This window comes from Anastrepha obliqua, chromosome 6 (assembly GCF_027943255.1).
Source record: "Anastrepha obliqua isolate idAnaObli1 chromosome 6, idAnaObli1_1.0, whole genome shotgun sequence".
In the NCBI taxonomy this organism is placed as follows: Eukaryota; Metazoa; Arthropoda; class Insecta; order Diptera; family Tephritidae; genus Anastrepha; species Anastrepha obliqua.
In genome coordinates this window covers 12,199,236-12,343,414 of record NC_072897.1, presented here as the reverse complement: position 1 = coordinate 12,343,414, position 144,179 = coordinate 12,199,236, and the positions used below count along the sequence as shown (strand labels likewise).

At 38.1% G+C, this 144,179-nt stretch overlaps 1 protein-coding gene across 1 annotated transcript; it reads left to right on the top strand.

Annotated features, from left to right (window-relative positions):
- Positions 1-134,301: 134,301 nt before the first annotated feature.
- Positions 134,302-136,869, top strand: LOC129250122 (uncharacterized). The gene has a single exon (XM_054889768.1). It carries the CDS (start codon positions 134,302-134,304, stop codon positions 136,867-136,869), a length of 2,568 nt encoding a protein of 855 aa, XP_054745743.1.
- The last annotated feature ends 7,310 nt before the right edge of the window (positions 136,870-144,179 follow it).

Below are 144,179 nucleotides of genomic sequence, written 5' to 3'. Positions count from 1 at the left end.
ATACAAAATCAAGTTAAATCGATTTAACTTTGTCTAACGTAATACAACGAAAATACTGTCAGCATGGACTCGCAGGGTTATGAAAATGCAAAGGGTAAGGCACGCACTGTTCACGATTTGTCCTGTTAATTTGGTAGCAAGGAATTCACCAAGGAAGTGTTTCAAATTGCTGGCGGTAGTCAATCGGATAACATCAGCGAACAGCAGCAACAACGAGCAAAATAATAAATAAAATAAAATAAAAAATAAGTAAAATTAAAATATCAATATAGCAACAGTCGCAAAAAAGTAGAATAAGCTGACCAATAAACAGTGTTTCTCAAACTGCCTTAATTTAAAGTAAAGGAAAGTAAATAAAGAAGTAAAAGGGGGACTAGAAGGAGGAAAATAAGAAAAAGTATAAGGATTCGTAAAAGAAGGGGAATAAGAATAAGCAAAAGAAACGAAAAACAAAACAAAAGCGAAAGAAAAAAAAAAAACAAGAAGTCAAAGTAAATAAAATGAAAATGAATCAGAAAAAAGTAAAAATAAAAGGAAAAGGAAAACGTAAATGGAAAGTAAGAAGAAAAAAGTGGGAAAAAGAAACAGAGAAGAAGGACAAGGAGGAAAATAAAAATAAGAAGTATTAGATATAGTAGAAGAAGAGGAATAACGAGAAACAGAAAATGAGAAAAATATATTAAGAAGGCGAAAAGTAAAAAGAAAAAGAAAAAGAAGAAGAAAAAGAAAAGGAGAAAGAAAAATAAGAAGATAAAAGGGGGAAAAAGAAAATAAGGGAATAAATAAGGGAAAAAGGAAAAAAGCAAGAAAACGAGGACGAGGAATATAAGAAGGAGAAGAATACAAGAAGTAGAAGAAGAAGATGAATAAGGATAAAAATAAAGCAAAAACACGAAAACGAAAAAATTAAGAATTAAGAGAAAAATAGAAATAAAATGAAAACGAATCGGAGAAAGAGAAAAAAACAACAAGAAGAAAAAAGTAAAAAGAAAAGAAAAAGAGAAAAGATTAAGAAAAAATAGAGCAGTGAAAAAATACAATGAATAAAAGAAAAAGAGAAGGAGAAGAAGGAGAAGGGGAAAGAAGGAAACGAAGGAGAAGAAGTGTGAAAAAAGCAGAAGTAGAAGAAAAAGGGATAAAAAAAAAAAAAAATAAGAAAAAGAAAAAGAAAAGGAAAAAGAAATGGAAATAGAAATAGAAAAAGAAAAAGAAAAGGGAAGGTGAAAATGAAAATAAAAAGGGGGATGAAAATAAAGAATTGAAAGCTAATGAAAAAGGAAGTGAAATAATTGAAAAAGAGTATGTAGAAAAGACAGATAACTTAAAAGAAAATAACGGTGGCGCTGAAACTTCGTATAATAAAGCACACCCCACAAAATAATACAAAATTAATGTTTGAAGTTTATTTATAATTCTTACCATTTTATGTAAAAACTTTGTTGTTGCAAAATAATATAAACAATATGGAAAATGCCTTCACATATTATTTACAAAATAGCTTGTTGCAAGACATTGATATAGGTCGCGGCAGCCTGAAGGTTGACACTTAGGAGAAAAATGTTAAGAGCAATCATGATTTTCATTCCAATTTCAATCGGTTGAACCATAAAAACCAAACCAATAACAATCTTAGTAAACAAAATTCAGGAGTTTTCTGCAACAAAAATACAAATTTTGAATATAATCCGAATTATAAAAATTCGAACAGATACAATAGAAATTTTGAAAATAATCAATCCGGAAATTTCAATAGCAATGTCAATAATAAAATAGTGGTAATTGGAGAGCGAACACTTTGAGAGCCACTCAAATTCGTATGGTGGGGAGCAGGTCCATCGAGGGCGAAATGTTATATAACAAATATAGAATAGTCTAAGAGCCACTCAAATTCGTGTGGTGGGGAGCAGGTCCATCGAGGGCGAAATGTTATATAACAAATATAGAATAGTCTAAGAGCCACTCAAATTCGTGTGGTGAGGAGCAGGTCCATCGAGGGCGAAATGTTATATAACAAATATAGAATAGTCTATATAGCCGAAAGAGATACAGATCTTTTTAGGAAATATATTAAAAAAGGATCAACAGGAATTCATTCAGAGTTGCCTGATAGTGCGTAAAATGTTGTATTAAAAAAGGAACAACAGGAATTCATTCAGAGTTGCCTGATAGTGCGTAAAATGGGATATTAAAAAAGGAACAACAGGAATTCATTCAGAGTTGCCTGATAGTGAGTAAAATGGGGTATTAAAAAAGGAACAACAGGAATTCATTCAGAGTTGCCTGATAGTGCGTACAAAGTGGTACAAGAAAAACTGATAAGTTTATTCTCTTATGACAATAACATTAAATTTACTAAATGCTGTTACAAAGCTTTAGACTTGAAAACAGAGGAGGAAATTTTAGAGGTAGTGGAAAAAGTCCATACGGAGGGAACCATAGAGGTGTGCTAGAAAATTATGAACAGATGAAATTAAGGTACTTTTATCCAAATATGAAAAAAAAACTTTATCACTAGAAACGACATAGATTTTGAAAAAATAAAAAATTATACGTACAGAAACAAGCAATCAACAAATTGAATGCAGAAGCAGGAAGGGTTCCATATTTCAACAACAGCAAGGTTTACATGAAGAATACTCTTGCTAATAGAAATAAACTTGCAAAAAGGTTCGTACAATTGCAAAAAAGTTTTCCTAATAAAGTTGACATGGCAAATATCAAGAGGCCGCATAAAATAACGTAAATGTGCTTATGCGAATTTTATTAAAGATTTTAACATTTACTCATAAATGAAAAAAAAAAAAAAAATAGTGATTGCGACCACAATAATTACTAGAAATTCTACTGAAGTTTTAGTTTATTAAACACTATGTATATTTACGTAAACTAAGCTAAGTTTTATAGTTTGTAATACAACAACTTGTATACTGCAGATGTAAAGTATAAAGTTCTTTTGTAAAATGTAAAAAGTTGAATATTCAAAAACGGCAAATAACGAAAATGCAAATAGAAGTTAAACATTAAACAAAATTTTAATGCTGGCTGAAACTTAGTTTTAACTACTGTATATTACAATGAAATTGTGTAGTTATAAGTTAATAAATTAAAGTAAGTTATATAAAACACACTAAGATAAATCGCAGGGACTCGATTTAATTTATGTGGAGGGCGAGTTATGTATTATCGATCGAGTCAGTCTTCGGCTATGACTCGTAAGAAATAGTCGTGTAAAACCAATTATTTTAATTTTAATAATATAATAATAATAATAAAACTTAGAAAGACAAAAAAACTCAATTGTTTTAATCGAAAACATAAATCGCTCATAATAGCAACCGCGTGTGCTGTATTGCGTCCGTATTTTTATATTCCTAAATATTTTCATTTTTAAATGTTTACCGCAATTATGCCGAAAAATAATGCAGAAAAGTGTCGTGAATATCGACAGAAAAAAACAACAATTGACACGGTATTTCAAAGATATGTTGACAACATCGAAACCAAAGCATTTGTATCATATTTTAGCTATCATAAGCCACTCATATCATTTGTTCAAATTGAAAACATTGAGGATGAATAAAATATGAACTTTATAGCAATATTATAATGAACCTATAATTATCCCGCTCCTAATGCTGCCTTCGTCTCATTCTCTCTCAGTTTCTTTTACGGAAGGTTTCACTTCTATCGCGTCTAACCGTTAGACTGGTATTTTTTTGATTGATATAGATATGGATAGGTATAGTAGGGATCAAGTGTGCATATACGCACATGCACACACGTCGATGCATATGCAGAACAAGTTTTTTTAGCATTTGCAGGAATTCGATCATTCGAATATTTACTTCCTAATTATTGCATGAAATATGATAAGGCGATGCTCGTGAGGTAGGTCATGTTGCTTCAGTGCATACATATGCGTGCAACACTATATTTATTAAAGATGCAATAGAACTTAGTTGTCCCATATACATATGTATGCAAATATGTTTCTTTGAAGTTTTATTTTATTTATTTTAAATTTCAAAGTTTTATACTATCTATAAAATGCATACATATATGAATTATTGCCTGTAAAATACATATGTAAATTGAAAAAAAATTCGTTTGGCAAAGGAACAAAAAATGCATATTCAAAAGTACATAAATATGATAAGGCAATGCGTCGTGAGATAGGTCATTGTTGCTGCAGTGCGTGTGCACATACATTTGTAACACTATAAGAATTGAAGATGCAATTGAACTTTTGCACAAATATAACTATCATAATATATGTATATATACATTAGGGTGTCCCAAAAAAATTAAAGTGTTTTTTTTTTAACGCACACCCTCTTATTTTGTTCGAATGGTCTCAAAACATCTAAAAATAAAGTTTCGTCTATTTAGAATCACGGCAACCCGTGCCGAGTTGCGCGGAAACCTAACGGTACTTGTAACGTACGGCGCGCGCGAACTGTCGGATTGATTGCGTGTAATTACTTGTTTGTTTTATTGGTAATCGCGTTTTTTTCGTGTAGTCAACATGTCGGTGGAGTTACGAAGTTCCAAAAAGGAGATATTTTTAATTGGGGACGTAAAACATCAAATTACCGGTTCTAAACTTCCCTCTAACGGGCAAGTACTGGCAGTTTTGTTCTATAATATTCGTGAAGTGAACTTAAGTGTCAATGAAAGTGCAAATCTCACAATTCGTGAGTGTATTATTTATTGGGAAAAGGCACGTATACCGACCAGATCAATATCTAGCTGTGTTAAGAAAATAGTTAACTTATACCAAGTTTGGAGAGAATTGCAAAAAAATGCGAAAAAAACTAAAGAAGTGTTTGAACAGCGTCGACAGGAGTTTGTTTCAAACTTAAACAATTTGTTTGACATCGCACATGCCAATGCTCTTCAATCGATTAAAATAAATGAAGATAAGATCTTCTTGCAGCGCCAAAGAGAACCAGGTCGGCCCGGTCACTTAGCCGGAGTGGACAAAAAACTAACGAAAAAAGAGGAAAGGACGCGCCTTAGAATCATCGAGGAGGAAAAGCGACGTGCTAAAAATTTTTCATCCTTAGCACCATCAACATCATCTTGCGAACCACCACTAGAAAAGTCATCTTCTGACTCTGAAATAATAGAATTAGAAGAAAATAGGCCCAGCGCAAGAGAAGCCTCCTCTCAGCGGAAAAATAGTATAACTCCCAAGTTAGTTGCCGCATTAGACAGGTGTCAATTAAGTGCGAGGGATTCTGTCTTTATAATTGAAGCTACTATTGAGGCTCTGGGTCACAATACGGATGAATTCCCTATAAGCAAGTCCTCCATTCATACAGTTCGTACGGAAATGCGAAAAGAACGGGCTGAAGCTATAAAAATTGATTTTCAAAACAAGGTCCCGGACACGGTAACTGTCCACTGGGACGGAAAACTGTTGCCAGCTCTAGATTCACGTAAAAGTAAAGAAGAACGCCTACCGGTAGTTATTACGTACGATAATAAAGAACAAATTATTGCTGTTCCTAAATTGGATAGCTCGACAGGAAGAGGACAGGCAGACGCAGTTTGGGATGCTATTACGAACTGGAACCTTGAAGACAAAGCGCAGATTCTCTGTTGTGATACTACTGCTTCTAACACAGGCCGCATAAATGGAGCATGTGTGCTTCTCGAACAAAAACTGGGTAGAGAAGTGCTCATTTTTGCTTGCCGTCATCACGTTTACGAATTAGTACTTAAAGGCGTGTTTGAAGCGAAAATCAGTCAAATAACTACAAGCCCAGACATCCCATTATTCAAGAAATTCCGAGAAAACTGGAAAAATATCGATCCTGAGAAAAAACAAAGCTGTACAGAAAAGCTATCTTGTTTTAATGTTTCGGAAATTGACAAGCTGCCAGAATTCTACAAAACTGAATTAACCAAAGAAATCGTTAGAGATGACTATCGCGAATTAATTGAGCTTTCAATTATATTTCTTGGCGGAGATTCAGAAAAGAAATATAAGATTCGGCCTCCAGGTGCTATGCACTAGGCTCGATGGATGGCGAGAGCCATTTATTCATTAAAAATATCGTTACTTAGCTCTCAATTCAGAATTTCAAACAAGGTTAAGGCAGCTCTGTTGGACGTATGTCTGTTCATCGTGACATCCTACGTAAAACCCTGGCTCCAATGTATTTTAGCAGTAAAGGCGCCGTATCAGGATTTGTGTTTTTTGAAGGCCATGAAAAATTACGAAACAATAGACAAAAGCATTTCAAAAGCAGCTTTGCAGAAGTTTTGCCAGCATTTGTGGTATTTGACAGATGAAGTATCTATTCTGGCTTTATTTGATGATGATGTCAATCTAGAAACTAAAGTAAGAATGATTGCTAACTTAACTAGAGAAACCCCAACAGCCTACAATAAACGTTACATTGCATCCAAAGAAGAACTCTGTGGCCCACTTTTTGGTACGTTAATTAAGCTTTGATTTTGTTCTAAGTTTGCTAATGGGTATAATTGATAACTGATCTATCTGTTTTAATTTCAGAGAGAAACATTGATGACTTCGTCTCTGTCAAAAGCAAGTTCCTGTTTAATCGACTCCAGATTGACGACAGTTTTCTGAACAAGTGCCCCTCTTCGTGGTCAAATGATGATTCGTTTCTACAGGCTAAAAAGAAGCTGCTAGGACTGAAAGCAGTTAATGATACGGCAGAAAGAGCGGTTAAGTTAATGCAAGACTTCCATGGTTTGATCACAGTTCAAGAGGAGCAAAAGCAATTTTTATTACGTTGCGTACAAGAACACCGACAGGTATATCCCGACTGTAAAAAGCAAACTTTGAAAAGAAAATTCGATGTTTTATAATAAAAAGAAAATAAATACGAAATATGTGTTTTATATTTATTTATTTAATTAATCTAAAAATTCAATTAAATCTTTCTCTATTGTGAGCCTATAGCTTTCATACTAACTTTTAAACTTAAAGTTTGACATCAAGTCGGCACGGGTTAATGACATCCAATCTCAATAATATTTTATATTTAAGTTTTTAGAGTCAAATGGAAAAAAAATAAAGGGTGTGCGTATTGAAATTCCGAGAAAAAAAATTCCCCCTTGTAGCGTGGGACACCCTAATATACATATATTGATACATGTACATATATTATATATTCATCAATATACCAATATGCTCTTTGAATTTTTGTCTAAAATTAATTTCGACTCGAAAAATTAGTAAAAATTTTCATCAAATTTACTAAAACGCGCACAACAAAATGAGAGGTCGTTTTATAATGTATTTTGTTTAAATTCTTCTTTTAAAATTAAACAACAAACATTAAAGTTACTTTGATTTTAAATGGTTAACTTAATTTGGTTGTATATGTTTGAAAATATAGATTGAATAAATTTCGTTTATCAAGGGAACATAAAAATACACAAGCAAATGCCTTGCAAAATGCCGTCGGCATTCGTCAATTTGATTTCATACAGAAACCAAAAACTAGGACATCCAATGTACTTGTACATAATTCACTGTAATCAGCTCTGTTAAGAAGTTCCCGCTGTCGAGTTGAGCGAGATGAAAAAATCTTCGCGGTCAGACTTCATTTTTGATAATTCACAGTATTCGTAGCTACTTCTCTATACTTTAACGTTCTCTGAAACTGGCTCTCACGGCTAGAAGCAAAGATGGAAGCACAAAAGGAGAGCATCATCTCTGAGCTAACAGCTATTTAACTCAATCTGAGGAACGTGTTATGCAGAGGAATGGTGAGTTGACGGCGGGGTTAGCAAACTTAAATAAGTATGTAAAAAACATTGAAGTGAGTGTTAAAGGAGTGTAAAAAGAATGAGCGATAGTACAACAACTACGCAATGATATCGAATTGTTCGTTTGCAAACACAAGGCGAGGTGGGAAAGGTGACAAGCGTTGATAACATAAAGTATAATAGCATAAATTGCAGCAGTAAGCAAATGAAAGCAATCAGCATCGAATATTACGGCAGTTAAAAACATAATATTATTCATAAATTCACCTTCGAAACTTTCCCTATGTTTGTATTTGTCTTTTCTATCTCTTGTATCTTCACTGGTAGTATGTTAACTATTTAAAGCTCTCTTTTTCTCAGTATTCTCAGAATGCTTTGAAGTGCAATGATCTTTGCTATGGTTTTAAAGTGTGGCATCTTACGCAAAGTCCGTTGTAAATCTATGAGTAGCAACTCTGCCGAGTATCTATTTTTTCAAATAACAACAAAGTCAAGCAAAATCTTCTTAGGATGCGTTTATAGACCAAATAAGTACGTTAATTACGTTGACTTTGTTGATTACTTAGAAGAGCTTACCTTATCTTTTAATAATATCGTAATAGACGGCGATTTCAATTCAGATCCGCTTAGTGACGACACTTTCGAGTTATCTATGAGGAGGGCTACTTTCAGTCAACTGTTCGGTTCCCACTCAGAACAAACAGAGTACTACTCATACCTCGACTTTATGTTTAATCAATATGTTGAACTTGATATATGTGTTGATTCTATAAACTGGGCTCCCATATACAGAATGGCTTTAGTAAACGATCAGGTTGACTTTATTCAAACTAATATAAGCAAACTTTTTAATCAATTGGAGCCGCTTTTTACGAAAAAACATCGAATAAATGCCGTCTTTGGTATAATAGCTACATCAAGACATTAATTTTAAAACGAAATAGAGCGTACCGAAACTGGAAACGTTATAGAACGGATGTTCTCTACAACAAATTTAAAACTCTTCGAACAGTGATAACCAAAGCAATAGAAACTCAAAACAATATAATTTACGACCAAAAAGCAATCATGGCGGCGTATTTGCGAAATAGGTATTGGTAAAAAAAGACCCAAGTCCTTGACCATGTAAACTTAAACAATATAAATAAGCAGCTCCTTGATAGCTACAATTCGCCTAAACCTCTGACAAGATTCAGCTTTAATTGTGTTAATGAGTGTGATGTTGTCCAATCAGTACTTTCTATAAAAACTAATGCTGCTAGTTTGGATGTCATTCTTCCGAAGTTTCTCAAATACATTTTAACAACAGCTGTCTTCCCTTTGCTGAAAATAAGCCAAAATAGTACCCATTCTCAAATCAAATGGGTAATATAGACCTATGGCGATTCTACCTTATATATCAAAAGTCTTAGAGCGCTTAGTGCATCAGCAAATTGACTTATTTCTATGTAAAAACTCCCTGGTAAGTCCGTACCAACCTGGCTTCAGGCGTAAAAAAAGCTGTATCACTGCTCTCCTTACCGTTTCAGATGATGTTCGAATAAATATTGACAATAATTGTGGAGCCTTACTAACTCTTCTTGACCATTCCAAGGCTTTTGACACCGTCAATCACAAGCTAATGTGTCTGAAGTTAAAGAATTTATTCCACTTTTCATTCTCAGCGACAAACCTAATCAGCTAATCTAGAAGAGTCTCGCAATGGTCGATTCTTGGTCCTTTACTGTTTGTTTTGTATTTTAACGATCTGCCTAAGCTGCTGAAGCACAATATGAAGCACGCTGATGATGTTCAATTGCACTTGAGCTTCCCTATTCACTCATTAAACCATTGTATACATAACCTCAATAGGGACTTAGACTTAGCCAACAATCCAAATAAATCGCAATGTACGAGTATTGCTCCCTTTAAAAACATTTTGACATCAATGTTTATGACAAAATTTTATTAAACAGATCGACGATATGGTATATCGATGTAGCTAAGAACCTAGGTGTACGATTCAATAGAAAACTAACGTGGGATAATCATATCTGTAGCAGATCTCTATGGTTAACATAGCACCTATGTAACACCAATGCCCACGAGACTGCGCATTGCGAAATCTTATTTACTACCAACGTTATTGTACGCTTGTCAACTCTATGCTAACACTGATAGTCAATGCGATAAGAAAATCAAAGTGATTTACAATAATATTGCCAGGTATATATAAAGCAAAAATCGCTATGATCGCATCTCTCGGCAGGCTCGCAAGACAACCTCGCTATCACTCGACGGATACAGTTCGTTTTTACGTTAATATCGCGATTTGCATATTTTGGATGAATTTATATTCAAATAATATGTATATGTACATAATTGGCGCTTACAACCTTTATTGGGCATTTGGAATAGTTCCTTCTCTTATTTGTGCTGTGCTTCTTCGCTCTTCGGTGGACCTTTTTTAAATGTGCCACATTTATAATTTATTTTTAAGTATTGTATCGTTTCAAAGAAGTCTGAAGAAAAAAGGTGATTAAAAGGAAATTTGTGGTAAAATATGAAATCGTATTTATTTATGTATAGATTTGGTTGAAGGTAAGCACAGGTAAAGCGTTTTTCAGTAAGAGCGCTTCAACTTTTGAACTTTTTTGAATAAAACACAAACGGTTTGACTTTTTTAACTAATTTTTTTTTTTATTATCGAGTTTGAACATATACATTTAAGTATGAAATTCGATTTCTTTTGCATGACCACCGCGTGCACGTTTTACGAAGTTCAATCGTTGAACCCAATTTTCGACTCTTTTGCATAAATCGGCCGAAGTTCCAGCAATTTCGCGTTCAATATTGTCTCTGAGCTCACAAATCGTCGCCGGCTTCTTACTGTTGTTACTGTAGACCAATGACTTCACATAATCCCAAAGAAAATAGTCTAGAGACGTCAAATCACACGAGCGCGGCGGCCATTCGACCGGTCCATTTCTGGAAATAATGTGCTCATCGAACTTACTCTTCAACAAATCAATTGTAGCGTGTGCTGTGTGGCTTGTGGCCCCGTCCTGTTGAAACCACATGTCGTCTAAGTCCATACCATTCAATTGCGGCCAAAAATAATCGTTTATCATGTCGCGGTATCGATTTCCATTCACAGTAACGTGGCGATCGTTCTCGTCAACGAAAAAATATGGGCCAATTACGCCGCCGGCATGTAAACCGTCCAAACAGTGTTATTTTCGGGATGCAACGGTGCTTCATGAATCACGTGTGGATTGCTTTCTGCACAGTCACGCATATTTTGCTTGTTGACAAAGCCATTGAGCCAAAAGTGAGCTTCATCACTGAAGACCGTAAAATGGCCGTAATGCTCTTAAAGTAACAGCAACAGAACGATTATTTTCATAAAAAATTTGCACGATTTGCAATCGTTGCTCAAGTGTGTAGCGTTCCATAATGAAATGTATACTAATGAAGTTTACAAATGACAAGCGAAAAATAAAAAATATTGCGTCGTTCGCCCTCCCTATCGGAAAAAAGTTGAAGTGCACCTATTGAAAAACGCTAAAAGGTTTTTGATTGCTGGTGATATACTGTATTCTTGTATACAATGCAATAGAAACAAGTTTTTCGCCGAAGCTTTTCGTCTCCTTGTCGACAAAGACGGCAATCTCTCTTCGCTGTGAGTGTATTCCCAGGGAGAGTAATTGGTTTGTTGCAAAATGATTCCATAGCCAAACGAGTAGTGAATTGAGAAAAAAGGGCTGGATTATTCATGCCATTTTTGATGTTTGCGATTTCGTTTCGCATCACTTTTTCTGAGCTCATCAACTTCCTTGCACGTCATCTTGTTTAGTAAATGAACTCCACGTCACCAACCATTATGATACTTTATTTTGAGGGTAAATTACTTTTTATTTGACACTAACGTGTTAAGTATTCAACGTCTACTTACTGACTGACTAAGAAATAAAAACGACGCAGAATAGGTATATGTTATATACAGCCAGTACACAAAAAAAAAAAAAAAATAAATGACACAAAAACGGGTTCATATACGTGAAGGTAAGTTAAATAGCTGTAAAAGACAGTCTTAATATAGATTTAAAGTGAAAAAAAAAATATGAAAAAGAGGTAGAATAGTCAACCGAAGATGTAACTTTTTAAATCCTTTTTCTCGTCTTATTCGAGGATCCCTTTTATAAAGTTATATCCAGAAATCGTAAAAATATTAAATTTTAGGAAGCTACCTGGAAGCTCAAGTCGTTAGCTAGAATAGAAAGGAACGCAGGATAAAGAGGAAGATATGCCGTTAATAGAGGAAAATAACATCAGGCAAATGACCACCATGACCACACTTAAAGGACAATATCCTCCTCATGAAATTTTCCATAACCGAATTGCAAAGTGGCTGCCCTATGTCCTTGATAGCCTCACGAATTCCATCTTTGAGGTCTTGATTCGACATTGGGCTGTTGGCGTAGACCTTCTCTTTCACGTGGCCCCAAGGCCACCTCACGCACAAGGTGTTAAATCACAAGATCTCGGTGACCAGTTGTGATCACCTCTTAGAGAGGTAACTCGGACCGGAGACTTTTCCTGTAAAATATCAATGGATTCGTTGCTTCTGTGGCACGTAGCGCCGTCTTGTTGAAAATAAACGTTGTCCAGATCAATACCATCCGATTCCGGGCATAGCAAATCGTTAATCATCTCTCGATCCTGTTACTGGAAAACCCTTATATACATAATCTCTAGAGGGACTTACAAAATCATAGTCTCTGGAGTGCATCCTCATCTCAAAAGTCGTCTTCAAATAACCCAATCGTCAGGATTACAACAGCTTCTGCACTTGAAATTTACGTCGGTAAAATCTGAACGACAGTTTTTCGTCCATACCGTCCGCCTATGGAACAAACTACCTCTTAAACTCTGAACGACTAAAGATACATTGCACTTTAAAATAGTATTACTTAAATACTATGCATAGTAAAGGATAATCTGTACTATAATATTTCATCATTTATCTGCACTGTATTTCGCCAAATTCTTGTATTAACTATTTCTTTTTCTACAAATCTCACTCTTACCTTATGCATATATTTAGGATTTCAACAGAATATACCACACATTAATAAAGAAACAACTATGCAGGCAATATGAAAAACGCCTCATTCTAATACTTAAAGCACATCTTTACTCTAAAAATATTACCAATGCTATGAATACATATGCTATCCCAACACTAACATATTCTTTTGGAATTTTAAAATGTTCGGAAACAGATTTAAATAATATAGAAACAGCCACACGAAAGCACCTAACAAGGCATAGAAAATTACATCCTAACTCATGCATACAAAGAATAACCCTACCCAGAACAGAAGTAGGTAGAGGGATCATAGATATTCACAACGTACACAATAATCAAACAATAGCACTCAGTAAATTCTTCCACACACACACAAACAGTTTGCACAAAGCAATAGCCCTAGCAAGCTAAAAATAACTCACCACTTACTCTACATAACACACAAGGAACATTTTCCCTTGTAACACCCGAAGAAAAAAAAGCAATATGGTCGCAGAACCAACTTCATGGAAGGCACATTCATATAATGAACGATGCGAATGTAGATAAGACTTGCAGCTATACATGGTTGAAAAAAGGCGAGTTGCATCCTGAAATAGAAGGGTTCCTAATTGCGATTCAAGATCAATAGATCTTGACAAAAAACTACCAAAAGTATATTTTAAAAGATACAAGGATTAGTGATGACAGATGTCGCGAATGCCATATAAGAAAAAAAAACAGAAAACATAGACCACATTATTTCTGTCGTCTTTTGGTAGGAAGTGAATACACGGAAAGACATAACAATATGGCAAAAATACTATACCAAGAAATAGCGAAAAGTACAAATACTTCACTCCATTACGAACATCCCAAAAACATATTGGAAAATGAGGAATAGACGATATACTGGGACATCGCCATAGGAACAGACAGAACAATCGCCCACAATAGACCGGATATAACGCTAATAAACAAACGAGCAAAAACCACCATTTTCATTGAAATAAGCACACCCAGCGATACGAATATACACAGAAAATATACCGAAAAACTAGAGAAATACAATGATTTAACAATAGAAGTGAAAAGAATCTGGAAAAAAAAATACAGTAAAAACCTTACCTTTTAGTATGTCTGCAACTGGCTGGCGAAATCCTCCACTGAACCCTGCCCGAGGGTGCTGGCTGGTAATAAGTACCACAGTTTTCCTATTTTCAGGAGGTACTTAGCTAAATTAAGGGTACTATGGGTAGGGTTCGATACTCCTCAATAGTACAGCACTACTCAAAGTACTTTTAACCTGGTCGGGGATGAAGGGCTGGATTAAGGTGTGATGCGACCAGTGCCGAGAATCTGTCAGACTTGGGGCCCTTCTAATAAATAACCAAGTCTCGAACGGAGCTTACGGGTAATTGGCGCCCTCCGTAATAACTAGCCTTACCCGTGTAGTTCGGAGCTATGCACGGGCGGACATCCTTTCTCCGACACTCGTGGGTCCAAAAATGCAAAGTGACAATTCAAACATAAACAAAAAAAGAAGATCGGTCCTCCTTCTAACAGACCGATAGGAATAATCAGTTCCGCAATACGAGCAACGGTCGCACCGAGCTCAAAGAAAACGCCATCCATCGGCTTAATAAGTCGTTCGAAACAAATAGCGACAGCCACAGCGAAAGCGAGGCCAGTAGCTACACAATCAGTACTGGACACAGGTCTAAGTACAAGTAGAGGTGCGAGCTACCAGGACCGCAGAAACGCAGCTAGGCTCCTAAGGAGAGTTTACGAAACTCACCCAAAGGAAAGCGAAATGTCACAGGAGTTGAAAGAAGCGATTGGAAGAGCGAAAGCGATCATTCCTGATTTCAACCCCGACTTCAAACCTGTACAATCTGTTCCAAAACGACAACGGTCCTTGGAAGAAAATAAGCCAAACGCCAAAAGGCATAAAACAATGGGCGTCACGCCCAGAAGATCATTTGCGGAGGTTGCAAAAGAACGCATTATCATAGGAGTTCTGGACGAGAACCGTCCTGAAGGTATGATCCCCAAGGCCCAACGGAAATGGATCGAGGCCGAGCTAACGAAAGTGGCACTGAAGGTTATTCTGGAGAACCCCGGCCCTCCCCTGCGTGCGAAGATTTAGGCTGGCACCAAGGCAAGATAAAAATAATAGCGTGCGACGATGAGAGATCGGTTCAACCGTACAAAGAGGCCATCTCCAAAGTCGGCGAAGTGTACCCAAATGCCAAGCTAGTGGTCGTGGACAAGAAGGATATTCCGTCCAGGCCGCGAGCAAGGGTCTGGTTACCTTCAACTGTCGAAGACCCGGTAGAGATAATGAAGCTCATTCGGGTCTGCAATCCGGACATCCCAACGCAGGAGTGAAGATATGTAAAACCACTAAGCAACAAGAACAGCGTGGAAGAATCGAAAGAACAGAAGCGCGCCACCATGCAAGCTCTCCTGTTCTTGACAGAAAGCTCAACTGAACCGTTAACGAAATGCGATGGGCAATTGAGATACGGTTTTGTAAAAGTAAAGTTTCACATCTACAAAACTGATACGGAAGCAATAGAGTTCCTCACCACGAAAGCCCATGAGCGAATTAGAGCCCATGAGCGAAACAGAGCCAATGAGCGAAACAGAGCCAATGAGCGAAGACGACCATCCCACCGAAGAAGAATACGCCTCTTCATGCTCCAAAATGGGCTTAGGGTGGTTGTACTTCGAACGGGAGAGTAAGTATTCCGTACAACAGCGTCAGTATTCCGAAAGGGAACTTTTATGCGAAAACAAAGAAGACCCAGACATAACGCTAACAGCTGATGCATTTTCTTCAGATAAACCTACACCACTGTAAGGAAGCCTGCCTTGCCCTCCTGGATCGTCTGGCAGAAGATCAGCCGGATGTTGTCCTCATTCAGGAACCCTGGGTACGGAATGGCGAAATCTGCGTCTTGAGGACATCAGGTTACAAGGTATATAAAACCAATTGTGAAGGTACTAAAAGAGCATGCAGATTTGCAAAAACATATCTTAATATATTTATGATTCAAAATTTCAATAACGCAGATATTACGACGGTTAGCTGGGAAGTGAGCAACATCTGGCTTACCTCGTTTTATTTTGCCGGAGACGACACAGATCCACTGCCGTCGCCGCTGATAAGAAACCTTGTGGAAGACTGCAAAGCACACAACCGCGAACTAGTTCTAGGAGGTGACGCCAACGCCCACCATACCGTATGGGGGAGCTCGGATACAAACGAACGTGGTGAGTCTCTCTTTAATTATATTATATGTAGTAAGCTTTTAGTGTGTAACAAAGGCAACGTACCCACATTTATTACGCGCGATAGACAAGAAGTTCTTGATAATACGCTAGCATGTCGCACCCTCTACGGAAAGATGACGCAGTGGAGGGTTCTGAACGAACACTCTTACTCCGATCATCGCTATATAGAAATAAAACTTTTCCTCCGGATACCTCCAAAAACCGGATAAGAGTTGGACTATCTCGAGTGACGAATCTCTGAAGTTGCTGGAAGAAGTAAAAGTTGTCTTTATTCCTAAAGCGGGAAAAAGTTCACACACAACACCTAAGGATTTCAGGCCAATAAGCTTATCCTCCTTTCTGCTAAAGACATTAGAAAGAATTTTAGAAGAGCATATTAGGGCTAACATCAGCCCTAATAAGCTCAGCATCTCACAACATGCGTACTGTAAAGGAAAATCAACTGAAACAGCACTTAACTCACTTGTTACAGAAATCGAGAAGTCAATTTATAATAAAGAATTCACACTGGTAGCCTTTCTAGATATCGAGGGCGCATTCAACAACAACATCCTACCGGATACCATAATAAAGGCACTGACGGATTTCGGGATCTCTGGCGCTCTGGTTGAGTTCATCAAAAACATGCTCTTGAGCAGATTTGTGATCGCAACCCTAAGGGCCTCAGAGATCAAGAAAAAAGTTAGCAGAGGAACACCTCAAGGCGGTGTGCTGTCCCCTCTCCTATGGGTGCTGGCACTAAACTCATTGCTAAAGAGCCTAGAGGAGAGAGGACAACACGTCGTAGCATATGCGGACGATGTTGCAATGGTAGTAAGAGGGAAATTTCCCAATACACTTAGAGAAATCGTGCAAGAATTAATAACCATGGTTAAAAACTGGTCAAAAGCAAATGGGCTAATCGTCAACCCCAATAAAACTGAACTCATCCTATTTACCAGGAAACATAAAATTCCAAATATAGCTCCCCCAACTCTAGGTGGAACGGCACTCTCATTTAGTGATGAGGCCCGCTACTTAGGTCTAATACTAGATCGAAAACTAACTTGGAACGCAAATGTCGGAAATAGAGTAAAAAAGGCGACAATAACACTATACTCTTGTAAACAGCTGATAGGACTAAGTTCGGGTCTCTCCCCATCTATCGTATATTGGCTTTACACAGCAATTGTCAGACCAATCCTAACATACGGCATATTAGTATGGTGGCCGGCTTTAGAGAAATTATACATTAAAAGAACCATGGTACATGTACAAAGAATGGCCAGTCTTTGCATATACGGGGCCCTTAGGACCACACCCACAGATACACTAAATATTATGCGTAATATTTTACCAATAGAGCAAACAGCTGCCAAAGCAGCTCTCAGACTAAGAAAAATCGACCTACTCGGAACGAACCAAAGCGGACACTCTTCAATTTTACAAAAAATTCCTCTGCATTCCTGGCACAACGGATTTCTGTAAGACCAAGGACATCAATTTAAATAAATCCTTTGTCACAGTATTTCCTTCGAAAGAGGAATGGGATAACGGGCTTATTGTTAAGAAAAATGATTTAAACATCTACACAGATGGCTCAAAACTGGACAACAAAGTAGGTGGAAGGGTTTATTCCTATAAGCTGGGAGTATACCAATCATTTCGCCTACCTGACCATTGCAGTGTATTTCAGACGGAAGTCACTGCCATAAAAGAGGGGCTTACAGAAATAAAAACGAGAGTATTATCCATAAATGAAGTCTTCATTTACTCGGACAGTTAGGCGACAATAAAAGCGCTTGAATCAAAAACGCACTCGTCAAAAACAGTTCTAGAATGTTTCAAACTACTAAATGACGTATCTAAGTGCTACAAAGTGCACTTTATCTGGGTGCCAGGCCACAGGAATATAGCAGGAAACTTCAACGCGGACGAACTCGCACGAACCGGAACACCGCTCGATCTCGAACCGGATAAGGCGCTGATACCCATGCCTAAAGCCACTTGTAAATTACTTATAGACAGGGAAACCATCAAAAAGGTAAATACAAGCTGGCAAAACCTCACAACATGCGAACTAAGCAGAGAGACATGGCCGAACTAGAACAGCGGTCGATCGAAGATCTTGCTAAGATTTAACAGAGAAGCTATAAGAAAAATGATAGGGGTATTAACTGGTCATTGTTTAATAGGCAGCCACGCTAGAAGGTTAGGACTCCCGTACTTCGATTTCTGTAGAAACTGTCTTAATACAGAAGAAGAGGAAACAGTCAGACGCCTTTTATGTGATTGTGAAAGCTTAGCTGTGATAAGGCTGCGCACTCTTGATACAGCATTTCTAACCGATGTAGCGGACATAGCCCATCTAAAACTAACGAAGCTCTGCTCGTTTATTAAAGCTACCGGATGGTTTGAAAAGGAACACGTAGAGTAAGAATAAGCTCCAGTGGTATTACAATGGACCTGCGAAAGGTCTAAGTGTGTCTTTATGACAACCACTTACCTACTTACCATGTCTGCAACTGGGATAGTTCACAAAAGTTTTGTCAATAACCTTAAACAGAGCTAGAAGTTCTGTTAAACAACGACGAAATTGACGTCTGCCTAATAGCTGAAACACACTTTACAAGACACTCATATTTGAATTTTAAACATTATTCCCTATACCATACTATTCATCCCAACAATTGTGCAAGAGGTGGCAGCGCCTTTCTCATAAAAAATAATATAACTCATCACTTGGAAGACCAACTCAGCGCCGAGGAATTTTAAACAACTTCCGTTTCTGTCGAGGCCTTCGAGCAACAAATATTACTAACACCTTTATACAGCCCACCCATACACCAACTAAAATCTGAAGATTATGTATCTCTCATCGTTTTATTATAGGAGGCGATTTCAACACTAAGCACATACATTGAGGGTCTAGGCTTACAACGACAAAAGGGCGCGAAGTGTTTAAAGCCATAAGACAAAGAGGTTGCGAAATAATTTAAACTGGCAAGCCAACATATTGGCCTTTAGACACCAACAAAGTACCTGATTTGATTGACTTTTTTGTAATCAAAAATATTCCCGCAAACCATCTTTCTATTTCCGAAGGCCTTGATCTGAACTCTGACCACTCACCGATCCTTTTAGAAATATCAGGAAATGCGATTCTAAATAAAACATCTCGTCTATTTAATAACTTCACCGACTGGCAGTACTTCCAACTGCAATTACACCGACCGTATCGTGACCATTGATGATCCTGATGATGCCGTGCTTCAATTCACGCAAATAATTCAAAATGCAGTATGAAACAGTACGCCCGAGCCAGATGGCATCCTTAGACGTCGTTGGCAGCAAACCAGATATCCTGAGGACAAATTGAAACTCAACCGAACAACAAAACAGCTACACGTTCAAATCAGGCATTCAAAAATTATAATTTCAATCCACTTATTAAGAGCCTCACATCTGATAAATCCATAGACAACTCCGTATGGAAGAGAGCAAAGTCATTTAATCAATGAGCAAAAAGCAAATTTATTTGCACAGAATCTTCGTAAAACCTTCTATGCCAATGATGGATCTGAAGATATTGGCATTTCGTCAAATTGGATTGAAAGTGATGTCAGCATGGAGCCAGTTAGTAACAAGGAAGTAATGACGAAATTTTGAAAACGAAAACCAAAAAAACGCCTGGTTCCGACCTCATAACTGCAGAAATTCTTAAGAGATTGACCAATAATTGTGTTATTCATTAATTTGTGTTTCTTGTTAAAATATGTTCTTATGTAGGTACTGGAAGACCTCAGAAGTAATTATGATTCTGAAAGCCGGAAAATCGCCAAATGATGTGTCTTCATACCGACCTATTTCTCTGCTACCAATGCTGTCCAATGCTTTTTGAACGACTGTTACTGACTCGAATGTTGCCGATTATAGAAAACAAGAGAGTTATTCCAACGCACCAATTTGGCTTTCGAAAAAATCACTCCACAATCGACCAAGTTCACAGGGTTGTTAGAACCGTAGAGTGTGCGATAGAGGAAAATGAAGTTTGCGCAGCGGAGTTCCTTGACGTCTCGTAGGCGTTTGACAAAGTTTGGTATACGGGCTTACTCCACAAACTAAAATTGATTTTGCCCAGGAATTATTGCGAAATCCTTTCTTCCTACCTTGATGGCAGATACTTTCGTGTCAGACTTGACAACGCCTATTCTTCATTGCAAAAAGCAAGTGCGGGGGTACCTCAAGCAAGCATCCTAGGCCCTCTGCTGTACCTCTTGTATATGTTTGACTTACCGGTTCACGAGAAACACGTTACCCCAACCTTTGCAGATGACACGGCTATCCTAGCAGTTGGAGAAGTGATCGAGACTTCAACTACGAAATTGCAATCAGCGGTATCAAATTAAATAACTCAAAATCAGTGCACATTGTATTCGTCCTGAAAAAAACAATTTACAAGCCAGCCTACAGAAACAGCGTAAATATACCGTACGTTAACGAGGTATAATATCTTGTAATAAACTCTTGATGCTAAACTGCGCTGGAAGGCGCATGTCAAGAAAAAGCGTGAAGAACTGGAATTAAAAACAAAAGACCTTCTTTTTGTTATTGGTAGACACTCTATTTTTTCAACGAGCAACAAACTACTGCTATATAATCAAATTCTTAAACCGGTCTGGACGTATGGCATTCAGCTATGGGGATGCTCAAGCGAATCTTGCATGACTATTATCCAACGATTCAAAAATAAAGTGTTGCGCAACATCGTCAATGCTCCTTATAGGTATATGTATGTATATAATTGGCGCGTACACCCTTTTTGGGTGTTTGGCCGAGCTCCTCCTCGTATTTGTGGTGTGTGCCTTGATGTTGTTCCACAAATGGAAGGACCTACAGTTTCAAGCCGACTCCGAACGGCAAATATTTTTATGAGGAGCTTTTCCATGGCAGAAATACACTCGGAGGTTTGCCATTGCCTGCCGAGGGGCGACCGCTATTAGAAAAATGTTTGTTTTTTAATTTTGGTGTTTTCACCGAGTTTCGAACCGACGTTCTCTCTGTGAATTCCGAATGGTAGTCGCGCACCAACCCATTCGGCTACGGCGGCCGCTCCATACTATGTGAGAAATCTCGAGCTCCATCGTGATCTTGGTATGCTACTCGTCACTGACGTGGCGTAAAAGTATGCCATGGCTCACAGACAACGTTTAAGTACACATGTCAACGCTGAAGCATTGGCTTTGCTTTCGTGGCGATGGAATATTAATAATAATAATATTTTGTATTACAAAACAACAATGTTGAAACAATGCGAATGAGGAAAAAGCTTATAGCCGAGTACAAAAGACGCCCCCCCGTACTTGCCAAGACAAACCTGAATGGCAATAACCAGATCAGGGCTATCAACTCATTTGCCATGCCTGTAATTTCGTATAGTTTTGGCACAGTAAAATGCTCAACAACTGAACTAAACAACTTGGAACGCATGATGCGGACAATAATGATAAAACATAAATGTCATCATCCTTAAAGCTATGTGTTCCTTAAGGAAGTAGAGGTGCAATTGACGTTGGAGCACTGCACGACAAGCAGATCTTGAAACTTGGAAATTACGTCTATGGAAAGGCCGGAAACTCTCACAATGATGCATGAGTTTACCAGCAGGAACACTACAACAAAGTTGAACAATTGCCACGAATTCCTTCAGTAAATTAGTAAATTAGTATATATTAGTTCTATTTTAATTTGGAGTACGATAGTTAAAAACTTATTAAAACAGTGTAAACATTTGACTTGCAGCTAAGCTGCCGCCAAGTTCTGTAAGTGCCTCCCAAAGAATGGGATGTTTGAACATAAAACATAATAATATGATACTAATGTCCGCGAGGGCATCGCTCACAGAGAGATGACGGGTATGACAAGCCCGCGAACCTTAGTAAAACATCCTCAAGGAAGTCCCTAACAAGGGAACTATGGATGTGACGAACCCACGGATCCTGAGTCTGAGCGATGGACAAATGTTCGCAAACCGCCTAACATGTTGGCTAGTAAAATATATGTATGAAGGAAAACAGCGAAACCAGATGAAAGCTGTAAACAAAAATGTGCAGAGGAATCCAATATGATTCGGGTGTGACAACCATGCAGCCCTCAGTTGACCATTGGCATGGGCTAACCACGCACCAATATGAAAAATGGCTCCTGGAAATAGAAATGTAGCCTCGGACGAGCGTCGCCAGAGTCGAGGACGGCGCGGGAATATATTTCTCGACCAAGATGCCGAAACGAACCCGAACTCCACAGATAAGCGCGAACAACAACAAGCTGGAAGTGTTTTGTGTTCTGAAGAAGCAATCACCAAAGCTGGGAAACCACGACAAGGTATGACTTGGAGACGAGAAATGAATATAAATGTCATGCGATGTTACTACAAAAGCTTCAATATAGAAACAAATAAGACTGGATGCCGTGAAGATTTGCATAGATTACTCATTGAAATACACCTTCAATATGCAAATATAGCACAAAAGAGAGTAGTAGACCAGAAACGCACTATTGTAACAAACAATCGGCTAACTGCTGTATAACTAAAATATATAAAAAAGGAAATTGCAAAAGAATTACAAAGTGCCAATCAGGGTAACAGCAACAACTCAGCAATAGAATCACAACTGCACACCAGTAATCAAAATGATACTGCACAACGCAGTGACCATATAGAAGTTCAAAACAATAACCCAAATGATAACACTGCGTTACAAAAACGAACTTTTTTTCTGTCCTATGAACCAAATATACTTTTTCGGAAAGGGGAGAAAAAACAAAAATACACGTGTATCGGCGATTTTCATGTACACGTCAGAATTTTTTTTTTATGTATAAAATATAGAGCTCGTAGTCCGCCTGTGTGAAAAACTTCGGATCAATTTTTAACCCTTTTTCCGTGATCCAATCGCGCTGAATTTCTGCAGGCAGACTCGTGGAAATGTTTTTATTATGTAAAATTAAAAAAAAAAAATTTTATCAATTCTCAGATTTTCTTGAATTTTTTTTTTCTAAAAAAAATTTTTTTTTCTAAATTTTCGGCATAACTTGAAGGGACTCCAAATTTTTAAACAACTTATTAACCTTTAATTTATTGTTTCATACAACACACTCTGTGTGCTGTTTGTGTGTTTGTTACAGTTCCGGAAGTTCCGATCATCTGACAGTTACGCTACTAGGAGACGTATACTTTGACAATTGTTTTAAGTTCAGTTGCGCGAAAACGTCTTTCTGTATATTTCATCTTACGAAAAATGCAGTGCCCGACTCGAAATAATTTGAGTTACGTTCGTGGCTTATTCGCACCAAGTAAAAATTTTAAAAATATTACGAAAACAGTGGTTAATTCGTTTCAGAAAATATTCAAGACTGCTTATGTTCCTTACTTGTGGTATACTCCGGAAGTCGTGTGCGACTATTGCTATAGAAATTTATGCAAGTTTACTAATGGAAGGTCAACAATAAAGTACTCTGTAACAACAATTTGGCTACCACGTACGGAGCACTGCAGTGAACTGTGCTACTTTTGCGTAACTTTTACTCAAACTAAAGGGTACCAATACTTTCGCCGCAACAAAATTCGCTACGCTAATGTAGAATCGGTTATTCCAGCGGTTCTGTACTCACCAGGAGAACGTATAGCGGCTTCAATGGAGATTTTTGATGATGTTCCCGAATTAAGGGATGGATAACCAACAGTAGCACCAACAATGCTATCAACATTTCTTGCATCGAATGCGAGATGCGGGGAACCAGAAGTATCGGAATTTGTACCAGCACTCAGTGAACTTGGGACTGCAGTGCCGCATTTAGTAACGCAAGCCGACTTCAATGACCTTGTACGAGAAGAAAATTTGTCAAAGAGAACAGCCGAACTCTTTGCATCACGCTTTAAACAGTAGAATATAGTGGCGGCTGGTTTTAAAATAACAGCCGCTCTGGATCGACGTAGCAGTATTCCATATGATGATTTTTTTAAATTGCACGAAGATCGGGAAAACAACCTGGCTTATTGTTGTGATATTGATTCGATGTTTGAAAAAATGTGTTACCCTCATATTTCAGAGGAGTGGCGACTTTTCATTGATGCATCGGTCAACAGCCTTAAAGTAGTGCTGCTTCATATCGGTAACAAACATCCAGCTGTCCCGATCGCCTATGCCACCAGCCTCAAAGAAACATACCAAGGCATGGAATTAATATTACAGCTGATAAACTACCAAGAGCATAATTGGAAAATATGCTGCGATTTAAAAGTGGTCGGATTACTCATGGGTGTTAAGCGTGGATTTCCAACCCACCACAGCTTTTTGTGTACATGGGAAGGTCGCAAAAGAGATCAGCATTACACTGAATTTAAGTGGAAGCCGCGAACATGCTACAAAGTAGGCGTAGAAAGTATAGAAAATCTACCATTAGTGTAGCCATCTCAAATCATTCTGCCATCACTACACATTAAGCTCGGTGTCGTATCAAATTTTGTTAAAAAACTGGATCGTGAGGGCGAGGCGATTGCAAGTTTGCGCTATATTTTTCCGAAACTGAGCGGCGCAAAGATTCATACAGGTATTTTTTTACGAAGGATTTTAGTAACTTTATTTTTTTAATGAAGTGTATAATTTAAGGTGTTTTCAGTGGTCCGCAGATAAAAAAAATAGTTGCAAGTTATGAATTTTCATCAAAATTGAATGCTATCGAACAACGTGCATGGAAAGGCACAGTTGCCATTATTGAGCAGTTTCTTGGCAACAAACGAGCTGACAATTATAAAAATATTGTTGCAGAAAGGATTTCGGCATATGGTGAAATGGGCATATTAATGTCGCTAAAGATCCATTTCCTTCACAATCATTTAGATTGTTTCCCTGGTGATTTAGGAGCTTGTAGCGATGAACATGGCGAAAGGTTCCATCAGGACATTGCGGCTATTGAAAAGCGCCTTAAAGGACAAGACATTACGCATATGCTTGGCGAATACTGTTGGTCTATTTGTCGCGATACTGACACAAATGCTAACAAACGCAAAAATAAAAGGCCTAAGTTTCTTTAAAAGCATTAAAATTTTTAATGTAACAATTTTTAATTTTAATATAGCAAAATTAAAAAAAAAATCGGGGTTTTATAGCTCTATTGTAATGCGGACTGAAATACCTTTCTTTTGATACCCACATCGGCATATCTCATGCAAATTTTTTGTTTTAATTTTAAACAGGTGGCAACTCTGTGAAACATTGTCAGTGGCAACACCTAGGTGAAAAGTTTAGAAATGTGATACACTATCTGTGTGCCCAATTTCATTCAAATCCGTTAAGCTAATCCTGAGATCGTGTGGCTATACAGATATGCATACAAGAATTGCTCGTTTAAAGTTATAAAATACAAAAAAAAAAATTGTGACGTGTACATGAAAATCGCCGATACACGTGTATTTTTATTTTTTATCCTTTTTCCGAAAAAGCATATTTGGTTCATAGGACAGAATGTGTGTAACGCGGTGTAATAATACCCCAATTCTACAAATAGTCCAGTCAAAAGAAGATTTAACTTCGTAATTTTAGGAGTATGCGAGTTTATGGTTTTATTATGTAAAGCCCATCACTGTGAACTTAAGTTTGAGTTTTCGGGGTCGGGGGTTGTGTCCCGCGGCCGCCATCTTGGAAATAAGGGTGCAACTGGTTTTTTGCAATTATCTCGTGAATTTCGAAAGTTACGAAAATTTTGTAAAAAATACTTTTTTGTAGATAATAATATTATCTACAACTTTCATTCAAAACGTTTTATTGTAAAATTAATAATAAAAAAGTTATAAACAAAATTACGCGAAAAATTAAGGGATGCATTGTTTTAAAGCGTAATAACCTTTTTTTTATTGATTTTATGGAAAATATACCTCAGAGCTTTTTTATAGAGCATTTTTTTGTGAACATTTTTGTCTATAAGTTTTTTCCGCTATCTTTATTTAGTCGTATGATTTTGAGCTGCTAAGTGGAGCAACCAATACATTAGCGAAGCGCGTACATGATTACACAGGCCGACAAAATTTAACCAACATTCAGACCCAGAAACCAGACTATATATTTCCAAAGGTTTATGATGTGCTAAATCCAAATCTGGCCTCAGAATTGCTCTACCAGCTCTGGTTTTCGAGATATCCTAACCTAAAAGTGCAAAAAACACCATTTTTGCCCATATTTGAGGTTATGTAGCCTTGCAGATGTTTTCTTTCACCAAAATTAAAGGATGGCATCTTTAAATACAATCCTTCTTTTTTCAAATGGCGTTTTGTTTGCTCAAATATAATTTTTTTTCGCAGAGATATCGCATTTTGAAGTTTTCATGTGGCGGGCGCGGGACACAACCCCCGACCCCGAAAACTCAAACTTAAGTTCACAGTGATGGGCTTTACATAATAAAACCATAAACTCGCATACTCCTAAAATTACGAAGTTGGCTATTTTTTTCGTCTCTTTTGACTGGACTAAAACTACTTTAACAAACCTAATAAATGAATATGAAAAAGAAATTAAGAAAAAGAATTACAACAACAATTAATAAAATGGCAAGACATCGAACCCCAAAATAGATTCCAACTTTATTTCCAATATAAACTCTGTGCTGGAGCATCACGCATTAAACCTACAAGCCATCTCAGAAATACATCTACTAATATATGCTGCAGCTACAGTAATCATATTAAATAACAATCAAAAACCGATAAGATTATTAAGAACAAAAGACTCAATAATAAGCCGAAATAGGAAATTAGACTGGAAAACAAAATCAACGCAATCAGAAAAAACATAGGTAGACTAACGCAACTAACTCGTATATCAGGTTTAAGATCAAAAAAGCTTATCACCAACATTAAGCACATTATAGCAAATCGCAACGAAAATATATGCGAAGCAATGCACAACAATTCTCAGTGTATGCAAAGAGTCTGAAACGATATAAAGAATCAAATGATAGACACACACATAATAATCAATTCAATAATAAACAAAGACAAATTTTCAAGAGTTTGTCACAAGATAATAGCATTAACATGATACCTCCCTGCAAGGACCAGATAGAAGACTTCTCAAAATACATCTGGTCGCACTCAAAGACAATAGAAGAAAATACTCTCTGGATTAAAACAAAAGAGCATAACTGTTTACATATACCACAACAAATAGATTACTCAATCACCACAAATCAGCTTACAAATATTATCAAAAAAACTCATAACTGGAAAGCACCCGGGACCCAAATAAATTATATTTTAACTAAACCAGAGGAGCTACCGAAATTTCTCACACATGGAAAATATTTATATTACCCGAAAACTCAGACACCCAAAATCCAAAAAACCACAGACCTAAAATTATAGCATCAGTAATAGCCACAAAAATAGAAGAACATATCAAATAACACAACATACTTACAGAAGAACAAAAAGGATGCAGGAAGAATAGTCAAGGGTGTAAAGAGCACCTTATTATTGATAGTGTAATAATGAAACAAACCGAAAAGTCTCAAAGAAATCTTGTAACATGTTATATCGACTATAAAAAACCATTTGACTCAATACCCCACATATGGTTACAAAAAGTCCTTGAAATATATAAAATTGACTTAGAAATACAAAACTTCCTTAAAAGTGCAATGCAATCTTGGAGAACTACGATTTATCTCAGCAATAGAACGAATAAAATTAAAACAAACGAAGTAAAAATTAACACAGGTATTTTTCAAGGCGATTCTTTAAGTGCGCTTTGGTTCTGTCTCTGATTAAACCCTACCAGAGTAGCGTTATATTATAATAGTAATAATAAATATCAAAAACACCACCCACATGCATGCAAAGAAAGAATAATAACACCCCGAAAAGAAGGAGGGAAGGGGCTAATAGATATCCAGCAGTTACATACCAATCAAATACAAAATCTAAGAACATATTTTTACTCACTAATTACAACCCTTCAAACAGCAATAACCCAGGCAGACAATAACCTAAGTCCTCTTAATCTACATAATCGCAACCACATCACACGTACACCGACAATAGGAGAAATTAAAGAAATACGGAGACAAAAACTACTTCATGGAAAACACCCACACATAATGGAAAACAGTAATATTGACAAACCTAACAGTTATACTTGGCTAACCCAAGGTGTATTACAACCAGAAACAGAAGGGCTTATTATAGCATACAGGATCAAATAATATCTATCAGAAATTATGGTCCCATGCAATATACATACATGCTGAGACAATAGACCATATAACATCAGGTTGCCCACTATTGGCGGCAACAAAATACATGGAGTTGCATAACATATCGCACCCTAAATACAAAAGGGTCACAAGTCAAAATTTTCCACACTCGAGCTTGACTTGTTTACAGTAGCACAGAAAACAAACTATGTGACATATCACGCTGAAATTTGCCATGTAAGCTTATAACAGTCCTACCAAAAAACAAAAAATTTATTTTTGCCATATGTCATCCGCGGACCGTTTTATTGATAACGTCTCGTTCATATTTGAGCAGAAGCTACATTTTGAGTTGTGACCCTTTTGTATTTAGGGTGCGATATGAATTTTGTTCAAAAAATGTCCCGTATTTTGAACTTTCGAAGGTTACGTATACATATTTCAATTTTTTTTTGTGTCGATATGTTAGTACTCATGCGTGAGAGACACTCATGTCGTCGAGTTCGGCCATTTTGAATGTTCAGTAAATTGTTGACAGCTGTTTTGCTTGCACGTATTTCGGCTCGTCTTCGATTTTTACCTTTTTAAAAAAGATGGATCAAAGAACATGTACCAAATTTTGTGTGGAAAACGAAATTAAGTGCGCTGATGCATTTCGAATGTTGACTGTGCCATACGGAGGAGCTACTTTGGACTAAAGCAACGTTTATCGGTGGGACAAAATGTTCTCAAAAGGCTGAGAAGATGTGAACGACGAAAAGCGTGCTGGACGCCCAAGCACTTGAACAACCGACGAAAAAATTGAAGAAGTGATGAAAATGGTATTGCCAATCGTCGAATCACCGTTAGAGAAGTTGCTGAGGACCTAGACATATCGACTGTCTCGTGACATTCGATTTTTTTTAATGATTTGGGCATGAGACGGGTCGCCGCAAAATTCGTACCAAAACTGCTCAATTTCGACCAAAAGCAGCATAGCATGAACATTGCTAATGAGATGTTGGACTCTGTCCGCGACGACCCAAATTTGCTCCAGAGGGTCACAACTGGTGACGAATCGTGGGTTTATAGTTATGACGTGGAAACCAAGCCCAAACATCTCATGGAAGCTGCCGCACGAACCAAGACCGAAAAAAGCGCGCCAAGTTAAGCGCAATTTGCGTGAGGCAATCCGCCTGAAACGCCCGGATTTGGGGAAGAACAAAAATTGGCTCTTGCCTCACGATAACGCCCCTTGCTCACACATCGTTACTTGTGCGCGACTTTTTGGCCAAAAACAACACAATAATGATGCCTCAGCCACCGTATTCCCAAGATCTGGCCCCCTATGACTTTTTCTTGTTCCCGGAACTGAAAAGGGCCATGAAAGGACGACGCTACGCTACGATTGACCCAACAAAGATGAGCAAGATAAAAAGAAATGATTTTTTGAGTGCTTCGAAGATTGGAAAAAACGTTGGCACAAGTGCATAATATCTCATGGATAAATTAATAATTTTTGAAGAAACACAAAATTCGCTATATTTCTTTAACAAATCTCGTAGTAGCTAAAATAAGTCGCAAATAAATACTTAAAAATGTAAATATTCAAGAGAACACTCTGTCATACCATCAATACACGCCAGACACAATAGTTGAAAACGATTCATACAAAATGTACTGGGATGGAACGATTTACTCAGATAAATAACTAGCATGCAATGGACCATTATTACAATAATCAATAAAAAAGACAATACCACCCAATTACTTGAAATAAGCATACCAAATGACAACATACACAGCAAATACATTAAAAAAATAGAAAAATACACAGACTTAGCAGAGAAAATAAAACAGATATGGAAACAAAGCGAAGTGTGTATCATGCCACTCATAATCTCAAATACAGGAATATTGCATAGAACTTTTAAAGAAAATTTGAAATTAATAAAAATTGACAAAAATCTACACGGTAATATTCAAAAAGCAGTGATAATAAAAACGTGCAATATAGTAAAGTCCTTTTAAACTAATAAAAAACCAAAACACTTTGACATAAATAACAATAAAATAATACCAAACATAATACAAAGAAACAAATAGTACCGACACGACTTGCATCCCGAATGTGCCGTCGTGTTCGGTGAAAATGGACCACGCCTCGCCGCATACCGAGAGGGGAGAGTGGCGTGGGAATAATAATAATGCCCCACAAGGGCATCCTCCTTAGGACATCTTGCTTAATAGGATGACGGGTTTAACAACCCCGCGAGACCCTAGTTATAGGCAAAGACACTAAAATACCGCCGAATGCCTCACATACTGGCCAGTAAACTGTGTGTCGGAAGGAAAACAGTTAACCCAGAAAGAAAACTGCCAACCAATCACAAGGATGCCCTATGAGGATACGGGTCTGACCACTCCGTGAATCCTAGTCTCCCACTGGGCAGGGCCAACCATCCACCAGTGTGTAAACGGTTCCTATAAATACAAGAGCCTCGGACAAGCGCCGACACTGTCGGGATCGGCGCGGGAATCAAGAGCCCGACAAAGATGATGACAATAGACCAGAAACTCAACAGGCCCTAGATGTTTTGACTGGAAAACCAGCAACCCCAAAGGCAGGAGAACCCAGACAGCGCATAACATGGAACAAAGATATGCACAAAACTGTTATGCATGCCTACTATAAATCGACAAAAAAAGAAACTATAAAGACAGGATATCGCACAGATTTTTTCAGATCATTTTCTTGCAAATATACCCACAATTTGAACAAAAAATAACAACGCAAATATTAGCCGACCAAAAAATAGCAATAGTTACAAATAATCTTTTAACTACCATAGAAATTGAAAATATAAAACAAAAAGTTGCAGAAGAACTAGGAAAAAATATTGAAAGAAGCCGTATAGAAGAAGACAATAAAATTGAAAACATAGATCCACAAACAGAAAATCAAGCCAATGAAAACAATAACGCCGAACTTAGCCCGAATAGATACCAAATTATCTCAAACTTTAGCCCTGCAAGCAATACAATAGATCTATTAGAAAAAATTGAGAGTGAAATGCAAACGAACAAATTAAAATGGGAAAGCATAGATCAAACTCTATAATGAAAAAAACAAACACTACAAATATTATTGAAATTTTAAACAATCAAATTTTACAATCTCATTTACATAATGATTCTACAATAGAAGACATCCACACATGCATATACATACAGGGTGGGCCATGTAAAATTTGCTTTTTGAATCGGCTATAAAATAAAACTAACCAATATTTTTTCAAACTTTTTTTTTTATTTTGAAGATTGAACATTATCATTTATGAATAAAAAATAATATCGTTCAAATGATTGCCACGACTGGCTTTACAATAGGCCATTTGATCAACCCAATTTTTAAGCACATTTTCAATTGTTTGAGCTCCAATTTCATGAATGGCAACTTCGATTTCGTGTTTTAAAGCATCAATAGTCTCTGGATGGTTCGCATAGCATTTGTCCTTAACGGCTCCCAACAAAAAATAGTCCAACGGACTTAAATCACAGCTCTGAGGCGGGCAATTTATATCGGAATTTTGGCTGATTATTCGGTTCTCAAAAACGGTAGCCAAAAGTTCGAGTGTAACTTTGGCAGTGTGACAAGTTGTACCGTCCTGTTGAAACCAAATGTTGTCCATGTCATCCTCTTCAATTTTTGGAAACAACTCGTTGCGCATGTCACGGTAACGCTCGCTATTTACTGTAATCGCGGCTCCTCGCTCATTTTCGAAAAAAAAAATGCCCCGATGATGCCGCTGGACCAAAAACCGCACCAAACAGTGATGGATGCATTTGCTTCTCTACAGTAACGTGTGGATTTTCTGAGCCCCAAATCCGACAATTTTGCTTATTGACGTAGCTACCGATATGAAACTCAGAAAAGAAGAAGAAGACTCACCACTTTGGAAATAGATTTTCAATATTTCCCAATTTTGTTCAAGCGTATAGCGTCCTACTGCGTAAATGTCAAACCTTTAAGTAAATTATGAACACATTTGACATGACATATGTGTTACCGTTCTCAAAAAAATACCCTGTATATATATGCAATAACCACAAAAATAATAAACAATCACCAGCAACCCCTACCACGAAACAAACAATTACACTCTCTGCGCAAACCAAAATGGCAAATCCGGATTGAGAACAAAATATATAACTTGAGAAAATGGTAGGTTGACACAATAAAAGAAAGGTAACCGATCAAGTCATACCGTTAAACATTTAGAAATCTTAAGGCAAAAACACAAGAAACCATTAGAAGGAATTTCCGACACCCAAAAACCGAAAATCAATGTATATGCTGCTATACTTGCAAGATACAAAGAGTCAAATCAAAGAAAAATATACAAAAATTAATTTATAAGTAATGATAAGATTTTCTTTAAGCAACTAAATAAAACCAATGCAGCTAATATATATCCACCAACGAAGGAAGAAATCACTCTTCATTGGAAAAAAGGTGGTCAACACCAAAGAGGCAAAAAGATCTACAACAGCAAAATGACATAGAAGTATCAACAGACCAACTAACCGAAATAATCAATAAAACACAAAACTGGAAATCAATATTCAGAATTTTTGGTATAAAAAGTTCACCACTGCACATCCAGCCAGAGTAAACTAAATAATTAACCAACCTCAAAAACTAAACCTTACTATAGACAAAACACACATAAAACTGAAAAACACAGAAACAACCAGTCCGCCGAACTACAGACCCATAACATTTCTACCTACCCTATACAAAATTATAACTTCTACAATTAGTATCATAACAAAATATATACACATCTTTCACGCTATAACATTTTAACGAATGAACAGAGGGGCTGCAAAAAGGACAGTAGAGAATGTAAAGAGCAAATAATAATAGATATAGTAGTAATGAAACAAACATAGAATATCAAAAAGCTTCCGATTCAGTGCCCCATCGCTGGCTTCTGAAGGTGTTACGAACATATAAAATACACTCAAAACTTATACACTTTTTAACAACTACCATGTTCAAATGGAAAACGAGCATAGTCTTAACCACACCAATGAATACAATAATAACAGAAGAAATACCTATACGAAGAGGCATATTTCAGGGAGACTCTTTAAGCGCCCTATGGTTTTGTCTTAGCCTGAATCCCATGACCAATGCGCTTAACAACACTACATATGGATTTAATATTAAACACAGTCATCGACTAGCACTCTTGGCGTTCGGTTGTGTTTTTTTTTCTCGCAGTCTAGTGATTACAATCTGAGTTTATCGCAGTGTTTTTTTTTTCATTTTCTAATTATTCATCTCTTTTCGTGCACCGGTTTGTTTATTTGTCGTTTATAAGGTCGCAACTTATATTGCTTGTCACCTTGCGGACTTCGGTAAGAAATAATGCCTCCCCTCTCAGGAATAACCGGTTTGCCTTGCTTTCGGAAAACCCTCGACGCGAAAGGAAGAAAGCACAAACAATTACTAAGGAGTTGGTTCCAGCACTGCCGGCAGTGATTAAAGAAAACCCCAAATACTTAATTGCAAGTGCACTTGATACACCCAAACCACTTAGGAAATATTCTTGCTTTGCTGTTCACAAGGCTCCTAAAAATGTTAGTACCGACATTATAAACATATCAGAGCTAAAGGACGGAAATTTACTTCTGTTTGTTAAAAATATGAATATAGCAAACAAATTTTTGCAAACTAAAGCCCTTCTTGGTATCTGCCCAATTAAGTTTGAACTTCATAAGAACCTTAACTCTACTAAAGGCACTATATATGCACCGTGTTTAAATAATGTCTCTGAAAATCAAATATTTGACAATTTAAAGTATCAAGGAGTTTCTTCTGTGTACAAGTTTCTTAAATTCCTTGACGGCAAATCCGCACCTTCTGGAGTCATTCAATTAACCTTTGATCTATACCACTTACCTGAGAAAATTGAAGTGTCATTTTGTATAACAAAAGTAAGACAGCTCTATCCTAATCCCATACGGTGCATGAGTTGTCAACTATTTGGCCATACACTCAAACGATGCATAAAAACGCCTGTATGTGTAAATTGCTCACTTCCCCCTCACGGCGATTTGTCATGCTCCCGCACTTTTTGTGCTAACTGCTCGGATGCTCACTCATCCTCAAGCAGAGATTGCCCAAAATTCAACCAAATGAATCAAAAAATCTCAATTAAAACAAATAAAAATTACACTATGCGCGAAGCCATAGCTCTACACAAACAACAAATTTCACCTTAATTAAATGAGAACTCGACTCCTATCTCCAATATAATAAAGCAATCTGCAACCAATCTACAACAAAATATTATTTCAAACCAAACTAATTTCTCAAAATCAAATCAAATTAACAATAACAATAACGAAAATCAAACAAATAAATCAAATACTCCCACAACAAACAACAAAATATCAACAAATAGCCCAAGCACTATCGTTTCAGGCAACAACTCAGTTGAAATGAACTCAGATGATAATCAAACACAACAAAGAATGCTAATCGATGACTTTCTCGTTCAAATGATTTCTATACCACACGAATTCACCTCTTCTCTTTCTTCTCTTCCAACAAGCTCTTCAAATTTCGCTCTTAATCCTGACTCTTCTCTAGCTACTATCTCAGAAACAAACTCTCTTAAGGAGGTTTAAATCATGAAGATAGTACAATGGCATGATGGAAAGAATAATGAGATGGCGCCTATCGTGGTCCCGTTTCTTTGCTCTCAGCGAATTTGACAACGAGTTACGTGACTTTAGCTCCAGTATGGCCAGATTACCATTTTCGTAACTTGATTTAGCATTTTTTTTTGGTTTTTATTCTGAGAGTTTTAGTTCTTTCTTCATGACATTTTTCTAGCCTGTTCTAATGAAAAGTAATGTTTATAATTTTGTAAAATATTTATTTTTTTTAAATTAGTTCAATAATTCACTTAGTTTTATTTAGTTTTAATTTTTTAACATCTGGTGGCATTGCCCGCGATTGCAGGTGTTGTTGGTGTTCTTCTGCTTTCGGCAGTCAAATCTCTCTCTCGCTACTGCAGTATTGCCTACCTTTGGATATAAAAACGCACTAAAATTCCCATTCAAAGAAAATAGCACAACAAATTTTTATTGAATCATTTAAAGAACTTTGTATGCGTGACAAATTGTCTTTAGAATGTGCGTTTTTTTTTAATAAATGTGTTGTGCTTATGTACAATTTAATTTATAAGTTATTTTTGTCAAGCGAGACTCTTTTGTTAACCCTCGAGAACAGGCGCCTCGTAAGATAGCACGGATTCTCGCGCATGAGCATTTTGCTCACTTCATGTAAGAATGTAACTTTTTAATGGATTATGATTTTTAAACATTTCATTTTTAGCATAGTTATAATACCAAGTCATTTTTTTGCAATTATGTGTTTATTTAAGAAATTCACACTGTAAAATTATATAGATTCATTCAATCAAGACATAACCAAAAATTTTACATTCATACTTTAGTATATTAACAAAAAAAAACTCCTTGTAACAAAATAAAGAAATAAAAGACAAGAATCAGTCTTCGGTAAGATTGACATTTACGTTGCTTTCGAAGCAAGATGGGCACATATTCTTAACGCGTTCCGTGCGAAGTAATTTTCCACATAAAGTGCCGCGCTTTTTTCGAACGTCTGTTTTTACTCCTGGGGCAAAGCTCGCAAAAGCCCTGTTGTAGGTGTTGGCTTTCAGGTTCTTTTGCTGGTACAATGCGATCCATAGTATTTCTTAAATAACGAGGTAAAGTTTTTATGGCCTGCCGATTAGAAATATGTGGTTTTATTAGCTCCAGGGCAATTTCCTTTAGAAACGTCCTCCTCTGGGTTAAATTGCCTGTATTTGATTTGTAAATTATTTGTGCGTTTATGCCAGTAATGTCAATAAGCGTGAAAAAGAAGCGCTTTGTCCACCTGCAGGTTATCCTGGAAACTGAATATGTGCCTTTCATTTGATCAACAGTGTCTACACCCCCTTTCGTCTGGTTGTAAAAGGTTATTACTTCGGGTTTGTTCTCAGATGTTTCATCATTAGCTTGGCCATCGGCATGAAGTGATGATAGCATAATACAACTTTTTTCGTTTTTTTTCACTGGAACGTAAGAGACAAGAACCTTGTTTTCGCAAATGCAGTCATTGTATGTGGTTGCGGCCTTCCTTTTGCTGAAATAAATTGAGATGGAATTTCCTTTTTATTTTTTCTTATTGTACCCACAATCGTTTCTATATTGTTTGTATAGTTCATCTGCTAAAGGTATTGAAGTAAAATAATTATCCATGGTAATATTTCTGCCACTATTCAAAATTGGGGCAGCAACCCTTTTCACAACCCGAGGTTTTCAACAAAAAAGATAAATCAAGAAATACTTACATTGTTTCTCGCGCAATGAGCAAAATGCCGCTCTTAAAAATCAACCGTCTGCCTCGTCAAAGTACGAAGCACAACTACTAGCAAAGGTACTCACCACAATTAGTGTCAGAATTACATAGAACATAAAAATTTCGCGAAATGAAAAATTGCTTGAGCAAAATGCTCATAGCGCGTGTTCTCGAGGGTTAAGGGAACGACTTATTTGCTATATTTGAGGTTATGTAACTAGATAAGGTACTCTTTTTGTTAAACTGTCAGTACGGTTTCTTTAGTATTTTCTGGTATTTTGTTGCTTATTTTTATAACGAATACACCTCTTGATGCCCTATGTCCCACTAAGGGTTGATGGCTGGAAGAAACGATTACACCTCTATGGTTTTAATCCGCATTCAGTAAACTCAAACGCCTTTTAAAACGTGTAAAAAGTTTTCAATCTTTGAGTTGAGAGGGGGACATTTAATATTCTTCCATAACCTTAAAAGGAGCAAAAAATTAAATTCACACTTTCAAAATATCAAATTTTATAAAAACCAACTAATTTTCATTAGCACTAAAATCTTCTCAGAGTGACCTTTTTTAACCTTCTTATGTATTATAATATATAATAATACAGTTTTATTTTAACCTAAAGTTTCGGTAGCTTTAAATTAAAAGAAAAAGAAACAAACACGAAACTTCAAAATTTTCGCATTTTCGGTATAAAAAAGCACTAAATTTATTGCGAAGAGCAAATGGTTGGCAATACTGCACAACTCAGCAAACGTGACATCACGTACTCTCTGATGGGCGCAATCTTCTTTCTATCATTCTTGGTACAATGGAATATTAATGATCTTCTCAACAACTATGTTGACTTTGATTTAATTTTACATGAGTACTCTCCTGAAATAGTTTGCCTACAAGAAACACACATTCCACATAGTAAAACAGCTCACACTTCAAACAAATACCTTAGTTACTTTAACAATAACCTCAACAACAAAACATGCAAACAAGTGTGCTATGTTTGAAAAAAAATCCCTCAGGCATAAATTTATCCCAACAGTTTCTAATATTCAGTCTGTTGCTGTATATATATAGGTATTAAAATTACAATTATTACATGTTACATTCCACCTGAGCAACCATTTAATAGTACAGAAATTCTTAATTCAATAAATCCCTTTTTGGATCCTATCATCCTTCTGGGTGACTTTAATGGGTGCAGTCCTCTTTCGGGGTCACCTACAACAAATAATAGAAAAAAAATAACACAGGTCTACAAAAAAATGGGTTCGGAATGTTCTATAAAAGTGCAGTGTCATTTCCGAAGTAATTTTTTGCGTAGAATCCGAATCTGGGGTTTAAATTGCTCTATCACATCAGGACTTTGAGATATCCTAACCTTAAAGTGCAAAAAACGCTGTTTTTGCCCATTTTTGAGGTTATGTAGCTACGACGACTTTGCTCTTCATAAAAAAGTAGATGTGGTATTTTAAATTATAAGTCTTCCTCTTCTAAATGCCGTTGAGTTTGCTCAAATATCTTAATTTTTCACTCAGATATCGCATTTTGAACTCTCCATCTCAAGTCATCTATCTCAAAATCCTGACGTCATAGAGCAATTTAAACCCCGGATTCGGATTCTACGCAAAAAATTACTTCGAAAATGGCCCTACACTTTCCTAGAACAAAACGTTGCTGACCTGTGTAATCGAGGATGTCGTCCTTGCAAAAAATTTAGTTATTCTTAGCGATGGTTTCCCTACACATTTTTCGACACATAGGAGCTTTTCGCATCCAGATATTTCTATTTCCTTTTCCTCTATAGCCCCAAAACTAGACTCCAAAACGCTGAGTGGACTACACAATAGCGATCATTACGCTATTATTACATCTCTCTCCATGCCACAATTTTACAGAGCTAAACCTAAACCTAAATTTATAACAGAAAGAGCTGATTGCGAAACTTTCTGTTCTAACATAGATTATGAAATTATCTTAAACTATGTCATTGGAATTACCCTGTAGTTTTATTTCTTTTGCTATTATCAATTCTTTTTTATTTTGCTGTTTACTGTTCGCCCATTTGTCGTTCTCTTTTTAATTTGGACTTTGAATAAACTGGATGTGCAAATAAGCTGAGCTCACGATTTTTATTAAACCTTTTTTGGTGCCTCCTGTGAGGATGATAAATTGACTATAACATCAGCTTAATTCGCACGATTACGGTGCACAAAGGCTTCGCGTTGGATTAGGCCTGATTTCCTGGATAATTGCAGATAACTTATTCCATGCGGCCGCTATTTTGAGGATGTATGACCAAACGAAAGAGCCGAAGGCTGGTGACCTCAATGTAACTCAAATTGATCAGCGTATAAAATCTGCTGCCGTCCATTTTCATCGGATGCTCACAAATCATGAGGCTTTGGTTTCCGCAGCCAAGGAGGAGGACTTAAAGGTACATTCAGGATGGTGGGACTCCACCGAAGCTACCTACATAGATTTGTGTGCAACGCTGAATCAACGACGAAAGGAGTTGGAGGGTGAATCTCTGCCTGCCAACACTTCGCATAAAGTTTCGCCAATGGAATTAAAATTAGAGCCGCTTTGTATACCATCGTTTGACGGATCCGCTTATAAGTGGCTTGCATTTAAGGATGCATTTGAGACATTGGTTCATCAGCGGGATTTGCCGGTGGCATACAAGTTGGGGAAATTGCGCCAGGCAATTAAGGCAGAGTCGGTTCAGTTGGTAGTAGGTTTGTATTCGGGTGGGTATGAAGAAGTGTGGACGGCGCTGAAAAATCGATATGACAACCCTAAGCAATTAGCGGAGATCCGCATTGCTAGATTTCTGCACATGAAGTCACAGACTGAGGATACGTCCAGGGCGTTACTGGGTGTCGTTGATGTGGTAAACGAGTTGCTAGCATTTTTAGAAAAACGAGCGCACAGTCTTTCGACAGAATTTTGCCAGGTAGTGGATCATCGTGAAATGCTGCATTCTTCGTCAAAGCAGAAAAACACACTCCGTCTTCTAAAGTCTAATCTCGCCACAACAGATGATGGCAACTGACAACACTGTAGAGGATCACACAAGGCTATGCGTTGTCCGGTGATTCTAGCTTTGGAACCAGATCAACGTTTCGAAGCTTTAAAGCTATCGAACTTATGCTTTAACTGTTTGCGGTCCGGGCATTCATCCAAGCTTTGTTCCTCTGGTAACTGTCGCCAGTGCGTCCACAGACATCATATTATTTTTTGCCGCCACAAATCACAACAACCTATTTCAAGCAACGAGGTAGATTCTTCTGTGGCTAAGCCAGACATTATATCCAATCCACCATTATTATGACTAGCAAGCAATACAATCGTTACTAGCATCGAAAAGGGAAGCCAGACTGTTCTATTAGCTACAGCACGTGCCCACGTCATCGGCAAGGATCTCAAGCAACGACTGTCTCGTGCATTATGCGATCCTGGATCTCAAGTAAGTCTGATCTCGGAGGGTTTGGCTAATGGTTTGGGTCTTTATAGGAGCAAGTGTGAGATTATGGTGGAGGGAATTAGTGGAGTTGCATGTTCCAGCACCAAGGGTAGCGTCCGATTTACGATAAAAAGCATTTTTTCTAAATTTGAACTGGACATTTATGCATTGGTTATTGGTTCGATTACTTCAGTTACACCAGCGGTTAGTGTCGGTATTGGGCAATGGAGACATTTGGCAAATCTCCAATTGGCAGACCCATATTTTGGTACTCCGGGTCATGTTGATGTACTTCTTGGTGCTGATGTTTGGGGTTCGATTGTAGAAGGGGATGTCATACATCGAGGGCATGATAAATCTCACGCACAGCTTACCCGACTTGGTTGGGTTGTATTTGGGCCAGCGTCCGTTCAGGGCCATTCGAGTACACCAGTTGGCAATTATTGCGCGCAGATTAGAGACGAGTCTTTATGGGGGATCTCATTTGTAATTTTTGGAAGCTCGAAGAACTACCGGTGACAACTAAAAGCTCGGATGATGAATGCGAGCGGTTCTTTGCCACTACACATCAACGTATGACCGACGGACGTTATGTTGTGAGATTGCCATTCCGTCAAGATGGTCAACCGTTAGGCGACTCTTACGCCAACGCTTGACGTCAGTTCTCGCGTTTTGAGCGACGTCTGGCTGCTGATCCGGACATGCATGCAAAATACAAGCGTTTATGAGGGAATATGAGACGGATGCTATTATATTCCCCACCATGCTGTATTGGGAGAATTTAGAGTGGTGTTCAATGCATCCGCTCTTACCTCCAACGGGCTTTCGCTTAACGATATCCAACTGGTTGGAGCCCCCATTCAAGATTCGTTAATCAACATTATCCTCCGCTTCCGACGCTATGCCATCGGGATCACAGCCGATGTGGAGAAGATGTTTCGCCAGGTTCTCGTGGCACCGCAAGACAGAAACTTTCAGCGTATACTTCGGCGTGAATCTCCAGGAAGCAATTACTTACCGACTGTCTACTGTCACGTATGGCATGGCATGCAGTCCTTATAATGCGATAAGGGCTATGCATCAGTGTGCGTACGACAGCTTCGACAAGATTCACAATCGCAATATGGGCATCCAAGCGCGAGAATCCATTCTCACATCATTCTACTTGGATGATTTCCTCACCAGTTGTAGCACCGTCGAAAGTACTATCACTTTAGCAGCAAATATCGACACCATATTGAGAGCTGTAGGCTTTAAGTTAAGAAAGTGGAATTCTAATGACGCCGCCGTACTGATTCCATTAGGGAAAGACTTATCACCTACGGAATGCCCTATTGATGCATCAATTGCCTTTGTGCTAGGTTTGCAATGGGGTCCAGTCGACGACGTCCTGCTATTCAACGTGGAACTCAAGCAACCCGGCGGTATATACACAAAGCGCAGTGTGCTCAGCGAGGTGGCGAAGCTGTTTGACCCAACAGGATTCTTGTCACCCGTAGTGGTGGTGGGTAAGATATTTATTCAAACTAACAACGGAATAACGCGAAATTTGGCTAACATTTCGCAATGACCTTACTGCTCTCAACATACTTCGGATACCTCGTTGGCTTGGGATGAAAGAAGGGTCGACTACCACGCTTTATGGATTCTGCGAGGCCAGCCAAAAGGCATATGCTGTCGTAGTGTAGGCTCGAACAACAAATTCTCAGGAGGACGTTCACGTAGCTTTAATTATGGCCCGAACCAAGGTGGCACCCCTAAGAGGAGCCACTATACCTCGCTTAGAGCTATGTGCGGCACACTTACTAGCTGAGACTCTTCGAAACGTCCGAAGCACATTAGTATTAGTCGACAAAGTAGCATCTTTGTGGTCAGACTCGACTATCACCCTCTGTTGGTTGCGAAAGCAGCCTGAGGCGCTTAAACCCTATGTATCAAATAGGGTACGGCAAATACAAGAGTTAACTTTGAGGGATGAATGGCATTATGTACGTTCATCGGAAAACCCAGCGGATTGCGCTAGTAGAGGCATATCTGCTTCAGAACTTTTGGACCTCCATTTATGGTGGAGTGGTCCCAGTTGGCTACGGGATGATACAATAGATCCCACCTGTCACTCTGAACTACGTGATTGCGATGAAGCTGTAGTGAATAGCGAGAGAAGGGTACAGTGTTTAGCCGTCACAGTCACTCATTTAACATTGACAACGCGACGCTTAGACGGTGAGATTATTCCGCTTACAGATCGATTCAGCTCGTTAAAAAAAAGTATACATACTACGCCGTTAATACTGAGGTGGCTTCCTAGAAGTCGGAGCTTTCGCCATTCCACAATTGATCCCCAGGAGATGGAGACGGCGTTAGAATGTCTTATGAGGATCGATCAAATGAATGCGTTTCCGAAAGACATTAGGTGCATACAGGGTGGGTCGGCATTGCCAACTGATAGTAGTATACTCCCGTTAAATCCTTATCTAGATGACCACGGACTATTACGAGCTGGAGGCCGCATTTCGAGATCTGCGTTAAGCAAGGCACATCGACACCCAATCATTCTTCCGAAGTCAACGGGGCTAGTCCGGCTGCTTATTACACAGGCACGTACCGACACTCTTCATGGCGGAACTCAGCTGACTCTTCAAACTCTTCGATGTCGCTTTTGGATTATTCATGGGAGAGTAGCAGTACGTAGTCTGATCCTCAAATGTGTCATATGTCGTCGCAACCGGGGAGCTGTTTTAACACAACAAATGGCCTCGCTACCTCGGCATCGGGTTCAAGCAGCTCCACCCTTCATTGCGTCCGGTGTTGATTACTGTGGCCCGTTCAACTTGCGTATTGGAACCAAAAGATCGCGGACTACAGTGAAAACGTACTTGGCAATTTTTGTTTGTACGGCGACGAAAGCTGTTCATATTGAGATTGCTGATGATCTCTCCACTCAGGCTTTTTTGGACGTATTTACTCGGTTTGTTAGCCGGCGAGGTCCATGCAGGGACATGTACAGCAACAACGGAACTGCGTTCGTCGGAGCTAACCACGTTTTGAAGGAAGACTTAGCCGCATGGTTTAATGAACGGAGTATTCAGTCACTGGCTGATTTGGGACCCGGTGGCATTTTATAACGCCGAGCGCTCCCCATCAAGGAGGCCTATGGGAAGCAGCTGTGAAGTCTGCAAAGCGACACTTAGTACGCGTAGTGGGTACGCAACCACTTTGGCACTCTCAGTTACAGACGTTGGCGACTCGCACCGAGGCTGGTCTGAATTCTCGCCCACTCGTACCATTGCACGATGACCCGGATGACAAGTATGCATTAACTCCAGCAGACTTCTTAATAGGATCTCAAATAATAGCTATCCCAGAGCCAGACGTTTCGGAGATTCCTGCCAACCGAGTGAAGCACTGGCAATGGTTACGGCAGATGCATCAGCTCTTTTGGAAAAGATGGAAGGAGGAGTATTTGGCAACCTTACAGGCGAGCACAAAGTGGCAACGACGGGTTCCTAACATAAGACTGGGTGATATCGTGGTAATACGCCACGAAAATCTACCACCTACTCATTGGAGGCTAGCACGCGTCACTGAACTCCACCCAGGCACCGACGGAGCAGTCAGAAATGTTACACTTGCAACAGCACATGGTTCGTGCACCCGGGCCGTGCAGAAGCTATGCCTTTCTTGGAGGATCACATTGAAACCAACGTTTCAACCGGGGAGGATGTCTAAGATTATGAAATTATCTTAAACTATCTCATTGGAATTACCCCGTAGTTTTATTTCTTTTGCTATTATCTTTTCTTCTTTATTTTCCTGTTTACTGTTCGCCCATTTGTCGTTCTCTTTTTAATTTGGACCTTGAATAAACTGGATGTGCAAATAAGCTGAGCTCACGATTTTTATTAAACAACACCTATCAAGTAACCTGAATCAGCCAATGTCAACAAAGAAGCTTTTACTATCAAGTCCCTCATACGTTCAGCGGTGAATATTTCTATCCCCCAGACTTGCACCAAAAAGTTCTCTGCGAAACTTCCCTATTGATCAAATTTGCTCTCCATCCTGATAAAAACTAAACAATCTTCTTAGGCGGAGTACAAAGAACTAGGTCTGAAGAGAATCTTGTAAAATACAAAAAAGCCAACGAAAAGACAAGCTCTAGAAACTCTTACTGCCAGCATACCACCCTCCTTTAACCCAAAAAAGATCTGCTCAGATATAAAAAATCTCACTTCTTCCTGTCATGTTAACCACATCCCTTTTATACACTCGCTAGAAGGCCCAATATATTCCCTCAAGGAAATTGCCGACAAATTTGCAATAACTTGGTCAAACTATTCACATAGTTCAAACTTTTATCCGGATTTTAGCTGTTAAAAGTCAAGTACATATATGTATTACCAAAATGTTATCACAATTCCTTACCCTCCTACGAAGCTCTTTGTTTAGAATCTCGCATAACTTTAGAAGAATTTAACTTAACTCTTTCTTCGTTGTCAGGTACGAGTAAAACACCATCATGGAAAATTGCTGCAATAATCCCGATTCCCAAACCAAACTCCCTCATTCCCAATTTCAGGCCTATATCCCTGTTACCTTGCACCTCGAAAGGTTTGAAGAAGGTCATTGCTCGTCGTTTTGTATGGTTTGCCCAGCAAAATAACCTCTTAAGTCCACATCAGTTTGCATTCCAGAAAAACTTAGGTGCTATGGATCCACTGCTTATCTTTGAAAACTTTGCCTCAACAGCCTTAGCAAACAGAAGCCATGTTTCAGTACTTAGTATAGCCTTTGAAAAGCCGTATGATAGAACTGGCTCGCACGTTGTCTTGGAAGAGCTTAGTCGCTGGAAAGTCGGAGAAAAAATATACAATGTCATAAGATCATATTTATGTAATCGCAAATTCTTCGTACGTGTAAACAACAATGAGTCTAACATTCTCCCACTTTTCAACGGAATACCCCAAGGGTCGCCTCTTTCTGTAATATTGTTCATAATAGCGTTCAAAGAAGTCAGCTCTATCATATCCTTAAACGCAAATATTGAACACTTTGCTTATGCTTACGTGCTGATTTTCTCTAAAACTACCGATTTAACAACTGTCAAAAACTCATTCACTGACATCCTCTCTAAACTCGAACTTTGGTCGAAATCATCAAGAGCAAATATGTCTATTAGCAAAAGCTCCAATTTCACATTTGCCGTAAACATAAGTGTACTTTCCCCTCAATATCCTTTTCTAACGTCACACTTCCTCACACTAACACCCTAAAAGTACTCGGAATTGTATTTGATATATTAATAAATGAACTTTTAAGCATCATTGTGAACATTAGAATAAGCCTATTATCGAGACTAAATATATATATTTAAGTACTTGTCTTCAAAACACTGTCTAGTTCATACACAAACGCTGGTAAATATAACTAGAGCTTTGATGTTATCTAAAATAGACTTCGGATTAGCTATTTACGGACATTGGGCATACACCCATCTGAAACGCCTAGAAGCGCCTTATCACGCATATGCTAGAAGGATCATTAGAGCCTTTCCTACTTCCAGCGGAAGCTGGTCTACCTACCATTGTGAAAAGGGTATCAAATAACACGCTAATGTGTATCCCTAGAGTTTTATATTGCAGAAACAAGCCTTTGTTTTAATGCGTTTCTTCATGTCAACACAACACAAGTAAAAATGGCCGAAAATCAACGATTTCAGAAATTTTAAATCAAGCCAAAGAACTGAACATACTCGTACTTACACATATATAACCTGTTCTCGTAGAAAAAACGTCTCATTCAGAATGGGTCGTACCAAGCTATTTAGTCATAAGTAATTTACTGCATCATCAAAAAAATACTACTGGCCGCGATGAATTCAAGCAATTATATTTTGAAACTGTTTCTCCTCTGAAATCAGACTGGGACCTGTTATTTACTGACGGATCTAAAACCGATACCTGTACTTCATTTGCCGTAACAAACGAAATAGGTAGCACTATAACCGTTGGAGTTTTACCAATTTTCTCAGCCGAAGCTGCTGCGTTACTTGAAGCGGTACACTTCGCTTCCCAAAAAAACCGTCAATATCAATATATTATATGCAGTGACAGCAAATCTACAATTCACATCATATTATATGCAGTGACAGCAAATCAATAATCGAGCCTATTCTGAACCTACTAATAACTCTCCAGTAATCACAAAGATGCACAACATGCTCACACAATAAAAAGGTTCAATCAAACTTATGTGGATTCCGGGTCACAGTGGCATCAAAGGTAACGAACAGGCCGATTGTAGAGCTAAGGAGGCAACCAAAGAGCCATTGTACATGTTCAAATACACTCTTCCAGAAGATATAAAAAACTGGTAAGGCGTACCAATTATGAAAGTTCCCTAAACAAATTGAACCAGTGCCAACAACACTACAAATCCTTTAATCTCTCGAGATCGGAAAACCAATACCCGTCAAACTCATCATGCCGGAATATTTAGACCGTTATTCGTCTGAGAATTGGCCATACAATTTCACTAATTTGCTAAATGGTTTGCCGAAACCCCCGTGCCCGTTTTGTGGATTCAGCGAGTTCACCGTAGCTCACTTCATGGATATATGTTCAGGAATCCAAATTTTAAGATCATCGGTGTTTAAAAATATCAAACCATCTGAACTTCTGAAGCAGACAACGGACTATAATATTAGTATCATAAGTCAATTAATTTCTTGCTGTAAATTAAAAATTTAAATTCAAAGGCTTCTAAGTTATCTGGTATTTATATAGGGTGGACCATGTAAAATTTGCTTTTTGAATCGGCTATAAAAAAACTAATCAATATTTTTTCAACCTTTTTTTTTTTTTGAAGACTGAACATTGGCATTTATGAAGGAAAAAGCAAACGCTATATGGCCCACCCTGTAGTAGTGGTTACATACATATTCCCTCGATTGTACAATACTATCTTCATCTTTTCTCCAGTATAGGTAAAATATATTATAATCTTGCAGCTAGCATTTAGTAAACTTAGTATAATATAATTATTTCCTTTTTTTCTTTATCTATATTATTAACCATTTAAAACAATAGCCGAAGGTCTTAGCAGCCAGTGCTTGTTCCTTTTTTCTTACCTTTTAAGTGGAATAATTATTTATAATTATTACTCTTTCCAATAAATAAATAATATTAAACTCGAAAAATCTACAGAACACAGAATAAACCATTTACTATGTATGTATGGTTGACATTAAACTATATGCGTCAACACAGGCCCACTTAAGGAACCGTATTAAGATCACAGAAGAATTCTCAACAGATATAAGAATGCTATTCGGAACAAGTAAATGTAAAGCACAACACGTGGAGAGAGCAAGGTGGGTAGAAGCACAATCATAAAAAATTGGTAATCAAACCATGGACAATTTACAAGAAAACGAAACCTATAAATGATTGGGTTTCGAACAAAGCATCAAACTAGACCACACAACTATTAAAAAACAACTTGCAGCACAATACGGAAAACGCCTCAAGCAAATCCTTAAAACATATTTGAATTCCAAAAATCTTACCAAAGCCGTAAATACATATGCTATCCCCATATTATTATACTCATTTGGGATGATACGTTAGTCTATCACAGATCTCAACAACATAGAAATAGCAACTAGAAAACACATGACAAAATATAGAAAGCTAGATCCAAAATCATGCATTCAACGAATTACAATACCAAGAACAGGAGGAGGAAGAGGAGTTATAGACATTCCTTAAATGCACAACAATCAAAAGAATAATATCAAACATTTTTTCCGAAACCAAACATAGATTTTCATAGAGCAATAGCAGACAGAAACACAACACAACACAAACTATGTACGTATATAATAACATGTACAATAATAGGCGAAAAAAAGCAACTTGGGTACAGAAAGAGCCACACGGTAGACATTTACACATAGTGCGAGACCAAAACGGTACCAGAAGAACAAAAAGGCGAACTTTATCTTGATGCTGAGGGATTTGCGATCGCCATTCAGGATCATGTTATCCTCACCAAAAATTACCAAAAATACATTTTGAAAGATCCCAAATTCAGATGATAAATGCCGCATTTGCCAAATACACGCAGAAACGATAGACCGCATACATAACTACAGAATGCCCTGTGCCGGAAAGGTATAATATAGTCGCAAAAATTCTATACCAAGAAATAGCAAACACACTACAACTTTTGGAAAACGAGGAACCATTTTATAAATACAGAGCATGCAATATAATAGAAAACAAAATACTTACACTATACTGGGACATAGCAATACATTCAGATAAATCCATAATTAACAATAGACCAGATATAACATTTATTAACAAAACCAATAAAACCACCTTCTTCATTGAAATTAGCACCCCAAGTGCATTGAACTTATACAAGAAATAAAACGCTTCTGAAAACAAAAAAAGTGTTTGAACAATTCCATTCATAATATTATATTATAATTACGGTATATTTCAGAAAACATTTTTACCCAATCGGAAATATTTTAAAATTCACAGAAATTGAAATGAAAATATAGAAATTCATCACAAAATTCAAAAATCGGTGATTCTTAATACGTGCAATATAGCAAGAAAATTCTTAAATCTCTAACAAAATATAATAAATAAAAAAATCTAATAAATTATAATTAAACAATTAATTAGAGTGGCAATATTGGCTGGAACAAAATACATGGAGCGGCATAGGTTAGGTTAGGTTATGGTGGTAGTCGGTCTGCACGACCAACTCTCTTAGACCTTACAGGTCCGTTGTGATACCACTGTGCTGCACGGGAACCCCATTTACCTTCCTTGATACAATCATTTGTGGCTCTTATGAAACGTGGAATTGATCCCAACCCCACACCAGACAGCTCTGTAAGAGAATTAAAAAAGTATTTACCTAGACGTGAGCGACCTGTTTCGTGTGTAGACGTGAATTTTACTGCGCTCGGAATTTGAAGTTTTCTCACTCTGCGATGGTCATTTAATGATGATCATTTATGAATTTTTATATTTTAACGTGCTCGAGATAGTGACTCTTTGAATTGGTAACACTGGATCACAAATTTCAACTTTCTTTCTGCACCAGAGACTCCGTTATGAAATTCCTATGTAAAATCACCGTCTGATTCAGAAAATCAAGGTTATTTTTTATTCTATGGTAACGTTTTTGAGATATTTACGAATTACCGTTATTTCAAAACAAAAAAATTCAGCCCACTTAATCATATATATCTCAAAAACGAATTGAGCGATTCCAAAACCGTTTAAAGCTCTTGAAAGGTAATAAAATTTGCTATAAACTGTGTGTAAAACACTTTTTGCTAGGCCCTGCAGACGGTGATTTTACATAGGAATTTCCTAACGGCGTCTCTGGTGCATTTTGGCTGTAAACCAGTGTAATTATTCAAAATATCTTACACTTGCATTTATGTATAAAATGCCTTATGTGTGCGGTTTAAAGGTTGAACGCAACCAAGCTAAAGTGCAGTGTGGAAAGTGTAATGAACTTTTTCATTTGGATTGTATTGGTGTTTAGCCAGCTGATTTAGAATTTCTACTCAGCTCGGGCAATAAGTTTTTTTGTAAAAACTGTGCGGCCGCTCGCCGAAAATCTATCCGCTCCCCTACTCCTTCCGTTAGTGGAGAGACGTCGGAAATCATAATATCTACTAACTCACCAACTGCCGCTAAAATGATTGTGAATTGCAGTATTCCGCCGGTACAACAAATGCCTAATGAGCCTCAACGACTTAGTGAGAAAGAAATGGAAAGTATTTCACCAATTTCCCTACTAACCATCCTTAATGAGATTGCTTCTCTTAAAGCTGAGTATGCCCGAGCAATAACTATTATTAGTGCTCTTCGAACAGCTTTTGATCGAAAAAACTGAAGCACTGCACTTAGAATTAAGAGCCATGCGTAATAATAGCATCGAAGGCGTCACCTCTGCTCTTGCCTTGCTTACTACCGAGGTTAACGAACTCCGTGGTTGTATGCATGCATGCGATTGCCAGGTGAATAAAGCTAAAAGGACAAAATTAAAACAAAACTAACTCTCCTACATCTGATGTAAATGCGAATGCTATCTCGCCCTCTCACGGAACTAGTGGTTTAAATGACACTAATACTCATGCTGCTGCTGCTGTGTTAAGAGAGGCCAAGATAGCGGCAGAGCCATTAAGAGGATCATCAGCCACTATTAGTGCATTGACGGCGACTTCTGCACCCACTGCTCTACACAAACTGTTATGCTGAAAACAGTGAACACCGTACGCAGTCCCTTGCCGCAGCCCCTAACGAGATCAAAAACTCATCCCCTGAGAACAACTGCGTTCTTTTAATTACATATTTACACAATACATCGGTTTATGTGTGTATGTGTTTGGTTGTATCTACACAATGTTGCCATTGATATTCAGTTACGTTATCAGTTACAATTTTTCATTGTTTAATAAACCAAAGCCAAAAACCAACAAATGCAAATAGTTCATTTATCTATAATTAACATTATTCAACAATGTTTTTAAGCTATTTTAATAAAAATTATAATTTTTCTAAGTTTATTTTGTAAATGATTTCGAAATGTATTGCTTGGCAACACTGTGTGGTGAGACAGCAATTAGCTGACAGGGTATTACGGGAATTTTTAAAACCGTCCACTTGGCCGGCTGACGTCAAGGTCCGTTCTTTCAATTTTTTTCAAAAGGAAGATCGTCCAGGCAAAATAATTTAGCCTATTGCGATAGTACTTGTGCAGCACTAAATCATTTCAACATTTATATTCAGAATATGGGTAGCATTCGTACTAAGTCGGAGACAATTCGCACCCGTAGTTCTCATTTAGATTTTGACGCCATCATTTTTGTTGAAACCTGGCTCAATGCTAACTTTTTTGACGATGAATACTTCAACTCAAACTTATATAGTGTTTTTCGTAAAGACCGAAATGTAGAAAGTGTGTTTGTATAAAGGGATCATCTCGATATGGCTCTTTGTACTTAATTGTATCTTACATACCGCCTAATAGTAATTTTGATCTTTACAAGTCGCATACGGACAACATTGTTTCCCTAGTTCTAAATAAGGTTGCTGATAACCATATTACTGTTTTTGGGGATTTTAATTTTCCGAATGTTTCTTGGTCTATTTAACTAACTTTAAACTAACTTCTGTAACCACAGTCTAATCCCAACTAATGTCACATCATCACTAGAATCATATGTAATTGATAATCTATTAAACCTTGATTTAGTACAAATTAATTCTGACGAAAATAAGCTTCATCGAATTCTTGAATGCCCTCATCCTTCTTGCCTGCTGATAAACATCATGCAACAACTTTAATGCTTAATGTCGAGTTTTACGAGTTTGCGAGTAGTAAACAAGACGAGACAATAGCTTTCAATTTCCCCTCTTGTGACTTTTCTAGGTTAAACAGCATTTTACATGATATTAATTGGGACGATTTGTTTCTGGATTAGATATTGTTGAGTGCTATTCTACCTTTAAAGCGCAGTTGCTCAAATTTTTTATGAAATATGTACCACAATTTAAAAAACAACCGTTTTAACTTCCATGGTACACTTATCAACTTAAAAAACTTAAAAATGAGCAGAATAAGCTTCACAAGCAATTTTTAGCATCTAAGAATGAATCTATCTTTATACATTTCAAGCATTGCTTAAAAAAATTCAACTGTTTAAATAAATTTTTATATATTCTTCGGATTGAAGAGAATATTAAGCTTAATTCTAAGACCTTTTGGCGATTTGTTAAAACTAAAAAAAACCCTTCTGCGGTTCATTATAATGACAAATTAGGGTCTACTCCTGTGGACGTAGCCAATTTGTTTGCCGATTTTTTTAAATCTAACTTCTGTAGTGATGATACGTACTCGTTTTCTCCGTGTCATGATAATCCATCTTCATCTTTGAATTTTGGCCATTTAAACCTGGTTTCTCTGGACATTGAGAATGGGATTTTGGGTTTAAAACCTTCTTCGCAGACTGATAAGGATGGGCTGTCCGTAATTTTTCTTAAACAGTGCCCGGCTATTGTTATTCCTCTCAAATTAGTTTTTAATAAATCTCTATCTTCGGGAGTTTTTACCAACGATTGGAAAATCACAACTATCACCCCTACTTTCACGAGTGGCAAAAAGAATGATGTGTGCAACTATAGGCCGATCTCAAAGCTTTCTATTATTTCCACACTTTTCGAAGGAATTGTAAAAGATAAAATGTACTTTGCAACTAAGAGCTTAATCTCGCCCAATCAGCATGGATTTATCTCGGGTAGGTTTACAGTTTCCAACCTGGTTGCTTTAGGTGAATACTGCTTTGGAACTTTTGCTGAAGGTTTTCAAGTCGATTGTGTTTCAATTCAATTCAATTTATTTGATTTGTTTTGTACATAGTAAGACAGAGTCTTGTGGTAGTACATCTTCTTATAATTCTAGAATACGAGGATGGTATACATAGAAATTCTACTTAGATTTAAAACTATTTTAACTATTAAACTTATAGACTAAAACTTAGAGTAGTAAGTAAGAAGAAGAGAAAGATGGTGGGAATGGGAGAAGGAAAGGGGTATTAAAGGTTAGAAGTAATTAGAAACTGCAGTTTTAAAACACCTTGCTTGTTTTATAAGCTTTATTCTAGATGGTATAGAATTCCATAGTTTAATGGCACTGACAAAGAACATGCGTTCTGATTCCAAGTAAGTGTAAGTCGGAACAATTAGATTCAATGTTCGGGTGCACTGGCATTGTTTAATGTTTTTATACAGGTACAATGGTTTTTGTGTGTATATTAATTTATGCAGGAACAAAAGAGAGCGTATTTTGAGATACGAGTCGAGGTTATGATCGAGAATCTGTTTTGAGTAGATAGATATATGGTCATATTTCCTTTTTTCAAACACGAAACGCGCTGCATTATTTAAAGCGGTTTGCAATTTTTGTTTCGAATTATTATCAAGCCTGCAATATACTAATTCAGCGTATGATACATGAGGAACAATGAGTGATCTAACAAGTTTTAATTTAGTTTGCCGTGACAGTAAGTAGGCAGTACAATATAGCTTTCTAAGAATATTATATACCTTGTTTACAACAAAGTTTACATGGTCAACGCATGATAGTCTTGAATTTATTCTGAAACCCAGGTTAGTTACTATGTCATCAAAGTTAATATTTACTTCATTAAGTAATATTGGCGGCAAAGAGTTAAGGTCATACTTTGAATGAGAAATAGCAATCGCCTTCGTCTTTGACTCATTTAATTTCAAGTTGTTAGATTTGGACCAGTTAGAAATACGTGTGAGGTCTTCATTAAGCCTTGCTATCAAATCTTCAATAAGACCTATTGGCCTTGACAGGTAGATCTGGGTGTCATCAGCATAGAGATGAATCGACGAATTTTGGCAACACTCAACAATATCATTAATGAAAATGCAAAATAAAATTGGACCTAAAATAGAGCCCTGCGGCACACCTGACGTAATTGGATTTAGACTTGAGTAGTTATCACCACACTTAACTTGTTGTAGCCGATTCGAAAGGTAACTTTTTATTAGTTGCAGAGAAAATGCTCCAAACTTATAGTTATAGCACAATTTTTGCAATAAGATATTATGATCAATAGTATCAAATGCTTTTGAAAAATCGAGTAATACTAGCACTGATAGGTAGTTTTTATCATAAGCAGAGCGAACATCTTCAAAAATTTTAAGCATAGCTGTGGAGCAACTATGCAGACTTCTGAAGCCCGACTGGAAATTACTCAGCAGATTATTCTTGTCCAAGTAGCAGGTAATTTGTCGCGCCAAAAATTTTTCAAATACTTTCGATAGGGCAGGTAAAATGCTTATTGGTCTGAAGTGCTGAGGAGCGGTAGAGCATTTTGTTTTTGGCATAGGTATTATATTTGCTGTCTTCCAAAGATATGGAAAAGTAGATGAGGTGATTGAAAAGTTAATTATGTGCGTAAGTGATGGTATTACAAATGGTAGAATAATTTTAAGAAATTTAAGGCAAATGCCGTCGGTCCCTATAGCATTAGATTTGACAGTATGTACACACTGTATCAAATCCATCTCTGTTGCAGACACAAATTCAAACTCACCGTCATCAACATGCTCTCGTAGAGGAACTTTTACAGGTATGTCGAGTGGAGCCCTGTTAGATGCTAGGAAGTGAGCATTTAAGATTTCTGGGTCCAAACTGCACACGTGCTTATTCTCTCCTGAGACACCTAAGGTTTTAAGGTTTTTCCATAGGACTTTCGGAGGTAAACTATCATTGAGCTTCCATTGTAGATATGCCCTTTTGGCATCTCTAGTGATTGCAGTTACTTTATTTCTTGCTACACGATATTTTTGCCACAAGTGAGTGTTTCTATCATTTTTCCATTTCTTATATGCTTTACTACGCTCTCTAATTAAAGACAATATCTCACGCGTAAACCATGGTTTCCTATTTCCGTGGACTTTAACTTTACGCAACGGAACAAACCTATCAAATAGATGGCTGACTAAAGCATTGAAATGTTGCAGTTTTTCATCCACTGTTGTGAATAACCGACACATATTCCAATTAAGCTCGGCAGCCTCCTTATTTAAGAGATCATGCTGAATAAGCTTAAAGTCTCTAAAAAATATCTCCTTTACTTGATTGTGTCTGTTGAACTGGATGTTGTAAGATAAGAATATCAACTCGTGGTCGGAAACTCCAGCCATAGGAAGTTGATCAATATGACTGACGTAATCTCTGTCACTGATGCAAAATACATCCAAAAGACTTGGCTTGCAGTGGGGTGCAAAGCGAGTAGCATATTCATTGATTAAGGAAATTCCTAATGATTGGAAACTATCTATCAAACTCCTGGAAGAAAAATTATCACAAAGAAGGTCTACATTTAAATCACCACACACAATAATATGTTCATAGGAGATGTGGAATTCCGCTAATTTATCAAATATCACTGAGAGGTCATTTCTATTGCTAGGGTTGTAAATGCATGCAACAAGACATTTGGTATTGTTATCATAAAATTCAACAAAAATGTATTCGACTTCTTGAAAATGATTTGATCTACAGATCTCTTTCCATTTAAAATTATTTTTAAAATATAAAGCAATGCCACCTCCTCGAGTCTTCGTAGTCCTATCACATCTAATAATAGTGTAGTCGCACAGGGAATATACATTATTATCAATATAGTCTTTAAACCATGTCTCTGTAATACATATTAAGTCAATGCTCAAATTATCAAAAACAAAATTTAGATAGTCAATTTTTTCAGCATTCAAACTTCGCGCATTCAACTGACAGACATTAAACCCATTGTAGCGATTAGAAATAAGTTTAAGCAATCCTCTTACATGTTCTTTGTCTACTTGTTTTGCTATTTCATTACACATTGACAGTTTATGGTAGGGAGTATACGCAAGGTGGAGGAATTTAAATAGGGCAAGGGGATAATGAGGTAGATAGGAATGAGATCAAAATAAAAAAGATTACATTGTAAAGCCAAGAATATGAAAAGTACAAATGAGATGAACGAAATAGAAATGATACTAAAATAACAATGATTACAATGCAAAGCAAAGAGTTTGGAAAACATAAATGATACATAAGAGAATAAATTTAACGCATACATAACATTAATAATATTACGCATAAATGTTTTTGTTTTTACATATTGGCAGTTGCAATGCTCTCTATACTCGTTTTTTCAGTTATAATTACAGCATCAGTTTGGGGTCGAGCTCTAATAAACACTTGCCCACGAACAGAGAAAACTGACGTTAGACGCTTTTGCTTTTTATATTGCATAGCCAAACGCATTAGTTCACGATTTTTTCTCGTAAGACATTCGTGGATAAATAGCTTCCCTTCAATACCGACGCCGACATCACTAAGAGAAAGTGCTCGTCTCTTATCTTTGCAGAATTTAGCAACAGCTTTCAGCAGTTGAGAGCGATCTGCAGCAGAGCTCAATTTGATTATTATTGGAGCTACGCTTTTATTGTTTGGTCGTAACCGGAAAGCAGAACGTACGGGCGCTAGTCTTACTTGAAGCGTTTGGCACAGCTTGGAGAAATCAATGTCCTCATCTTTCCTTATAGGCAACCCACTAACAATCACATCTGTTGATATTGCGTTATTCTCATATACATTTAGTTGTTCGGTGAGTGCATATACCTCGCTGCGCAATTTGTCTACATTGGCACATTTCAGTTCAGTTTTTTTTTACGCGCTCTTCCATGTGCTTAACTGCCGACTTCAAGTTCATAACATCCGCTGACAACTCACTGAATCGCTCCATTACTCGCTCTTCCGATTCTCTTAGTCGTAATGTTAGCTCTTCAATGATGCTCTGCTTTTGTGATTCTAGGCGATTCTCAATTTTCGCAAACCACGCATTGAGAGTAGCGCTTGATGCATCGGTACTAAGGTACTTACTTTGTACTGAAGGCGTTTGCGGGGATGGTGACAATTTGTTCACTGCCGTTGTTCGTGTTGACATTTTTGGCATGTTAGCAAATTCAAACAATTTAACAGGTGAAACAATAAGGTTTTTTTCGCAGTATTTCAAGTAGTTATGTAAACTTTATTAAGATATTGATTTACCCGGACAAAGAACCGCTTTTAAAGGATTTACGTGGTTTTTTAGCAAACTAACACTCAGTGGATTAAATAAAAATACGGATTAAACTGCAACTACTCAAAAACACGTCTACTCAGTCCGCTGATACATTTTAGTTATTTTGTGTGTTTACACGAACTTTTCCAAAGCCTTTGATAGAGTTTCTCATACAATTCTTTTACGTAAATTAGCCTCGCTTGGTTTTCATTCCGTTTTCTTTCAATGGTTGACTTCTTATTTATCCGATAGACGATGTGTGGTAACGATTGAGGGTGAATGGTCGGAACCTTTCATTGCGTCTTCAGGGGTTCCACAAGGCAGTTTTTTAGGGCCTCTTCTCTTCGTTCTATTTATTTATGATATTTGTACCTCTTTTTCATTTGCCAACTTCCTTTTGTATGCTGATGATTTGATAATATTTTCAGCCATTAAAAAAATGAGGATGTTCCTATGTGGCAAACGGAAATTAATGCGCTCGTTCGCTGGTGCAGTAACTCTGGCAGCTCTCTAAATAAATATTAAGAAATGTTTTCATGTCACCTTTGCTAAAACTCAAAAGGTTTTCCAGTTATCTTACAGCATTGCTAAGACTTTACTTCAATCTGTTCATGAATTCAAAAATCTAGGGGGGATCGTTGACTCACATTTTTCTTTCAACAGTCCACTTCTTACTCAGTCTTAGGTTTTATAGGGCGTAATAACTCGATGTTCTCGGAACCTTACACTCACAAACTACTTTTCACTTCCTTCGGTTGCTCTAGATCAGTGCTGTCCATCCCATACATCATTTGATCACACGTATTCCTACTCTCCATCGTTCAGTCGTTAGCAAACCAGCAACGAATAAACACCGAGTTTGTCCGCGACGCTTAGTGTATGCAATACAATGCCCTGTGAGAACTTTTTTATGCTAGAAAATGCCTTTGGCGACTTGCATTGCCTTTTATGTTACAAGTCGTTCAAAGGAAGCTATAGATCATAGGTGGGCACTTTGCAGTAACAGTAAAAATGCAGTAAATATAATTACTGATATTGCAATTTAATTTTCATTACCAGTAAACTTTTACTGATTACTGAAAAAAATTTGCAGTAAAAATATTTTTTTACTGATTACTGAAATAATTTGCAGTAAAAATATTTTTTTACTGATTACTGAAAAAAATTGTAGTAAAAATATTTTTTTACTGATTACTGAAAAAATTGCAGTAAAAATATTTTTTTACTGATTACTGAAAAAAATTGCAGTAAAAATACTGTTAATATAATTTGATTTGCTATTAGCTATTAGCCTTTCTTAACACAAGCATTTCAAAATTTGCATCGCTGAGTTTTTGCCTTCTGGACCGATTTACAATTCCAGCGAATGAAAACAACCGTTCTACAGGTGCAGATGACGGTAATGGGGTATTATATTTTAAAAATACGTTTTTAATAGCCTGATATTTATTTAGGCAACTTGTTATTTCTTCTCGTTCGGCCAGGTATAAGAGCGTTTCTTGAAGATAATTTTCCGAGTCAGTGGAACCACATTGTATTCTAAATCTATTTAAGTAAATATATGCGTAAAACAAATATTTAATTGAAAACCAAGTGTAAAAAGTTTACCATTACTTCATCCCCGAAGTCAAGCAATGTTTTTTGAGGGGGTTGAGGTAGAATACGAGTTTTGGCACAGGCTACTTTTCCATACTTGACCATATAAGTGTTCAACATTTTTTTAACTTCCTGTTTGCGTTTTAGCTGTTTCTAAAAGAGCTTTCACAAATCGCAACTTAATGTCAGGGACAGAAATAGCGGCAATAACAGCATCCTAAGCGTTAGGCTGAATCAGGAAGTACTTTTCAAATCTTTTAAGCAAAGCTTCATGCATTTTTTTGCTACTTTCGGTTAAATACTTAAAACTTTTAGGCTCCAAACGACGCATTTTTATTCTTAAGGACTGTATAGTGGGTATGAAATAACCAAAATACATGGTCTTTTCACCCTGAAGGAAGTCGATTGCTTCTGCAATAGGTCTCATAAGCTTTACGTATTCCTCTAAGTACTCAAGCTCACCACTGAGAATGGTAGGAATTTTTAAACGGAAACACAATTCCGCTAAATTGGTTTTGTGCTCCAGTAACTTATTAAAAATATTTTTACTGCAATTTTTTTCAGTAATCAGTAAAAAAATATTTTTACTGCAATTTTTTTCAGTAATCAGTAAAAGTTTACTGGTAATGCAAATTAAACTTCATTATCAGTAAAATTTTACTGATTACTGCTATTTGTAATGCAGTAAGTTTATAATGCAGTGTGCCCACCTATGCTATAGATGAAATATCAAAAGGCTTTTCGATTCCTACCACAAAAATTTTCTACTCCAATCCAATAGTTATTTATTTTGGTTTAAATTTCCCACTGGGCTGCTCCCATTCTCTCGTTCTCACTTATACACTCAAATTTTTCATTTTGGACAGCACTGCTCTAGATTAGAATATGCAACTTTTATCTGGAGGCCTTGCCACCAATTTGCTATTGAGAAAATTGAACGTGTACACAAGGTGTTCCTTAAATATACTCTCAGGTCGGTAAAATTCTCAAATTCTATCCCTTCCTATCATTCTCGTTTGATTTTAATTAACTTAAAGTCTCTAGAGAGTAGAAGGTCTATACTCTCTGTCTTTTGTTTCTAGTGTAATTAAAGGAGAAGTGGACGGTTCATTCCTATTACGTTGCTTTACTTTCATATTCCTACTAGATCGTTACGCAATACTTATCCATTTCATCTTAACCCTCTAACCGTTTTTTTAAATAACGATTTAAAATGCCTACGAATTTCATTTTCCGGTGAATTTAGCAGTCTGAATAATGTTGTAATACTGCAGATCAATAAAATTCCCGAAATGAGGAAATTAAAGAGGAAAAAAGTTTGACCGTCTGTAGACGGTCAAAACGGTTTGAGACAAAACAAATCAAATATGAAATCTGGTAAGCAATGTATTTTAACAATTCAATTAAAGTTAAAATATACTACATTGCAATGGTTTAAAATACAAATCATATTAAAAGATTATTAATGAAATTTATTTCGAGTGGAATTCCTCGAAGCAATTTTTGTTAGGCGTCAAACACAAGTTTATCTCACATTTCGAGCAATATATTTGAGTATCGGACTGTTTGGAATATTTGCATCTCCTTTTTCCTGATTTATCAAACATAGCGGGAATGTGTCCAGTGTTATCAAATCTGATGTCATCCATAGGTCTGACACACCTTTTTCCCTGGCTTGTAGTTGGCTGACAGGAGGTTGTTGATGGTCTCCCTACTTTCTTTGGAAGCGAAAAAGAACAAAGGCCACAAGCGATTTTCTCGCGTAAGTCTGGAAGATTAATTTTATCGCTTGGATTGACGCGATGGTAGAGTATATATGCATTTGTTACGGCCATATCGAGGAAATGGTAAAATATTCGGTTCATTGGGTTGCGTGTCTTAAGTCGGATGTGGTATCATCCCATCAGTCCATCCATCAAATCCACCCCTCCCATGTGGGTATTGTACTCTTTTATTATTTGTGGGCAGTCTACTTCGATATACGATTTTTTTTACGATCGTAACGTGGTAATTTAGTTGAGACTGCTGTGGGGTTGGTCTTCAAAAACGGCATCACCCCTACATATGTCGATGCAAGTCGAACTGCTCTGTTATCCGTCCATGTCACTGTTAAAATGTCCACACCATATGCTGCACCAACGTACTCAACGGAATATCCCCTGCTCGAAACTGAATATTCTTCGTCTTTTTCACTTGGCAACTTTGAGTTTGGAATTCGATTAGAGCGAATAGTTCCCAAACAAAAAATTCCTTTTGCACGCAGATAAACTAAAAGAGGCAGTGAGGTATAAAAATTGTCAAAATACAAAATGTGATTTTGAAATTCAGGGATCGATTAGCTTAGGCGAACTACTACGTTTGCTGTGGGACCGACAGTGTTATCACCCGCTCCGGTAAATACTTCAAACCTATACGCATATCCAGAAGTATCGCATAAAACAAACAATTCTTTACCCCACTTGTGTGGCTTATTCGGCATATATTGACGTAGATGAGGCTTAATTTTAGTTGCACACATTTGTTCGTCAACACAAAGGCGTGCTGTTTTTGGCACAGAGTCAAACCTTTCAATAAACAGTTCCGCAATACGTCTGACACGATACAACGGATCATAACCAGCAGTTCCTCTTTCAGCGCGTTGCTCTTTGTCAGCAAATGATAAGTAACGCTTATATTATATTTTCAAACTGCCTGCAAGACATTGCTTTTCGTATTGGCTCAAATGCGTTTTTGCTCCAGTAGCTTTCCATATTTGGATATCGGTACAGTGACATATATTATACAACAAAATTCCTTAAAATTTTCGAATATCTGCTTCTGTAGCTGAAAACGAAGTATTGACATTTTCCTGATGTGCAGAACGATTTGTTTCCATAACAATTAGGTCGACAATTTCTGAAGAAAAAAAGTATTTGAAGAATTGGAATGGCGTTTCTAAATTATTAATGAATGCTGGCAAAGATGTATTGCCTCGAAATGCGATGTCGTTAACGTGAAGTTGTAATGACTTTTCTTTTTGAAATTCTTTCGATCTGATATCGATTTCCCCCACATTTTTGCAGCTAAATCCTCCGTTAGATGGAATTGACAAAGGTCCCTCGAATTCAATCACAGGAAGTGGAGATCGTGGTCGCTTTGATGGCTTAAAAGGTGTTCCTGCCGAGGTGGTAGGGGCTAGTTTCTCTTAAAAATTAAATCGAAATTCAATGTAAAGGAAAGTACAGAGTTTTCAGATATACCTTGTTCAATAGAGCTGACATTCAAAGACAAATCCAAAGTATTCAAAAATGCAGTGCTTGTGTTAGCTTCCTCCATTTCCTCTAAGCACTCCAATATTGCTCTATCGGTACTCTCCTCGGTACTCTCCTCAATGAAATCATCAGGTTGAAAGTCAGGGTCAGAAATATCGTCGTCACTATCGAAGCCATCATCGTTGAGTTGCTCATCAACTAATATCATATATGCTTCTATCTCCTCATCCGACATCGTAGACAACTTACATTTTCTCATTTTGTCCATTACTTGAAAAAATACGTTACAAAATAGCCGATATATAAATGAAAGTCATATTTGGTATGAATATGTAAAATTTCGCATTAACCGTTATGACCGTCTACAGACGGTCATCAGAAAATGCTAGAATAATACATATAACCTTCGGCTTACTCAAGGGAACATGATAAATTATCAAAATATATATTATTTTAAGCTTACCATAAAATTTTAAAGCATCAGCATAAGTAAAAATTGCAATTTCTTTCGAATCGTAACTTCACCAGTTTTCAAAATAATTTATTTCACTTATCACACTGACCATCGGCACTCCACTAGCGTGTGCGCTCAAAATAGAGAGAAAACTGAGATTGTTAGCTTCACTTCATAAAAAGCATACTCACAACAGTGCGGAGTAACGGTTCTTTATTCTAAAATAATATTTAAGGCGTAGTTGTTGGCAAAAAATTATTGACCGTCTACAGACGGTCTAAACGGTTAGGGGGTTTAATTTCTTAACACGAATTATGCGCGTAATACTCCTATTGCCCGCGCTTTAAGAGAATTCAATGAGATCTCGAGTTCCATTCCGTTTGACTTTTCGGTTTCAAAGACTGAATTTTATAAATTTCTAAACTCTTTTTTCTAATTTATTCAATTATTATAGTAAAATAGTAGTAATTTAAGCTCATATTAGATCTAAGTGGTCTGTAAAAACAATAATTATGTTTGGACTTATAATAAACGAAACGAAATATTCATGGGAGAAAACTCCTAGTCTCGAGGAATGCCTGCCAAATAGCCAGTGACCGGTTAAGCAAGCCACGACCTTCGAGATATTATCTCTTGAGAGACTAAGCAATTCCTTTGTTCTTTTTTTGTTTATGTGCGGCCATAGTAGCCTAGCTGTTAGACACGTATCTTCACTTCTCCATGACCTATTGGCCTCTTGGATAATGTAGTTTTTTATTATTAGTTTACTCGTGGCCAAAAGTATTCCAATGGTACTTTGAGCATTGAGCAGCGGAAGAGCAGTACCTTTTCTGGCTAGCTCACCAGCCTTACAGTTTCCCTCAATATCTCTATGCCCCGGGAGCCAAATAACGCTGACCTTGAATACGTGACTAATATCATTTAGGGCCGCCCGGCATTCCTGTGCAACCTTCGATCTTAGTATAGCCGCATTCATTGATTTGATGGCCGCCTGGCTATCCGAGAATATATTTGTAGTCGCTTTTGTAACGGCGTGTGTATATGTAGCTAGTTGTTTCATTGCTAGAGCCTTTGCCTGATAGTAGTCTGGTAGTCGTACGGATAGTTCCAGTCCTAATTCCTTCGAGAAAACTTATTAAAAAGCCTTATGGTCTACCTTGGAACCACCTGTATACAAATTTAATTCCCCCTTCTCCATGGCCTTGGGGTTTGCCACTCCTTTATTGACGGTATACTCGTCTTGAAGAGCCTTTCGAGGGTGAGTCTAGTAGTCTATTTCTTGTTCAGAGAGTGCAAAATAGAAGTGTGGCCAAAAAACCGGTATTTCCATAGCGCCATACTTTTGAGTCTATGCGTTGAGGTGGCGGTAAAATGCTTCCTTACCACATTTAGTGCAGGTAAATTGATAAGCATAAAAAAGTTGTTCTTTGGCCCTTACTCATGATTTTAGCGTAACTCGCCGTTTGAGCAGATGGCCAACATACAAGTATTCCATATATTAAAATTGGCCTAACTACAGAAGTATACAGTTAATGTGTAATACGAGGTGTTAGTCCATATTTAATACCGACCGCTTTTTTGCAAGTATATAATGCAACGTGAAATAATTTACTCTTTTCTCAATATTAGGTTTCCACGTGAGTTTCCTGTCTTATATGAGTCCTAGGTACTTGACATTTTCAAAGGAATCTCCTCACCCTTAAAAACTAGCGGGGAGATTATAGTTTATTATGTTTTTTTATAAAGAGGATTATTGCAGTTTTTACGAGGTTTATACCGGGTACCCTGCTCTCAGTTCAGCTTCTAAGTATGGCCATGTTAGAGCGTAAAATATCCATAAGGGTGTTAGAATATTTGCCTTTAACGGCGATTGCTAAGGCATTTGCGTAAGCAGTGACGGGGAAACCCCCTCTTTCCAGGGTCAGCAATAGTGAGTTTACTGCCAAAATCCAAAGAAGAGGGGGTCTGCCTCGGCAGACCTGTCTGCTTAGAGTAGTCCTGCCTAATTTACCCGTACCTTTCTTTTGACGAGTATAGTTTCTATCAGGGCATCAATGTGTGGCTCAACTCCAAAATCTTCTAATGAATCTACTGTAGCGTTTGCATTTATGTTCTTGAAGCCGCCTTCTATATCTACGAAAGCAACCAATGCAAACTCTTTGTGTAATAAACTTTTTTCCACCAACCCAACGAGTGAGTGTAAGGCGGTTCGTGTAGACTTCCCTTTAGTATAAGCATGGTGCGCCGAGGAGAGCCTATTTAAAGTCACAACGCCCCGTAAATATTCATTCATTATTCTCTCCAGGATCTTGAGCAGAAAAGACGTTCAACTTATGGGTCTGAAGTCTTTGGGGTTAGTATGTGAGGACCTGTCTGCCTTGGGTATGAAGGAGACTTTTGTCTCCCTCCAGCCTAGAGGAATGTGGCCCATGTTAAGACAACTTTTAATGATAATTTTGATAAACGGTAAGATGATGTCCCGTGATTGTTGCAGTTCAGCAGGGTAGATACCGTCTAGTCCTGGCGATTTATAAAGACTAAACGGGTTATTAGCCCGTTCGATTTTTGCGTTTGTCACTAAGAGACTTCCTAGGTCGGATTGCCTTTTATTATTGGCGGAACCGTTTTCTTCCGCCGGCTTGTTTCCTGGGAAGTGTGTATCTAGGAGAAGACCCAATGATTCCTCAGTTGACGTAGTCCATGTATTCTCGTGACCTTGTAGATAGCCTGGGTTGCATGGCGTCTTTGAGATAATTTTTCTTAATCTGGCCGTTTCTGAAGTTTATTTGATTCCTTTGCAATAATTTTGCCAAGATTCACGCTGGGCAGTTCTGGCTGCTTTTTTATAATTTTTCAATTCAGCCTTATGTGCTTGCCAGTCCTCTGACCTTCTCATGGCCTTGGCTAGATTAAATAATGTTCTATGGGATTCTCGTAGTGAGGTTAGATCCTTGTTCCACCAAGGTGGTTTAGACTTTCCTCTGAGTTGGACAACCGGACAGCTAGCTGTTAAGGAGGTATTCATTGCTTTAGTTACCTGATTAACCAGTTTATCCAGCTCCCCACATGTAGTGGGGTCTTTGGGGGCTCTCTTTGGCAGTAAAGATCCTAATTTGTTTTTGTAAACTCCCCAGTAAGTTTTCCGTATATTTCTGAACTGACTAACTTGGGGAGACCTAGTGTCGAACGAATTTTCGTTTGAAACCCGCCATCTTTTAATGTGGTTAGAAAACATGTCGGAAGCCAGGCTGATGTCCAGAACTTCTTCTCTGTTTATGGTAACAAAAGTCGGCTCTGAGCCTAAATTGAAAATATTTATTTTCTAGAATAAAGTCAAGTAGAGACTCACCTCTAGCATTATCGTCGCTACTCCCCGACAGGATGTTGTGAGCATTTGGGTCGCAGGAGACAACCAAGTCTTTGTTTTTCCGCGCTGCCTCTTGCACCAGCGTTCGAACTTCATCCGGCGGGGCATCTCTATCGTAGGCCATATAGGCGGAGGCTACCCAAAAACCGGTTTTCCCGATCTCGATGCTTGCCGCCACCATGTCGCCGCTACTAAGCTGTGAAAGATTTGAATGGTTCCGTCAACAAACCCGAATCTCCCGGCATTGCTTTTCTGCGCCAGTGGGGCGAGCGATTCTCCATTTAGGATAAGCATCCCCTGTCGCCTACGTTCTATTGGCTCTTCTATTTTACCTGCCTTCCAATTATGGGTTGGCAGATCTCTATTGCAAGATTTGAACTTCTCCTCAATTTTATTTGGCACTGCCGGCTTGGTCGGAATCCAAACTCGAGCTCGAGGCCTGTTGGAAATTTCATCCTTGCTGACCGCTTCGAGTTTGGCTCCCGGCCAAACCTCTCCTACCTTACTTACGGCCAACCTGTAGAGCGTGGCTGACCTAGTATCTTCGCAGGTGATGAGTTTAGCTCTACCCTGATACCAGCCTGCGTCATGAAAAACGGGAGGAGGTCTGGGGTGTTCCTCTGGACCTGGAGGTACACTTCGGCGATAGCCTCCTCAATCCACCTCCTTTTTTCTTTAGGAATGACTCATTCCCCTTCTCCCTTGTCAATGATGGTCAATACCTCACCGCCGCCCTTTACAACCTTACTAAAACTTGGATATTTGTGGCCACCTACCCTTTGTCTTTTGGCGACCCTTTCTATTGTCTGCTCTGCAGACCGTTGTCTTTTAGGAGTATCACCCGCCGGTTTTCCCAAGTCGGATATTACTCCCCTTGCCCACTCTAGCGATTTAACCTGGTATTCGGTTAGCTGTTCTATTGCTACCTCTCCTAGTCTAAATAAGGCCCTACTCGCCGCCTTCTTCTCGTATAGTTCTGCTTGGAGAGACCGACATGTTTAGACGGTTCCCTCCGTCCTACGCTTTTAAACTGCCTAGACCTACTAGGCCTCTATAAGAAGTTGAGGTGAGATAGGGATTGCTTGTCTTATGCAGAGTTAACCCTGCAGCTCCTGCTATCGACCGACTTGCGGCTGGTTTTCCCAAGCCTCCCCGCCCCCCGCCGCCTCCTGCAGTACTCGTACTGAGACCAGCCCATTCGCTTAGGCCCCCTCTAGCTCCTAATAGCGGCGGTCTGACCACTACCTTACTCTCAGCTGTGGTAGTGGTCGGAGTCACCTTTTTTGGTTATTTGGGAGGACCGACCTCCTTGTAAGAAATATTTTTCTGGTTCACGAGGTCCGTGTGCATAGGTAAGGCTTGATAGAACCGGAGGTCGCCAGGTATCCGGAGCACTCCGTTCGCCGACTCCGTTCGACTGGGCTATTTTCGGTCTGGGCCTCCAGCCAGGCTGAACCTTGGCACGGGTCGTATAACACCTTTTTCCGACCCAGAACAGAGCTTGGTCATCGTTCAAAAAGCAGCCCGACCCAAGGGAGTGGACTGCATCTGCTCAATACTGGGATGTATTAGAGCTACCACGCTACCATCCATTGATAAGGTCTGATTAGTGATTCGACTAAGCCTCCGCAACACGGCAAGGTGACTGCCTTCGCGGAGGGTGGCGTGGCATAACATAGTAGCTAAAATTATTCACAAAGAAATACTTAAAAATCTAAAAAATCGAATCTAAATATTCAAGAAAACACTCTGCCATACTATAAATACATGCCAGACACAATAGTTTAAAACGATACATACAAAATCTACTGGGATAGAACGATTTACTCCGACAAAACATTAGCATGCAATAGACCAGATATTACAATAATCAATAAAAAAGACAATACCATTCTATTACTTGATTTAGCAGAAAAAATAAAAAAGATATGGAAACAAAACGAAGTGAGTATCATACCACTCATAATCTCAAATGCAGGAATACTGCATACAACTTTTATAGAAAATTCTGTGATATTAAAACAAACTACCTCACAACAGAGAAATCTGCACACATGCAATATTGATTACCAGAAAGTATTTGATTCGGTCCCACATAGCTGTCTTATTAAGGTTATAGAAGTCCATAAAATACGAGGTGAGCTCAAAAGTATCGGGAATGTTGTGTTCCTTCAAAAATTATTTATTTATTCATTAATATCTATTTTGTCCTCTTCAAAGTAGTCCCCATGAGATATTATGCACTTGTGCCAACGTTTTTTCCAATCTTCGAAGCACTTCAAAATTTCATTTCTTTTTATCTTGTTCAGCTCTTCGTTCGATGCCGTCTTTATTGGGTCAATCGTAGCGGAGCGTCGTCCTTTCATGGCCCTTTTCAGTTCCGGGAACAAAAAAACTCCGAGGCGGTCAGATCTTGGGAGTACGGGGGCTGAGGGATCATTATTGTGTTGTTTTTGGCCAAAAAGTCGCGCACAAGTAACGATGTGTGAGCAAGGGCGTTATCGTGAGGCAAGAGCCAATTTATGTTTTTTTCAAAAATTTGCGGTTTCTGGCGGATTTCTTCACGCAAATTGCGCTTAACTTGCTGGTAATATTCCTTATTGACCGTTTTACGCTGTGGCAAGAACTCACAATGCCCATGCAATCGAAGAAAACGTAAAGCAAAACTTTTACATTCGACCAAATTTGGCCCGCTTCTTTCGGTCTTGGTTCGTGCGGCAGCTTCCATTGAGATGATTGACCTTTGGTTTCCACGTCATAACCACAAATCCACGATTCGTCACCAGTAGTGACCCTCTGGAGCAAATTTGGGTCGTCGCGGACAGAGTCCAACATCTCATTAGCAATGTTCTTGCGATGCTGCTTTTGGTCGAAATTGAGCAGTTTTGGTACGAATTTTGCGGCGACCCGTCTCATGCCCAAATCATTGAAATAAATCGAATGGCACGAGACAATCGATGTGCCTAGGTCCCCAGCAACTTCTCTAACGGTGATTCGACGATTGGCCAATACCATTTTCATCACTTCTTCAATTTTTTCGTCTGTTGTTGAAGTGCCCGGGCGTCCAGCACGCTTTTCGTCGTTCACATCTTCTCAGCCTTCTGAGAACATTTTGTCCCACCGATAAACGTTGCTTTGGTCCAAAGTAGCTCCTCCGTATGACACAGTCAACATTCAAAATGCATCTGCGCACTTAATTTCGTTTTTCACACAAAATTTGGTACAGGTTCTTTGATCCATCTTTTTTAAAAAGGTAAAAATCGCAGACGAGCCGAAACACGTGCAATAAAAACAGCTGTCAACAAATAATATAACTGAACATTTAAAATAGCCGAACTCGTCGACAAGAGTAAAAGACATGAGTCCCAACATATTGCCACAAAAAAATCGAAATTCAAATATACGTAACCTGCGAAAATTCAAAATTCGCGATACTCTTTGAACACACCTCTTACATCCAAGACTTATAAAAATCTCATCAGATACCCGTGTGATGTAGGTCTCCTTGCCGCGGGGATAAGCCTTAAGTGGTGATTAAACCCCACGTTATGGAGATTAACTTACCATGAACTAAGAGGGCAGCTCCATATAGGAATTGGGTATCCACCCGTCCGCGGAACGGCGAATCAACTGAACAAGTAGTGAAGGAGGTGGCGATGGCGAACAAAATCTAAGTAGACTCAGATGGATCTCGGGTACCGAGTAAGTCTTTGACAACTGTCAAACCTGGGGCGAAAGATCCCCAAAGATCTTGACACGACTCTGGAGAGTATACTCGTGCACCAGGAAGAAATCCGCTACCACTTCGGAGGCGTGTTCCCACTTGGTGCTGGGTATCGATCTTGGGTCCCTCAAGGTTCTTAAGTCGAAGTACGGGTGCCGTCCTCACCTACATCGGGGGCGAATCCATTTCTGTGTCCAGGATAAGGGAGAGGACAAAGCGTAAATATATTCAGTCTCATGACTGAAGTAATATTTAGACGCATAAATCTGCAGCATAGCAAAGTGTCTACGTGCCGTGTCTCTCCTGTGCCGTAGGCATGCAAAACTGCAAACAAACTAATACAAGAACCATGGGTATGTCACAAGCGTATCTGTGGTCCAGGTGCTATGTCATGGGGACAAATATTTCATTGTGAAGGGAATGTGAGACCGCAAGCATGTATTATCATGCCGAGGTTGATCGAACACACGATGTTAAAAGAGCTATGCTCCGAAGATATCGTTGTTGCAAAAGTAAAGTACTTAAAGAGTGGGAGCAGTGTCGAAGCTATTATAGTTTCGGCCTACCTACCCTACGACTCTTTACAGTTAATAGTGAGCTGTGACGCAAATTCATAGAACATTGTATGGGGAAGCAGCAAATGCAGCCCCAGAGGTCTCAAGGTATTGGATTTTTTCCTGTCATCCGATTTGGTCATTCAAAACACTGGTTACAAACCAACTTTTTTGACCAAAAGGAGACAAGAGGTGATTGATTTAACACTTACCAATAGGTCAGTTGGAAATCAAATCAACCGATGGCGAGTTTTGGAAGAGGACTCTCTTTCTGATCATCGTCTTATTGAATTCTGACTGAGAATTGATACAATATCAATACCTTCTGGTAGGAGTCCTCGAAATGTGGACTGAAACAGGTTTTTTTTCTTGTTTTTTAAGGAGGTTGAAATCAAAATGTCAGAAACATCTCAAAGGTGCCGTCGCACCAATGGTAACAATCCTCCACCTCGGCTAATTCTACCCTGGGACCACAAAAGTTTAACTTCTGGGTAAAGCCACGTTTATGTCCGAAGACACAACAGGTACCCGCGTCCAGGTTCCTCTCCTGTAGGCGTATGGAGGCTATACACCGTCGATAGTCTCAATTACTCCCACTATGTTTATAGGTGGTCCGAAGTAAAGGTGGCATCGGAAAGCTTTCAGTAGTGTTATCTTAATTCACTACCGTCTTGTCTTCTGTATGATACTGTATTGAGTGTTTCATTCAAACGTCTGCGCTTTTTGTCGGTTCGTCAGAGACTGTCCGCCTTCTCTGTTGCTGAAACGCTTTGCGTTCCCAATCAATATGGCGAATTCGCGTCATAATCTTACCTGCAAACGTTTGCGTTGCCTCCCGCTTAGCGTTGGTTGCGCACATATCTCGTATGAGGTTGCTGGAGGACCCTGACCCAGGGTTTGCTCCAGTATAGCATGTTCATCTCTAAAGCGGTCGCAATAAAACATGACGTGTTGTGCGTTTTCGACTGTATTCGGGCAGTTTGGACAGAAAGAGCTGTCTGCCAGCTTAAACCGGTGCAGGTATTCCTGAAAACATGCCATGTCCGCTGAGCACCTGTGAAAGGTGATAGGCGGTGTCTCCATGTTTTCTCATTAACCACTCATCAACACGTGGTATCAGTTTGTAGGTCCAACGTCCGCTTTGTGACTCATCCCACCGCTGCTGCCGCCGGCCTATTGTCAGCAGTCGCTCCGCCGTTTTTTCTCCAGGTGTGGGCCGCGTTCCCTCTCTGTTATAGAGCCGAAACATTTCATCTGCCAAAAGGTTTAGGGGTACCTTTCTCGCTATTATGCAGATTGCATCATCAGACAGCGTTCTATAAGCGCAGCGCAGCGCACCTTGCCTGTTTGTCTGGGTGACTTCCCGTAGATTAGACTTTTTGGTCCCCGCCCAAATAGGTGTTGCATAAAGAATTATAGAGTCAGCAACCAATAATAGTAGCTGTCTGCGATTTCCCTGGGGCCCTCCTATATAAGGAAGATGTCGCGTTAGGGCACCACTGATAGAAGCCGCCTTGGAACTTACATTTATTGAATGCTGCCTGAAACAAAGTCTTGTGTCGATCCAGACCCCAAGATATTTGATCGCCTTTTTCGAGACTATACGGTGTGAACCTATGTTCAGCTCCAAGGACTTTCGCCCTCCACCACTTATTAAAACTGCCTCGGTTTTGTTACCGGCTAAATCTAACTTAGCCTCGATAAACCATCGTTGCACTCTCGCTGCAGCGTCGTTGCACTTTTCCTTTAAGTGGTCAAGTTTCCTATCAACTACCACCAGGGCAATATCATCGGCGTATCCCACAATTTCGGCGTTTGGCGGGAGCTTCACCTTCAGGACTGCATCGTACATGATGTTCCACAATGTTGGTCCCAGCATTGAACCTTGTGGTACACCACCTGAGACCTTGTACGTTTTTTGTCCATTTTCAGTTTCATCTCGCAGAATGCGGTCACTTAGGTAACTGCTGATAATGCGGACAAGGTAGGCTGGTACATTGAAACCTCTGACGGCCGTGATGATGCTAGGCCAGTTTGCCGAGTTAAAAGCATTTCTAACATCTAGGGTGATCACAGCGCAGAACTTTCTTGCCGATCTTCCCGAACTTATACCCTGTGTGCTATTTCCACCACCTTATTGCATCCACCGTAGATCTAGCATTCCGGAAGCCCATTCGGTTGTCTGAGAGACCTGTTGAGCCTTCCAGATGCTCCTGATGCTTTTCGTTCGCAGATAATGCGTTCCAGTATCTTTCCCACTGTGTCCAGCAGACATAGGGGTCTGTATGAGAGAGGTAGATCGGGTTGTTTACCCGGTTTAAGCAGGATAACCAGACGTTATATTTTCCATCTCGCTGGGAACTTTCCTTCCGTAAGGCATGCCGTGTATAGGTCTGAAAAAATGTCCGGAGTTGACCGTTATGCTTCTTTTAACGCTATATTGTGAGTCCCGTCAGGCCCGGGGGCTTTGCTATCCTTTATCCTCGTTAAGGTCCTAAGAACAACTTCTTCCGAAACTTGTGGAACCATTGCAATATCTGTTATTACGCTATTTTGTGAGTCCCCTGCTTCCTATAGGGGAAAGAGTACTGCAACTATTTTTTCCATTAGTACCGGACAGGTCGGCTGTGGCGCTCTTGGTCCTTTAATTTTGCTCATAACTATCTTGTAAGCTCATCCCCAAGGATCATTGTCGGCTTGCTCTCGCAGCTCCCTAAAGCAACGATTTTTGGTTTTTTGTATTGCGTTTTATGCCACAATTTTCGGCATTTATAATCACTCTGAAGTTCATCGTAGTTTGTACGACCTCGTGGTCTTTGAGCTTTTCTTCTAGCAGAGTTACTATCCTTACGTAGTTTAGCTATTTCATCTGTCCACCAATATGCTGGCTTTCGATTTTCCCGGTATCTGGATCTTGGCATCGTTGCGTCACAAGCTCTTTCTAATCGCACGGCTATTTCTTCTGTCATCTCCTCTGCTGGTTTGCTGAAGATGTATGTGTCTGCCCATACTTGTCCAAAAACCACTGCGTTAAAAACTTTTTGTTTCCATCTTTTCTTGACTGTCTTAGATGCAGTCCTCGGCATTACAGTGCATACGTCTATTACAATGGCCAGGTGGTCGCTATGAGTATGAATTGACTCGTCCAATTTCCATTTTGTGCGATTCGCTGTAATACGATCAGCAAATGCTAGGTCAATTATAGAGCGCTCTCTAGTGCAATCAAATGTATATACCCCCGGAGTGTTGAGCAATAAAAGGTCCATTGCTGCAAACGTTTCTTCTGCAATTTTCCCTCTTGCGTTTGTATACGTGTTGCCCCAACCTCTGGACCATGCGTTGAAGTCACCTGCAATTAGAATAGGTCGCTTACCCCTAAATTCTAGCTCTAGTGCCACCATCATCGAAGTAAAGTTTTCAATTGACCATCGAAGAGGTTCATAACAACTCACAAAGAGAATGTCGTGCAACTGGGTTTTTAGGTTGACTGTTGCAACACCATCCAGGGCTTTTTTGACAGCAGATTGACAACTAGATGATTCGCTGTCCTTGTTTCTTTTGAGCTCTATCAATATCCCTCCTTTTGTCCTAACTTTAGCGCCGAGTCCGTTTAGCATAGCGTTCGATTTGATAGCGCGAAGCATGTCCGCGTATGTTGTACCTTCCTCTTTTCTCTCGATAATGATCACATCGGAACGCGGGCGAATTGAGCCGCTGGTCTTCCTATTGTTTGACGGCTATTTCTGTTCCGTGGACTGCATTAGGACTAGTTTTAGTTCTATCTCTTTTTGCGGATAGAGTTGCAGTGTTTTCAGCCGTCGTTGTTTTCCTGGTATGCGCTGGTGCAGACCTAGCACCAGTGGTGCGCTCATCGATTTTCTGCTGTATTGCTGTCTCTATGTGTGCACGTTTTGTAATATTATACTACACATTTTCCTGATGTCACCATGTACATTTCGATGGAATTCAATGTACTCTAAAAGACCGTCGATATCCTTTCCCATGTGCTTTATCAACTCCGCTAACACCCCTGTTTTGGGCGCAGGGTTACTACTTGTCAGAGTTCGCTGTCCATTGCTCACCTTTGGGGTGAACACTAGCTGCTGCTGGTGGCTTGTCGGAGTACCTGCCGATCCACCGAGGGCAATTGTATGTGCAGCCATTTTGTTTGCCCGTCGTTGGCTGGCCGCCAGGTTTGCTGGACTACTTTCCGCTGTTACTGCCACCGGTGTATTACTTGTGGTTGCTGCTTTTTCTGGAGGTGTCCTTATGGGTACCTGTGTTCAGAGCCAGACTTCGATCCGGAACTAATGGGGAGTTATCTCAACCCAACCTACATAGTTAATTAAGATTACGCGCCTTGAGCGCTCTGTAAGACCTGCCAGGTTTTAATAGGGCGGAGAAGTAGAGAACCCTTCTGTAAGTCGTTTCAGCAAGATTTCACTACGCTAACTTGGATTAAAGAGGCTCACTGCTCCAGCCCGTTTGCAATCTGCTTCCACTCCAGTATGCCATAATCAGGATCTCACTGGAATCGGTCCTGATGGCGCTCAGGCCACGATATTGTTTTGCAATCAGCTGCTCCTAACTTGGAGAACAGACGCCGACCAGGATAACCGCTCATTCTGAGTCCGACGCTCATGGATTTTTTTTTTTTTTGCTCATTTTGGTCCACGAGTGGTATTTTATTTCCGACCTACCCTGCATATCTGCCGAGCGTTCCTCAATCCGCCACCTGGAGACGCACCCGATGGGAGACAAGCAACTCCGCACGGGCTTGTTTTGGTCCGCGTGTGGTATTTTATTTCCCACCTACCTTGCATATCTGCCGAGCATTCCCCGATCCGCCACCTGGGGATGCATCCGATGGGAGACAAGCAGCTCCACACGGAGGTATGGTGAGCTTGAAACAGAGCGATTATCAAACCTGAAAAAACTTAAATCAGTAGAAATTATTGAAGATGCTACTAAGAAATTAGAAGGTACTTAAATCAATTGCTTTGAGGAACTGTGCCCACTCAGGCAAAGTAGACAGGTGAAAGCGGTTCCTTGGTGGAACCCCGAACTGTCGAAGCTTCGCGTACAGTCCAGAAAATTTCTTAATAAGGTCTTAAAGACCCAAACAGATTATAAGAAAAAAGTACAGAAAGCTAAACTTGAATCCTATTGAAATTTCCGCGGTAACGTCGAAGAAATGAGGGAGACAGCGAGACCTTGCAAGGTCCTTCATCTGGACCGCTCAGTAAGGCTGGATTCCATTCGAAAACCTGACGGTTCATGCACCATTTCCAAAGCGGAAACGCTTAATACTCTGCTCGAAACCCATTTTCCGGGTAGTAGAACTCTCTCTGAAGTTGAGAGTGGCATGAACAGTAACGGTAGCAACGGTGGAACCTCTAGGTATAGCTGGTATATTGCTAGTCGGATAGTGGTAAAAGAATCGATAAGGTTTCCTTGTCTTCTTTTGAGAACTTTAAGTCCCCTGGACCTGACGGAATATATACAGCAATGCCTTAAAAAGGAGGAGACAGGCTGAATGAGGACCTGAAAAGGATCTTCACTGCCTGTCTTGCATTTGGTTATATACCATCCCAATGGCGACGCGTAAGAGAAGTATTTGTTCCAAAACCAGGAAAAGATGATTATTCCCGAGCAAAAAGTTTTAGACCAATCAGTTTGACATCGTTCGTGTTGAGAAGTCTGGAACGAGTGATGGAGAAAAATATTCGAGTGGGGGTATTGCCAAGAAGTCCACTCAGTAGAAATCAACACTCTTACCAGAGTGGAAAATTATATGAATCAGCCTTACACGATCTTGTTAGCAAGATTGAAACCGTGCTGGAATCTGATGAATGCACAATGGGCATGTTCGTGGACATTGATGGGGCTTTTGATAATACCACTTTCGGTTCAATATGTTCTTCTGCCGAACGACACGGAGTTAATCAAGCCATTGTAAAATGGATATATTTCACGCTTTCTGAGAGGCTGTTAACCTCTGGTGGGAGCAGTGACGAACTAATCACAGTCAGGGTCAAGCAAGGATGTCCCCAAGGGGGTATTCTTTCTCCGCTGCTGTTGTGCTTCGTCGTAGACTCTCTACTAGCGGAGATGCAGGAACTCGGTTTTCATGTCCAAACATATGTGGACGATGTCTGTGCGCTAACATCGGATAAATTCCTAAGGAGCCCTTGCACGAAATCGTTGTTAATCAGTTAGGTCCTCATTCAAGTCTGGAGTTAACAGGAATCGTTTTTGGAACTGCCCTGCGGCCAAATGCAAAGGATTGCCCACATCCTGGAACAAATTCCGATCCTCAGTTTGAGTTCTCACTTCCTCCTCTCCCCACGATAAATCATAAGCCAAGTACTTAATAACTTTTCGATAAGGTAATTTCGCCGTTATTGGCACCGGGTACATCGGGGGCCCTCAAGGGAAGTTCCTCGAACTCCATTGAAGAGCATGGGTTTCACAAACCCAGTCTACAACCAGTGCACCATGCGAGGTTTTAAGCTACATTTTATACCTATAGCCCATTTTGTAGGTATAGTAAGAAGTGAAAGATTCAGCGTAAGATTTTTGGACCTTAGGATGTTGGCAACGTCGAATATTGCAGTCGATGGAACGATGAAAGAAGCGACTGGTGCGCTTTGTTAAACTCGGCCAAAATCGCGTAAGCGGTTATCGCGTCAATTAAGAGGAAGAAGAAGTAGGAAGTGAACGCTTTTCTTAACCTGCCTTCGATGTTTCGATAAAAATTGAATTTAAGGTCTAGAATAATTCCGAGGTACTTTGCCTCGGTAGCAAGTATAAGTGTCACTCAATTTAGTGAAGGGCCTTGAAAGCAGGTACGTTTTAGTTTTTGTGGCGGTGAAATTCAATCCAGTCACCCTAGCCCAGCGATCCACAATGTAAGGAGCGTTTTATAACAGTCCGCTTAGAACTTGGATATCTTTCGTGACACCCATAAATTTCGGGAAATTGGATTTGGAAATCGTATTTTTCGATAATATATTCTGTATACGATTTCCCACAGAACTTGCTTCAATGTTTCCGCAGATTCAATGTTTCATCATTCTCTTTGGGCCTTTGTGACGGATTTCTGAAAGAGTTTGATTGCTTATATAGGCTTGCCCGGATACCTTTCTTTTTGTTAAATTAAATATCTTTCGATAAACTCCGGATTCCATCAAGATGGTCTCCTCTTTCCTCGTAACAAACTTCACCACATCATTAATTTTAGATGATGAGTCAAGCTCAGAGCCATTTTGTAGAGCGAAGTTCACAGTGACGCTTTTATTTTGTCCAGTCCATTTTCCTCCTATTTCTGTACATCAAATCAAATAATTGTTTTTGCCTTATAAAAACACCCGATTTTCTAAACAATATGCCTTTATTTTAGGAGTTCTATATTTTGTTCTTATGTCCTTTTAAACTTCGAAGTCGTTTTCACAAGTAACCAAGTAATAAAATAAGAATTTCGGCGAATTTTAGAAGAACCAAGAAAAATGTTTGATGTTGCCGAAATCTTGTCAACATAAGATTTAAGTACAGGGTGGACTTTTCGACTCAGTATAATACATACATATACAGGGTGCGCCATCTTTAATGTCAGTATGATTTGTATAAGTGAGGTATTTTTATTTGGTTTGGTTATTTACAATTTATTAAAACTATTTTTTGAATACAACATCAATCAAGTGGTCACCTTTATTAGCAATCACAAACTACGATCTTTTTTTCTGCGTTTGCCATCACCTTGTGAAGCATTTCGGGTTTTATAGCATCGATTTCGGCTTGTTGGCGTAAGCTTTACTTTTCAGATAACCCCACAAAAAAAAGTCCGGGGGGGTTAAGTCAGATGATCGCACAGTCTTGTTGAAACCAGTAATCATCTAAGCCTTTCTCACGCATTTGCGGGCAGACATAATAAGCCAACATCCATCAATATCCGTTTTCATCGACCGTTTCGTTTTCTCGGTAAAAATATGGCTCAATGATGGTTTTGGCGCAAATGCCCAAACAGTTACTTTTCGGTCATGCAAAGGCGTTTCATGGATCTCGTGTGGATTCTCAGTTCCCCAAATGCGGCAATTTTGTTTATTCAAGCTGCCAGAGAGGTTAAAATGTGCCTCGTCAGTCATTGAAATTTGCTTCCAAAAATTGATTTCAGTGTCAACCATTCGAGAGATTGTTTGGCCGTATTGCAAGCGACGGGAATGGTCTGTCGGCAGTATTCTTTCGTTAATTGCACTTTATACCGAAACAAATTTAAATCATTTTTTAAAATGCGCCGCATTGCGGTTTCACTGACGCCAAAATACTGAGCACGTCGAGAATACGACACTGTTGGCTCCTGGACAACGCTCTCCCTCACTGCTTCAACAAGTTCATTAGAACGTCTTTGTCGTTGATGAACTGCATTCATGCTACTCTCTTACGAGAGTTCAAAAAGTTTATTTAAATCACTTGCTCGGGGTTGCAAGCCCGGGAGCTACCGAATGTAGTCACGCAGCAATCCATCTGTTAAAAAATTCACTCGGTAACATGAACATAGTTATGAATACCATTCGGAGGATCCCAAAATTACTCCAAGATTTCCTAGTATTATTTAAAAAACACAAAATTTTAGGTATATATCAAGGTATACTCGTATATAGTACAATTATTAAATTGTTGTATTAAAATAGAACATGTAAATATTTAGATTTTTTTAAGCTTTACTAGTTTTATTCAAAATACGGCTCCTAATAATTATATGCGAAAAATAACTTCAATTAAATGCCCACCATGAGCACTTCTACATGTGAAATCCGCCAAACAATTGGGTCATGAATGCCTATTAGTTGTGTTTAATAATAAGTTGAAATAATTTTAAAGCGTTGTTCTATCATTTAAAACTGTACATCTCTCTGTCAAAAATGGCATAAAAAAGGTACCGTTTAGTGAATAATTCACTACTGACATCTTGGCGTCACTTTTGCAATACCCTTATAATTATAACATGTTCCATGTTTTGCTTACAGTTTTCTTACACTCTACAAATCTCAGACTTCCCAACCACTCAAAATTCTTTTACATGAAATATCATTTGAGGTTAAAAAAACAGACTTTATGTTTTTTCGTTTCGGTTAGTTGAATTATTTCGACATTTGTCTAAATTTTTCAGCTAACGTTATCCACTATGTTTATAAGGAAAATAATATATTACAATAATAATAACACAGGCCTGCGAAATTTAACTTTTTTCAGTTTCTAGAATGGCTGTACTTGTTTCTTGTAGTTTTTTATGCGCTGAAAACGAATCTGACCTTCAAAATGCTCCATCACGTCAGGATTTTTGGTAAATGAAGCCTTAAAGGTCAAAAAATGGCCATTTTAGCCATTTTTGATAATTTTTTTTGGGATAGAAATTTTTTTTTTTCAATTTTCGACGAAAAGGTCGCATAGTACAACTCTTTAGCTTTAAAACCCATTTTTTAAGATTATTGTACGATTTTTAAAAAAAAAGTTATGACATTTTGAGATTAACAGTTTCAGTTACGCCAATAGACGTTATACCCAACGTATACGTCGAAAATTGAAAAAAAAATTTTCTATCCCAAAAAAAATTATCAAAAATGGCTAAAATGGCCATTTTTTGACCTTTTAGGCTTCATTTACCAAAAATCCTGACGTGATGGAGCATTTTGAAGGTCAGATTCGTTTTCAGCGCATAAAAAACTACAAGAAACAAGTACAGCCATTCTAGAAACTCACCCTCGCAGGGCTGTGTAATTATTATGAGAGGATTTAGCACTGCGACTTTAAGGACCTTCTGTTCCCCCTTCATGGGTTCAGAGTATTTCTCTGAGGACCACTTCCTCAACAACTTTTAATATTTATACATAATATTTTATTGATTTTTATTATATTTCCACCTCTGGTAAGAAATTTTTACCCAGCTGTTTGTTCCGCTTACGCATAAGTACACAGTATATTTCATATGGGTACGATGCTAACATAAAGGTTGGCAAAAAAGTCTTGTGTTATTTTTATTGAATTTTCAATTGTTCATAAAATTGGTTATAATAATGCGATTTAAGTCAAATATGCGCCGTTTTGTTCGATGACGAGTTCCCAACGAGATGCCAACTTCATAATACCCCTCTTATAGAAGCTCGTTTCCCTATTGTCAAAAAACTCGGAGAGCCAATTTTCACAGGACTCTCTTGTGGACAACTTCCGACTACCAAGCTCGTTCGCCATGGACAGAAATAGGTGGTAATCACTTGGTGCGAGATCCGGACTATACGGTGGAGCTTCCCGGAGCTTCTGGCGCGTCACCAAAGCTGTGTGTGGCCTGGCGTTGTCCTGATGGAAGACAATTCGGCCTCTGTTGATCAAAGATGGCCTCTTCTGCATGAGTGCTGCATTCAAGCGTTCCAGTTGTTGGCAGTACAGGTCCGAATTGAGCGTTTGGCCATAGGGGAGCAGCTCATAGTGGATGATTCCCTGCCAATCCCACCAAACACACAGAAGAACCTTCCTGGCCGTCAATCCAGGCTTGGCCACCGTCTGGGCAGCTTCACCGCTTTTCGACCACGACCGTTTGCGCTTCACGTTGTCGTAAGTGACCCACTTTTCATCGCCAGTCACCATCCGCTTCAAAAACGAGTCGATTTTGTTGCGATTCAGATTCGCATGCATCCATACGGGCAAAAATGTTTTTTTGCGTCAAGTCGTCTGGCACCCATACATCGAGCTTCTTTTTGAATCCAAGCTTCTTCAAATGGTTTATAACGGTTTGGTGACTCATGCCCAGCTCTTGGCCAATGCTACGGCTGCTAATATGCCGGTCTCTTTCGATCAATTCAGCGATTTTATCGCAATTTTCGACGACGGGCCTTCCGGACCGTGGCGCATCTTCGATCACCTCTGCACCAGAACGAAAACGTTGAAACCATCATTGTGCGGTGGAAATGGAAACTGTATCGAGTCCATAAACTGCACAAATTTTATTGGCAGCATGAGATGCATTTTTGCCTTTATCGTAGTAGTACTGTAAAATATTTCTCCATATTTTGCTCCATGTTTGCGACGCTATAATTCACGAACGACTAAAAGCAAACAACAATTAATCAAACACGTGTTAGCGCGTGAAAAGAGCTTTCCAAAAAGCTCTAGCGTTAACCGATGCGACGAATACAACTAGAACTACGCGCTTGCAAAGACAAGCTTGCGGAAATACCGCAAGACTTTGACAACCTTTACTTATGTTTGGCGGTTTCATTTTCCTCCCTAAATAACCTGCAAGTACCATTGGAATATGTTCCCAGGTTAGTAAGATGGTGTTTAAATCAACAATGCCCTGTTAGAATTCCTGTGAAGATTTTGAAATTATCTTTATTTACTAGTAATAATAATCTATGAATGGTTTTAGGTTAAACCTGCCTATTATTGAACGCGCTATACGAGTAATATTCCAGAATATTTATCTTGCCTCTACTTCGTGAAAACGGAAGGAGAAGTTACCCTCTCCAAGGCCACAAAATGGCTGTAGTTCTATAAATGGTGAGGCCACCCCTTTCCTGGGTAATTTATCTGCCATTTTCTTTCGAACGAAAAATGATTTTCGTTTAAAGATATTTTTGGAGGCCAATGAAATTTAATAAGAACTAAAAATCCGATAACATGACTTAGTCCACTCATCTCGTAGTTTGACCTGGAAGGTGTTGCGGTTGTTTTGAAACTGGATACTTTTTATAGATTTTGGGATGCTCTTTTCGAATTTCCACTTTGCCACCTCGTATCTGCAACGCTAGCGCCGCCATATTGAAAAAATGGCGCCTAAAAACAGTTTTTTACAATCCGAAGCATTTTATGAGAAAAACATATGTATACAAAATTAAACTAAAGATAATTTCCTACATTTTATATTACTACGATTGTTTATAAAATCAATAGTTTTTGGAGTATGAGCGCCACAAAGTACATTTTAATATGCGTTTTCGGAAAAAACTCATTTCCACACCACCTGGAGGTAGAGTAAGCGGCGCGTTTTTTTTTATCGTGGTGTCCCCTGTAGGCCTAATCCACATGTGATGCACACTTTCGAAAATTTAGGGCAATCTCCTACGTTTTACCGTTCCTGATGGACCAGGCGTCGCGAGTTCGTCTTGGGCACCGATCAAGACGACGCAGACTGAAATCTCGTCCGCATCATCTGCGATACGATTATCAGACTCATCACAATCCTCTTCGTTGTCCGTTTCATCCAACGTGTGCTCTAAAATAGTCGCAGTTTATCTTCTTCATCTTAATCCAATTGCTCTTGCGAATTTTTACAAGCACCACTACAATTTATGCATATAACGGAGCATTTTAACCCAGCTTTTCTGCATCCACAGGCCTTCTGACATCCCTTTTTACATTTACAAGAAATAAGTTTTAAGAAGAATTCTGGAGCTGGGGGCTCGAGTGTCGTAACAGGAACTAACCCATTTTTGTTTCTGTTCCATCCCCATTGTTCTGCATTTTGTTCATTCCCGTACCACTGCTGAACCTGGTGATAGGTTCGGAATGAATGCTGTCGTGCTGTTGCCTCTGTTGGTGGTAGGTACGCAATATTAAATTTATTTTGATTTGTAAAGCATGCATATTTGTACTCATTTAAAGACATGATTTTCTTACTTTTCTCATCACTGTAACCGTATAATTCAAGAAGAAAACGTTCTCCTGATTTAGCAATAATCTCTGGATCGACGTTTAGAATATTAAATACCTGAATAACTTGGTTTAAATTAGGATTTTTTCGGAGTACATTTGAGGAATTATGGTACTGTGCATCGGCTGCGACCAAATCATTTACATGCTGAAGACGCTCAACAATTGCTCGACCTCAATCATCATTACGAGCTCTAGCAAGTTCAGAAAAGCTATTTTTCATTGATAATTTTCGCACACTCTACACAACGCTACGCTTGCACAACCGCTTCTGTTTTTGTTTTGCTATTGTGGGGGAATAGATCCCCCACATGTACTTTTATTTTATATTAACACTATTTATTTGTGATGTTTAATTCAAGACTGTTAAAATAAAACCTTATAACTTTAAAAGGAACTTTAATTTTATATGTCTTGTCGTTTGCAAGAACGCTTCTTGAATGATCTCTTTCTTAGAACGAATAACGACGTTTAATTAAATTGAATAATGAATTCAGTGTGGCCAAAAGGATAGGTATAGGTGTGTTCCCGTACGACACTTTCAGCTGTGTTCCCACACAACTCCCCTCAAATGAAAGTCTTATCTGGGAACCAATAAGGTTGCATTTAATGCTCATGATTAATCCGTGGAGCGGTTTCCATCTAGTGTTGTACGGGGAGGCTCGTTGAGGCGCAAGGCTGCTGCGAACTCCCTGATTTGATGAGAACGCGTTGGTGTCCCAGTGGTTGGTATTAAAGTGTTTGACGGAATGCTTGGCTGCGGTGAGGTTGGAAGAATTACCCTGCAATTCCGGAAAGGTTTGAGGATGGCTGTAAATTTGTTGGTTTGAGTAAGTACTGTGATGGCCGTGAATGATTCTTGTGGAGGTGAGCTGAAGTCTGCGGGGCGGCATATGAGCTTGAGACTGCGAGCGCGGCAGATGAGCTTGAGACTGAGGCTGCGACAGATGAGCTTGAGTCTGCAGGTGCGGCAGATTAGCTTGGGTCTGCAGCTAAATGAATAAAAATTAATAATGAATTCAGTGAGGCCAAAAGGATAGGTATAGGTGTGTTCCCGTACTACACTTTCAGCTGTGTTCCCACACTCTGCTGTTATTTCATCAGCAGATAAAAAACAATGGTATTATATTTGAAAGAAAATGTTGGGTGCGAGGATCGCAGTGGTAGTTGAGGTGTCGTGACATCACTTCCTCTACGCAATGATTTAAGTTTAACTTTATTGTAATTTCTTTTAACACTTGATTTACGAAAAGTCTCCAATTCTTTTTCCTTCACTTCAATTGTTTCATTTTCTAATAATGGATTATCACAAATAAAACAATTTCTTTCATTAGAAGCCATGACTCTAAAAACACAAACTACACTGTAAAACGATAGACGTATACTGATGACTCAGTCTTTGATACTTCTCTTCAGTTCTACCGCCAGATGTTTCGTTGAAAGTCGAAAGAGAAAAGGACCCTTCAACAAAGGCGACACATTACCCTTATACCTGCTTTTCTAAAACCTGCTATAGTAGAAGATTATTGTAGAGAAATATACGAAAAAACTTGGTGGTGTAGGTGAATATTACTTTGTGGCGCTCGTACGCCAAAAACTATAGATTTTATAAAAAAATCGTGATAACATAATTTAGATTAATTTTGTTTGTATATTTTTTCTCATAAAATGCGTCGGAATGGAGATATTGTAAAAAAAAGAAAAGAGCATGCCACAATCTATACAAATTACCTGGTTTGAAAACTCCCGGCAAACTTTCCAGGCAACTCCCTTTTTTTACCAAATGACTGGACTAATTTTCTCACAGCTTCATTTCTTGTTATTAACGTTTCACTTGTCATGTCGTTTCTGCTTTAAGAGGTTATATACCTTGTGTTGGACTAAAAAATCGAAAATTTTTTATATGGCATATTCATCATCTTAAAAATATAAATTCAAAAAATCATAAAAATCGGAGCACTAAAACGAAAGTTACAGACCGTGGAAGCGCACGACATTTCTTGGAACGAGAAGTGCACGCAAAACTTTAGACGCGATTATCTCGTAAACGCGATTTCCGGAAAGCCGGAATGAATTAATGCGTTACTAGATGGGAACTGAGTGTGCGAAACATTTGCACGAATACCATGCACCATTGAGATGGTTACTACAGTTCAAGCATTAGGAAGGACAAATTGCACGGTGGATAGAAACGCTATAAAATTACGACTTTAACGGTCGAGCATCGAAAATGGGAACAACATGGAAATGCTGATGCACTATCTCGACGAACTTGTACCATAGAGTGTAAGCATGGTTCTAAAGTCGAGAGATCTGAAGAGATAATTGATATCAGACGCATGCTTTCCGTAAGACCAAGTTCTTTATCACAGTATTTCCTTCGAAAGAAAATGGGACAAAGGACTTACCGTTACCGAAAATGATATAAACACCTATATAGATGGCTCATAACTAAATAACAAAGTAAGTGGAAAGGTTTACTCTGATAAACTTGGGGTCAGCCAATCATTTCGCCTACCTGATCATTGCAGTGTACTTCAAGCGGAAGTCGCTGCCATGAAAGAGAGACTTACGTTGATAAAAACAAGAATATTATTCACAAATGAAGTCTCCATTTACTCAAACAGTCAAACAGCTATAAAAGCACTAGAATCCAAAACGTACTGGTTAAAAACAGTCCTGGAATATTTTAATCTCCTAAACGACGTATCTCAATACTTCGAAGTACACCTTACTTGGTGCCAGGCCACAGAAATATTGCAGAAAACTGCAAAACAGATGAAATTGGTTGATTTGGTACAACTTTTGATATCCAATTGAATAAAACGATGATAGCAATGCATGTAGCCACTTGTGAATAACTAGTAGATAGGGAAACCGTCAACATGGTAAATCCAATTTGGCAAAAGCTCACTACTTGCGGACTAAAAAAACAGACATGGCCGAAAGGAAACAACGTTCGCTCAAAAAGGCTGTTGAGATTTAATAGAGAGGTTACAAGAAACATGATAGGGGTATTAACTGGTCATTGTTTAATAGGTAACCTCGTCAGAAGGTGACGACTCCCATACTTCGATTTTTGTAGTCTTAACACAGAAGAAGATGAAGCCTTAGCTAGAAGGAGGCTTGGTACTGTATTCTTAACAGATGTAGCTCATGTAGCGCATCTAATACTAACGGAGCTTTGCTCGTTCGTCAAAGCAACGGAATGGTTTAAAAAGGTACCCATAGTGTAAAAATAAGTTGCAGTAGCATCTCAATGGATCTACGACAGGTCGAGATATGCCATTACGGCAGCCACTCTACACTCTTACCTACCTAATGCAGTTGCCGATGACGAGTGAGAACCGAGTGTAAAAGGAAGAAATCAATTGAATGATGCTGATCTGGAAAAGAAGAGAGAGACCATCTAAAATGAAATGCGAAAGAAAGTCTTGTGGCTAAGGCGTATTGAGTGCAGTGAAATAGTGTTCCAATCATTGAGGGAGTTCTATATCGCGTACTGGAAAGCGAAAATGAAAATCATTCCCGGGATCTGATTATAGATCCTAAATCAAGAATTTTATTTGTGTTCGAAGAATTCCACAATGGGAGATCATCTGGGTATCACTAAAAGGATATGGCTGGAGAAAATTCCACAAGGGGAGATCATCTGGGTATCACTAAAAGGATATCGCTGGAGAAAATTAGACAGTGATTTTACTGGGTAGATTGCAGAGAATCAGTACGCGAATGGATTAGAAATTAGGCGGTGAGTATGGCAGCAAAAGGGGATAAGTCGTGGAAGATTACAGCAACACAACGCAGGTTCACCATTTGAGTGAGTGGCCATAGATGTTGTTGGCCCGTGTCTAGCAAGTGATTCCGGCATTAAATATGTGCTCGTTGATATGGACTACTTCAGTAAGTGGCAAGAAGTATACGCTCTACCAAACCAAGAAGCCAAAACCATTGCTGAGGTTTTTGCGCAGAATTGGGTGACTCGGGTTGGAGTACCTATTGAGTTGCATTCAGACAAAAGCTGGAACCTTGAATTCTTACTATTCGAAGTGATGTTTTACTTGTTGGGCATTAAGAAAACACCGTTGCATCCACAATCGGATGAAATGGGCAAAAGATTTAACCACACTCTGGAGGAGCACTTGCGAAAGGTATTTGGAAAATGTCAACGAAATTGGGACAAACGCATCAAAATATTTCAGGCCTACCACTCAGCTGTACACGAAACTATTAGTCAATCACCTGCAAGGACCACCTCTGGAAGCGGTTTAAGGTAATAGACGATTCTAGTCTTTGGGAAGCAATGCAGGATGACATGGAAGAGTAACACAAACATACATTTGGTAACATACCCAGCTAATGAGTACCAAGATGAAGGATCGATTTGGCCGAGCTGTGAATTCCGAAGAATCCAGCGAAGGTAGTTAAGTACTTATTTATAATCCAAAAAGAAAGAAATCAGTTTCTCCAAAGCTGCAAACGTCCTGGGAAAATCCATATGAGGTAAAAAGTTGAATTATGTGTTGTATCATATACAGCAATGCAAAAGTGGACAGGGAAAAGTCAAAACAGTGCATCTGGACAGATTGGCTCCATTTGGATCGAAGAATTTCCTGTCTAATCGGGTCGATCAGATTTACGCGAAAGGCAGTGTTTTGAATCTAGCAGATACGCGAACGTACTGGCACCAATAGCAAGCGAATGACATACTAAAACAAAAAGATGTATTTGCCTTGATCAAATTTCGCTCATTAACAATGAAGTGGCGAGCTAAGGAAATTCGCATTGCTGTGATTACATTACAAAAGTATGGTAAAAGTGCAAGCGAGATTTATGAATTGCTGAAAAAACTTTATATTTCGAGGAGGTTTGTTTACCGCACGATCAATCGTTTTTCCCAAACGTCTGAAGTGACAGACAGAAAAAGAAGTGGTTCGAACCAGTCCAGCCATAAAAGCCGTTCTATAATTCCATTAGAAAGCAGAAAATCATGTCCAGAGAAATGAATGTATCGACCAGATCCATGTCAAGACTAATTAGAAATGATCCCCACACGAAAGCCTTCCGTCGCTCAACTGGTAATTTTTGACAACGCGTTTAAAGAAAATTATTGTCAACAGATGCAATAAGCTTTTTTGGGGCACACATTATTTTCACAGGTGAGGAAATTTGCACTGTTGAAGAAGCTTTTAATAAGTAAAACGCCAAAATTTATCCTAAAACTTTTAAGACGCAAAAATGATATTCCAAGGGTTCAGCATGGCCACGATCAAACCTCCGTAATGGTTTGTCTTGAAAAGGCGTTACATCTCTTTATTTCTGTGTAAAAGCAAATGGTGACCAGTGAAAACAATTTTTTTTTACTATTTACATGATTAAATAAAACTAACTTCATTAAAAAAAGTATTATGATTTTCTATCTATAACGGACTAAGGTAGGTAGGTGAAAAGGTTGAAGTGCTGGTCTGGCGCTCTTGATACCATTATGAGACCCCTAACAGGCAGATATCTACAGCCAGCCAAGCTGTTGATATAATGGAGGAGATTGATTGGAGTTAGGTTGGCGCCCTCCCCCAGGCTGTCGAAGAAAGCTTTTAACAACTGTCAGGGGGATGCCGATGACTTGGTAGGAAGTCTCTGAGGCCAATTCAGTCCCCTTCCTGGCAAGCTCATCAGTAATTTCATTTCCCTCTATGTTCCTATGTCCTGGAACCCAGATCAGAGAAATGTTACCTACACACCGAAGAAATTTGATCTGCTCAGTACAGGAGTTTACTAATTTCGTTTTGCACCATGGCGTCGTCAGAGCCTTAACCGCGGCTAACGATAGTATCAATATCTCCCTCGCTCCCGTGTTTCCTAGGCATTTCGCTGCCCTGCGCATGTATTCGGCAGTTTGATGGAGAGTGAAAAATTGGCTGAGAGTTAGAGAAAGCCTCTGCTCCGACTCCCGATTCCATCTTGGAACCGTCAGTGAAGGCGAAGGTGCAAGCTTCGGTGCAGATTTTATCCTCGATCCAATCCTGCCTATTTGGAAATATTGCCCTAGCACGACCCTAAAACTCTAGTTTGCGCATAGAGAGATCTGTTCGAAGTTCGGATAAATATGGTGTTAACTGCCCAAAAATGCTACCATGTCCCTTGAGAGATTGCCTCCAGAGGCCAATCTCCTTTAACCTGAGCTTTAATCACTTTGAGCTGCGATGGAAATGACGGAAAAGTAGATGGGAGCTGATTGCAGTGAATTATCGCTAAGTATATTAGCTCTGCCCAAATTTCGTCTTCTAGATGAAATCAAATTTACTAATGGCAGACGACATTTTTCAATTTCTATGTTCCTTTGAAAAACGAAATTGTATGTGTCCACATTTTATTACTGGGAATAAAATATGGATTTTCTAGATAGTATAAGCATTTGAAATTTAAAATAAGTAAAAGAAAAATTAATGAAACCTATATGCATACAAGCTGAAGTCTAAAATAAACAAAACTGAGCTAAAATAGCAACTACAGGAGCTTTGTTCCGATAACTTCGAGTTTATTTGATCGAAATAGTCCCCTTATATAGCTTATAGAAAGAGTGTTTCACATCATTGACCAAGAGTGGATCGATGGGACGGTGTATTATCATGCAATAATCACCAGCTTCCTCCTTCGCGGTATTCAGGGCGAATTCGACGAATGCGATGCAACAAACGCTTCAAAACACCAAGATCGAAAATTGCATTGATGGTTTTGCCTATTGGTATGAATCGAATCGTAAAAACGAATCGACTTAATTTTTGGCTTCCCCAAACGCGATTTTTTGGTTGTATAAAAGCATTTTGTTATAAATAGAGAGTTTAGAATGTAGGCCTAACAGCCAATACATTTTCTTGTATTTAAGAATTAACTCCTCGTGTTTTTTCTTGACATGTGCTTTCCATCTCAGCTTAGCATCTAAGGTCATTCCTAGATATTTTGCCGTATTTGCATGCGGTATTGCCGTATTTTTGAAAAATATTGGTTTATAATTTATATTTCTATTAGTGAAGTCAACATGCACAGACTTGGTTTCGTTTAACTTGACACGCCATTTTTTGGTCCAATTTCGAATTGCATTTACTGATGCTTGTAACTTCTGAATTGCTTCTAAGTGTTTTTCATCAGTTGGTAATACTGCAGTATCATCGGCAAATGTTGCAGTTGTCGTATTGCTGCATGTGGGTATATCGTTAGTATACAAGAGATACAAAACTGGCCCGAGTACACTGCCTTGCGGGACACCTGCATTAATATCTTTCAGTTCTGAATAGACATCTGCTTGCTTTATTCTAAAGTATCTGCTCGTTAAGTAGGATTTTAAAATGTTTGAGTACTGGATTGGTAGAACTGCTTGAAGTTTATGGATTAGTCCCTCATGCCATACTTCATCAAAAGCTTGTGGTACATCCAGGAATACCGCAGAACAGATTTGTTTTTCTTCCAGTGATTTTTCAATTACATGAGTAATGCGGGTGCACTTGATCAATCGTTGAGTGCTGATTTCGAAAACCAAATTGATGGTTTGGTACAAGGCATTTTGCATGGTTTTAATCTTTTTTGCAAGACTTTTTCAAAAAGCTTAGATAAAATTGGTAACAACGATATTGGTCGGTATGATGTGACATCGTGTGGTGGCTTTCCTGTTTTTGGAAGCATAATAACTTCCGCTATTTTCCATTGTTGCGATACATATTCTAAACGAAATGCAGCATAAATCAAATGTGTCAATTTGACAATAGCATTATTGGGCAACTCTTTTAATACTTTCCCTGTTATAATGTCATAACCGGGTGCTTTTTTGCTATCTATTTTATTTTTAATAGTGTCCTTTACCTCTTTAAAGGAAGTCAAGGGGATTTTATTGATTTTTTGTCGAATAGGATGAGGTATATTTTCTAACTCATCTCCTTCGTTAGGATGAAAAATGTTTTGAAGATATTCGGCAAATCTCTCAGCTTTTTGTTCGTTAGATTTGGCCCAGCTGCCATCATAATTTTTTATTGGTGGGGAATGCATAATAGTCCTTTTCAAGGTTTTAGTTGCCTTCCAAAGTGAATAGTCCGTACGTTTATCGCTCGTTAAATTTTCTAGAGCATCTCTAATGGAGTCATTTTCAAGTTGTTTTATTTCTTCTTTTAGTTGTGTAGAGAGTTTATTGAGTTTGGATTTGTCTTGGGGTGCTCTGGTTTGTTGCCATTTTCTTCTCAGTCCACATTTATTTTTTATTAGCATTAAAATCTCCCACGGATAACTATTTCCTTTAAGTCTTCTTTTTATTTCCGGTGTGCATTGCCAGGCCGCTTGTTGGATAATGTTGATATATTTTTCGATTTCTTCGTCTAATTTCTTTCTCGATTTTATGGAAGCATTCAGATTTATATTTTCCTTTAGAATTAACTTAAAACTTTGCCAGTCGGTTTCATGATTCACGAGTGTTGGTTTGTTTATTTTGATGTTAAGTATTCGTTTAAGGGGGGAAGCTGGTCTAGAGCGCAAAAAATGGGCATATTTTATGAATTTATTTTGACTCAACAAAGGAATCAATCGAAAATCTGTGAAATAGGTTTAATAATATAGCTTTCATGGTACAAATACAAAATTTTTCGTCTGAATTAATTTCAAAATGGCCGCTGTCCAGCAGTTCTCCTAAGGCGCTTTTTTTTCTAGTGGGTCCATTGCCGAAGACGTAAACTCCTTAATTTTTGTCCTGGATCAAAAAATAAAATTTTTTTAGTTTCTATATAACAACAGAAAGAGACGTACGTAGGATTTTTTCGATATTTTGTTTCTTCGCGAAATGGTGCACGTTTGAACAAAAAGTTACAATTTTCACTATAAAGAACGACATAAAATTGTTGATTAAAAAAAAAACTATGTAATGTAAATAAAAAATCCTACGTACGTCTCCGGAGAAAGGTATTTCGAATGTATTGTCAAAATTTCGTAAGAATCGGTGAAGATTTGTTCGAGTTATGTCTTCGGCCAGTTTAAAAAAAGTGATTTCGAGAAAAACGCGTTTAAAGTTGTAAGTATTGTAAAATTTGGGCATTTAGACATTTTTGCTGGCATCCCTCATTTGGTATATTATTTCTAAGACCCTAAAGCACCTTTTAAGACAAAAAAAAATTTTTCGATTTTTTCAAAATTCTAGACCAGCTTCCCCCCTTAAAGTGAATGCATTTGGTGAGTGATCAAAGTTTAAATCAGCGCTTTCTTCTACTTGTAGATAGTTGCAACTGATATTTTTTACTATGAGAAAGTCTATTAAGTCTGGAACTTTGTTTTGATCTGAGGGCCAGTATGGACTCCCTGATGAAAAATCCAATTATACTGGTTTATTGCACATAGTAACTCCTTTCCTTTCCTTTCGTTGTTGTCAATCTGGATCCCCAATGCGTGTGCTTTGCGTTGAAGTCGCCACCTATAATAAAGCGATCTCCAACATGTTTGAAGAATACAATATAATCTTCTGTTTTAAGTGCATGTTTTGGTGCACTATATAGACTTGCTAGCGTTATGCTGTACTTCTTTGTATAAATTTTAATTAGTGTTGCCTGAATTTTTTCCGTTTGATATTCTGGTTCTTCACTGTACTTTAACGTTTCATTGATGATTATGGCACTACCTCCCCTTGCTGAATTTGATGGATGTATTGTGTGATACAAGTTGTAACCTTTAAATTTTATAAACGACTGTTTTGTGAAATGTGTTTCTGCTATTAAGCAGACATCTATGTTGTTTTCGTCTAAAACAATTTGTAACTCATGTTCATGTTTAGAAAGACCGTTTGCATTCCATAGCATTACTTTGAAGGTATTCAATATGTTTACTTCTTCTTTTGGATACTCCTTCCGTTATTATATTCTTGTTGTTTTAATCGTTCATCAATATTTGTAATAGATTCTTCCATATTTAATAGCTTTGACAAAATATTTTGTAAGATTTGATTGATTGAGTTTTTGGTTGGCTGCGGTGCATTATCAGATCGAACTGTAGTAGCATATGTCTGTTGTGCTCTTGTTCCTAAATTTTTATTTTCAGGTTCTTTTTCATGCGATTTAGAATTAAAAATATTGCGAGATTTATTTCTGAGCTTTTGCAGTTCCTTGGCAACTGCACATCCCCTATAATTTGCTGGGTGCGCTTCTCCACAGTTGCTACATTTTGGTTTTTCAGTTGACAGTTTTGTACAATAAACTGTGAGTGCTTTTCTCCACATTTTACGCGTTATGGTGGTTTTCCACAATAATTTTTAGTATGTCCATACGATTGGCAGTTCTTACATTGTGGTATTAATGTCGAACTTTTTACTGGTTCTACTTTAACTACAGTATTTAATATTCTATTTATCTTGAATATATCTTCTATTTTATCGGTTGGTTCAAAGCTGACAACAAACATATCTAGTGGCTTTTTGGTTTTCCAAGCTAGTTTGTTAATGGCACTTTTTGGCTTAAAACCTTGCGCTTCTAAGTCGTTTAGTAAACTGCTTAGTTGATTTGAATGGTGCAAATTTTTTATTACAACTTTAATATCTCTGGATTGCTTATTTTCATATGTGTACCAGGATATAGTTTTATCGGATAATATTTTGGTTACTACTCTGTAGTCATTTACATCAAACATGTTTATTTTGTGCACATCATTATTTAGTAATTTAATATTAAATTCATCTTCCGAGTTATCTTTTATATAAGAATACAGTTTTTGGTAATCACTTACATTTGTCACCATTATAGGGGGCGGACGCTTAGCAATTGATTTTTGCATCACCAATTAGTCCAGTCAAAAGAGACGAAAAAAATAGCCAACTTCGTAATTTTAGGAGTATGCGAGTTTATGGTTTTATTATGTAAAACCCATCACTGTGAACTTAAATTTGAGTTTTCGGGGTCGGGGGTTGTGTCCCGCGGCCGCCATCTTGGAAATAAGGGTGCAACTGGTGTTTTGCAATTATCTCGTGAATTTCGAAAGTTAAGAAAATTTTGTAAAAAATACTTTTTTGTAGATAATAATATTATCTACAACTTTCATTCAAAACGTTTTATTGTAAAATTAATAATAAAAAAGTTATAAACAAAATTACGCGAAAAATTAAGGGATGCATTGTTTTAAAGCGTAATAACCTTTTTTTTATTGATTTTATGGAAAATATACCTCAGAGCTTTTTTATAGAGCATTCTTTTGTGAACATTTTTGTCTATAAGTTTTTTCCGCTATCTTTATTTAGTCGTATGATTTTGAGCTGCTAAGCGGAGCAACCAATACATTAGCGAAGCGCGTACATGATTACACAGGCCGACAAAATTTAACCAACATTCAGACCCAGAAACCAGACTATATATTTCCAAAGGCTTATGATGCGCTAAATCCAAATCTGGCCTCAGAATTGCTCTATCAGCTCTGGTTTTCGAGATATCCTAACCTAAAAGTGCAAAAAACACCATTTTTGCCCATGTTTGAGGTTATGTAGCCTTGCAGATGTTTTCTTTCACCAAAATTAAAGGATGGTATCTTTAAATACAATCCTTCTTTTTTCAAATGGCGTTTTGTTTGCTCAAATATCATTTTTTTTGCAGAGATATCGCATTTTGAAATTTTCATGTTTCGAAATTTTCCTACACCTGAAAATCGATTAAGATAACATAGACATGATATATTCGATTACTAATTTTCTTGAATAGAGTCTTATTTTTCTTAAAATTTTGTCTCACACCATAAGTGTCCTGACTCACCACATCCCTACACTATCTAACCTTTGGGTACCGAGTCACACACAGCCCTAACCCCTAGAAACCACCCCTATCATACCGCGAGCAGGCTTTCCCACAAACTCCAAATTTACATACTATTAATCCATATATTTCAGGCCCTCAATCTTATCTTAATCGATTTTCAGGTGTAGGAAACATGAAAATTTCAAAATGCGATATCTCTGCAAAAAAAATGATATTTGAGCAAACAAAACGCCATTTGAAAAAAGAAGGATTGTATTTAAAGATGCCATCCTTTAATTTTGGTGAAAGAAAACATCTGCAAGGCTAAATAACCTCAAACATGGGCAAAAATGGTGTTTTTTGCACTTTTAGGTTAGGATATCTCGAAAACCAGAGCTGATAGAGCAATTCTGAGGCCAGATTTGGATTTAGCGCATCATAAACCTTTGGAAATATATAGTCTGGTTTCTGGGTCTGAATGTTGGTTAAATTTTGTCGGCCTGTGTAATCATGTACGCGCTTCGCTAATGTATTGGTTGCTCCGCTTAGCAGCTCAAAATCATACGACTAAATAAAGATAGCGGAAAACACTTATAGACAAAAATGTTCACAAAAGAATGCTCTATAAAAAAGTTCTGGGGTATATTTTCCATAAAATCAATAAAAAAAAGGTTATTACTCTTTAAAACAATGCATCCCTTAATTTTTCGCGTAATTTTGTTTATAACTTTTTTATTATTAATTTTACAATAAAACGTTTTGAATGAAAGTTGTAGATAATATTATTATCTACAAAAAAGTATTTTTTACTTAATTTTCGTAACTTTCGAAATTCACGAGATAATTGCAAAAAACCAGTTGCACCCTTATTTTCAAGATGGCGGCCGCGGGACACAACCCCCGACCCCGAAAACTCAAACTTAAGTTCACAGTGATGGGCTTTACATAATAAAACCATAAACTCGCATACTCCTAAAATTACGAAGTTAAATCCTCTTTTGACTGGACTAAATGCTGTTGTTGGTTTTTGCTGTAGGAGTTGTTTGGTCAGCGTCTTCCAACGATTCATCAGCTTTTCTCGTTTTAGCTGGCCTTCTTGTTTTTTTTAGGATCCAGTCGGTTTCTTGGTTAAGTTCTTCCTCATCAGTTTCATAATTAGCGACAATTTTACCTTTCAATCTCCCTGAACTTAGTGAACCTTTTAAATTTAGATTTTCATCTCTTAGCTTAGCATTATCAGCTTTAAGTTGAAGCATTTTTTGCTTAAGTTGCATACATATTGCTTCAAGCTCAGAGATCTTGTTTTGTAAGAAAATTTCAGATTCGCAATTATAGTAATTTTTTTTTTGTTTTGAGCCACACTTGGGTTAATGTTGGCATCAGTTTGCTTTGCAGCGCCACCTAGCGGTGGGGAGCGATTTACGGGCATTTGGGCAAAACTGTTGTGTCGACTTATAAAAATCGATGGCAGCACTGCCCTATGTTTGTTAGACGGGGTCAGCTGCTGTATACAGACAGCTGTCCCGATGTGAATTGAGTGGTTTTAATTCCGGAAAAGTTTATTCTTTTCCAAATTTATTTTTATTGAATGTGTGTTTACCTACGTTGTTTCCAACGAATTTGGATTTGAGGTGGAAATGTAGGCGAATCCTTTTACCCGCATAAGTAAAATCGTATTTGTAATAGTTTTTTTTAAATTATTTTCAATATATTTTGCAGGAGTATTTTCTGTACACCTCTTCACACCACAACGTATATGTACTGTAATTACTGATTTTGGTCTTACGGTTCATTGTCATACGATTCGTTGTCATTTATGTCCTCACAACCATCTCTGAAACGTGTAAACGACTTATGAACTCTGGCACGAGATAGACAATCATCGCCTTTTTCCATCAATTCAAATGTTTCGGTAAACGCTTTACCGATTTTAAAACAAAATGTGATATTAGTTTTTTGTTCGAAACTCATTTTTGTACCAATGACACAAACATACTGACACTGTAGACGCACTAACTTCGCTTCCACTGAACCAAATGTCACCAAGCTTTCACTAGAAGTCAGCTAGGGATGTAACTTCCAACGCACTAACTCATTAAAAAGATGGCGCCATCGAAAACAATTTTATAACGCCAATCTTGTTTATTTTGGATATTAGACAACTTAGCAAAAGTTCAATTACATCTTTAATTCATATAGTGTCACATACATATGTACTGAAGCTAGCATGACCTACCTCACGACGCATTGCCTTATCATATCTAAGTATGTACATACAGTGATTATATACCTATATGTATATGTATATAATAGCCGGCGCCACTCGGCAGGCAATGGCAAACCTCCGAGTGTATTTCTGCCATGAAAAAGCTACAGTTTTAAGCCGACTCCGAACGGCAGATATTTTTATGAGGAGTTTTTTGATGCCAGAAATAAATTGGAGGTTCGCCAATTACTGCCGAGGGGCGACCGCAATTAGAAACAACTTTTTCTTCATTTTTGGTGTTTCACTGAGATTCGAACCCACGATCTCGCTGAATACCGAATGGTAGTCACGCACCAACCCATTCGGCTACGGCGACCGAAATACATCCAGTAATTAGGGGTAAACAATTCTCATCTACTAGGCTGTTCAATAAGTTTTAAGCTTCGATAAGAAAAACACGTTTTATGGTTGGAAATGTACTTTATTTGTCAGTATAGTCTCCCTGAACATCAATACACGTGTTCCAACGAGATTCCCATTTATGAATTCCATCCCTGAAGGGATAATCTGGAAGCGCTGCAAAATAGGCTTCCACTGCTATTAGGACCATGCATTTTTTAGGTCTAGAAAGAGATGGAAGTCGCTTGGAGCCAATTCTGGTGAATACGGTGGATGTTCCAACAATTCGAACTTTAATTCATGGATTTTAGCCACTTTCAAAATGCTCTTGTGACATGGTGCATCGTGCTGATAATAATAAATAAATAAATAATTTTTTTCTTTTTCAAACTAGGTATTTTCCCATTTCAGCTGGTTTAGAAGGTTACAATATTACTCAGAATATTTTGTTTTACCAGTTTGGAAGTAATTCACCAACAAAATTCGCTCCCCAAAAAACGGATGCTACCACCTTATTGACCGATTTCTGGCCACGAACTCGTTTCGGAGCCAAATAACCTGTTTACACCATTCTTTAACCTCTTGTTTTAATTTAGGATCAAGGTTTTGGACCAAAGTCTTATCCGTAGTGAGGAATCGATGCAAAAATGCAGACTTTATCCTTTCGAAAACGCTCAAAATGTTGGTGAGAAAGTCGCGGTCGAATGTGTTTTGGTTCCATTGTTAGCGAATGCGGCACCCATTGTGCACATAGCATTCTAAAACCCAATATTTCAGTCAAAATATATTTTCACACACTACACGTACAATTTTCAATAAGATATCCTGTATTTTTTTTACGATATTCCTCGATATGATTGCTATGGTATCGGCTGAAACAGTGCAATAAGCGCTCGCTGCCATTATCGGGCTCCAGCTCGCATAGTTGAATGCATATTTTATGTCACACAATAGTTGCCAGATCTCCAACTCCCGCATTTTGAGGCTTCTTATTCAATGCTCATTACCATGCTTATAGCACTCACTGCCGAGCTCACTTTTCGTAAACCAAACTGCTTAGGAGAGAGGCTATCAGGCTTTTCCAAGAAGTCCTGCATTCTGTTACACACTATTCGCTAAAACATTATTCCGATTGCTTCTAACACACAAAGTGGATGGTTACTTTGGCAGTGGCCAAGAGACAGTTGTAAAAACGTTTGGCCTCGCTTTGACAGCCGTTTTGAGGTATTCATCCAGTCCCGGGGATTTAGTGTGTTCTAATAAGGCGAAACCGTCTTCTGCGCTCACTTGTGGAGGGGATTGATGATCATCGGCGATATCATATTTGAATGACCGAGGGTAGTAAAAAGTGTGGTTTGCATAAGCGTCGGCTATACTAGTTGTGATGTCCTCGGACCTTTAACCGTCTTCATCACCATCTCATTTATATATTTCCCCAGGGGCTCTTCTCTGCGCCGTCCCTCAGCTTCTTAAAGAATACCCGTTTACAAGCTTTTACCGCCGTTTTGAAATCTGATTTGCACTTCCTGAGTTCTGTCCATAGCGACGCCACTTTTGGTTGATGGCGGGCTCTCTTTACTTTTCTACGCACTTTTTATACTCTTCTCTGACTGCCGCACCATTAACCAGGTGGAAGTTCAGCTATCAGACCTACTACTTAATATGCACATATGAATGTGTGAACATATAATAGCACACACATGGCACTTAATTATGCGGCAGTAAAGATCACCAGGTGACGTGTTGTACTCAAACAGCAAATTGCATAATCTGCAAAAAGAACAAAATAAGCGACACCGCATACGCGATGACTAGCAGCAAGTACCCTTCATATCAAAGGGTACTCAAGGAACTGCTAAATGAAGTTTCTCCAACTGAATTTGAATCACTGCGAAAAGGCGCAAAGCCTGCTAGAAGAGACATTGCAATACTAAGTGAACCCTGTAAATACAGAAATTGCAACTATTGGGTATCCGGCACAATGGGCAAATCAGCTGTCTGGAATTGTCGAAGGAATAGGTCACGGATGACGAACATAAACGCAACTCACGGCTTTGTACGAGCTCGAGTTGAGAATCTGTTTCTTTACAGTTGCCTTCTTCTACCTGGCTTAACCCTGGCTGAAGCTATACACGCCCGGTTATCGTAGCGGGTGACTTTAACGCTTGGGCAGTGAATTGGGTATACCCCCGAACCACCCCTAGAGGAAAAGCCCTTTTATAAGCGTTCGCTATGCTTGACAGGGCGCTTGTGAATTCAGGAAATCAGCAAACATTTCAATGAGCTGGGAAGGGGTCAATAATTGACCTGACATTTGCCTCTTGATTAGCACGAGATGGTCCCTTTGCCAGTATTACACTGGTAGTGATCATTTCACAATACATTGCGTCATAGGCAAACAAGATAGGCCTAAGTCACCTTACTCCTACGATGTGAGACACCGAGTTGGAACATTGTACCCTGAAGTGTTAGAGATAATGATGGCAAATTTTACACCCACTGGAAATGCGGCCGATAAGTCTAATCAAGTTATGAAACAACTCACTAAAGCATGTGACGCAGCTATGAGTAAAACAAGTCCTAATAAACACCTCAGAGAGCCCGTTTACTGGGGGACGGAAGAAATCTCTGCATTCTTCTTCCAACAGCAAGGCTTCGCAGCCAACGTTGCCAACTGTATGGAGGACGATGAAAATCGGTGTCTGACCAACAGTGACGAAATTTTGCACGTCTGCAAATAGATTAAAAGTAATAAGGCCTCCGGGCCCGATGCGATCCGGAATGAAGCCCTTAAGTTGGCAATTCAAACGCATCTAGAGATTTTTGTGGATATTTACAACTCTTGCTTAAAGGAATGCACATTCCCGAATGAGTGGAAATTGCAAAAACTAGTGCTAATACCCAAAGGGTCTAAGCTGGCGGAAGATCCCTCAGGCTACCGTTCACTATACATGCTGTACACGGCAGGAAAAATATTAAAAAGGCTGATAGTAAATTGGCTTTAAGCTGCCATCGCCGCTTCAATATGGGTTCCGTAAAACACACTCTACTACAGATGCGGTCACAAAGCGATTGAAGGCTCTCGCTGGTTCTAGGGAGATAAAGAATATTGCCTAGTTACAACATCGGACGTAAAAAATGCATTTACTACAGCCAACTGGGGCAAAATCCTAAATGCGCTGGAGAATTTCCGATTCCCAGTATACATTCGGAAAATGATTGCAAGCTACTTATCTAATCTACAATATATGTAAAAGCGACGAAGGAATCAAAAGGTACAAAGTAACAGGAGGAGTCCCACAGGGGTCAGTGCTGGGCCCACTCCTGTGAAATATAATGTACGATTTAGGCTTGCGTCTCCAACTACCTACACGATCCCAAATTATAGGGTTTGCTGATGACATGGCAATCATGGTCGTTGCTAAATTCCATAACAAGGCTGAAGCGATCTGCAACCAAGCAATCGAAATCACAAAAGATTGGATACGAAATAGTGGCTTAAGCCTTGCAAACCATAAAACAGAAGCAGTTCTTATCAGTAGCAGGAAAATAGTTGAGACAGCTAATGTCACAGTAGGTGACCACGTACTCGAGTCTAAGCTATGCATAAAATACCTTGGAGTAATTATTGAACATAGGTTTAGCTTTAAGCAGCACCTAACATACGCCTTAGTGGACCTCATCTGCATAGATAAAAAAAACTTGACGGAAACTTCTTGACGCCGGTACAAGGAAATCCGAAATGAAACCACTGCAATAATACAAGAAGCAAAACGTTGGTACACTTATTCAAAACTTGATCCATCACTTCCAACAAGAGAACTGTGGCACAAGCTAAAAAGCTTTAAAACTCATGGCAAGGAAAGTCTCGAATGTGAGATTGACCTTTATGAACTCAATGACTACTTTATTACTATTGATAAGAAAACTAATTGTGCTCCTACTTTAAAAGATTCCTCATTTTGTGCTACTCTAAAAGAACAGTTTCGTTTATGACAGTTAGTGAAGTGGATGCCCTGAAAGCTTTATCCAAAATAAAGTCTAATGGTCGCTTAAATTCCTCCGTATAGTTTTCCAAAATATAATAGGACCCCTTAGCCATATAATAAACCATTGCTTGACTAGTTCATGTTTCACAACAGTATGTATTTAAAAAGGCTATAGTTTTCCAAGTAGCAAAAAAGACAAATGTCATTTATGCTGGTGACTATAGAACTATCAGCATACTGCCCACATTTTCCAAAGACAATCGTCTACTCTCTCCAATACAATCTGGCTTCAAACAATGTTACAGTTGCTCGACAGCAATGGTTAAAATACTGCACAATATTAGATTTAGTTTTGACAACGGAGACTTGACTCTACTTTTTTTACCTGATTTTTCTAAAGCATTTGACTCAGTGAATCACAAATTGTTATGTTTGAAGCTTAAACACTATTTCGGCTCCAAAGACAGTGATGTGAAGAGAAATGTTTAAGGATTTTTCCTTATATAAAAAAATACGACTTTTGTCTTTTGCTGTGTTTTCACAACTGAACTTCTTTATTCAATTTCTTTTCTTATATTCTAAAATTACAATTTACTTATTAACTAAAAATGTTATTTTCGTCGGTTTTTGCCTACTAATCATAAGTATTAATAAATTAGGTTGAATTGCATTTTCGTTGTGAGAACGGAAATGCAGTTGATTTGGAACTTAATATTATAGTTACATTTTTGTCAAGTGAAATAAACATAAATATGTATACAATGCATGTATATATTTATATATGTACATATGCTTTTCATAAGGTTGAATTGCATTTTCGTTGTGAGAACGGAAATGCAGTTGATTTGGAAATAATATTAAGTTACATTTTTGTCAAGTGAAATAAACATAAATATGTATACAATGCATGTATATATTTATATACATATGCTTTTATATTATATTAACCCTTGTTATGGGGATAATGGTTGGTGTTGTAACACCCCCACCGTTAGATTGAGGCTCCGACGAAATTTTAAGTATTCGTTTTGGTCTTAAAATATATTATATATTACGATTAAGATAATGATACTTAGTATAATTACAGTATCGATGGTATAACTAATAGTTTTTGTTTGTTTATTATGATTTATCATTTGATCTAAATTTTCTTCATATTTAGTTTGTTTAATATACAAATCTTTTAAATTTAATTCTACAATTTTTTTATTTTCTTTAACTTTAGTTATAAGATGAGGCTGAATGGTTTTTTCAATAAATGATATTTTATCATTGTAGAAGGTTTTATTTCTCATATTTATTTCACAATTCTCAAAAATAATTAGGAAAGTTGAACTTACATTTAAATTGTTTTGTTTATAATAGCAATTGTTTGAATAGCTTTCAAAGAAGTTCTTTACTAAAATAAGTCCCGGTTTAATTTCTTTTACTTCTGACAAAGTGTGTTTCTTCATGATACAACTTGCTATGTTATTTTTCAAAATATTTTGAATACATTCATAGTGTAATATTTGCATATCTTTGCGTAAATTAGTTATATTTGGATAAAATATATTTTTGTTTTCATCTATTATAATTTTATTAATTTCAAAGTTTACAGATTTATTTTCTTTATTAGGTATCGGTTCGAGGATTATTTGGGAAAAGGATGAATTTGAGAATTCGGGAATAGACAGGATAATAATTATTTGTTCTTCATGGAAGGATACGGAAACTTTAGTATTGGTGTATGTCTCAAAGTTATCTACAATTTCGATTTCCTTTTCGCTTAGCAAGTCAGTGGCGATAATACCTAATTTGCTAGTAAATATAACTCTAGCAATGTCGTCCATATGGTTTTTGAGTAAGTTTATGTCACTGTCAATCTGATATATATGGCTTAGAAACATAACTTCGTTTTCTAAAGAAAGTATTTGGTTCTCTATGTCCCGTCGGAATTGGTTAATATATTTACTGACAATAAATTGTTGCTTATTTATATGAGAGGTGATATTCTGAATCTGTTGAGAAAGGGTGTTACTTATCCGTACCAATGTATTTGTCTGTTCTGAGTTGTGTTTTATATTGTCTGTGATGTTTAGTAAAGCTGATTTGATTTCTTCTTCGTCATCGTTGTCCATGTTACCTGTAATAAACTTTATGCCTTTACCTAATCCGTTTATTAGTCCTCTCCTTGTTCTTGTCTTAAAGTTGGGTGAAAGATTGTCTAATTTAGTCTTTAGTATTTTGAAGTTAGTTTTTATTGTATCGATAAAGGGCTATCTAACAAATTTATGTTATTGTATATGGCTTCCGTTGTGTGATAGTAGTCAGTTAAGTTTATAAAATGAAATATTCTTTTGTAGTGGTCTATAATTCTTATATCTTTTTCCTTAATTGGGATATAACCTTCGTTTTCCTCAAGGTCTTGTATGTCCATCTTTTGCGATTGTGTCAGGTGTAGAACCAAAATTAACCTCAATATTGTTGGTAATAGTTTCATCTGAAAAAGAATGTATGTATTCTTATTTTATGCTGTTTGTCTGTTATTTGTTAAATTTTGAAATTTCTTTTTTCTTTTAATATGGGATTTGTAATATTTATGATTTCGATTTGTAACAATATGATCGTCATCTATCCTAGATACTACTACTTTCCTAAACTTTGGGTGGTTTTCCCTCCTTTTTCATCTTTTAAGTATACCGGTCCTCTTTGTACTTCTACATTTTCCCTTTGTTTATTTAATTTCTCTAAAATTCTTTCTTTTTGTTTAATGATTTTCTCTCTAATTAAAGGGTATTCCGAGTTGCTTATATTACCATTTCTAAAATCTATTGGTTTTCTACCAGTAGTTGAATGTACGGAATTGTTATAGTATATCATTATTTTGTACATTTTCTCTTCGACACTTTCCGTATCTCTATTTGAATCGTTTTTTAAAATCCTTACATGTTCGTTTACCATATAGTATTATGTAATCGTTCTATGTCAGAATTTGAAGTGTGGTTGTTGTTGGATGTGTAGTGAATGTCAATGTTCTGTTCTCTTAAAAATTCTAATAGTGGTAACGCCTTAAATTCAAGTTCATTGTCAATAATCAATTTATTTACATTTCCCATTATGGACAAGAATTGAGTTAGTGCAATTTTGAATTCAATCCATGATCTGTTTTTAATTTTAATAGCTTGAGCATATTTAGAAAATTTATCGATGAATGTTAAAAATAGGGTTTTTTTCAAGACTGTAAAATACATCGACATGTACTACTTCACCTGGGCTTTCGGGTGTTTCGGTTAATTTTAATTTTTGTTTTACCGGGTTTCTATAATATTTTTCTAAATTGCAAATATTGCAATTATTAATGAACTGATTAATTCTCAATTTTAAATTTGGATGGTAAATTTCGGTTTTTAAAGCAGTAAAGTTTTCGTTAACTCCTCTGTGGTTATTTTTCGCATGTTCTGTTTCTATTCTTTGTGCTAGTTCTGTTTCATCTAGGATATCTAAAAGGAATGTTTTGCATTTAACAATTTTAAAATTTCTATTTTCCGTGAAGTACCTATTTGCAGCTTCTTTTAGGTTCTCGTATATCCTTTCATCATCCATGAACACGGCATTTGTTTTATCAGGGCAGAAATGATTTTCAATATTATTTTGAGATTTCCTTCATCAAAGTTTTTTGCGTAAATGGTTTTTCTGTTATTTTTAAAAATGTTTTAATTTTTAATTTTGAGTGATCCTGATGTAATTACTTTGAATACTATTTGCCTTTTATAAAAGTTGAGAGGATTACTTGTTTCTGTACATACGGTGTGTTCTGCTTCTACTATGTTTTAGTTCAAAAGTATATTTGCTCTTGATAACGCGTCTGCGTTCCCATTAAGGACTCCTTTTTTGTATGTTATTTCATAGTCAAATTCCTGGAGTCTTAACCTCCATCTAATTAATTTAGAATTCGGCTCTTTTACGGAGAATAACCAGGTTAGAGGCCTGTGATCGGTTTCTATGAGAAATCGTCTACCGAACAGATATGGTCTAAAATATTTCGTGGACCAGACGATTGCAAGCAGCTCCTTTTCAATGGTGCTGTAATTTTGTTCTGCGCCATTTAAAGTTCGGCTTGCAAAACAAATCGGATGACCCTTTTGGGACAGGATTGCACCTAGAGCGTAATTACTCGCATCAGTTTGGAGTATGAATTTTTCATTGAAATCGGGATATGCTAATACGGGGGTGTTTGTTAAAAGTCTTTTCAGGGTTTCGAAACTTTCGACATACTCTGAATTTTTTGTGCTTACTTTTGCGTCTTTTTTCAAGCACCTCATCATAGGTCGAGCAATTTTTGAATAATCTCTTATGAATTTACGGTAATAACCCGCTAAACCTAAAAATTGTTTTATTTCTTTTTGTGTTGTTGGCAGTGGGAATCTCTGCCCACAACTTATTTTGTCAGGGTTGGGCTCTATGCCCCTATCTGACACAACATGTCCGAGGAAATTTGTTTCCCTCTTCAAAAACTCGCATTTATCAATTTGAATTTTAAGATTTACTTCTTTGAGGCGTTGTAGAACTTTTGTTAAAGATTCCACATGCTCTTGGAGCCAAGTGCTGAATATAATGATATCATCAAGATATACTGGGCATATCTTGTTTATCAAGTCGGATAGCACATTATTCATCAGCCGTTGGAAAGTAGCTGGAGCCGTCTTCAGTCCAAATGGCATACGTAAAAATTCGTAATGACCATTTTCTACACTGAAGGCCGTCTTAGCCACGTCTTTTTCATGAATTTCGATTTGGTGGAAACCCTTTGCCAAATCCAAAGACGTGAAATATTGGCAGCGTCCGAGCTTTTCTAAAATTTCATCTATATTTGGAATAGGGTATTTGTCGTCTATAGTTACTTCATTAAGCTTCCTATAGTCTACGACAAGTCTCCACTTCTGTTTGCCACTGGCGTCCAATTCTTTGGGCACAATCCAGACAGGTGCAGAATAAGGAGAGTGGCTGGGTCGGATTATTCCTTTGACCAACATCTCTTGTATCTGCCGTTATACCTCCAGTTTGTGTACATACGGGTAACGATACGTTTTGGCTGTAATAGGGATATTATTAACCGTCCTTATTTCATGCTTTATAGCATTAGTAAAGGATAGGTCGCTATCATCTGAATAAAATATATTTTTATATTTTTTTATTGCACCTAGAAACTTTTGTTTCTCTTCCTCATTTATGTGATCTATACGAATTTGGTTCAAGACGTCTTTCTTTATTTCCTCTTTTTCATTAAAATATTCGCTGTTTTCTTTAGAGTAATGTATGGGGATTTTATTTTTCCCGATTATTAAAATGTTGTCTTTTAAATTAATTATCGTATTAAGTTTTCTTAATATATTGTTGCCTATTAGCCCACTATATTGTTTATGGAAATTATATATTAGGAATTCCATTTTGTTATTTAAAGTTTCGCCGAATTCCTTGAAAATAGGAATTGCGACTTTTTCGCTGATTTGTATGGTCTGGGAGAGTGTCTTAATGTATATCAGTTTGCAGGGTACTTTCCACTTTGGGTGGCATATCCCTGGATTAATTACAGATTGTGTTGCTCCACTATCAAGGATAAACTTCAAATAACCTTGTTTAGATTTAATTATTAATTGCCCGTGGAGGCAGCTGGTTGAAAATTTTGAGCAGTGTTTACTTCCATTGCCTCACTTCCTGGTGTTGTTGGTTACTCTGCCACCTCTGACCTTGTTGGAAGGGTCTGTAGAGTCTTTGTCGTTCATCATGTTGATTTTGTCTATGTAAATTTTGATAGTCATATATTTGATTTCTCCTGGGGAAATCATTTCTATTAAAGTTTCTGTTCTGGGACCTTTGTGGTCGGTTACCACGAGATTGTGGATTATTTCCAAACTTTTGGTTTTCTCTAACCATTTTAGTTTTTCTAGGGTAAATTTGCCCATCCTTTCCTATTTTATCATACCCATTCTCATAAAGAATATTAATCGCACTTTCGAGAGATTGAGGATTCCTACATGCAAGAACTGTTTTCATTGGTTCGGGGATTTTACTTTTAAATATGTTCAGAGCCGACCTCTGATTATTGATAGCAACCTGATTAGCGGCTTCGCCTTCTCCTAATATGAGGACGGATTTATTATTTAGTCGCCTCAATCTATACTTGATATTGTTATAAAAATCTATTGTATTAGTTTCAAAAGTCACTGAACGTAAGTCGTCGAAAAGCTCTTCGCAGCTTTTCCTTTCTCCAAAATTATTGTTAAGTAATTCTTTGATTTGGTTCCACGATTGCGCTTGTGTGTTAATTTCTAGAATTTCTCTGGCCCTACCCGTAATTCGACTTTTTATTATATCTGAGAACAGTGATTGGGACAAATCATCGTAGGCTAAAAGAACCGGGTGGATCCTGTCAATAAGTCTCGTGAAAGTTGAAAGTTCGTTTATGTTTCCGGATAATTGTGGGATGCTGTTTAGATACTTAATTGGATCTAATTGGATTTGAGGAGGATTTGCCATTTTTAGGAGTTATTTTCTTTTAACGTTTACGGTTTTTATAAAAAGATTTTGTGGTCTTTTCAAGAAGAATTATTAAAGGGTAAAATTTTTTTGTTCTGAATTTAAAATTTACAGAGATTTACCGAATTTTCCCTTCGTTAGATTGAAAACACTTTCACAAAAAATTCACATTCTAATTAAATATTTAATAATATTTTTCTTTTGTTGGTTTGAACCTTTTTTTTTTTTGTTCTAAGTTTTCTTATATATGTATATGTATAAACTATATATCAATAAATTATTTACTAGCTTACTTTGTATTTCTTTTAATTATTGTAGATGATATGGTATTCTTCTTCTTGTTGTTTTGGTGTTGATTGTTGTTTGTGACGTCAGAATTTTTAAATTGTTCAGTTGTAGTTGTTTGTCCTCTGTATACTTTTCTGTGGATGATATGGTGTAGTATTCTGCTCCTTGTTGCTTTTGGTGTTGATTGTTGTTTGAATTATTCAACATAGATTTTTTTTTTAAATTATTCACTTAAAAAAATTTAATTTTTGTTCATAGATTTTTTTTTTTCAAAATTGTTCATTTCAAAAAGTTTTAATTTAAGTTCGTGTATTTTTACACATAGACTTTTTTTTTTTTCAAAATTATTCACATCGAAAAATTTTAATTTTTATTCAGAGATTTTTTTTTTTTTTTGTTTTCTCAAAATTATTCACTTCGAAAAAATTTTAATTTATTTTTACACAGGAGTTCACTAAAATTATAGGGATAATTTATGTATTTTTACATAAATTATTATATGGATATTAAAATATCACATCCCATCCTCGTCGCCAGAAATGTTTAAGGATTTTTCCTTATATAAAAAAAATACGACTTTTGTCTTTTGCTGTGTTTTCACAACTGAAATTCTTTATTCAATTTCTTTTCTTATATTCTAAAATTACAATTTACTTATTAACTAAAAATGTTATTTTCGTCGGTTTTTGCCTACTAATCATAAGTGTTAATAAATTAGGTTGAATTGCATTTTCGTTGTGAGAACGGAAATGCAGTTGATTTGGAAATAATATTAAGTTACATTTTTGTCAAGTGAAATAAACATAAATATGTATACAATGCATGTATATATTTATATACATATGCTTTTATATTATATGAACCCTTGTTATGGGGATAATGGTTGGTGTTGTAACAGTGAAGCTCATGGCCAGCTACCTTGGTGCCAGAACGTAGAAGGTCAAAACCAGTAAATGAATATCTCAGTCTAGATATGTACACACTTTCCGCAAGGATCTATCCTTGGTCCATTTTTATTCAGTCTTTTTGTCAATGATGTTTTTACCGTTTGTCAGTATGTCAATGTCCATACTTATGATGATGATATACAATTGTACTTGTCCAGTCGTATTGGTCTCGTTGAAGATCTATGTTTCAAAATAAACAGTGATTTGTCTGCTACTTGTCTTTGGGCTAATGGTAACTCTTTACGTTTGAACGTGTCAAAGTCATATGTCTCATATATATGTAATAGTGTGATGTATAGTATGTTGACAATACTCGTATCATAAATTGTTGATAGGTACTTTACGGATAAGGTAAAACATGTGGGGTTTATTCTTAACACAAAACTTACCTGTGCTGACCATATAAATAGGGTTGTGGGGAATATTTATGCTATATTGCGTAAGCTGAGAGTCTCTGCAACATTCTCGCCAGATGAAATGAGGCGCAATTAGTTATCCAGCTAATTATGCCTCTCATCACCTACTCTGAGGTGGTATACAGCCAAATTGACTTCACATCCTGCCATAAACTTAATGTAGCATTTAATAACGCCACGCGGTATGTATATGGTATTGGTAGATATGATCATATATCTGCCAGGCGAACAAGGTTACTGGGCTGTTGCCTTAACAGTTATTTGTCTGCTAGAAATTGCATATTTATGTCATATTTATGTGCAAGCTCACATTATTCAAGTCCCCCCCCTACCTAACAGAGAAGTTGATACCAGTAAGATCTCGCAGACACAACAAATTCATCGTTCCAACATAGCATCATCTAGATTATTCTTCATTAACGCTTTTAAAGTGTGGAACTCATTACCCGACACTGTGAAGCCTGGACTTAATAGATTTAACTACAGGGCACAAGCCTATAACTAATTTGCATTGAATTAGGGCACTAAATTTCTCTCTGTATTTTATCATTACTACTTTTGTTTTCTCTTTTCTAAATTCCTCTTTTTTTTCCTACTACCAAAGCCTTATCTTCTTCTTATTATTGTTAAGTTTCATAAATCGGATTGATTTCTTAATGAACTGGTGGATAAATTCAGACTAAGAAACTTTTATGTTAAAACCATTCCAGTTGTACGAGAATATATTATACTAACATTGAAGTACTATTAGTAGTACTTTGTACTATTGATATAAATAAATTAAATTGTAAATTGAGAGAGCATGTCTTCTTTGTCTGCCCCCGGCTTGAGCTAGAAAGGGAAGATTTGAGTGATAGGGTTTGGAAGCCAATAATGGTTAGTAACCTAGTATATATCATGCTTGACTCAGAAGAACATTGGTCCACTGTCTGTAATATGGCAAGAATGGTAATTACCAAACTACGTCGCTCTGAACAAGAGCGCAGATTTTCAGGTAGAGGCAATAGGCCGCTCCCTCTCCCACGAAGTAATGCTTAACGGTATTAGTAATTATCAAACTGCGTCGCGTTGGGCAGCAGCGCAGATTTTCGTGAAGAGGCAATAGACCGCTCCCCCTCCCAAAAAGGTCTGGGGTGGGTTTTTAGTGGGTGAGTCGAAAGACAAGTCACAAACTTTTCGGCTTTAAATGCTTTTTCCTCACCTCCAGAAAAAAAACATGGTACTTAATTTATGCCTCTACATGCATATGTTTCCACTGCTAAAATTCTAATATCTTATTCTAACCAAAATTTAATCACCTCAAAATAAACTTAATCTCTTCGTTGATTCTGACTGTCCACACTGCTGCCAGAGATTTATATAACAGCTCAACAGTTTCCGACTCATTGCCTTTTATCTGTTTGTATGTTGTATTGCTTCTCTCCATACAATGAAAATACAATCTGTCAAAAAAGTACCGGGAATTGTTCAATAAAACGCAAATTAATTGTTTAATCATCAAAATTTTATTTGTCGCCTCCAAAATAAGCTCCATTCGAAGCAATGCACATATTCCGACGATTAGTCCAGTCATCAAAGCACCTTTTAAACGCGTTTGAAGAGATATTCTTCAGCTCGTTCAGCGAATTCTCCTTAATGGACTTTATTGACTCGAAGCAGTATCCGTGGAGTGACAATTTAAGGTTAGTAAAAAGTCACAGGTGGCGAAATCTGGTGAATATGTTGGTTGTTCGATGATATTTGCCGAGTTTTTGGTCTAAAAAATGTTCACAATATGAGCCTTGTAAGACGGTGCGTTATTATGGTCCAAGATCCATGAGTTTTCTTTCCACAAACTGGGCCGTTTCCTACACACAGTCTCTCTAAAACATGGCATAACTTCTATTTAATATTATTCAGTTACCGTAGAACCATTTGGAATGAATTCTGAGTGCATGACAGCATGATCCAGACCAGAATCAAACAAGACGGGTAGCCGCCTGTTGACTTGTTTGCATGTCAAGCTCATATACTCACGTCTCATTACCTGTTATAATGCGCTGGAAAAACTTTGGGTCCGAATTCACTTGCTCAAGCATGCCTTCATCCCCCTTCTTCCGATGAACTTTTTAAAAGAAATTAAACTCTCTTGGAACGAGTCGGACAGCCAGGCGTCTCATACTTAATTGATGGTGTAAAATGTTGTGAATTGATTCGTGATACGTGCTAAGGTCACGAGCTTCCTCCCTGAAACTTAAATGATGGTTTTCCAGCACCATTTCTAGATCTTGTCGACGTTTTCACCCTTTGAAGACGTTGATGGACGACCAGATCGGGGAAAATTTTCCACGACTTCTCGGCCATCTGCAAAAGTCTTATACCACACGTATACCCGTGTTTTTGATAAAGCACACTCGCCCTAGGCTATCTGCAACATTTTCAACAATTCGGCACACGAAATCCCGTTCAAAACTCAAAATTTAAGAAAAATTCTTTGTTCGATATTTTTATCCATAGCGAAAATCGCAGAACACATCTGCGGTTGATTGATATAATTAAATGTCAAAAAGAATTACGGATCACGCTCAAACTTTGCGGCACTATAGAGGACAGTTGCAGCAACATTGCAACAAAAAAAATTTAGACGTATCTGTACACAACACTCAGTTCGACAACGGGGATATCTTGATCGAGCTGGCTCATTGAGTAAGTATAGTGGGAAATGTAAAATTTGCTTTTTGAATCGGCTATACAAAAAAAAAATTAATCAATATTTTTTCAAACTTTTTTTTTATTTTGAGGATTGAACATTGTCTTTTATGAATAAAGAATAATATCGTTCAAATGACTGGCACGACTGGCTTTACAGAAGGCCATCCGATCATCCCAATTTTTAAGCACATTTTCGATTGTTTGGGCTCCAATTTCATGAATGGCAACTTCGATTTCGTGTTTTACAGCATCAATAGTCTCTGGAAGGTTCGCATAGCATTTATCCTTAACGGCTCCCACAAAAAATAGACCAACGGGCTTAAATCACAGCTCCGAGGCGCCCAATTGATATCGGAATTTCGGCTGATTATGCGGTTTTCAAAAATGGTAGCCAAAAGTTCGAGTGTAACTTTGGCAGTGTGACAAGTTGCACCGTCCTGTAGAAACCAATGTCGTCCATGTCATCCTCTTCAATTTTTGGAAACAAAAACTCGTTGAGCATGTCACGGTAACGTTACCCATTTACTGAAACCGCGGAAGAAGAAGAAGACTCACAACTTTGGAAATAGGTTTTCAATATTTCGCAATTTTGTTCAAGCGTGTAGCGTCCCATTTCGTAAATGTCAAACCTTTAAGTAAATTATGAATACATTTGACATGTCATTTGTGTTACCATTCTCAAAAAAATAGGTGGTTCAAAAAGCAAACGCTATATGGCCCGCCCTGTAATAGCATAGAGTTACAATCACTCAGTTTTGGGCAAACGGACTTATAGATGCGGTCGGTTGGGCGAAAAGAAAAGGAAGGAGAAACTTCGTGACGAGTTGTAATTGACGAGAACGCTGTCTTGTTCGTATACAAAAAAATACTGTGATGCGAAGCAAGTGCGTTGTCGATTTGCTTTTGCCTTAGACTGAGCAAACGTACGATAAACGTACATACAAATTGGTTTTTGCCTATTTTTAATTTTTGTGAGATTGTTATGTAAAATATTATATTTTACAATTACATATTTTATTTAAATATTTATGTCACAAAAAAGTAAATAATTTTATACCTATCACTTGGGGGAACCAGTTCTCCCTCAAGGGCGCGTCCCCAGGTGGTGGATAGGGGAACGCCTCCTAGATATGGGCTGTAGGAGGACGACTCCCGCGAAGATGTAAACTTCGTTTAAAAAACTCCTTTAACCCAAGGTGTGAAGCGACCCGTGCCTATTGAGTAGGTTTGGCAGCCGGGGGGCAAAATTAGACTGTCTTCTAACGGAGCCCTCCTGACACCAGATCGCCTCAGGTTGTAACGGTGGCCTTACCATGGTATGAGACGCTGCCATGGCTGACCGATTATTTACCCCATATCCTCTTTGGTGACCGTACGAAACAGAAATGAACAAAGAAATAACTAAAAAGTACCCATTGACAAAACAGATAGACAAATGGACTACACCGACCACCATTACCGAGTTCCCAACTTCCTCAGAGGACGAACTGTTGGGCTCCAGCCAAGAGACAGTTGATGACAAAGCTGTGGGCCACGGCACGCCATCAACTTTACATCAACCATCCTCATCCGCTGATGCCAAGGGGCAAAAGCGTCAAATTAAAAAAAGGCCCGTCCAGGTATAACTTTTACCAGAGGTTTCTGGCTATTCTCGGCAGAATTAGCGAAAATGAGGCTGAAGGGAAAACTCATCCAAAGGACGCGGCCGATAAGGCAGAGTGCCAAAAGGTGGTCGATAAGTATCTGGTGTTCCGGGCCACCAAGAAGGCGGAGGCCGTGAATCGCAATCGTTCACAGGACGAAAGCGACAAACCTTCGAAGAAACACAAAGTGTCGGTTCACATCGCTTCAATACCAAAACCAGCCAAACGCACATTCAATGAGGTGACACGGGATTACCTCTAAATAGCGTCGGTTGATGAAATAACTAACCTACCACTTGCATTGGAGAAGTGGTCCGAAATGGAAATCTGTCTCGCATTGCCGTTGATCACGTCATGGCAAACCCGAAGGATCAGTGGTAGGATTGGACTCAATGGAGATGGTCCGCGGATAAAGGGTCATCAAGTGCAATGATCAGCTCTTTCTCGATTTCCTACAAACAGTTGTGGGCAAGATTCAGAACGGCTGGGAAGTTTTGATGCTCAAATAAATCCCGGCCAGCGAGATCCCCCGACGGCCGAGGGCTCCCACCTGGATATCGAATATGGAGCTCGAACTTAAGCAGATAGTCCAATACCTAAAAGTACACATCCGCACTGTTTCGATGGTGGATGAATGAAGTATCATCAAAGCGGAGTCTCCGCAAAGGAACAGTGACGGTATGTTATAGAGGTAATACCCCCACCTTCATCGTTCCTAGTACGGAGTACTTTGGGGGATGGGCGGAAGTGATTAATGTTACTATACTGTCGGAAAACAGTTCAGTAAGGGTAGAAAAATGGAGGGTCTCCAAAAAAAATTCTTTCTCAAAAACTTTAGGAACTGGATCTACGGGTGGGTACATCTTTACCGTATTGAAACCCATTAAGAACTAATTGGAAAAAGTTCAAATATGCAGTAAATAACAGGTAAGGAAGAATTCCGAACAGCCAAATCACTCTCACAGAAAACCTTGAGAGTATGGTTAGAACATTGGAGAAGACATTCAATAGGGCCCAAAAAACGTCTTCTTCTTCTTAATTGGCGCGATAACCGCTTACGTGCTAACCGGCGCCAATTGGACACACCAAGTGAAGCCAAGTCCTTCTCCACCTGATCTTTCCAACGCAGAGGAGGCCTTCCTCTTCCTCTGCTACCACCAGCTGGTACCGCATCGAATACTTTCAAAGCCGGAGCGTTTGTATCCATTCGGGCGACATGAGCCAGCCAACGTAGCCGCTGGATCTTTATTCGCTGCGCTATGTCTATGTCGTCGTAAAGCTCATACAGCTCATCGTTCCATCGTCTACGACATTCGCCGTTGCCAACGTGCAAAGGTCCAAAAATGTTATGCAGAATCTTTCTCTCGAACACTCCAAGCGTCGCTTCATCGGATGTTGTCATCGTCCAAGCTTCTGCGCCATACGTTAGGACGGGCAGTGTGATGACAGTCTTGTAGAGTGTTAGTTTTGTTCGACGAGAGAGGACTTTACTGCTCAATTGCCTACTTAGTCCAAAGTAGCACTTGTTGACAAGAGAGATTATACGTTGGATTTCAAGTCTGACATTGTTATCGGTGTTAATGCTGGTTTCTGAATACACGAAGTCTTTTACAACCTCAAAATTATAACTGTCAGCAGTGACGTGGGTGCCGATACGCAAGTGCGCCGACTGTTTGTTTGAAGACAGGAGGTACTTCGTTTCGTCCTCGTTCACCACCAAACCCATTCGCTTTGCCTCTTTATCCAGTTTGAACCGCCAAGAAGGATAGCTGGATAGGTTTATGTTCTTCGATCGAATCTACCAGAGATTCTGCGAGGCTCAGTCGTATTTTGTCCAAAGATTTTTCAATGGCTTCTTGGGTCAGAAGGCCAGATAGTACTTGGACTTCTACGGCAGAAGAATCTCTATAACTTCTCTTAAACACTAATTTTCCGGGACGTTGCGCTCACGATAGCGATGTTGGGAGAATTCGGCGGAGCCGCTATGACCCACCGCATCTTGCCGATGTAATAGTCACAAAACAAAATCACAAATCATTTTCACCTTTCAAATCTCCAGGCCCTGACAAGATTCTCTAAAGATGTTACAGGAGACTCTTGATAATATTCTACCGTGGCTAACGGGAATTTTCAAAGCGTGTCTAAACCTAGGTTATATTCCAAATAGCTGGAAACCTGTTACAGTCGTCTTCATACCAAAGGTAAGCAGAATGGGACATTGATCAGCGAAGGCCAATTAGTATGTTGTCCTTCCTTCTAAAAACATTTGAACGGCTTTTAGACATACACATTAGAAGCATGCTTCCCTCAAAGGCAAATCGACGGAGACCGCGCTTCACGATGTAATACGATCAATAGAGGGGTCTCTAGCATGCAAACAGTATACCATAGCAGCATTTCTTCACATAGAAGGCGCATTTAATAACGTAAGCACTGGTCTTATCCAACGGGCGTTAATAGACTTATGGGTAGAAAATTGTTTCAGCAATTGGATCATTCCTATGCTAGAAACAAGGATCATTACAGCTTATGTGGGTAATATCAAAATCACTGGGAGAGTCCATAGAGGTACCCCACAGGGAGTACTATCCCCACTTCTTTAGTTATGTGTGATTAGCAAAATCTTAATAAAACTTAATGGAGGTGGGGTAAAAGTGGTTGCGTACGCTGATGATGTGGTGTTAATGGCATCAGGACCGTGTCCCAATGCGTTCAGTGGGTTCATTCTAAGGGCGCTAGGCGAGGTTAACTCTTGGGTTTCAGGCTATGGCTTATGTTTAAACGCGCGTAATACAGAACTCATGCTATTTACGATAAGATATAAGGTAGCAATCTTTACCTCAACATATACTAACGCAAAAACTCACCCAGTGTAAAGTACTTAGGGGTAATTTTAGACTCCAAGCATAGTTGGAAATCAAACATAGAAGAACGGGTAAGGAAAGCAGAAATTGCTTTACATGCCTGTAAACGTATACCTGGAAGAAGATGGGTCCTCAACCGAAGTATACATTATGGTTGGATAAGGCGGTTTGGCGACCAATTTTAACTTATCGCTAGGTGGTTTGGTGGAGAGCTCTAGAGAGAGAATGTAACATCAAATTACGCAGCAGAATACAAAGATCAGCCTGTGTAATAACGGTCGGTGTAATCAGATCATGTCCTCGGGAGGCCCTGAACGCACTGACACACGTTAGTCCAATAGACCTACACATTAAGAAGATGGTAACCATGAGTGCATTTAGGCTAAATGAAGCGGGTCGCTGGAGAGAAAGAACTTATGCTTATGCCAGTCTATTATTGCGACAAAAACGGTACAATAGGAATTTTGCCACTCTCTTTCCATCTAAGGAGGAATGGAATAAGGGAGTCTCACTAAATAACTTCGACACAACAGTCTTTAGACAGCTCTAAAATGGATTGTGGTATTGGAGATTGTATATATTCTCATGGATTTAAAATTGAAAAATCTGTGCCTTCCCCTAATGCCTGCAGTGTCTTCCAGGCGGAAGTACTTGCAATTGAGGAAGGTTATAGGCTACTAATCGCAGATTTCTCTTTTAAGGGCAATATCGCCATTCATTCGGATAGCCAAGCTGCAATCCATGCATTGGATTCAGCTACAACAACCTCTATGGTGGTGAAACAAGGTAGGAATAGCCTTTACACATTGAGTGAGAACCATAGTGTTACCTTAATCTGGGTCCCGGGACATCGGAATAGTGAAGGTAACGAAAAAGCAGACGAACCTACAAGAGGGTGATCTGCCATGAGTAACGTTCTTGCAGAATCAGTATTCACACCATTAGGTGCAGTCAAGAGTACAATTTCCTTAAAATCCTTAGGCAATCGTCAACATTGTTAAACATGAAACGATGGAACGCCTGGAGACTAACGGCAGTCAAAACTGGCTTTTGGTATGTCGGAGAACAAGCAGCCAAAATGGGCATCCCTGACAACACATACTTTCACTGTTGTAAACAACCGGAAAGAAAGGAAGCAATCTTCCACTTCCTCTGTGAATGCCCTGCCCTATGTAAAGACGGAATGTTAACCCTGGGCAATCGGGCATTCCTAGAATATTAAGTTTCTCGCTAACCTCAAGTACCAGTGAGGATTTGATCTGGGCCATGAATGCCGACTGACTGTCACTCAGAATGGCAATTCGACTGTCTAAGTTTATCCTTACACATAGACAAATGACAGGCATTTCCGCCTTGTAGATGCTTGGGAAACTACCCATCGACACAGAGTACTTGGTTCTGTGGCCGTAAGTTCCAGCGCCTATGCCTTCTGCGGTCTTCCAGCCATCTGTTTACCAGTGCAGGGTACACTCCTTGAGTTTCTTTTTAAATGCAGGTCTACTCCAGTTTAACTTATTGTTCAGTTCAATTCTGAATTTCTTCTATGGATAGCTGGGTAAGTGCGAGCTGCAGCCTTAGTACTTAGATGTTTTAGATGACATAACTTTTCCTCTCCCGAAACCTTTCCTGGCAATATTCAACCGGGTACGCTTGGTTGATTGCTGAATAACTATATAAAGTGGGGTCAACTCAAGCATCACCTACATTGCAGCTGTAGGACAGGTCCGCACCGCTCCCTTGATGCACATACATGCTAAGCGCTGAAGCTTAGTTGCCCAAGCATCATCTCCATATGTCACCATTGGTCTTATTATCATGATCTACATCCATCTCACTTTATATTTAGTTTTTTCTTTCGAAAGTGCGAAAGTGAAACATAAAAGTGTCGAAGAAATGTATTTACTTTAATTAGTTTTTTGCTGGTAATTAATTATTTGGTGGAAATTAAAAGTGAAGTACACAGCTAAGCAAGCTACAGTCACAAATCACAAATGTAACCATGAAAGAAACTGCTGATAATTGCTGCGGAAAAACAACACTACAAAACAGTAACTTCTGTCTCCAAAGGTCCTACGTAAGTTCGGCGTATAACTAAGCCTGTCTACGAAGGCCAAATCAGCTTCACATACGCATATTTGACAACTGCAACCAACCTGACGAGGCGGCCGCCGTAGCCGAATGGGTTGGTGCGCGACTTCCATTCGGAATTCACAGAGAGAACGTCGGTTCGAATCTCGGTGAAAACACCAAATTAAGAAAAACATTTTTCTAATAGCGGTGGACCCTCGGCAGGCAATGGTAAACCTCCGAGTGTATTTCTGCCATGAAAAAGCTCCTCATGAAAATATCTGCCGTTCGGAGTCGGCTTGAAACTGTAGGCCCCTCCATTTGTGGAACAACATCAAGGCGCACACCACAAATACGAGGAGGAGCTCGGTCAAACACCCAAAAAGGGTGTACGCACCAATTATATATATGTAACTAATCTGACGCGGAAACGAAGGCTGGGAGACAAGTAAACCTTGTTCCGGCAGCTTGAGAACTTGTTGCTGTCAACTTGCTGAAAGCCAAAATAGCAAGTGAGAAGACTGAAATAAAAAACTTGATGACAGCAATAGAAAGAACCTTGTATTCAAAGGAATAGAAAAACAAACGTCTCCGCAAAAAACCGTAATAAAAATCTGCGAAGAAACACTAGGCGTGGAAGCAGATACAATTCGAGGCGTTAAACTCCTATATGAACGAGACAATAAGATGGTAGTTGAGGTGTAATTCTCAACAGAAGCAGCGGCTTGAGCATCCTTTAGGAACATCAAAAAGCGGGCTCTACTATTTCCGTTGAGAACGACCTAAGCGTGGACAAGCGAGAGGAAAAACAGGTACTACTTCAACTTAAAACAAAATTTCGTAGTATTGATGCAACGCTTAAAATTCAAGTCTTGGGGAACAGGATGAATATAGAAAATAAATGGTTTATATGGGATAAACACAAAATATACTTAGGCTTAAAATGTTGGTGATAAAATTGCCTTTCAGAAAACCTATCTTATGTCGATATAAAAAAAATTTTTGTTCCAGAAAAAAGTTAATAAACTTTGATAATTTAGTAAAAAACGTCAAAAATGCCTTTTTTTTAACTTTCCACAGCTGTTTTGCGAAAACTACGACTTCCATTGACATGAATTATATATTGCCATGTAGGTTATATGTGTGCCTTTTGATATTTATGCACTTCAAAGAAGTGGCGTGCACTGTTTTCGAGATTGCAGGTAATAACTGCACTATTGCCCAAAAACCGGAAAACCGTTCTTTGAAAAAAAATAAAATTCATTTTTGGTTTCAGCGACCTCAAATTAGTTAAAAAAACGCTTTTTGGTCGAGGACCATTTTTGGTGTAAACTAGTGTATTTCAAAACGAATCTAAGGAAGTTACACTGACTTCCACATATAGTATACTAGCGGCCCGGTACGTGCTTCGCTACGTATAAAGTGAAATATTAAATCAAACTCATTTATAAAAAAAAAATATATTTAATTATATGCTAGCTATTTTAAAACTTAATCCAAAACATTTGGATAAACAATATTTTTTGTTTTTCCAGTTTGAGCATGAATAAACAAACGGCTGGGGGTACCGACTCTGGAACAGGCAACATAAAGTTGGCCATGTGAAAAACATGATTCCTCCAAATTCACACCACAAACGTTAAGTGTTTGCCCTTGAGCTTTGTTGATGGACATCGCAAATGATAAACGCAGAGGATATTGTAATCGTCTGAATTCAAATGGCATATCAGTTGGAATCATAGGGATACGCGGTATTAAACAAACTTCTCCTTTTGATTTACCAGTTAAGATCGTAGCTTCAATCAAATTTGACAATAAATTTTTCACTGTCAATCTGGTGCCCTTACACAGTTTTGGTGGATTAATATTTCGCAATAATATAATCAAAGAACCCACTTTCAGATTCAAGCAATGCGGTGGCATACCAGCCGGTTCTAATGAATTTAAAAATTCAGTTGTATAATTCATTGTCTCATCTTGATTCATAGCACTGTCAATTGATTTATATGTCGTGACTACACCTGGGAGTTTTGCTTGAATTTGAAAATTAATGGCATTGATATGAATGTTCTTCGGTGCTAAAATGGGCGCGTTCTCTCAACCAATCATGATTTCTGTAATTCTGAAGAATATTTGGAAAAACACATTCAATCAATTCATCTATCGATTTCGTAATTGTACAAAAATCGTTCGGTACAGTAATAAATCCGTTGGTTCTGTCGATTTGTATTTTGCCATCACCAATTTGTAACAATTGTTTTGAAAACTCATGGGCAGCTGGATCATTTTGTAGGTGAATACGCATATTAATGTTCAGTGTCAATTTTTGTACATATCTCCAAAGAACTGATGACTTCAAACAGGCATTTATTTCATCAGCAGGAGTTGACCGAGGAATGACAGGCAATGTTTGTCGAAATTCCCCTGACAGTAATATCAAAGCACCACCAAAAAGCTGTTGGTTACCACGTAAATCTTGCATTGTTCGATTAAATGCTTCTAGTAATTTTTTATTCGCCATTGTACACTCATCCCATAAAATAATTGACGTTAATCGCAGAACTTTTGCCATAGCAGAATTTCTTGAAATATTGCAAGTTGGAGTTCCAATCACCTGTACATTCAATGGCAATTTTAATGCAGAGTGTGTTGTCCGACCACCTTCTAATAATGTAGCAGCAATTCCCGAAGATGCAAGTGCCAATGCAATTTTCTGTTCCGGTCGAATAGCGGCTAAAATCAGTGTTATAACGAACGTTTTGCCTGTACCACCAGGTGCATCCAAGAAATATAACCCACCTGCATTATTGGAAATGGCTTGCATGATTGTGTCATATATATATTCAATAAGAGCGCTTCAACTTTTGAACTTTTTTGAATAAAACACAAACGGTTTGACTTTTTTAACTAATTTTTTTTTTATTATCGAGTTTGAGCATATACATTTAAGTATGAAATTTGATTTCTTTTGCATGACCACCGCGTGCACGTTTTACGAAGTCCAATCGTTGAACCCAATTTTCGACCACTCTTTTGCATAAATCGGCCGAAATTCCAGCAATTTCGCGTTCAATATTGGCTCTGAGCTCACAAATCGTCACCGGCTTGTTACTGTAGACCAATGACTTCACATAACCCCAAAACGGGAAGGCTTGTTAAATGGACAGTAAAATAGCCGTAATGCTCTTAAAGTAGCAGGAACAGAACGATTATTTTCATAAAAAATTTGCACGATTTGGAATCGTTGCTCAAGTGTGTAGCGTTTCATGATGATATGTAAGTTAAGGCATGATACCGAAACCTACGAAAGCAACAGCATTTCGTTGCAAAGCCTCAAATACCCTACCGCTCTTTTTATCACCCCAGTGCTGACATTTAAGCTCAGCCGTTGCAGCCCAACACCAACAAGCATGATGATCACTACCTGCGCTCACCTTAGCAACAGCATGCCTGGCTTCACAAAACAACCCGCTGCATAACAACAAACAGTGATCACTGCTTGCGCTTGGCTTGGCAACAGGATGTTAGGCAGGCAGACCAAAACACAACAATTGTTGTCTGGCCCAACTAACCACCGACTGCATAGCAACACAACATGCGTGAGCCTAGCATGCAGATCAACTGCATGACAACAGCTCGATCAATGCATTGCGCCTGCCCTAGCAGCGTCGCGTTGGGTAGGTTGCCCATAACACAACGGTGCTTGCCTGCTTGAGTGAACCACCGCTTGCATAGCAACACATCGTTGACATGCTTGGTAGGCAGGCCAGCGGTACCACTTGTCATGCGCATGCAACAACACAATGCTAGCGGTAGAGTCCAAGCGACCTTTTTCGCACAACAACACCTATAGGTGATTTCCACTGATCGCGAGGGTATAAAAGGCGGTATCATTAAGGTATCGAAGTTCAGTTCTTGATACGCGGCAGTTCTTGTTACGTTTCAGCAGTTGCAGAGTCAACTGAAGTAATAAAGTAAACTTAATAAATAAAGTTATGTATTTAATTAAAACAAAGTGTTGTTTTATTTTATAAGCAATATAACTTGCTTAACTGGCGCCCAACTAAAGTAGAATCCAGTGTCCTGTGAAAAAATAAATATCCTCTTAAAGAAAGGATAGTGACTGGTTAAAACCATAATCTAAACAAAACAAAAAATCTTTTATAAATGTGTAAAAAAAAAAAAAGGATAATAAAAACTATGGAAAAAGAAAAATAAAAAATTGATTAGTGCTTAAATAAAACTAAATTGAAGTGCTAGAAATAAAAGAAAAAACTATTATCCTTTCAAAAAAAAAAACACACAGAAAAAATTGTGACTAAATTTGAGCCTGCTTGAAAAAACAAAAAAACTTGCGAGTGCTTGAAGACAGCATTCAGAAACGAAGGCAAAAATATGATAAATGATAAATGCGATACCCAAACAGCAAACAATGACAGATGTTGAAGCAAAAAATAGCAGCAAAAACAAATAAAATTAAATAAAAATCACAGCAAGACGAAGCGGCAAAAGGCAGCCAAGAAAATATTATACAAATCAGCATTATTGTGAAGCGATTGCCGGTAATTGTGTGAAAACTCAAAGCTAAGAAAATAATTCTGTAATTCTCCCAACTACGGGGAACTGATGAGTAAGTATTATATTAAGAAAATATAAAAATAAGAGGAAAAATAGGAGGAAAAAGTAAAAATTAAAATAAAATTAAAAATAAAAATATAAATAAAAAATAAAACTTACAAATACATACATACACGCATACGTTTATTAAGAGACAAAGTAATGGAGATAAGTAAAAACAAATAAAAAAATATTTACATGTAATTTTTGTGCACTCATGAGAATGAAAACTCACTAGAACTCACAAACATCAGAGCAGATAGAAAGTATAGTTTAAAGGAAAACACCACTCAACAAAATCTTGGCTATCAGAAGTCTAGTAAGTATTGTAATTAAAAAAAAAAACATAATTAGAGTAGGTCGTTTGCTTGAAAAAAAAATATTTTGTATTATTGAAAATAAAATTATAAATAATAAATAAACATTAAAAATGGATAGAACTGCAGTGGCTAGTCTGTTAGAGTCGACAGTAGAAGTGGTTGAGCAGAATTTTAGGGAACAATTAGCAGAGCTAAAACGAGAGTTTCAAAGTATTTTACCCAAAAAATTAGAAGTTCTTAAGCCCGTTACTATTGTCCAAGGTGTGCAAAGTACTCACACGGACCTTAATTTGATAAAGTCTCTACCGGAATTTAGGGGTAAAATTTCAGAATACCCAGCTTGGAGAGAAGCAGCTAGGTTCGCGATAAGCTATTATACCGAGGGCTCAGAGCCATATTATATTGCCATGGGTATTTTGCGTAACAAAATAACCTCAGCAGCTAATGAAAATCTTAGCGCTTTTAACACGCCATTAAACTTTAAAGCTATTGTAAGTAAATTAGATCAACTTTATGCAGATAAACGACCACTCCACATAGTAGAGAACCAACTAAACACACTCAGGCAGGGAAAAATGTCTATTAATCAATATTATGATGCAGTTGATAGGCAACTAACATTGATTTTAAATAAAAATATAATGACCTATAGCAGCAATGAGCAACTCGTTCATGCATTTAATGCTAAGGCTAGGCAAAATGCTTTAAGAGTTTTCATTTCTGGCCTTAAACGCCCACTCTGCGATACCCTTTTTTCAGCGAACCCGCCGGATCTTCCTAGTGCACTTGCTGCAGCGCAGGAGCTGCAACATAATCGCGAAAGGTATGAGTTTGCACATACATATGCCTCAGGCATATTGCCACAAGCTTTCCAGAGCGCTCCATTGTTTAACACTGTGCCGCAACGGAATCGAGCTAACAGTCCAGCGCAATATCCTGTCCCTATGGAAGTAGATCGGGGAACCTCTCTTCTTAGACAAATCCCCCAAACTCGAACTAATCCCTCCGACCGATTCAACCGTCAACAAATATTCCAACAGGGAAATAGTTCTAATTTCCCAAATCCTTATCAGCAGCGGTCACGGCAACAAGCCAATAATTTTTTCCAACCACAACAACAGTATAGGATATCTCATACTAATTACACCCCCACTCAAACACCCTTGCAACGGCAACAACAACAACAATATAAGAGACCTTACACCCGTACAAATAACACCTCCACTCAAGCGCCCATTCAAAAACTCCAGCGTATCAACGCTATGGGAAACGAGCCATATTCTGCCGAAATGGACGAATATGAGGACCGCTTTTTAAACGAACCACCGTACTCCGAAATGGGAGACACCGAGTTACCAGATGAGGTGAATTTTTTAGGCTAAGGTCGAACTTGCCCTTTATTACCCGAACCTTACCAAATGGACAAGTTCTTAAAATTTTAATAGATACAGGAACGTCAAAAAATTACATTAAAAAACATAGTTTTTTGAAAGGTATAACTCAAATAAAATATTCCTTTCAACTAAGATCCATAAATGGTGTGAATAAAATCTCTGAGAAATGCAAAGTAAATATTTTAGGATCTACTGCTACTTTTTTTATACTTCCACAACTAGATACTTTCGATGGAATCATTGGGTATGATTTGTTGAAAGGTATCGAGGCAAAAATTGACACTAAGGTTGGTCTCATTTTCCACAAAAACGGAAAAGAGAAGCTTAACTTTTTTCAGTGCCAACAAGTTAACACGGCCCAAACTAAACCAATTGATGTACCCTGTAGTATCGAAGAATTAAAGCAACGTAATTTTAATGCATTTGCAAATCCCGATAGAGCTCTCCCATATAATACAAATGTTATAGCAACAATAGACACATTAATTGATAGGCCAATTTACTCAAGAAGCTACTCATACCCAATATCAGTAGGAAATTTTGTTAATAATGAAATAGAATCTCTGCTTAAAGACGGCATAATAAGAAAGTCCTATTCACCCTAGAACTCACCTGTCCATGTAGTCTCAAAGAAAGGTTTAGATGACGACGGAAATCGAAATTTAAGAATGGTTATCGATTTCCGGAAGCTAAACGAGCATACTACTTCCGACAAATATCCCATTCCCGATACCACAGTGATACTTTCAAATTTAGGCAAGTCCAAACTATTCACAACTCTAGACCTTAAGTCCGGGTTTCACCAAATTTGTCTTCTAGAGCAAGATAGGTGCAAAACTGCATTCAGCGTAAACAACGGCAAATATGAGTTTTGTCGTTTGCCCTTTGGTTTGAAAAATGCACCGAGCATATTTCAAAGAGCAATCGATGATATATTGCGCGACGACATTGGGAAAATATGTCACGTTTACGTTGATGATATCATCATTTTTTCACCTGATGAAAAGTCACATTTTAAGCACGTTGACTCTATATTGAAAAAAATTGAGCAAGCAGGAATGCGGGTATCGTTAGAAAAATCGAAATTTTTTAAAAGTCAGGTCGAGTTTTTAGGTTTCACAGTCTCTCATAAAGGAATCCAAACATGTCCTAGCAAAGTAGAAGCTATCCTTAGTTACCAACAGCCAAAGTCGTTAAGATCTTTGCGGTCCTTTTTGGGTCTTTCCGGTTATTACCGTAGGTTTATTAAGGACTATGCGCATATTTCAAAACCTCTCACGAAATATTTAAGAGGCGACAATGGCCACGTTAGCAGTCGTCAGTCCAAAAAAGTGAATATTTCCCTTGATGATGAAGCAGTCAAGGCCTTCAATAAATTAAAATCTATTCTGGCTTCGGAAGATGTCCTTCTTCAACATCCAGACTACTCTAAGCCATTTGAGATAACAACGGACGCCTCATCCGTAGCCCTAGGAGCCGTACTTTCCCAAAACGGCAAACCCATAACCATGATATCTCGCACGTTGTCTAAGGCTGAAGAGAATTATGCTACAAACGAACGCGAACTCTTAGCGATAGTTTGGGCATTCCAAAAGTTAAGACATTACCTATACGGTATTAAAAATATACATATTTTCACTGATCATCAGCCCCTTACATTCGCTATGTCAGATAAAAATCCAAATTCCAAAATTAAAAGATGGACTGCATTCATAAATTCTTTCGCACCGAAATATTTTTACAAACCCGGCAAAGAAAACAAAGTAGCTGACGCACTTTCTCGACAATATATTCACAACCTTGATGACTCAGATGATACTGCTCATAGTATAATTTCCCTTTCTAATACAATTAAAACCATTAAAAATCCTGTAAACCAATTTAAAGCTCAATTAGTCCTATTACCATCCGAATTTAACAGCAAATCTACCAAAAATTTATTTCAAAAACTACTTAGGCATACCGTACATTTTAAAACTGCGGAGTATCTTTTACAAACTATCCGGGAAAAAGTCAACCCAAATGTAGTTAATGGAATCTGTTGCGACCTCGAAACCTTAGCTAGAGTTCAGTCTCTTCTCTTGTCCAACTTCCCAGGAGTAAGATTTATCCATACGGAAAAATTGGTAATAGACCTAATAAAAAGAGAAGATCAAATTGAAGCTGCTACTATGGAGCATAACAGAGCCCATCGTTCAATCCTAGAGAACTATAAGCAGTTGATATCCGAATATTTTTTCCCAAATATTAAGAAAACTTTAACAACAATAGCTAAAAATTGTAAAACATGCTTGGAAAATAAATATAATAGACACCCATCAAAAACCAATATAGGGCAAACACCAATTCCAGAATATCCCGGTCAGATCCTCCATGTGGATATATTCTCTGTTGAGAAATTTCACTTTTTTACCTGCATAGACAAATTTTCCAAATTTACCATTACCATTCCAATTAAATCCAGATCAACGAATGATATCAAAACCGCTTTATTAATAGTTCTAAATAAGTTCAAAAAAACTAAAACAATTGTGTCGGACAATGAAAAATCCCTTCAGTCTAACACAATATCTAATATGTTAAAATATCATTTTAATATTGAGCAATTTTTCATACCAGCCTTACACAGTAACAGTAATGGCCAAATCGAAAGAGCGCATTCAACGCTTACAGAAATCGCTAGATGCATAAAAGCCGAACAAAATATTACAGATACCCAAGAACTAATTCTACTTGCCACATATAAATATAATAACTCCATACATTCTACTGTAAATGCAAAACCTTTAGATATTATTAATCATTTTACTAAAGATCACCTTGAATCAGTGAAAGCAGCACTTACTGCTGCACAAGACAGTATTGTTAAAAAATCTAATAATAGTCAAAAAACCTATCAGGAAGGCGAAAAAGTATATGTTCGTCGTAATAAGCGTTTAGGAAATAAATTAAATAAGGTGTACGTTGAAAATGTCGTACAAAAAGATTTAGGTACGACTGTCTTGATAAATGGTAGAAAGGTCCATAAAGATAATTTAAGTTAACTTCCGTTAATCTGTTTACTAAAGGAAAAATCCTGAAAAATATCAACGACTTCTACTGTTCGCACCAAAACTAGCTTAAGATAAAATCATTTTCGATTGAAGCATATTTTGTTATAATATAATTTTACCATTAAAATGTAATATCAGTTTTTTTTTGTTTTTTGAATTTTTGTCTAAATTACTTATTTCCAAAAGTCAGAAAATTCCATTACATCAATGTACAAATAAAAAAAATACGAAGGAAATAATTACAAAAAAGAAACGTACATATGTATACGGTAATTATAATTTCCCCATTATAATTTTTCAAAACATAAAGTTGTTAAAATATAAAACTATTTAGTCTTATTGTCCAAGATTAATTATTAAATAAAAAATTTTTTCTGTAAATTCTACTCTTCGGAAAGCAAAGATTTTTCTTATTGTTAAAATTCGTAAATAAAATAAAGATGTTTAATAAGAAAAAGTCGTACATATGCATACGAAATACATAAACTCTTTAAACACATTTTGTTACGATCATCTACCTGACCCAAAAATTATTAATTATGATAAAATATTTTTGTCCAAAAAAATTATTTTGTAAAAAAACAAAAAACCTTAACACGAAAATTTAAACATTTTCACATATTTTTTTTTTCTCAAACGTAATTTTATTTTATAAAACAAAAAATAACTATAAAAGTACCACGAATGTGTAAACTTTGGGTACTATAATTAAAGATCAAATTTTGAATTGCTTAAAAAAAAAGAGAAGCTAATTATAGTAAAATATTGTTGTTCGAAAATAAATTATTTAGTAATAAAAAAAAAACCAAAAAATTAAAATTGTAACATTTTCATTTATGCTTTTTTCTCAAAAGTAATTTTTTCTATTTAGTGTAAAGCAAAAAAATAAGCATAAGAACAACGCGAATAAGCAAATGGAACGCATAATCTTTTTGAGAAGTTAATTAGAATTTTGAATTGTTTAGAAGAAAAAGCTAATTATAACAACTTTTTATTTTTTTTCAAGACATTTATATGGAGTATATGTTATTTAGTTAAAAAAGTTGTAATGTTAAACTCATTTTGTTATCATAAAAATTCCAAAAATATCAACCAAAAATGAAAGACTTTTTCTAATTGAAATTAAAATTGTAATTTTCCAAAAGGCCGAAAAAGGCATTACTTTACTTACAAAAATAGCCTAAGAAATAGTTGTAAGCTTTAGATTTAGCCTAACATACATATGTATTTATTATTTTGTCGGATCAGGGACGCTCCGAACTTAAGAAGGGGAGGAGTTAAGGCATGATACCGAAACCTACGAAAGCAACAGCATTTCGTTGCAAAGTCTCAAATACCCTACCGCTCTTTCTATCACCCCAGTGCTGACATTTAAGCTCAGCCGTTGCAGCCCAACACCAACAAGCATGATGATCACTACCTGCGCTCACCTTAGCAACAGCATGCCTGGCTTCACAAAACAACCCGCTGCATAACAACAAACAGTGATCACTGCTTGCGCTTGGCTTGGCAACAGGATGTTAGGCAGGCAGACCAAAACACAACAATTGTTGTCTGGCCCAACTAACCACCGACTGCATAGCAACACAACATGCGTGAGCCTAGCATGCAGATCAACTGCATGACAACAGCTCGATCAATGCATTGCGCCTGCCCTAGCAGCGTCGCGTTGGGTAGGTTGCCCATAACACAACGGTGCTTGCCTGCTTGAGTGAACCACCGCTTGCATAGCAACACATCGTTGACATGCTTGGTAGGCAGGCCAGCGGTACCACTTGTCATGCGCATGCAACAACACAATGCTAGCGGTAGAGTCCAAGCGACCTTTTTCGCGCAACAACACCTACAGGTGATTTCCACTGATCGCGAGGGTATAAAAGGCGGTATCATTGCCTGTCGAAGTTCAGTTCTTGATACGCGGCAGTTCTTGTTACGTTTCAGAAGTTGCAGAGTCAACTGAAGTAATAAAGTAAACTTAATAAATAAAGTTATGTATTTAATTAAAACAAAGTGTTGTTTTATTTTATAAGCAATATAACTTGCTTAACTTGTATACTAATGAAGTATACAAATGACAAGCGAAAAATAAAAAATATTGCGTCGTTCGCCCTCCCTATCGGAAAAAAGTTGAAGCGCACCTATTAAAAACCCTATACATGTTTTTGCTGAATATTCATTTTGGTTATATTCGATTGTACAAATAAACGCAAATCATTAGAATTGAATTCCTGCTCACGTTGCAATTCACGATCAAACAGATCATGCATGTCACGATTTGGTGCGGTACTCAATTGTACTAATGTTTTATTTGCAATCCGTAGACACATATCTTCAATTATTATCAAAGCTTCGTTGTACATTTCCAAAGTTATCAACAAATCAGGATTTCTTACATGATGACGCATACGAATTAAAATATCTTCTGCAATATTATGTTTATATTTGCTCCATAATTCCAGTGGATTTGATGGCATACATGTTGATAATATAACGGCAAACAGCATTCGTATTTGTTGAGGATGAGCCGAAATAGATGCATCATGAAGTGTTGAATCCCAATGTGCATCATCCTCCAACAAATGCAAAAGTTGGCATGCTTCACGGTATGTTTCACACCAATGACCGTTGACTGTTCTCAATTCTTGAAATGATTTTGGGCCATTCACGTTAACTAATAACAATCTCAAATAAAAACAATCAACATTGTTTGGATGTACTGTATATATTCTGCCAATTGCATCTGTTTCGAAAATGCCAGGATGTTCATGAACTGCTGTTCCTTGTTTACGTCTTTGAAATTTTTTCGAAGTCACATTCCATTAATACTGAGGCACTTCAGAATATAACAAAGTTATCGCAAATGTATCAGTTTCGCATAATTTGAAAAAAGCTGTTAACGTAGTTGCTGGGGGTTGCGCTGCTCTTTCCAACAAATTTGCTACATTAAAATAAACACGTTGGACATTCTCAAGATGCACAGCCAAGTGAACAACCGCATGATGTATTTCGTGCATTGGAAACGACATAATCCTCCAGACAGCTTCATTGCTACTAATATAGCGACCCATTTGATATTGAGTAATTTCATCATTTCTATTATCACCAGCAACACCGAAAATAGCCATATCGCTCCCTTTATTTACATACTTGCAAATATATTTAATGGACTTGACAGAATTACAATATTCCACATTTATATGAGCGTTAAATATTTTCGATAATAATGGACAATACGGAACCACCCAACGATTATCAACTTCAACTTCCTGGTTATGCATTCTAATGATTGCCGTTTTGCCATTATCATTAGGTGATCTACGTCGATACAACGGATATCCGTCATTGCCTGTTATTGTGTCTGAAGTAAATTGCCTTGGGTATCGTTTCGAACACTTTTCATCAATCATACATGGTGAATTCACATTTAGTTCACCGCACCATGTATCATGTTTTTAACGACAACTTGAAATAACTCAGGATCAGCAGTGTGGTTAGGAATTTTAGCTGATATAAGGTTTTCGATTTGATCCGGAGTTATTTTATGTACCAGCCAAATTAGTATATGTGCGTGCGGCAATCACCTTTTTTGCCATTCCATGGAGTACATATGGCAACGCACCTCCCCAAATATATATAATTTCACAATTAAATCCATAAGTACTTTACATTTTTGCCGAAAAACACGCGCAGTAATGTCATGAAGATCTGTTGTCGACTGTCCTGCAAATAAATTGTTTTTGATGTCATCTCACTGCGGATGACATGTAAATGTAATGAACAGATCCGGTCGACCGTATTTTCGTACATAACATATTGCGTCTTGTGCATATTCGTTCATATTCTGTGGGCTACCAATATACGAAGATGGCAATATAGTTAAACGTCCGATGTCATTAATATTAGCATCATTCGCTATCGCATCTTGCAAATGAATATATTGTTCAGATCTTAATTTTGCTTGGTTGAAACGAATAAAATTGAGACGTTCTGTTTCTATTTTGGCATACATATCAACGATGTACTGATGATATAGTTTACGACATCTCAAGTTATAATTTTGTTCTTGTGGACGAACCATCAATCGATAAGAATAAAAATTCATGGCACTAACTTCTTTCTGTATATGTAGACCTGAAAATAAGTGGAAAATGTGACTTAAGAAATTTCTACAAATGATGAAATGTCAACACACTGAAAATATTATTTACCTGTTCGTGGATCAATCATTGGTATATTGATATGGTAGACATCGTCACCTTTCCAATGCAATATTGGGTATTGTAATGCGTCGTAACTACGATGAAGTTCCGAAACACGTTGCAATTGCTAATTTCTACGATAAAGTATAATATCACGCGCTTGAAACTGATCACCACGAATTACAATTGCAACCTCATCAATTGTTGGTGCATTGAATCTCCTTTCATGCTCTCCAAAAGGTGTTCTATCAGCCCTTATTACGATTTTGTGATTATCAGATGTCATACGATTGAGAGCAATTTTGAACAATTGAACTAATGCGTTATGCTGATGGAAAAACCTTTGTAGCTCACAAATAATTTCTCGCCTAGTATTCAAAGCAATTGCACAACGTTGATCCAATTCACGATTTTCATCACCAATAAAATAAATTTGCAAAAATTTATAATCAGCGTCGGGGTATGGCAATAACGAACCAGCTTGATGATAAATTTTGCCCTGAATTTGCAACATGTATGCAATTTTAGGTATATGTTGCATAATAATTTTTAAAACTATAGAATACTTTTATGATTCAGATTGATTGGGATAATCCTGTTTAAGTATTTACCTTAAACGTCGGCATACAATTATCTCTAATAATGTTAGTATGACTCAAAAAGTGCTTCGAATTTTCATAAGACCCAAAAATTAATGAAGACAATGGTTCGGGTGGAGTTTCTAATGGTGGCAATCTCACTTTGCCATTAGCACAACACATGCCGGGCGTTTCACCTGGAAATTTAGCCGCATCACAATGTGGACATATTGCGTCCATTATTCCAATATATCCGTACATACTGTAATTAATCTGACTGTTGTAATTAAAGGCAGCACGCTATTTCGTGCATTACGTTCACGCTGCGATGCATTAGCTTGTGCTCGTTCATCTGGAGTCTGTGATCGCCTTTGTAATGCCGTAGCATTTACATGACGCGTTCGTCGGCCTATATTTCCTCGTGTGGGTCGTGGCATTTTTCTTTCAATTAAAAAAGAATAAATTAAATACAAAAAAAATCCTACATTAATAGTGGTACACCATATGTTTTTCAAATAAGGAAACACATGCATTCGTGTAATTCACTTCAACAGTTCAAAACTTACCGTTGCTTGTTCGGAAATTCGCTTTGCGCTATATTTCTTCTTTTCACAAATTCACACAAACTTCAATAATTATTAAAAAAAAAAACACCATAATAACTAATAATTTTGCACCGCGGTATATTCGGACACTACTGAACGTATGGGGCCAAAGAAAACGCTCCAGCGATGTTTACACTCCAATGTCATATTATCTCCTAATTTGAATTTTCTTAATGCTAAGAGTCAAAGATTTATATACCTATCTATACAAAATATTCATGTATTTCTCTATGCAAAATAAATGCACCGTAATATAGTTGGATGTCTTTTCAAAGTCGATCTGCCTGCTACATACATACCTACATGTTGATATAAATATAATGCAAGTAAGTTTGTAGGTGATGCTTTCCACTTCAATTCAACCGGGCTATTCGGGTCATGTTCTTCGATATCGATGTAACTTAAATATGTTGCTCTCTGGTCAAAATAATGAGACCCGTATTTTTTTGTTCACCCGAAAAAAATTTTTTTCAAGAGTTATCGGCAATTTTGTTTTTCAGCTCAAACTCGATTTTTTTTAATTATATAAGAAAAAAATTTTTTTTAATGCCCATAACTTAGTCAAAAATGAACCGATTTGAATAATTCTGGGTTCAAAATGATCGTACTTAATAACACGAGTGACTTCATGTAGAACCAATTGCAAAAACGTAGTTGGAAATTTTTTATTTAGCAAAAAAGAAAAAAAATTGAAATTTTTTCGAAATTCAGTATTTCAAAAAGTGTATTTTTTTTTTGTTATAACTGTTCGGAGCCGCGGATGATCTGCCCTAATGCACCCGCAAATAAACAGTAGCATGCAAGCACATATGTACATACATACAGATGTGTGCACATACATATTTTTTTTATGTATCACTATGTTGTGCCGGTACATAGAAATTTATGTAATTATCATGTTTTTTATTTCTGTTATTCCTTGGAATCCGTTCTTCGTTGTTCTGCATAAATATGTCACACAGCAAGTAAGTTAGGCAGTCTTGTATATACAAACATTTGAAAATAAAGAGTCGAATAAAAGGGCAAAGGAATCGTTTCTTTCTTCTCACATAACGCTACTAAAAAGGCTTAGCTAGCTTTAACATTGGTGACCCCGACGTGATGATATAACGCGATTTTCCGGTATTTTAAATCCGTTATTAAAAACGTACAGTTGTGCCTGCCGCGCACTGATATAATTTTGACTCTCGTTTGCCAACGTCTAAACCTTCGTCATGCAAGGGGAAGATATAGATCGAACAGCCTTTCTAAGACTGAAAACCAAGGCTATTTTCAACAGATTGGAGCGCTTAATCAAAGAGTTGGACTCAGACAAGCTGCACAGTATGGACGAGTACAGTATTTCGGCAACGCTAGAATCTCTGGTCGAATTGAAATCCATCTTTTCTGTCGCGCATACAAGCTTAGAGGAATTAGATTTTGACTCCATAGCCAGCGATTTGCCGAGCCACTTCGATGCTGCTCTAATCAACCTTAGGGCTAGCTTGCAACGCGAGATAGGTAAACGTAGTACCTCTCAACATTGCTCCACGTTCAGGATGAACTCCAGTGAAGCCCAATCAATCGTCGTGAACGCCAATAGTTCACGTCTACCATTACTAACGCTGCCTAAATTTTGTGGGGCCTACTCTGAGTGGACAAATTTCTATTCGATGTTCACGTCAATTATCGACAAGGACAGCGACCTCACAAACATCGACAAACTACAACATTTGTGTTCCTGTTTGAGTGGCGCTGCCCTCGACACCGTGCGCTCACTGGAAATAAGCAATGATAATTATAAAACTGCTTTAGAACTTTTGCAGAAGCGTTTCGATAACAAACGTCTTATATTTCAGGTACACGTCAGGGATATATTTGGGCTGAGCAAGGTGGATTCAAACGTAGGCATGCTCCGAAAGCTGACAGACAAGGTCACTTCACACATTCGTGCATTACAGTCGCTCGCATCTAACGAGAAAATTGCAGACTGCATCATCGTACAAATGATTCTCCAGAAACTTGACAAAACGGCGCAGGCCAAATGGGAGGAAACCTCTTCGATCAGCGAGCTGCCATCCTGGGATCAATTGACTGCATTCTTGGAAAGGCGCTGCCGAATGCTTGAGAATGTTGAGCATGCTGTTCAAGCACAGACTGGTCAGGCGTTAAGGCATAGCAAAAACGACAGTATTAGTCAAAGGAAAACGTTTGTCGCCTCCAAAGGCTCAAAACGTGTTTGTGTATTTTGTGGATCACCCGAGCATGCAATTTATAGTTGTCAACTTTTCGCAAATTTTGATCCGAACTCGCGCCTGGGGGAAGTTAAGAAGCTTGCACTTTGTCTTAACTGCCTCAAGGCTGGCCATCAAATGCGGGACTGCAAATCCGGATCGTGCCGCACCTGCCAGTCGAAACACCACACGCTCCTGCATTTTAACCGGTCAACTGCTTCGTTAACCGATAGTCAAGCCGATGCTTCATCGGTGGCCACAATTCGATCCAGCGCTATGACTGCATCGATATCTGCTTCGCTTAATGCCCCCGTGTCTCCTTCTGATGCTGTGCTCCTAGCTACTGCCGTCATTCTTGTAAAAAATCGTGCTGGAATCTTCGTGTCCTGTCGCGCTCTTTTGGATTCTGGTTCCCAGTTGCACTTCGTCACAACTCGCTTCGCAAACCAACATCAGCTGATCAAAACAAAAGCTTCTGCTACAGTCTCTGGAATTGGAGATGCCAACTTCCCAGCGGAAGGTTACTCACTCGATCTCGTACTTAAGTCGCGGATTTCAGATTTTTCAACAAGCATCACTGCCCTTGTTGTGAAAACCATCACCGACAATCAGCCTGGCTGCTCCGTGAGCACCAACGAGTGGAATGTTCCGTCGAATATACCACTAGCCGATCCCGGGTTCAACTTACCACAGCGTATTGATCTGGTCATCGGAGCAGGACTGTTCTTCGATCTACTTTGTGTGGGTCAGATACGCTTAGGATCTGGTTTACCACTACTTCAGAAAACTCGTCTCGGATGGGTGCTATCTGGAGGTGGGCAACAAACTCCAAACCTGTCATCATTCGTCGTGAGGCAGAAATCTTCCAGTGGTCTCATTCCCAGCACTCGGCTGGACTATTTAGTACGTCGGTTTTGGGAGATCGAGCACATTTTCGAACCGATCTCTAAGGCCTCCCAAGAAGATCTTGACTGCGAAGCCCACTTCCAGGGAAATTATTTTCGATTGCCATCAAGTGAATACTCTGTTCGTCTGCCCATAAAACGCAGCATGGATGCCCTAGGAGACTCCTATTTACAAGCTCGTCAACGCTTTCAAGGTCTGGAACGAAAATTCGCCCGTAACCCTGATCTAAAGGCAGAATACAGTAAGTTTATTAAGGAATATCTGGACCTCAACCACATGTCGCTGGTTTCCAACGAGGTTGTACAACAATGCAAGTACTTCCTGCCACATCATTGCGTTATTAAGGATGACAGTAGTACAACAAAATTGAGGGTGGTTTTTGATGGATCTCCAACCACTACCTCAGGTTTTTCGTTAAATGACCTACTCATGGCAGGCCCAACTATTCAACCGAAGCTTTTTCATATTCTCATTAAATTTCGTACTTTTCCTATAGCACTTACTGCAGACATCTGTAAGATGTATAGGTGTGTTCGCGTCACTCCACCGGACAACATGCTCCAATGTATTTTGTGGCGAGAATCTCCACAAGAAGACTTTCGCATCTATAAGGTCGACACGGTGACGTATGGAACTAAGCCTGCAGCGTTTCTAGCCATCTGAGCCATGCACCAACTCGCAGCAGACGAATCCGCGACTTATCCCATTGGAGCAGAAGCGGTACTCCGATTCAATGGCAGAAGTACTCAACATTAAACTGCAAACAACTAGCCTTCTTACCCGAGGAAGCTTCAAGTTACGCAAATGGTGCTCTAATAGTCCTGAGATCCTTCGTGATATTCCTGACGTAGACAAGGAAAAGTTTCTTAAGTTTGACGATGGCAGTGACATCACCAAAGCACTGGGGCTTGTCTGGGACCCGCACAAGGACAAATTGCTATTTTTATTTGTACCACAAAGAGAATTCGGAAAAAACTCCAAACGCTCTGCTTTGTCTACACTAGCTCGGCCACGCATGCGCTCACCACAACCAAAACTTCCCGAAATTCGACAAAGGGTTTTGCTTTCTGCAAATAATCATATAGACATTTCCCTTTCATTCAAATACATTAACTCATTCGGAACAATGCAGCGAATTTTTGGGTATGTCAGCAAATTTATTAACATCAAAAAATCGCCAAGGTCATCGCAACTTAAGGCTGAAGACATTCATCAGGGAACTCAACTTCTTATTCGCATAGTACAAAGAGCGCAATTGTGGCCGGAGTACACTGTATTGCAAGCCAATAAATGCGTCCCTAATTCGAGCAGCATTGCCTCGTTATCGCCATTCCTTGATGACTTCGGAATTATTAGAGTCGGTGGACGATTAAAAAAATCGATGCTTAGCTTTTCATCGCGCCATCCATGCATTCTACCGAAGGATCATCCACTGACGTACGCAATAATCACGTATTTTCATCGTAAGCATCACCATGCAGGTCCTCAAGCTTTACTCGCCTTTATTCGTATGCAGTTTTGGCCAATAGGTGGCAGGAAAACAACAGCTCGCGTTCTACAAAAATGCATTATCTGCCTCAAATCAAGACCGAGACTCGTCGAGCACATAATGGCTGATCTGCCCAAGGAACGCATTCAGGCTTCGCGGCCCTTCATAGTCACCGGTGTGGATTACTGCGGCCCGTTTTATTACAAGCCTGAAGTGCGCAACAAATCGCCACAAAAATGTTATGTTAGCGTGTTCATATGCTTCGCTACAAAAGCTGTTTGGATGGAGTTGGTAAGAGACCTTTGAACGGGTGCATTTATTGACGCATTAAAAAGATTCATAGCCACGCGTGGAATACCAAGATGTATCTGGTCTGACAATGCAACGAATTTTGTAGGCGCTGAGAACGAGCTTAAGGAACTACGAGACTTAGTTCTCAGTGAAAAACACCGCAGCAAACTTCACAACTTTTGCCTCAGTAATGGTTTCGATTGGCGCTTCATTCCCCCTCGCTCCCCGCACTTTGGCGGTTTGTGGGAAGCAGCCATAAAGACAGCCAAGCAACACTTCTGTCGTTCCGCTAGCTCATCAATTCTTGGGTTTGATGAATTGCGTACATTGGTATGTGAAATCTCAGCTGTGATTAATTCGCGTCCTCTTACCCCTCTTTCAGAAAATCCAGAGGATTTGGATGTCCTAACACCAGGGCATTTTTTGATTGGTGGTCCTCTGACAGCTCTTCCTGAACCGGATCTCACGGCGCTAAATTACTCGCGACTTGATCGATGGCAACGTGTAACATATATACAACAAGTATTTTGGAGGCGGTGGACTCAAGAGTATCTAACTCTTCTCCAGCAACGCCCAAAATGGCTTACGCCTCAAGCCAATATTCAAGTCAATGATGTCGTGTGCATAAAGGAAGAAAATTCACCGCCCTTGAAGTGGCCTCTAGCACGAGTAATTGAAGTTATCCCTGGAGCAGATGGTGTCGTACGAGTGGCACTTTTGCGAACATCTAGTGGCATAAAGCGTCGAGCCGTAAACAAACTGTGTGTTCTCCCGGTAAAGGATTCTGTTGAAAGCCGTGACCTTTCAACGGGGGGGGAGGATGTTCGGAGCCCCGGATGATCTGCCCTAATGCACCTGCAAATAAACATTAGCATACAAGCACATATGTACGTACATGCAGATGTGTGCACATACATATTTTTCTTATGTATCACTATGTTGTGCCGGTACATAGAAATTTATGTAATTATCATGTTTTTTATTTCTGTTATTCCTTGGAATCCGTTCTTCGTTGTTATGCATAAATATGTCACATAGCAAGTAAGTTAGGCAGTCTTGTACAAACATTTGAGAATAAATAGTCGAATAAAAAAAAGCAAAGGAATCGTTTTTCTTTTAACATAACGCTACTAAAAAGGCTTAGCTAGCTCTAACACCACTTTTCCTAGAAGATAATATTATTAATCCCATTCTAATTAGTGATATGAATGCGCGAATCGGGGAACAACAACAACAAATCCAGGACTTGGGAGGGGCTGCACATGGTTCAAAATAAGAAAGGATAAGATAGAGAATGGTAGAGGTAAGATTTTGCTTGATTTTTGTAATGTTTAATTGTTTTAAATGGTAGAACAAAGGGGGATCTCGAAGGAAATTTCACTTTCATCAGTCAAGTGGGAGAATCGACAACAGATTACTGTATAGTCAACAAATATGTGTTACAACGCTCAATTTTGGACTTTGAAGTTGAATTTAAAAGCTGGTCGGACCATTTACCAATTAAATTGAAATTGGGTGGGAGAGCCAGCAAAAGGCTTGTATATGGTAAATATATTAATATTCAAGATCTCCAGGAATAGAACAGTCGTCAATAAGGAACCAACGAAAATCAAGAATGAGTGGTTTAGCAAAGAATGTGAAGGAGCAAGAATCTTGTCATTTCAAAGTTTAAGTGACCTTAGAGAAAGCTATTATGAAACAAATAAATGGTTGTACCTAAAATCAAAGAAATATTTTAAAGAAGTATGTAAAAGGAATAGAGAAGAATGATATAAAAGGCTTATAGAAAATATCAGCAACATTAAAGGTAGCGCTAGCTGGTGAAAATTTTTTAAGAATATAAAGGGTGAAGCCTTCTGAAATAAGCTCCGCCATATCAACGGTTTGAGGTTTATATCGAAAATCTGCGTAGCCCTACTTCTAATGACAAGAAAATTGTTTGCGCACATAACTTCCGCGCTAAAGATTTGCTTGAGGCAGTTTTTTCACCAGACGAAGTCAGATTTGTGCTAAACAAAGTTATATTAAAAAAAGTTCCAGGGATTGATAGAATTCTTTACGAATTTTTAAAAAATGCTCCCGATAATTTCATTACGGCTCTGGCAAGTGCTTACACAAATATTTACGAAAAATGCAAAGTAGACGAGGATTTAAGGACCAGCGTGGTTTTTCCTATATTCGAAAAAATATATCCTGCCCTAATAGAAAATTAAAGAGGAATTTCATTCATGAACTGCATTGCTAAAGTTATTATGGGCATAATTAACGAAAGAATAACCTCTTGGAGTGAAAGAAACAGTATTTTAAACGAGTATCAAGCCAGCTTCAGAAAGTATTACTCCACAGTCGACAATACTCGTATATTCAATTTAGCCGCTATTTTCTATTTAAAATTCGAAGAAAAGAAGAAAGTTTACGCGTATTTTGTCGACTTTAAAGCGGCTTTTGATAGAGTATCGAGAAACGCCTTGATGTATAAGCTGCACCACATTGGTCTTGCAACGAAACTAGTGAAGTTCACAGACAATATATACAGCGATACAAAGACAGTTGTATGGAATGGCTCAGAAATTTCCGATATATTCAAAACAAACTCAGGAGTCAAACAGGGATGCTAATTGTCGCCAATACTATTTGTTCTTTACATAAACGACTTACATGAAAGCTTAGAAGGAGGATTACACATAGAAGGGAAAAATATTAGACTTCTAATGTATGCGAATGATATCATTTTGTTAGCGGATCACCCAGGCAAACTACAAGAGATGGTTAATAACCTTGAAAGCTACTGCAATCTGTGGAACCTGGAAGCAAATCGCTCAAAGTCTAAAATAATGGTGTTCAGATGTTGAAAACAAAATAGCTGTAGCAAAAAATGGTATTAGTGCTTCGTGGACTTGTCTTTTAAAAATGAAAGAAATTTCAATTGAAGCTAAATGGAAACTTTTTCTTGCAGTTTGTCGTTCAATACAATCATACGCAGCACAGGTGTGGGGTTTTGGGTGGTTTGAAGAAGTTGAGATATTGCAAAAGTATTTTGTAAAGCGAATTCTGAAGTTACCATTACATATGTCTACATACATACATACTTTTTTTGGAAACCGGCATGCAAGAAAATTATTTGTTCACTTTAGGACTGTTCCTTAAGTATGCACAGAATTTTTTTTATGTACTCAGAAAACCGGCTGTCACATTATCTATCCAAAATTGTTATAAAGAAAGAAGTCTTCTGGATTAGAGATTTAAAGAACTTGTTTAGTAAAAACCTTGTCATTTGGCGAATAGAAAACATACCTGTACAATCAGAAAGCTGTATAGAAGATGCAAAATTGCTTTTAACAAACTCAACCAGGCAAGGATGAATGTGTACATACAAAAAGCCTAAAGTACTAGTAGGAAATATAAGGAATTAGATTGGTCAAAAGGTCTGTTTTTTTTTTTAATATGTTATAGAATCAAGCATGTGGATAATGAGGGCGAGAAGTGGCATGGTAACTTTAAATAACCACAGATTTGACACAGAAAATAAAACTTGCTCAATGTGTAATTTAGGCGAGCTTGAAAACTCAGCACACATTAAGAGAATATAGAAAAGTCTTTTTGGAAAATTTACCTTAAATGATTCACAGCTGATTGTGATTCGTAAAGGCGAAAATGATCATTGGAATAAACTTTTGCGTTTCATTAAATATGCCTCTACATACACAGATTACTTAATAAAAGAGTTTAACTGGTTTTAAAAACGGTAAACGGAATAATTGTTTTACACGAAAATAAATTTACAGACGGCTCATGCCATTGCCGTTAAATTATTGTAAATCTTTTTTTTCTTAATATTACAATAAGTAAATTTCAAATTCGGTATATTTTATAATAAAATAAATACTACTACTACTACTACTACCACATCTATTTTAGGATTCATGGGCTAAAGCACTAAGATTTTCTGCTAGGCGTTTGCAGATCATGAGAGCCTTCGTTGCCTTGTTAAAGGTTGTGTTAGCATGCCTCTTCTAGCACACCATCGGGTCAGGCTTAAAGCTCGTTGCAGTATTTCGCAAAGTGTTCTCGAACCTACTTCCCGCTATAATTACAATGTCATCCGCATTTTCCTGACGGCGGATTCCGTTGTTTGTCAGCAAGTGAAGCAGGTCGTCTACAAGGCTACACAGGAAGGGGGATAAGACACACCCCGTGGACACCCCTTACTTTTTTGTAGCTAGATATTACTGCCCGCTGTTGCGGTTTCGGCTATCCTTGTCTGTAGCAGGGACTTTATTCATCTGCAGATGGGTCCTTGGACGTTTATCTTTTGTAGTGTCTGACATCAACTAATTGAGAGGCATTGTCGAAAGCTCCTTCGATATCGAGGAAGGCGCAGAGAACTCTTTCTTCACAGTCTAAGGCACTAGTGATATCCGTACATAGCCTTCCTGCCCTGTACGCATGTGGGTTTTGATGGATAGGTGTTATACGCAGAGTGTTTGATCTGATTTCCTTATCAATAATATTCTCCATTGCTTTTAGTACAAAGGAGGTGAGACTGATTGGTCTGAAGGACTAAGCCAGTAAGTAGTTATTTTCCCCTACTTTTGGTATGAAAACCATTTGTGCCCTTCTAAACACTTTTGGTACGTATGTCAGCGCAAAACTGTCTCGCATTATTCTAACTAGGAGTGGCGTAATTAGTAGTACTACTGTGTGGATTCCATCAGCTCCCGGGGTCTTATACGGGTTGAAGGAGCTAACGGATTGCTGGGTAAACATTTGTGTAGCATGCTTGTGTATGTGTCATCTATCTTTTAAATACCTAGTTTGGTATCCACTCTCTCCTTTGCCATAGCTTTGTGGGGCCTAGCAGCAACGGGGTTGAGGTGATTTCCTCGCAGAACTTTCTAGAGCTGCTCCTCTTTGCTTTCCCAATTTTCTTACTATATGTATTGTAGTTAGAAGGGTTGCGTATTCGTCCCACCATCCGGTGCGTTTGGCTTTATTAAATTGCCTTCGCACCGAATTCTGAAGCGCTTAAAGTTCCTTCGACCACCATGACGTGTTGGTTTTGTTTTCTGGTTTGGTATCAGGACAGCTACATTCAAACGCAGTAGTAATGGAGTTGTTAAGACTTTCTACCTTTTCTTCTAGCATCATTCAGTTTATAGTACCTAGCCGCTTACTCATGCGGGGTAAATTTATTCCAAGCAGATTCCTAAAATTGTCCCAGTCTGTGTTCCGGGGGGTTCTTCTTGGACTTCCTTGAGAGACTTTTGTTCCTAGTACAAACTGAATGATCCTGTGGTCAGTTAAGCAATGCTCGGAAGAAACTTTCCAACCAGACACCAAGTTTTCAGCCAGTTTGTTACTTAGGGGTCCATCAATGCCTTCCTGTCTATTCCTTGTTATTACTTTACTGGATTTTGTTGGTCGAGTAACTTGTCTGGATTCCTCAACAGGAGGGAGCTTCGGCCTTCAGGCCGCCGTTCTGAGTCCTTAGCATCCCTACTGCATATTCCGTAGACTTGTCTGCGCTCCTCGGCTTGACGTGTTATGTGTTAAGAGCCTTTTTTAAATATTATAAAATTGTGAAACCTGAAAGAATCTAAATTTCTACATGTTTTTTTTTAAACAGCATCTAGTCTCCTCTTTCGGAAGACCCTTTCCGTATGTATGCACATATTTGTGTTTAAATATGTCTTCTAAGTGCGAGACAGAATGGCGCAGTCGCAGCGAATGGTGATTGTTTTATATGCTGTGTGTCAAGTGCGCACAGAAGGACTTGTTATCTACTTGTATGTTTCGCACAACACAAATTTTGAATTGTGCCCCTCAGAAAGCACTGTGCGACGCAGCCATGTAAGTGTCGTGCCGGTCTGATAGAAAAATAGCACGATTCGCTAAAAATGCTCGAACTCGATGTTATAAGCAAAATGTTTGTACTGCGATTGCTCACGTTGGACAACAAGCAGGTGCGGCTGTTAATTTCGAAGCAGTGTTTGGAGTAATTTAAGCGAGATCCGAAGGGTTGTTACCGAGTTGAGTCGAGTTGGAACACCAGAAGCTAAGCAACAATCAAAACAATGGATTTCTCCCGGTAAATCTACCCCAGGGGGAAGGGGGAGACAGACCCATCGACCGGAAAGGTCATGGCGACGATTTTTTGGGATGCGAACGATAGATTTTTTAGAAAATGGAAGAA

Bases quoted from the DNA above. Each gene is read 5' to 3' on its own strand.
- LOC129250122 (XM_054889768.1), top strand. From the start codon at position 134,302: ATGCAAGGGGAAGATATAGATCGAACAGCCTTTCTAAGACTGAAAACC.